Source organism: Salmo salar, chromosome ssa16, assembly GCF_905237065.1.
Source record: "Salmo salar chromosome ssa16, Ssal_v3.1, whole genome shotgun sequence".
Taxonomy (NCBI): domain Eukaryota; kingdom Metazoa; phylum Chordata; class Actinopteri; order Salmoniformes; family Salmonidae; genus Salmo; species Salmo salar.
The window spans coordinates 75,179,042-75,311,494 of record NC_059457.1 but is presented as its reverse complement, the minus strand read 5'-3'; the positions used below and the strand labels follow the sequence as shown (position 1 = coordinate 75,311,494).

At 42.2% G+C, this 132,453-nt stretch overlaps 1 protein-coding gene and 1 pseudogene across 13 annotated transcripts; both read right to left on the bottom strand.

Annotated features, from left to right (window-relative positions):
• Positions 1–15,922: 15,922 nt before the first annotated feature.
• On the bottom strand, positions 15,923–102,331 carry LOC106574687 (uncharacterized). 13 transcript variants are annotated; one of them, XM_045697838.1, is made up of 12 exons: positions 69,018–69,252; positions 62,150–62,437; positions 61,767–62,021; positions 61,357–61,428; positions 58,444–58,470; positions 58,246–58,302; positions 57,697–57,894; positions 56,507–56,539; positions 56,014–56,073; positions 54,359–54,409; positions 54,188–54,220; positions 15,923–17,821 (listed from the first exon to the last, which is right to left on the bottom strand). In XM_045697838.1, exons 1-12 carry the CDS (start codon positions 69,082–69,084, stop codon positions 17,772–17,774), a joined length of 1,191 nt encoding a protein of 396 aa, XP_045553794.1. In that variant the 5' UTR covers positions 69,085–69,252; the 3' UTR covers positions 15,923–17,771. The 13 variants fall into 13 exon arrangements, with proteins under 13 accessions (XP_045553794.1, XP_045553796.1, XP_045553799.1 ...); XM_045697837.1 differs by lacking the exons at positions 15,923–17,821; positions 69,018–69,252 and adding exons at positions 51,383–53,262; positions 102,184–102,331; XM_014150695.2 differs by lacking the exon at positions 15,923–17,821 and adding an exon at positions 51,383–53,262.
• On the bottom strand, positions 26,819–48,529 carry LOC106592084 (uncharacterized; annotated as a pseudogene).
• Positions 102,332–132,453: the final 30,122 nt, after the last annotated feature.

The following is a 132,453-nucleotide window of genomic DNA, read 5'->3' as shown; positions in this document are numbered from 1 at the left end:
CTTGGCTATAATATACCCTTCCTCATTCCCCTCTACTCCCACATGAGCTGGTACCCAGAGGAACATCACAAATACCTCCATCTATTTCACCCTATACAAACACTGTAAAACCTCATACAATACATCCTGTCTGCTCTGAGATACACATGAATTTAAGCTCATCAGTGCTGCACAGTAGTCAGAGCAGATGACTACCCTGTGTGGCCTCACCTCCTCCACCCACTGCAGCCAATATTTGTAATTTTTTTATTTAATATTTATTTAGTATGGCCAACAACTCGATTGTGTAAACAGATAAATGATCCATTGCTCTTTTTGTCACTGCCACCTTCAACTCAGGAACACTAAAAGCTGCACCTGTCCTCCCTTTTTTAGGGTCCTTAGATCATCTGTGAATATATTCAAGAAAGCATAGTATTGTGTTCTTAATAAAATAACGTTCCATTTGACTTGTAAATAATGTTTAATAGCTGTAATACAATCCCACTGTATACCAACACATTGCATTATGTTTAAATGTTATAATAACTTTTTTTTAAATTCTATATTCCTTGCTGTATTCGTGCCCATACCTGGTCTTTGGCGCCTCTCTGTGTGTATAATTGACTGTAGAATAATGCACATATACATATATAATTTAGCATTGATAGGATCTCTGTACTATAATGTAACAAAAGCTGGCAATACTGTAATATTCAAAGGTAAATGAATAACCCTAGTTCATTAAATGTTCCCCCTGTCCAGTGAGTGTATGAGGGATTTTAATTCACCAACCTAGCCATTGACCTATAGGCCTAGGTGGCATACACACAAAAACATTCACACAATGAAATATTTTCCTCAAAACATATAATACATTTTGGCCATGTTGTTATATGGATCAACATTTCATTATAATTCACATTATTCTAAGTTGAAAAATGATAATGATTATAGTAGCCTAGGCTAAACATGACAGCACATTACATAACAGGATAACAATATGATACATAATAGCCAGAAAGAGATTGAAAAAGAGAGATGAGTTTACTGAATGGGAAACAAACCTTCCCAGTAGAGAATCTAAATACAGTATATCCCTCCTCTTCCTTCCTTTGTTCCTGTGTTACCTCTTCTTCCTCCCCTACCTCTGCTTTCCCTCTTCCTCCCTCTCTCCATCTCATCTTCCCTCTTCCTCCCTCTCTCCATCTCGTCTTTCCTTTGTGTCTCCCTCTTCCTCGGTCTCTCCATCTCCCCGGTCTCTGCATCATAACCTCTGACCCTTGCGTCATGTGACTCCTAGTCAGATCCAGTCCCATAATCCTCTCTCCCACTGTGTATCCTAATTGTGGGTCGGGCTGTATCCATTGCTGGTATGTGACATCCGAGGGGGCTTTGGAGAGGGTGAGATGAGCCTGTGACATGGACTCCTCCTCTCCCTCACTCTCTTAATTCACTTCCCTCTCTCTTTCTCCCTCTCCGTTTCCAGATACCTTAGTCAGTGTCCTCACCTGAGATCTAGGCTGGAAGGCATTGGAATTCCGGCCCTGATTCTGGTCATTTCGTTTGAGCAGGCTATTACTCACAACATCACCTGTGTTATCAGTAGATCCTGCCTCATCTAGTAATGGCTGCTTCTCTTCCTCACTCTCTCTGGATATCACAGCCTTGCTGGTGTGGGTAACCTCTGGGGTTTGTGGTATATTGCCAATATTTTTTATTTTACCTTTATTTAACCAGGTAAGCTAGTTGAGAACATATATAATATACCATGGCTAAGGGCTGTATCCAGGCACTTCGTAGTATCCAACAAGCTTTCTCTACCCTTTACCTTGTTCTGAACACCTCCAAAACAAAGGTTATGTTGTTTGGTAAGAAGAATGCCCCTCTTCCCACAGGTGTTATTACTACCTCTGAGGGTTTTGAGTTTGAGGTAGTCACCTCATACAAGTACTTGGGAGTATGGCTAGATGGTACACTGTCCTTCTATCAGCACATATCAAAGCTGCAGGCTAAAGTTAAATCTAGACTTGGTTTCCTCTATCATAAATCACTCCTCTTTCACCCCAGCTCCCAAACTAACCCTGATTCAGATGACCATCCTACCCATCCTAGATTACGAAGATGTAATTTATAGATCGGCAGGTAAGGGTGCTCTCGAGCGGCTAGATGTTCTTTACCATTCGGCCATCGGATTTGCCACCAATGCTCCTTATAGGACACATCACTGCACTCTATACTCCTCTGTAAACTGGTAATCTCTGTAGACCCGTCGCAAGACCCACTGGTTGATGCTTATTTATAAAACCCTCTTAGGCCTCGCTCTTAGGCCTCACTCCCCCCTATCTGAGACATCTACTGCAGCCCTCATCCTCCACATACAACACCCGTTCTGCCAGTCACATTCTATTAAACGGTCCCCAAAGCACACACATCCCTGGGTCGCTCCTCTTTTCAGTTTGCTGCAGCTAGCGACTGGAACGAGCTACAACAAATCTCAATCTCTTAATTCAATCTCTTAATTCAAGGACTCAATCATGGACACTCTTACTGACAGTTTTGGCTGCTTTGTGTGATGTACTGTTGTCTCTACCTTCCTGACCTTTGTGCTGTTGACTGTGCCCAATAATGTTTGTACCATGTTTTGTGCTGCTACCATGTTGTGTTGCTACCATGCTGTGTTGTGATGTGTTGCTGCCTTGCTATGTTGTTGTCTTAGGTCTCTCTTTATGTAGTGTTGTGTTGTGTTGTCTCTCTTGTTGTGATTTGTGTTTTGTCCTATATTTACAGTTGAAGACGGAAGTTTACATACACTTAGGTTGGAGTCATTAAATTGTGTTTTTTAACCACTCCACAAATTTCTTGTTAACAAACTATAGTTTTGGCAAGTCGGGTAGGACATCTACTTTGTGCATGACACAAGTAATTTTTCCAACAATTGTTTACAAACAGATTATTTCACTTATAATTCACTGTATCACAATTCCATTGGGTCAGAAGTTTACATACACTAAGTTAACTGTGCCTTTAAACAGCTTGCAAAATTCCAGAAAATGATGTCATGGCTTTAAAAGCTTCTGATAGGCTAATTGACATCATTTGTGTAATGTCCTGACCAGTAAAAGGGGCTGTTTGTTATTGTAGTTTGGTCAGGGCGTGGCAGGGGGTGTTTTTTTTTTGGTTAATGTTCTATGTTAGTGTATTTCTATGTTAGTCTATTTCTATGCTTAGTTTATTGGTTTGACCTTCAATTGGAGGCAGCTGTTTCTCGTTGCCTCTAATTGAATGTCCTATTTAATAGGGGTGTTTTGTCTATGGGATTTGTGGGTAGTTGTTTCTCTGTGTAGTCATTGTACCTTACGGGACTGTTTGTCGTTGTTTTGTGTTCACGGTCTACATAATAAAGAAGATGAGTGTACACATTCCCGCTGCGTTTTGGTCCACTCCTTACGACGTACGTGACAGAACTACCCACCAACAACGGACCAAGCAGCGGAGGAAGGTGCAGCAGAGGAGCTTAGATTCATGGACATGGGAGGAGATCCTGGACGGGGCAGGACCATGGCACCAGGCTGGGGAGTAGTGACGCCCTAAGGAGGAGCTGGAGGCAGCCAAGGCGGAGCGGCGCCGTTACGAGGCATTATACGCGCCGATTGGCAAGTGCGAGAGGCAGCCCCAATTATTTTTTTGGGGGGGGCACACGGGAAGATTGGCTAGGGCAGGCAGTAGACCTGAGCTAACCCCCGTGCTTATTATGGGGAGCAACGGATCATGAGAGCGCCGGTCTATGCGGAAGTGCGCACGATCTCGCCCATGCGCACGCACAGTCCGGTGCAAGCGATCCCAGCCCCTCGCAGGTGCGGTGCTAGAGTGGGCATCCAGCCAGGGAGAAGTATGCCGGCACAATACATCTGGCCACCAGTGCGTCTCCTAGGCCCAGGCTACCCTGCGCCTGCTCTACTCACGGCAGCCATCAGTCCTCTGCACAGCCCAGTTCACCCTGTGCCAGCACTCCGCCCGTGCATGGCTACTGTTACCACCCAGCCAGGACGGGTTGTGCAGGCTGTGCGCTCCAGACCTCCAGTGCTTACTCATGGCCCAGTATATCCAGTTCCTGCTCCTCGCACCAGCCCTGTGGTGCGTGCTACTGTTCTGGCGCCTCCAAAGCCAGCCCCACGCACCAGGCCTTTAGTGCGCTTGCCCAGTCCAGTTCGTCCTGCTCCTGCTCCTTGCACTAGCCCTGTGGTGCGTGTCACTAGTCTGGCGCCTCCAAAGCCAGCCCCACGCATCAGGCCTTCAGTGCGCAGTCCCCGTCCAGAGCTTCCGTCGACAGTTCCCCGTCCAGAGCTTCCAGCGATGCCCTCCAGTCCGACGCAGCCAGAGTCGCCCTCCAGTCCGACGCAGCCAGAGTCGCCCTCCAGTCCGAGGTCTCCAGCGACGCGCCTTAGCCCTGAGCCTTCAGCGGGGGTGGACAGGTTAGGTTGGGGACTAAGGCCAGAGCCTGAGCCACCTCCATAGTAGGAGGATTGGGGAGGGGGGGTGTAGCACGGGAGCTGTCGGTCACGGTAGCCACCCTCCCTTTAGTTTGGGATTATTTTTGTTTTGGGGTTTATTTTTGTGTTTTTTTGGTTTGTTTGAGGTGAATCCGGGGTCTGCACCTTTGGGGGGGTACTGTCACGTCCTGACCAGTAAAAGGGATTGTTTGTAGTTTGGTCAGGGCGTGGCAGGGGGTGTTTGTTTAGTGGTTTTCGTTTTTTTTTGGTTGTTCTATGTTAGTGTATTTCTATGCTTAGTTTATTGGTTTGACCTTCAATTGGAGGCAGCTGTTTCTCATTGCCTCTAATTGAAGGTCCTATTTAATAGGGGTGTTTTGTCTATGGGATTTGTGGGTAGTTGTTTCTCCGTGTAGTCATTGTACCTTACGGGACTGTTTGTCGTCGTTGTTTTGTTTTGTGTTCACGGTCTACATAAAGAAGATGAGTGTACACATTCCCGCTGTGTTTTGGTCCACTTCTTACGACGTACGTGACAATTTGAGTCAAATGTAGGTGTACCTGTGGATGTATTTCAAGGGCTACCTTCAAACTCAGTGCCTCTTTGCTTGACATCATGGGAAGATCATAAGAAATCAGCCAAGACCTCAGAAAAAAAACTGTAGACCTCCACAAGTCTGGTTCATCCTTGGGAGCAATTTCCAAACGCCTGAATGTACCATGTTCATCTGTACAAACAATAGTGCGCAAATGTCCTCTGGTCTGATGAAAGAAAAGTAGAACTGTTTGGCCATAATGACCATTGTTATGTTTGGAGGGAAAAGGGGGAGGCTTGCAAGTCGAAGAACAACATCCCAACCGTGAAGCATGTGGGTGGCAGCATCATGCTGTGGGGGTGCTTTGGTGCAGGAGGGACTGGTGCACTTCACAAAATAGATGGCTTCATGAGGCAGGAAAATTATGTGGCTATATTGAAGCAACATCTTAAGACATCAGTCAGGAAGTTAAAGCTTGGTCGCAAATGGGTCTTCCAAATGGACAATGACCCCAAGCATACTTCCAAAGTTGTGGCAAAATGGCTTAAGGACAACAAAGTCAAGGTATTGGAGTGGCCATCACAAATCTCTGACCTCAATCCTATAGATAATTTGTGGGTAGAACTGAAAAAGCGTGTGTGAGCAAGGAGGCCTACAAACCTGACTCAGTTACACCAGCTCTGTCATGAGGAATGGGTCAAAATTCACCCAACTTATTGTGGGAAGCTTGTGGAAGACTACCCGAAATGTTTGACCCAAGTTAAAAATGTTAAAGGCAACGCTACCAAATACTAATTGAGTGTATGTAAACTTCTGACCCGCTGGGAATGTGATGAAAGGAATAAAAGCAGAAATAAATCATCCTCTCTACTATTATTATGACATTTCAAATTCTTAAAATAAAGTGGTGATCCTAACTGACCTAAGACAGGGAATTTTTACTAGGATTAAATGTCAGGAATTGTAAAACAGTTTAAATGTATTTGGCTAAGGTGTATGTAAACTTCCGACTTCAACTGTATATTGTATTTATTTATTTGAATCCCAGTTCCCTGTCCCCACAGGAGGCCTTTTGCCTTTTGGTAGGCCGTTATTGTAATTAAGAATTTATCCTTAACTGACTTGCCTGGTTGAATAAAGGTAAAATAAAAACTTTGCGTTGCGTCGTGCATAAGAGCAGCCCTTAGTCATGGTATATTGGCCATATACCCCCCCCCCCCCCCCCGCGCAGGCATTATTGCATTATAAACTGGTTACCAATGTAATTAGAGCAGTAAAAATAATTGTTTAGTCAGACCCATGGTATACTGAAATACCACTGCTTTCAGCCAATCAGCATGCCCTGCTCTTGATACCATTCAACATATAACTAGAGAACCAGGGATGTTGGAGCTGGGTTGGAGAGTATCACCTAGGGGTCACTTCTCTCCGAATCTCCATTCACTTTGCCTTGGTTACTTAAAACAAGAGAGATAAAAGAAGGGGAAGTCAAAGGGTATGCAGGTATGAAGGGTTTAGAGCAGGGAAAGTGACAGATGTGCTTCAGTCGATGGGGATTCTAAACAGGACACAGAATACTGTTGCACGTCTGTTATTAAATGTGATGTAGTAGAGCATATGGAAGTCTATTTCAGAAAAACACTTTCACTTTCTTACTTTCAAAATCTGAATATTTTGTTGACCTGGAATCATTCTTTGATCCTGAGATAGCTAGAGATACAATTGTTGATATGAAAAATACATTTCCATCAAACTTAAAGGAGGAGACTCAAATAATGAAACATTTATGGTAATATTTACAGTAAAGACATGGGCTTACCTTTGGAACACTTCCAGCAGATGAGACAGGCCACTACACATGGATGAATAGCCAATAGATCAGAAGCCAAGACACCAATCACAGCACCAGCTATTAGGGGGACTATGGAAACATGCAAATACAGAAATATTTGGAGATGGTCAGACAGACATTTACATTTCAGTCATTTAGCAGATGCTCTTATCCAGAGCGACTTACAGTAGTGAATGCATACATTTCATAGATTAAAAAAAAGATACAAAAATTCCGTACTGTTCCCCCGTGGAAAACGAACCCACAACCCTGGCGTTGCAAACACCATGCTCTACCAAATGAGCCACACGGGACCAGACAAAAACAAATGTTGGTGTCGCCCATATCTGCTTGTACTATCTATCTTGTTAAGCTGTGTCATCTCACTGACTGGGTTTTTGGCCTTACAGGTGTCGTTGTCTGTCTGACTCCAGGGATTTGATGTTGTAGTCCTGTCCAGTAAGCTCCTGGCTCCACATCTCCCCCTGGTGGTCAGGCCACACGGTACACCAACAGCGGACACTCGGCACTGCAGCAAAGTGTTGCCATGGTACCGTTCCATTCACAAGTGACGTCAGGTTGTGATACTGTGTCTGTGGAAAGAAAATGGAGGAGTATGTCACATAGCAGAGAACAAGTGGTGGTGCACACTCACTGTACACACTCACACACTCTCTCTCTTTCTCATTCTTTACAATCTGTTTGTGTTCTCTGTTTCTCTCTCTCTTTTAATCTCTTAGGCTGTGTTTAAAAACAGGTTTTGTTGGAGTTACAGGAAGAAGTGATTTTGGGTTTTGGGACTGCCTCTGTAAATCCAGGAGAGAAACAAAGACAAAGCAGGAAAATTGCTTGAGACACACACACACACACACACACTGCAAGCAAAGGAACCAACATGCACACACGCACATACCGTACACAGATACACACACGCTTACTGATAAGATAGTGTATATGTCTTGTCAAGCAGTATGCTGTTAAACTCCACAGAATAAACTCCATTGTCTGTTTCGTCAAACTGGTGATTCTCAGCTCTCCAGTAGCCTGGTCCAGGGTTGTGCCGCTTTCAAAGCCACCATAGGTGTACAGCCCAAAATCCTTGTCCCACTCTGCCGCCTTGTTCAAGCCATGCTTCCATAGGATGCATGTGATGGGGTCAGGTATAATGGACTTGTCCGGCATCAACACAAGAATCTCTCCCACTTTTCTGTAGCTGTTCATTTGGAAAACCAGACATCATACAGGTGAAAGTGAACTAGTGACTTGTGTTCAGGTTAGAGGTTAACACTAAATGGGTCAACATAACCCTATTGACATTGAACGTGATGCATATTACCTATAATAACAGTTACTCAGTTTACATGCACTTTTAAATGTGTCATGAAATCCCTATGTGGGAATTATGTTATGCATGGTTTATCTATAGCCCTTAAAATAACTGATGTCAAAATAAAGGGGATAAGTGAGGGTTACCACATACAATTTCAGCTGTTAAAATATCTCTCCTTGCCAATAGAATAGGCCTATAACGTCATCATTGGGAGGCAGAAGTGGAAACCCCAAGGGTTGGGGAGTAACTGATTACACATAACCTACCCAACCCTGGAAACCCCCGATTTATTATGGTAAAGCCATTGCCTGTTGAGTCACTCGATTGAAAACAATATGTTGGATTTAGCCTGACCAGCGGCGACCCGTCACGTTTTGAGCTCCACAAAATGCCTGTTTGCTAATTATTTTTGCATTAATATGTGTCACATATCAGTTTGCAAACAATGTAAAAAAATAAAAATAATTGAGTTAATAAAGCCGCATACAAACATGGTCTCTTTTGTTTTCTTGAGTAAGGCAGCTCCAAAATGCAGGTGTTTCAGCCTAGCTCATTGCTTTCTGTGGTGGTGGGGCGAGCCAGCAGAAAATACAGAGCATTGCGCCTGATTGGACCCCCAAGTCTAAGGTTAGAGCTCGAAAATGTTGGCCCTTGGGTTCTGCCATAGAGTTATATTAGAAGTGCCCATCCAAGAAGGCTCAAGGTCATTGGCCACAGATAGAATGACATCAAATCACGTTATATCTACAGTAGCTTTGATTGGACTGATCATGTCAACATCTTAGTCTTAGCTAGCAGTCATCATCATAAATCAAGTCGACAATCTACTGGCAAATAATTTTTAATCCTTGCTCATCGGCCATTAGACATAAACATTACACAACAAGTTGGAAATCGCAAATTCAACAATGAGTCGTTTGGAAGGAATCAGTGGCTAACTGCAAGCAGTGCAAAGCAATCCGTAACAGTAGCCTGCTATTCAATGGAGTGGCTGTCTGTTTTTTTCCCTGAGTTCCCACCATAAATCCAAAGAACGCCAGACTGATGACAAAGTTTGTTGGCAAAACTACCGCGCCACCTTCATGTTTAAGTGAGCACATCACAAGCCAAGGTGAGTCCAAAAATGTACTGTATGCCGCTGCATAAATTATGTAATATGCAAGGGAGATATGTATACTGTAGCTAAGAAAGTAATACTAAGTGTATGTTGTGTAGTAAGCTGTTAGTAGCCCATGTGCCTCACCCTAATAATTTGGTCGATTTTCAAATCTCAATTTCGCCTAATGTTACTGTTCTGACTCGATGGTGATGCACATGTAGCCTATAACCTGTTTTTGAGAAATGTCATCATCTAATATTGTAAGAGGTTTCATTGTCTGCTTATATGCCTCCTTTATCTGACTTGGTGTACAGGGAAAATACTGTAAGAGCATCCCATGTTCTGCATTCTGTCACTGTACATTTCAAAAGTGCTGAACACATAGTTATATTGACTACGTCCGTCGTTGCTCGCTCATTAATGCCTTAATTGAAATTACGGAATGCCTCTTATCCGCTCATCGTTCCCTTATGCCATAGTTTGCACATCTCAATTGTCAGTAGAAACCACATTTTTTTAAGCAAGTCAGCCATATCAGCTATGTTTTTTAAAAAGGCAGTAAACAAGGCTGAATTAATTGTTTCGCTGCCAGACAAGGCTCCGCTGATTGCCAGGTGTAGCGGCGGTAAGTGCTGGAAAGAAAGCTCTGCTGTTGGGACAGCTTTATGTAGGCCCTAACAGTTTGTGGGCACCACTTGTCGCTGTTATAGTGCAATTCATGTATTGTTTAGTGTTGTGTTGTGTAGTGTCTTTGCTGGCATGCATCTAAAAAGAAATTGGGGAGTTAGCCCCACCAAGATTTACATGCTAAAATCGCCACTGTCTATGACTAAGGTAAAAAAAAAAAACCTAGCTAGTGACTTCAAACCAATAAAATACTCATCAAAGGCTAAACATATGTTTGACAAAGTAATTACGATTCATTTTACTCATCAATTCAGATGAGTCTATACCATACTGTGCAGTTGTTTGAGGTCTCCCTGTGCCATATGGTAGCTGGTGAATCTAACCTCCTGCCTGTAGCAGTACTTGTTTATTTCATCACAAAAATTGCCTGCTACAGTGTTCCATACAAAATATGTTTTTATTTTTCAAGGTCAAATATTTCTTATATACATAAATACATCACACACACACACACACACAGCCTCTCAAAGTCCCTCCACTCTCCCTTTCCTCCGTTTACATTGACCGGTATGGACCGATTTCAGTGCCAATAGAAATTCGATTTGGAGTCTATAATTATGAATTTGTATTAGGATATTGAATTTGAATGTAATCTTTTAAAATGTGTAATGCAGCAATTGACTTATCATACAATTCATCATTTGAATTTGTAATTCATGATTTCAAACTGGAATGAATGAATATTGCATTCAGTTTTAAAATTCTATTTTAATTGAATTTAATATTTAAATTGAATATTTATATATTCCGTTACAATATGGTATATATTGCATTCATTGTCTGTGCATCAAGTTTACAAACTATTATTTGAAGTTTATCAAATTGTCATAATGTAATGTTTTACACATTCGAAAGTCTCTCAGCCTATCACACAATGTTTTGCAAATGAGTTGCTGTGAGGATGCAGAAGGCATGCTGAGGGAGTTTTTGGGACTGTCTGTTCATCCAAATATAATGCACATTGATTATTCCATGGGAAATCAGTGTCCTAGACGGTTTACACTAGTCCACAAACAACGTGCTAGCTTCGGTGGCCTTACAGGTTTGTTAGAAATTGGTGGCAGCGGTGGGATCAGCACGTCAACTAGCTAACAGCAACTCGCGAGCTTGGCTAATTTTAGCTGGTTAGCTGCGTGGAAAATGGAGGGAGAAGTCGAACAACCCGGGAACAGCAACCACCGACAGCTGGTGGTGGATCAGCCGGGTGCCATGGACAGGCGGATTGACCGGGTGGTGTTCATGCCATAATCTTTAGATGGGAAAGAAGTCGAATGGACTGTTTGGATTGAACAATTTGAGTTAGCAGCGCAAGTGAATGGATGGTGAACAGCAGATCGTTTCAACTTTCTCATGCTGTTGCTGAGGGGAAATGCTCAGAGATTTTGTAGTACTTTACCTCAGGATACAAAGAACGATTACAACAGCGTGAAAGTGGCTTTGCAGAGGCTTTTTGAGCTGCTAGAACATGCTGACTGGAATCATGCCTTTTTTTCAGGACAGAAAACGTAAAATTGGTGAGTGCATTTGTGATTTTGGGCATAATTTAAGCGAGCTAGCTTCAAAGTCTTATCCAGATTATAGTGTGCGCACACGTGATTCGCTGGCACGAGACATTGGGTGCGGTGATCTTTGTATGCACCTGCACAAGGCAGTACCAAAAACGTTGGAGGAAATTAGTATTACTACAGAGCTTGATCAGTTAAGGCAGCTAGAATTGCTGGAAAGCAAAGACACTGCACAACACAAAGTGAACATGTGTGGGACAAGCAAGGTTACTCTGCCTCCAGGATCGACGAGACCTTGGACTCGCTTGTCGGTGCTCAGTGGTTTTCCACTTTAGACTTAGCCAGTGGGTACTGGCAAGTCGAGATGCACCCCGAGGATCATTGCAAAACTGTTTTTGTGACAAAGCAAGGGCTTTTAAAATTCCACGTAGTGGGGTTTGGGTTGACAAATTCTCCAAGCAGCTTCCAGCGTCTCATGGACCAGGTTTTGGCTGATTTACAGTGGACAACATGTTTGGTGTACTTAGATGACATCATAGTGTTTGGTCGTACATTCCAAGAGCATGTGAAGCGTTTAGATGAGGTTTTCAGCAGATTGGAGCAGGCGGGACTTAAGGTGAAGCCATCTAAGTGCTATTTGTTCAGGTCACAGGTGAGCTACCTGGGACACATCATCTCGGCTGAGGGAGTGTCCACTGACCCCATGAAAACAGAGACAGTCAGGTCATGGCCTAGCCCCAAGTCACTGACGGACGCAATAAGCTTTTTAGGCCTGGCGTCATACTACAGGAGGTTCATTCCAAATTTTGCAGCTATGTCGGAGCCTTTCTACAGATTGAAAGATAAGGGGAAAATGTTTGAGTGGAACGCAGCGTGTGATGTGGCCTCCCCCATACTGTGTGATGCGTGTGATGCGTGTGGTGGCCTCCCCCACATCCTCCATACTTGCTTTCCCAAACCCAAATCTAGATTTCATAATGGATACTGATGCATGTGACACAGGGGCAGTCCTCTCCCAGAAACACGAGGGTAGAGAGAGAGAGAGTAGTAGCATATGCCAGTCTGGCTAGGTCAAAACAGGAGCGGAAGTATTCAACTACCAAGAAGGAGCTTCTTGCTGTGGTAGTGTTTCTTAAACATTTCAGACACTTTTTGCTGGGGAGGAAATGTCTACTGAGAATTGATAACAGCTCACTGAGATGGCTGAGTAACTTCAAACAACCTGAGGGACAGTTGGCTAGATGGTTAGAGAAATTGGATCAGTTTGACTATGATATTGTCAACAGGCCAGGGAGACTGCACAGTAATGCAGATGGTGTGTCACGCCGACACACACAGACAGAGAGTGTAGACACAGCCGTCTCACATGAGGCCACTGTCAATCTGAGAGCCGTCGTAAACACGCCTCAGGATGTCACTATAGAGCCTGTGGTTGGAGCTCGAACAAGCCAGGCAGTACTCCAAAATGCAGCTTTCCTTTTGGAAGCACAGGATAGAGACCCAGTGGTCTCCCAGTTAAAGACATGGGAAAAAGAGGGTGGAGCAGAGCTCCTTGTGGAGTTGCCTTGAGAGTTAAAACTATGAGACAGATGACACCATCGGGAGAGGGGTTGTCCTAGATGAACTCGTACATGAGATACTTACCTTTATCAACAGTGATACAACAGGAAGCCATTTAGGAGTTGAAAAACTCCCCGTAAAATCTGAGGAAGATTTTATTGTCGAGGCTGGCAGAGAGCCATAAAGCAGTGGTGTGTGGCGTGTGCTGTATACAAGTCACAGGGTCCATCCCCCAGAGCGCCCATGACAAGTTCTGTCACAGGCCGCCCTTTTGAGAGGATAGCTGTAGACGTAATGGGTCTGATTACAGAGACGGGTCGAGGTAACAAACAAATGATGGTAGTGTCAGATTAGGATGCAGTATAAGTGGCCAAGAAACTGGTAGAGGAATTTGTGTTAAAGTTAGGCGTTCCTCTCTCTATTTGTAGCGACCAGGGGTGGAATTTTGTATCTACTCTTTTTAGAGAGATCTAAATCTTTTACAAATGAACAAAACACGAATCACTCCGTACAACCCACAATCAGATGGTTTAGTGGAAATAATGAACAGAACTCTGATTAATTTGATGACAATCAACGAAATTGGGATGAGATACTCCCATATGTGATGATGTCATACAGGAGTAGTGTTCAATCTTCCACGGGGTTCACGCCATACAGGGTGCTGTTCGGTGCTGAAATGACTTTACCGGTTGTGGTTATGGGAACACCACAAAATGAAGGGAAACAGTATGTTTCTCAGTATGTGCAAAAGGTGCAAGGGTATTTAAGCCCTGTAAGGGAAGCTGTAAAGAGAAATCTCCTAAAAGCCACAGGTAAACAAAAGCAATACTTTGATCTGAAGGTGACATCCCAGAGGTATGAGGAAAATGAATATGTGTGGCTTAGAGACTACCAGAGGGAAAAGGGGTTGTCACCCAAACTGAGAAAGAAATTCAAGGGTCCTTTCAAAATGACAAAGAAACTGTCAGAGGTGCTGTATGAAGTAGTTCAGTGTAATGGACCTTATCATGCCGTGGTACACTACAACAGGATCAAACCTGACTTTGGGGTTGTTTCAGAGCATGAGGTCACTGGCACGGGACAAGAAACTGAGTTGAGCACCGACTCATTTGTGCCTAGTCAGACATACTACCCCTCAAGGAAACAGGGTGCTCTGAGGAAAAAGCAACCAATGTTGCCTAGGTTACCCTTCAGGATAAGGGTGAGGGACATTGTGAGACTGTCGGCTCCAAGGGATGTTAATGTCTCAGTGGAACGGGAACTGGACACTGTCAGAACTGAAAGCTCAGTCGAAGACACAGAGACTCATGCCACACAAACGGACGTGAACACGGAGTTTCCCTGTGCACCTGCAAGAGAAAGTGACTCATTTGAGACGGGTCAAGCACCTGAGTCAATTGCAGCAGAAGATCACATGGGTCAGGGGGGGGTAGACCCCAAATAACTATTAGGTCTGTTTTATTAAACACAGGGTGTGTTCAGTCTCTCAGCCTATCACACACTGTTATGCAAATGAGATTGCTGTATGTGAGGAGGCGGGAGGCATGCTGAGAAAGTTTTTGGGAAGGTGTTTTGTGCGGCGGGTCAGTGCTGGGCTGCACTGTCTGTTCATCCAAATAAAAATACAACTTGATTATTTCATGGGAAATCAGTGTCCTAGAATGTTTACGCTAGTCAACAAACAACGTGCAAGTTTCAGTGGCCTGACAGGTTCGTTACTCTGTGAAGTGAAAGTCAGCTTGCTACTAGATAACTTCTAGATAATGAAACTGGACTGTCTTGTGGCTAAGAATTTGTTGGCTAATGGCTCAAATTTACATTGTTACAATGCAGTTTAGATTACAGGCTACACACATTTCTTAATTGATACAATGTGGCCACTAGATTCTCCATGCTGCTCCCAAAGTCCCTGCCCAGTCGTGTATAACTCTTTGGCGCCTCCTTGTCACGGGGTGGCAGTGGTATGGCATTGTATATTGCTTTCACCAATCAGGTTTCAAAAGAAAGTTGACTGTATCACTTTCAGAGGTCATAATAATAAAATCCAACATAGAAAAGTCCTTTATTGAAAAAAGATAAATATCAAACTCACAAAGGATTGGCAGTATATACAGGCTGGGATTCAGTCATTGCAGATAGATGTCACATTGTCCTTTGAAGTGCATTTGTTTTGCACAGCTGCATGTCTCAGAAGGAAAGAGTTGACACTTGATTTCGGAATCGTCAGTCCTGTGGTGTGATCTGTTTAGTGAACATGGCTGAGAAGTCATCCAGTACATGCAACGAGACTGCTCTGTAAGTCTAGTGTCAACTAGTCCCATTCCCCAAGTCAGTTTTCACAGATCTGAAGGGTTCAGATAGGGATATGTATGTTTGTGATGGTTCAGCCCAGCCCAGCCCTATATGGACCTTCCTCTGTATCGCTTTTACCAATCAAGTTTGGAAAAAGTAAATTCTTAAGACAAACTGCCGAAACAGAATTGGTGTTCAGATGAATGTACATGTACAACACAAGCATTCAGTCACCAACAAATCACTACAGTGTGGAAGTCTGGAGTTTAAACAGCGATACATATAATGATTATACAAGTAAAGCGTTCTTTTCTCGGTACTGCAGAGCTCTCTCTTAGTAATACAACATCTCAGTACTGCAGAGCTCTCTCTTAGTAATACAACATCTCAGTACTGCAGAGCTCTCTCTTAGTAATAAAACATCTCAGTACTGCAGAGCTCTCTCTTAGTAATAAAACATCTCAGTACTGCAGAGCTCTCTCTAAGTAATAAAACATCTCAGTACTGCAGAGCTCTCTCTTAGTAATAAAACATCTCAGTACTGCAGAGCTCTCTCTAAGTAATAAGACATCTCAGTACTGCAGAGCTCTCTCTTAGTAATAAAACATCTCAGTACTGCAGAGCTCTCTCTAAGTAATAAAACATCTCAGTACTGCAGAGCTCTCTCTAAGTAATAAAACATCTCAGTACTGCAGAGCTCTCTCTAAGTAATACAACATCTCAGTACTGCAGAGCTCTCTCTTAGTAATAAAACATCTCAGTACTGCAGAGCTCTCTCTAAGTAATAAAACATCTCAGTACTGCAGAGCTCTCTCTTAGTAATACAACATCTCAGTACTGCAGAGCTCTCTCTTAGTAATACAACATCTCAGTACTGCAGAACTCTCTCTAAGTAATAAAACATCTCAGTACTGCAGAGCTCTCTCTTAGTAATAAAACATCTCAGTACTGCAGAGCTCTCTCAGTAATAAAACATCTCAGTACTGCAGAGCTCTCTCTAAGTAATAAAACATCTCAGTACTGCAGAGCTCTCTCTAAGTAATAAAACATCTCAGTACTGCAGAGCTCTCTCTTAGTAATACAACATCTCAGTACTGCAGAGCTCTCTCTTAGTAATAAAACATCTCAGTACTGCAGAGCTCTCTCTAAGTAATAAAACATCTCAGTACTGCAGAGCTCTCTCTAAGTAATAAAATATCTCAGTACTGCAGAGCTCTCTCTTAGTAATACAACATCTCAGTACTGCAGAGCTCTCTTAGTAATACAACATCTCAGTACTGCAGAGCTCTCTCTTAGTAATACAACATCTCAGTACTGCAGAGCTCTCTTAGTAATACAACATCTCAGTACTGCAGAGCTCTCTTAGTAATACAACATCTCAGTACTGCAGAGCTCTCTCTTAGTAATAAAACATCTCAGTACTGCAGAGCTCTCTTAGTAATACAACATCTCAGTACTGCAGAGCTCTCTCTAAGTAATAAAACATCTCAGTACTGCAGAGCTCTCTCTCTCTTTACAAGGCAGATGAGGATGAGCGCTACCTCTCAGGCCTGGTTCCTATCAACCAACAGTCTCTCCCTACACCTAGACTTTTTCCCTACACCTAGACTTTTCCCTACACCTAGACTTTTCCCCTACACCTAGACTTTTTCCCTACACCTAGACTTTTTCCCTACACCTAGACTTTTTCCCTACACCTAGACTTTTCCCCTACACCTAGACTTTTTCCCTACACCTAGACTTTTTCCCTACACCTAGACTTTTTCCCTACACCTAGACTTTTTCCCTACACCTAGACTTTGCCAAATTATTCAATTACATAAGAGATTCACAATCTACGATTAAAAGCAAAAAGTGCAGTGGGTTGGCATAAAGCACTCTGGGGAAAATACCTGAAAAGGAATCATACAACCACTAAATGATTGATACTAAGGCTTCAATCAAAAAAAAACATCCACAAATTGATTGAGATTTGTAAAGATGAGACATGAATACTGAGAAAGGGTAAGAATTCAAAGCTATTTACCTCAAAGTATAAGACCATCTCTTGTTTTTGTCCATCAAATGTTCTGAGATACAAATATTGCCCTCATATTTCTGAAGTACAGAAAATTCAAACATTATACAGTGAGCTCCAAAAGTTTTGGGACAGTGACACGTTTTTTGGTTGTTTTGGCTTTGTACTTGAAATGATACAATGACTGAGGTTAAAGTGCATACTGCCAGTTTTAATTTGAGGGTATTCTCATCCATATCGGGTAAAAGTTGTCTCTGTGCCAATACTTTGTAGCTCAATGTACTTCATCTGATTGAATGCATGTTACTTTGTGCAATATTTGCTTGTCGTTTCTCTTCATTTTACATTTCATTAAAAACATCTCCAACGGTTCAAACATGTTTCTCTCTTCTTGGTTGTTTGTCTCAGTATAACATATGAAGGCATGTACTGAGAGCCTTCAAACCCCATGTTTCTGGTCCTCAGTTACCCCACCAGGAAGACCACCAGCTGGAAGGAAGCAATAGAGGAAAGAGCTCATGAGGCAAAACATTACTAATGACTAGGTCACATGGTCTGGAAAAACTCTTGCTCTTATGTTATAAATACAACAGGTGTTATTCATTTCCTTTAAGAATACCAACACCAATCTGACTAGTTCATTGTTTCTTTCATTGGATCCAAATTAAAATAGCACATGTTGATCATCACTAACATAATAATGTAATAACAATGTGAGCACTTCCTAATGCCTTCTTAATAAATGTAGTGGTTGGTGTCTTTCTCAGTCTCATACTTACCATCCTAAAACACTGGATTCTTTACTGGTGGTCTTTCTACTTCAACGGAGTGGCTTCTGGCAAGAAAACACACAACAGAAGAGTTGGACATAATCATACACACGCAGGTAAGCACAGACATCCCTGGTCTCCCTTCACACCCTCACAAGCTACAACAATAAAACAGTACAGGGATTTCCTGGTTAATGTCTATTCTGGACCACTAACTAACTCTGGTTATATAATTTCAAGTAATACTCTAAATCACGTGACAAACTCATTCCACGGAGGGTCGAGTGTCTGAGGGGTGTTCGCCCCTCCCTTGTACTTGATTGATTAATTAATGTCACTAATTAGTAAGGAACCCCCCTCACCTGGTTGTATAGGTCTTAACTGAAAGGAAAAAGAAACAGACACTAAGCCCTTCATGTAATGAGTTTGTTCTAGATGAACCCTCTCTTCTTATAATACAACACAGTATAATGTATTCAGCTTTTCAGAATCAGTCAGTTACAGGAATCAAATCATCAGGACAAGTATGGTTTGTTCACTGTAACTGCCAGAGCACTGATTCCAGATCTGTTACCAGGTTAACTATCCGCTTAAGTTTCATAAACACCTCCATTCCCCTGCCCCTTTCCAGCTTGGTCTGCGTCCTCTTCCCCTTCATTCCCGTTGAAAGCAAGTCCAAGAAGCGGTAGATATGTTCTATGTGTGCTATTTCTATGCTTCCCGTTTTGGTTTTGTTCACCAGCTTCAAACAGCTGAATAAACAATATTTTTGGTTATTGAAAATATATTTGACATATTTTACACAATGACTGCTTATTTTGTCACAAAGTGAAATTATGTACAGTTTTAGAATTATATCACCCAGGAAATGGAGGAATGATTTCTGTGTAGTCCATCTTTATAGACGTTGCTTCTGTTTGTACAGCCTTAAATTAACTGGATGACTTGCCTTGTTCTGACTGGACTACATCACTGCCTTTAGTTGAGAAGAAGAGAAGAGAGAAGTTGAGCTCAGCATTCTGATACACAGACCATATTAGCATTGGTTGTGTTCACTTCTGGATGACAATGAAAAGGATGCTAAGTGGCAGAATTCCAGGTGAATGCCACTGTCTTCTTACCCTCAGGCTTTGACTCATCTTTAGGACTATTGGATCTGCTAGGTTGCAAATGCAAATGAACTGAATCCCCCAAAAACATTTCCAATGTATTTCAGCCCTGCCACAAAAGGACCAGCTGACATCATGTCAGTGATTCTCTCGTTAACACAGGTGTGAGTGTTGACGATGACAAGGCTGGAGATCTCTCTGTCATGCTGATTGAGTTCGAATAACAGACTGGAAGCTTCAAAAGGAGGGTGGTGCTTGGAATCATTGTTCTTCCTCTGTCAACCATGGTTACCTGCAAGGAAACACGTGCCGTCATCATTGTTTGCACAAAAAGGGCTTCACAGGAAAGGATATTGCTGCCAGTAAGATTGCACCTAAATCAACCATTTATCGGATCATCAATAACTTCAAGGAGAGCGGTTCAATTGTTGTGAAGAAGGCTTCAGGGCGCCCAAGAAAGTCCAGCAAGCGCCAGGACCGTCTCCTAAAGTTGATTCAGCTGCGGGATCGGGGCACCACCAGTACAGAGCTTGCTCAGGAATGGCAGCAGGCAGGTGTGAGTGCATCTGCACGCACAGTGAGGCGAAGACTTTTGGAGAATGGCCTGGTGTCAAGAAGGGCAGCAAAGAAGCCACTTCTCTCCAGAAAAAAACACCAGGGACAGACTGAAAGTCTGCAAAAGATACAGGGATTGGACAGCTGAGGACTGGGGTAAAGTCATTTTCTCTGATGAATCCCCTTTCCGATTGTTTGGGGCATCCGGAAAAAAGCTTGTCCGGAAAAGACAAGGTGAGTGCTACCATCAGTCCTGTGTCATTCCAACAGTAAAGCATCCTGAGACCATTCATGTGTGGGGTTGCTTCTCAGCCAAGGGAGTGGGCTCACTCACAATTTTGCCAAAGAACACAGCCATGAATAAAGAACGGTACCAACACATCCTCTGAGAGCAACTTCTCCCAACCATCCAGGAACAGTTTGGTGACGAACAATGTGTTATCACATAACTAAGTAGCCCGGGGAACAAAACATTGATATTTTGGGTCCATGGCCAGGAAACTCCCCAGACCTTAATCCCATTGAGAACTTGTGGTCAATCCTGAAGAGGCGGGTGTACAAACAAAAACCCACAAATTCTGACAAACTCCAAGCATTGATTATGCAAGAATGGGCTGTCATCAGTCAGGATGTGGCCCAGAAATTAATTGACAGCATGCCAGGGCGGATTGCAGAGGTCTTTAAAAAGAAGGGTCAACACTGCAAATATTGACCCTTTGCATCAACTTCATGTAATTGTCAATAAAAGCCTTTGACACTTATGAAATCCTTGTAATTATACTTCAGTATTCCATAGTAACATCTGACAAAAATATCTAAAGACACTGAAGCAGCAAACTTTGTGGAAATTAATATTTGTGTCATTCTCAACTTTTGGCCATGACTGTATATGTCTTGTCAAGCTGTTTTCTGTTGAACACCACAGAATAAACTCCACTGTCTGTTTTCATCAATCCACTGATTCTCAGCTCTCCAGTAGTATTGTCCAGGGTTTTTTTTATTTTACCTTTATTTAACTAAGCATGTCAGTTAAGAACAAATTCTTATTTTCAATGACGGCCTAGGAACAGTGGGTTAACTGCCTTGTTCAGGGGCAGAACGACAGATTTGTACCTTGTCAGCTCGGGGATTCGAACTTGCAACCTTTCGGTTACTAGCCAATGCTCTAACCACTAGGCTACCCTGCCGCCCGGTTTATGAAGGCAGCATAGATACCCAGACCACCCGGATCCGTGTACTTCCCATGCTTCCATACGATGTTTGTGATGGAGTCAGGCACTGTGGACTTGTCCGGCGCCAACAGGAGCTCACCTCCCAGGTGGTGAAGGTAGGAAACAACATCTCCACCCCGCTGATCTTCAACCCAGGGGCCCCACAAGGGTGCGTTCTCAGCCTCCTGTACTCCTTGTTCACCCATGACTGCGTGGCCATGCATGCTTCCAACTCAATCATCAAGTTTGCAGACGACACCACAGTGGTAGGCCTGATTCCCAACAACGACGAGACGGCCTACAGGGAGGAGATGAGGGCCCTCGGAGTGTGGTGTCAGGAAAATAACCTATCACTCAACGTCAACAAAACAAAGGAGATGATCATGGAATTCAGGAAACAGAAGAGGGAGCACCCCCCATCCACATCGACGGGACAGTAGTGAAGGTGGAAAGTTTTAAGTTCATCGGCGTACACATCACAGACAAACTGAAATGGTCCACCCACACAGACAGCGTGGTGAAGAAGGTGCAACAGCGCCTCTTCAACCTCAGGAGGCTGAAGAAATTTGTCTTGTCACCTAAAACACTCAAACTTTTACAGATGCACAATCGAGAGCATGTTGTCGGGCTGCATCACCGCCCTGTACGGCAACTGCACCACCCTCAACCGTAAGGCTCTCCAGAGGGTAGTGCGATCTGCACAACGCATCACCGGGGGCAAACTACCTGCCCTCCAGGACACCTACAGCACCCGGTCACAGGAAGGCCAAAAAGATCATCAAGGAAAACAACCACCCGAGCCACTGCCTGTTCACCCCGCTATCATTCAGAAGGCGAGGTCAGTACAGGTGCATCAAAGCGGGGACCGAGAGACTGAAAAACAGCTTCTATCTCAAGGCCATCAAACAGCCATCACTAACACAAAGAGGCTGCTGTCAACATACAGACTCAAATATCTGGCCACTTTAATAAATTGACTTAATAAAAGTATCATTAGTCACTTTAAATAACGGCACTTTAATAATGTTTACAGATCCTACATTACTCATCTATATACTGTATTCTACACCATCTACTGCATCTTGCCTATGCCGCACGGCCATCGCTCATCCATATATTTACATGTACATATTCATCCCTTTACATTTGTGTGTATAAGGTAGTTGTTGTGAATTTGTTAGATTACTTGTTAGATATTACTGTATTGTCGGAACTAGAAGCACAAGCATTTCGCTACACTCGCATTAACATCTGCTAACCATGTGTATGTGACCAATCAAATTTGACTTGATGATAAAGATAATCGGAAAAGCAGACATTTCATACGTGTCATGACGTTGGCCTCTTTTGGTACAGGGAGGACAGTTGACCCCCTCCCTTTTGCACCACCACCCAACCTACCATCCCCCCAACCCAGGCCCTGTGTGAAAGGGTTGTAAAAACTCTAAAATTCCAGGAGAGTCTCTGGCCACATGGCCCATAGAGAGACACAGGAAATTCTTCCAACTCACAGAATTGGGGAGCCAAGCGACATTTGTGTTCTGGAGAAGGTATGGAAGATTGGTGAAGAATCCAGCTACGAATTGGTCTGCTTGGTACAATTTTGTGATACTCAGAAGAGACAATATAGCCATATTACCATAAAACTGTTTATATAATAGCCTCAGCTTGAGACTTGCATCATAATGGTTGTATAGAATGTATTAATAAGGATAAAGCTTTTGTAATACATTGAGATGCTATGTACTGATGTAATGTGATAGAATTGTATTTCTGTAACCAAGTCTAACTCAGTCATAGGCACGCCCCCAGGGACACATACAGGACCAGGCGTCATTTGACAAGCCTGTTCAAGGGTCACTATAAAACCCACCCTGATTTACATTTCTTTAGACCAGGCCTCCACTCCATGGCCAATAGGTTTTACCATCCAATTCCTCTACTGAAAGTGAACCATCCCACGTGGTTAACTTTTAGACTATTGATACCGACAGAATAAGAACAAGTCTTTGATATTAATTATTAGTCTGCAGCTAAGTAAATTATATCATCGAACGCGAAGACCAACGAAACATCCATTCTATGACGACATTAATGAATGTCGCTCTGAAAGATCCATTCTAACCGAGAGAGAGAGAGAGCGAGAGAGAGAGAGAGAGAGAGAGAACGCGGACAAAACTCCCCAACAGAACAGAACTCTCCAACAAGAATCAGAACGACACACTGAGCGTAAATATATATTGATTGTAATTGTTCCCGAATGAGTGAGCCTTCAATTGTCAATTGTTAATATTAATGAACTCTGTAGGTGTGCATTCTCAGCTGACCGTTTATGACCCATTGTCTAACAGACCAGCCATGCCTGTTAGCCATTAGGGCACATTACTATACCAATCCTTTGTGACGATAATTACTGTTTGTATGTTTTCTGTTAATTACTTAGTGTAGTAAATAAATGATTTTAAGACAATTGATGTATGGATGATTTTAGTAAAGACTGGGTTCGTGCAGATACAACAATTTACGACGTTTGGAATGAGACTGAACACGAGGTAAAATACACCATTTAAACCAGAAGATAATCGGCCTATATTATAATAAAGGACAGTTATATTAGGAAAATTATAACTTTGTAATCTGAATATTTTCCTTGGTGCCCCGATCTCCTAGTTAATTACAATTAAACGATTAATCAGTTTAATCGCGTGATAATAATTACAGGGAGTTAATTGATAAACATGTCTTCAGTTTAATGGTACCCCAAAGACACGACACATGTATCAATGTATCCAGGGTAACACATTATGGTTAAGGTATAAATATGTAGTCCTAACCCTATTGGCATCGAAAGAGACATTATTATCAACCTTTACTGTTTATGTCTAGAATTCTGCTTGCTGGGTGTATCTGGTCAATGTAGTCTGACCACTTTGACTAGTATGTTCCCCCTCACCACCACCACCGGAGTGGAAATTGATCTAGACTACACCATAGATGGAAATCACCCTGCCTCTGAGGCTGTCCACTATTATATCAATATAGATCCTATTAAACCACTAGAGGGGCTATGTCATAGTCCCGCAATGTTCCAAAATGGGGCACAAATGGCAAACTTATTGTTCAGGGAAAAATCCAAAATCAGTCTAATTTGAATGAATGGCAGTAGAGGCATAGATGATGCATTTCTTGATTTTACTGATGCAGAAAAATAAAAGTAAGGCATGTGATGTATCAGAAATTGTGTAATGAAATTATAGTCAACCTAAAATATTGTCCTATAATTATAGATACAGCGTATAGGAAGAGGATGAACTTTAATGTTCCAAGGGGGAAATGGTCTTAGACACACAGTACTGCTGTATACAAAATAGACACTGTACATTACACACTCAACATAATACATACATTACACATTACCCTTATCATACACTTCTCATACAGCCACAGGGAGGGATGTTGTCTCACACCCATATGGGATATATACAAATTGTATGTACTGTATACATAGCCATTAAGATTTACTGAATAAAAATAAAAGTATAAACGTAACATGTAAAGTGTTGGTCCCATGTTTCATGAGCTGAAATAAAAGATCCCAGAAATGTTTCATATGCAAAAAAGCTTATTTCTCTAAAGATTTCTGCACAAATTTGTTTACATCCCGGTTAGTGAACATTTCTCCTTTGCCAGGATACAGTGCATTTGGAAAGTATTCAGATCCCTTGACTTCTTCAACATTTTGTAACAGTCTTATTCTAAAATGGATTCAATAGTTTTTTCCCCCTCATCAATCTACACACAATACCCCTTTGTCTGCGGTCAAACGACCACCCCTCATCACTGTCAAACGCTCCCTAAAACACTTCAGCGAGCAGGCCTTTCTAATCGACCTGGCTCGGGTATCCTGGAAGGATATTGACCTCATTCCGTCAGTAGAGGATGCCTGGTTATTCTTTAAAAGTGCTTTCCTCACCATCCTAAATAAGCATGCCCCATTCAAAAAAATGTAGAACCAGGAACAGATATAGCCCTTGGTTCACTCCAGACCTGACTGCCCTTGACCAGCACAAAAACATCCTGTGGCGTTCTGCATTAGCATCGAATAGCCCCCGCGATATGCAACTTTTCAGGGAAGTTAGGAACCAATATACACAGGCAGTTAGGAAAGCAAAGGCTAGCTTTTTCAAACAGAAATTTGCATCCTGTAGTACAAACTCCAAAAAGTTCTGGGACACTGAATCCGCGATAAGTGAGAACTTCAATAAGCATTTTGTTTTACGGCTGGCCATGCTTTCCACCTGGCTACCCCTACCCTGGTCAACAGCACTGCACCCCCCACAGCAACTTGCCCAAGCCTCCCCCATTTCTCCTTCACCTAAATCCAGATAGCTGATGTTCTGAAAGAGCTGCAAAATCTGGACCCCTACAAATCAGCCGGGCTAGACAATCTGGACACTCTTTCTAAAATTATCCACCGAAATGGTTGCAACCCCTATTACTAGCCTGTTCAACCTCTCTTTCGTATCGTCTGAGATCCCCAAAGATTGTTAAGCTGCTGCGGTCAACATCTCTTCAAAGGGGGAGACACTCTAGACCCAAACTGCTACAGACCTATATCCATCCTACCCTGCCTTTCTAAGGTCTTTGAAAGCCAAGTTAACAAACAGATCACCGACCATTTCTAATCCCACCGTACCTTCTCCGCTATGCAATCTGGTTTCCGAGCTGGTCATGTGTGCACCTCAGGTCCTAAACAATATCATAACCGCCATCGATAAGAGACAATACTGTGCCGACTCTCTTCTCTGTATACATCAATGATGTCGCTCTTGCTGCTGGTGATTCTCTGATCCACCTCTACGCAGACGACACCATTCTGTATACTTCTGGCCCCTCTTTGGACATTGTGTTAACTAACCTCCAGACGAGCTTCAATGCCATACAACTCTCCTTCTGTGGCCTCCAACTGCTCTTAAATGCAAGTAAAACTAAATGCATGCTCTTCAACCGATCGCTGCCCACACCTGCCCGCCCGTCCAGCATCACTACTCTGGACGATTCTGACTTAGAATATGTGGACAACTACAAATACTTAGGTGTCTGGTTAGACTGTAAACTCTCCTTCCAGACTCACATTAAGCATCCCCAATCCAAAATTAAATCTAGAATCGGCTTCCTAGTTCGCAACAAAGCATCCTTCACTCATGCTGCCAAACATACCCTCGTAAAACTGACTACGGCGATGTCATTTACAAAATAGCCTCCAACACTCTACTCAGCAAATTGGATGCAGTCTATCATAGTGCCATCCGTTTTGTCACCAAAGCCCCATATACTACCCACCACTGCGACCTGTATGCTCTCGTTGGCTGGCCCTCGCTACATATTCGTAGCCAAACCCACTGGCTACAGGTCATCTATAAGTCTTTGCTAGGTAAAGCTCCGCCTTATCTCAGCTCACTGGTCACCATAGCAGCACCCACCCGTAAGCACGCGCTCCAGCAGGTATATTTCACTGGTCACCCCCAAAGCCAATTCCTCCTTCGGCCGCCTTTCCTTCCAGTTCTCTGCTGCCAATGACTGGAACGAACTGCAAAAATCACTGAAGCTGGAGACTCATATCTCCCTCACTAACTTTAAGCACCAGCGGTCAGAGCAGCTCACAGATCACTGCACCTGTACACATCTGTAAATAGCCCATCCAACTACCTCATCTCCATAATGTTATTTATTTTTGCTCATTTGCACCCCAGTATCTCTACTTGCACACTCATCTTCTGCACATCTATCACTCCAGTGTTTAATTACCATATTGTAATTATTTTGCCACTATGGCCTATTTATTGCCTAACCTCCGTTATCCTACCTCATTTGCACACACTGTATATAGACTTGTTCTATTGTATTATTGACTCTGTTTGATTATTCCATTTGTAACTCTGTGTTGTTGTTTGTGTCGCACTGCTTTGCTTTATCTTGGCCAGGTCGCAGTTGTAAATGAGAACTTGTTCTCATCTAGCCTACCTGGTTAAATAAAGGTGAAAAAAAAAATATATATATATATTTAAATAGTCCAAAAGTCAAAGTCAAAAAGAGATTCAGTTCCTTCAAATCCATGATTCTCAATAATTATTAAATTCAGATCTTTCCCAAAAAAGGTAAATCCACCAAAAAAACGCAAACTCAGAGGGGCACCCATGTCGTCCAGTGCTCGTAGCCCAGATGAGACGGTGGGTTCTCTTGTCTTCATAATCATCTGTGTACCTCTGGTCCACAGTTCCCTGGCTAGAGACATCAGTTAGGAATAAATCATTAGGAATAAGAGTTGGTAACAGACTAACAGTCTACTCATAGTGAGTTGACCAGAAGTATTGCACAATAAAGGGAAATGAAGTGAAAACAGTCTACATTGTTATCACACTCCAACTTACCGTCCTACAATGCTGAATTCTCTTCTGCTGCCCCCTCTCCATTGTTGTACTTCACCGTGTCTTCGTTCAGCAGCACGGACCGCTCTGCAAGAAAACACAATAGGAGAACTCAACTGGAGAAATGGAACCATTCAGAATTAATGTGATTCAAGAATGCCTTAATTACAATGGCACTGATTCTTGCTCTGTTATCACCGTTTATGACAGTTTAAGATGATGCCAGTCTTTCCCATCTATTTGAGACTGAGGTCTATACATTTATCCTGATGCATACAGAGGGACATGTGGTGAACTATCCCTTTCTCATACACACCTCGATTTGCCTCTCCTTTTTCAGCTGCGTTAAGGTCGCCCCCTGGTGCAGCGCTGCCATTCGTTTTAGTCTTATCATCACCCCCTGAGGAAACACACAGAGAAGGTAAAACATGTACTACAGCCTCTCTCCTGAACCACTAGTGTTTCCCAGACAGTGGTTTCTTAGACAGGACAAGCCCTCCCACCACAATGTGTTTTTTAAACCTGACTTGTTCTAACAATCCTCAACATATTTGATGGTAGAATTCCAGTGTAGCACCACTTTCACCTCAATCTGTAACCAGGTTTCCATCCAACCTTTTTATGCGTACCGTGTAAATTTACACCATCAGCACTGTTTACAGCAAACAGAGTAGAAGAGGTTCCTTGAATTTACAATGTATTTGCCCTTTAAATTTGCATAAAGTTGAGAAAAAAAATTCTCGGTGGTGGGATTACAGCTGTACACACACACACACACACACACACACACACACACACACACACACACACACACACACACACACACACACACACACACACACACACACACACACACACACGTGAGCAAAGGTCCCTAATTTAATTAAAACAGATTTCTGTAGATGGCCATTAGTGGAACCGTAACCTCTGCAGAATCAACTACAGCCTCTCTCCTACTGCATCAAACACTGCTTAAAGCTACAATATGTAACTTTTTGGGCGACCCAACCAAATCCACATAGATATGTGAGTTATAGATCTTTCACTCCCATTGCAAGCAAGTCTAAGCGGTAGATCTGTTCTATGTGTGATAGTTCTATGCTTCCCATTTTGGTTTTGTACACCAGTTTCAAACAGATGAATATACAATATTTTTGGTTATGGAAAATATATTTTGCAGAGGTTTAGATGGTAAAATGATTCTCTACACAATGACTGCTTGTTTTTTTCCACATAAACTGAAATTAGGCAAACGATTAGAATTTTATCAACCAGGAATGTTTATACAGTCTTAAACTAACTGGATGCCTTGTTCTGGCTGGACTACATCACTGCCTTTAGTTGAGGGAAAGAAAAGAGAGAAGTTGATCTTAGCATTCTCATACACAGATCACATTAGTATTTGTTGTGTTCACTTCTGGATGACAATGAAAAGGATGCTAAGTGGCAGAATTCCAGGTGAATGCCACTGTGTCTTCTTACCCTCAGGCTTTGACTCATATTTAGGACTACTGGATCTGCTGCTAATGAGAACAGAAGGACAAACTTTCTCTAATCAGATAATTTGAAAGAAACTCCAATACTTATAAAACACAATATAATGTATACTGAACCAAAACAAAATGCTTGTGAGGCATTGTATAACCTGCTGTTTCTACACGACAACGCACACACATGCACACGGGTACATACATACACACAGATGTATGCACAGAAACACTTACTGATAACAGATATTGTATATGTCTTGTCAAGCAGTTTTCTGTTGAACTCCACAGAATAAACTCCACTGTCTGTTTTCTTCAATCCACTGATTCTCAGCTCTCCAGTAGTCTGGTCCAGGGTTGTGCGGCCTTTGAAGGCACCACAGATACCTAGACCACCAAATTCCTTGTCCCAATCTGCCACGTAGTTCTTCCCATGGTTCCATACGATGCTTGTGATGGGGTCAGTCACTGTGGATTTGTCTGGCGTCAACACGAGTACACTTCCCACTTTAAGAGAGAGATCATCTGGAAAGCAGACATTTCATACATGTATCAGAGTATCAATGTATCCAGGGTAACACATTATGGTTGGGGTATAAATATGTAGTCCTAACCCTATTGGCATTGAAAGACATTATTATCAACCTTTACTGTTTATGTCTAGAATTCAGCTATGTAGTCTGAACACTTTGACTAGTATTTCCCCCCTTACCACCACCGGAGCAGAAACGTATATCATTTGGAAAGTATTCAGACCCCTTGACTTTTTCAGAATTTTGTTACATTAGTCTTAACCTAAAATGGATTCAATACCCCCCCCCCCAATCTACACACAATAGCCCATAATGACAAAGCAAAAACAGGATTGTTTACATTTTTCCAAATGTATAAATAAAAAAATAATAATAATATATTACAGTATTCACATCCTTTACTCAGTACCGTTGGCTGCGATTACAGCCTTGTGTCCTCTTGGGTATGACGCTACAAACTTGGCACACCTGTGTTTTGGGAGTTTCTCCCATTCCTCTCTGCAGATCCTCTCAAGCTCAGTCAGATTGTATGGGGAGCATCGCTGCACAGCTATTTTCAGGACTCTCCAGAGATGTTCAAATCGGGTTCAAGTCCGGGCTCTGACTGGGCCACTCAAGGACATTCAGAGACTTGTCCCAAAGCCTGCGTTGTCCTGCGTTGTCTCCTACGTTGTCTTGGCTGTGTGCTTAGGGTTGCTGTCCTGTTGGAAGGTGACCATCCGCCCCATTCTGAGCGCTCTGGAGCAGGTTTTCATCAAGGATCTCTCTGTACTTTGCTCCGTTAATCTTACCCTCGATCCTGACTAGTGTCCCAGTCCCTGCCACTGAAAAACATCCCCACAGCATGATGATGCCACCACGCTTCACCGTAGGGATGGTGCCAGGTTTCCTCCAGACGTGATGCTTGGCATTCAGGCCAAAGAGTTCAATCTTGGTTTCATCAGACCAGAGTCCTTCAGGTGGTTTTGCCAAACTTCAAGCGGGCTGTCATGTGCCTTTTACTGAAGAGTGGCTTCTGTCTGGCCACTCTACCATAAAGGCCTGATTGGTGGAGTGCTGCAGAGGTGGTTGTCCTTCTAAAAGCTTCTTCCATCTCCACAGAGGAACTCTGGGAGCATCGGGTTCTTGGTCACCTCCCTGACCAAGGCCCTTCTTCCCCGATTGCTCAGTTTGGCTAGGCAGACAGCTCTAGGAAGAGTTTTGCTGGTTCCAAACTTTTTACATTTAAGAACGATGGAGGCCACTGTGTTCTTGGGGACCTTCAATGCTGCAGAAATGTTTTGGTACCCTTCCCAAGATCTGTGTCTTGACACAATCCTGTCTCGGGGCTCTACAGGCAATTCCTTTGACCTCATGGCTTGGTTTTGGCTCTAACATGCACTGTCAACTGTGGGACCTTATATATATATACACAGGTGTGTGTCTTTCCAAATCATGTCCAATCAATTGAATTTACCACAGGTGGACTCCAATCAAGGTGTAGAAACATTTCAAGGATGATCAATGGAAACAGGATGCACCTGAGCTCAATTTTTAGTCTCATTACAAAAGGTTCTGAATACTTATGTAGATAAGGTATTTTATTTTTAAATTCTGTATAAATCTTCCAAAAAAAATCAATAAACCTGTTCTCATTTTGTCATTATGGGGTATTGTGTGTAGATTGATGAGAAAAAAAAATGAATTTAAACCATTTCAGAATAAGGCTGTAATGTAAGAATAAGTGGAAAAAGTCAAGGGTCTGAATACTTTACAAATACACTATAATCCATCCACCTGAAAGGTGTGGCATATCAAGAAGCTGATTAAACAGCATGATCATTACACAGGTGCACCTTGTGCTGTGGACAATAAAAGGCCACTTTAAAATGAGCCGTTTTGAGGGATCGTGCAATTGGCATGCTGACTGCAGGAATGTCCAACTGAGCTGTTGCCATATAATTGAATGTTAATTTATCTGCCATAAGTCGCCTCCAACGCCGTTTTAAAGAATTTGGCAGTACGTCCAACCAGCTTCATAACCACAGACCATGTGTAACCACGCCAGCCCATGACTTCCACATCTGGCTTCTTCACATATGGGATCGTCTGAGACCAGCCACTCAGACAGCTGATTAAACTTGATTTCTGTCTGTAATAAGCCTTTTTATGTAGAAAAAATCATTCTGATTGGCTGGGCCTGGCTCCCCAGTGGGTGGGCCTATGCCCTCCCATGCCCACCCATGGCTGTGCCCCTGTCCAGTCATGTGAAATCCATAGATTAGGGCCTACAGAATTTATTTCAATTGAATGACTTCCTTATATGAACTGTAACTCAGTAAAATTGTTGAAATTGTTGCATTTATATGTTTTTTACTTAGCTTTTAAGAATCAGTAAATTACAGGATTCAACTAATCCGGGACAAATATGTATTGAGTGTAATGTAACTGCCAGAGCACTCTGTTACTGGGTAAACTGTCCACTTAAGTTTCATACACACCTTCATTCCCCTGCCTCTTTTCAGCTTTATTTGCATTGCCTTTCCCTGTTTTGGACACACACACACACACACGTGAGTAAAGGTCCCTAATTGAGTTAAAACAGATTTCTGGTGATGCCGTTAGTGGAACCGTAACCTCTGCAGAATCACACAGAAGGAAAACATCAACTACAGCCTCTCTCCTACTGCATCAAATGCTACTTTAAGAAGTTACTTCTGCTTTATACAGTCTTAAATTAACTGGAATACTTGCCTTGTTCTGGCTGGACTCCATCACTGCCTTTAGCTGAGGAGGAGAAGACGAGAGAAAGGTTGAGTTTAGCATCCTCATACACATACCATTTAAGTATTTGTTGTGTTCACTTCTGGATGACAATGAAAAGGATGCTAAGTGGCAGAATTCCAGTCTAATGACACTGTCTTACCATCAAGTGTCATTGACTTAAACAGCGACTTCATATTTAAAGTAATTAGCAAAAATAAAATAAAATAGCAATCAATGTATGTTCTCGTGATATTCTGAGATATGCAGATGAGCATCTATGCTACTTCTGCTTCATGACGTCTTAAATTAGCTGGACGACTTGCCTCTGGTTTGGTTGTTTCCATCCCTGGCTTTAACTGAAACAACCAAACCGGTCCGGTAGGCATAGTGGAGCATGGTGCTGAATGGACAGCTCCTCGGTACAGGTAGGCATAGTGGAGCGCCATGGTGCTGAATGGACAGCTCATTGGGTACAGGTAGGCATAGTGGAGCATGGTGCTGAATGGACAGCTCCGCGGTACAGGTAGGCATAGTGGAGCTCCATGGTGCTGAATGGACAGCTCCTCGGTACAGGTAGGCATAGTGGAGCATGGTGCTGAATGGACAGCTCCTCGGTACAGGTAGGCATAGTGGAGCATGGTGCTGAATGGACAGCTCAATGGGTACAGGTAGGCATAGTGGAGCATGGTGCTGAATGGACAGCTCCTCGGTACAGGTAGGCATAGTGGAGCTCCTTGGTGCTGAATGGACAGCTCATTGGGTACAGGTAGGCATAGTGGAGCTCCATGGTGCTGAATGGACAGCTCCTCAGTACAGGTAGGTGAAGTGGAGCTCCGTGGCATGGTGCTGAATGGACAGCGCATCTGTCTAGTAGACAGCTATATAATTCTATATATTTAATGATGAGTGTGTGTGACGTTTGGTGTGGCGTTCTTTTATGTTTTTAACGTCTAGACTTTGTTTGTAAAACATCTGTCAACGATGGTTTTACAGTGGTGGGGTGTTGGACTGATCTTGTTTATCGTGTACATACCCGCTACAAACAAACTAAATTATGAAAATGCTGCTGGCAGCGGAGTCCAATACAGCAAAGAGTTTCTACTACAATGCAACTCAAACACGATGGATATCCCAATGGCCCATCTAATCCCTGATTGTCTGCGAGAGGATTACAAACCCAAATGCAAATGTGGAAAACTTGGGGGAATCAGACACCATCTCCCTTGCTGATCAATGCCCAGTCACTGAAGGAGAATGTGGATGAGCTGTCAACGACTCTGCTCTTCAGACACGAATACAGGGAGGCCTGTTTGTTGGTGTTTACTGAGACTTGGCTGGATGACAGAGTCCCGGACAGGGAAGTGGAGCCGGCCGGCATCACACTGGTCAGAGCGGACATTGATCTGACCGTCACAGGGAAACATCACGGCAGGGGCGTCTGCCTGCTTGTCAGGGACCAGTGGTGTAAATCGATGCTGGTAAGAGAGAGACTCCGTACCCCCGACATTGAACTGCTTCTGTGTCACTGTGATCCTACTGTGAGGTCCCCCAATTGTTTGTTACCGTTGTGTACATTCAACCAAAAGCTAATATAACAAAAGCATCAGAGATTATTCCTAATCTGTCTCAGAAACGGGAATCCATCTCCCCCGACGCACCCACATTTATTTTAGGGGATTTTAACAACTGTACTTTGCATAAGGTCCTGTTCATGTACCACCAGTATGTGAAATGTCACACTACAAAAAATAAGATTTGTGCTCTGGGACAATAAATGCTTTCTCTGCCACCAGCAGACCTCCCCTGGGGACATCAGACCACAATAATGTCTACCCACGGCCAACCAACTGTCGCCTCCTGGAGACGGAGAAACCTACAGTTAAAACTGTCCACATCTGGAACAACAATAGTATCACTCGTCTCCAAGGATGTTTTGACTGAACTATGTGGGAGGTACGAGGACAGCAGCTCTGATCTCGATGAACTCACAGGTGTTTCAGACTATGTGAACTTCTGTGTTGAGTCAGTTGTGCCTACTAAAACCTGTAAAATCTTCCCTAACAATAATACTTGGCTATCAAAAAAATCTAAAATCACTACTTAAGGAACAAGGCTGTTTATGCGGAGGGTAAAAGACAGGCTTTAAGAGACATACAACGCGAGATCAAAAGACAGATACTGATAGATAAGGAGACATACAAGCAAAGGGTGGAGAGAACCTTCTCCTCAGATTTCCCTCATTAAAATGCAAATCAATTTATAACATTTTTGACATGCGTTTTTATGGATATTTTTGTTGTTATTCTGTCTCTCACTGATCAAATAAACCTACCATTAAAATTATAGACTGATCCTTTCTTTGGCAGTGGGCAAACGTACAAAATCAGCAGGGGATCAAATACTTTTTCCCCCCACTGTATATATGCTAGTCCACACACTGCTAACTTTAAACTCACATTAGTAATCACCTTCTCATACTGTATGTAGATGTCACTAAAACATGTTCTTCAAATAAATGCCACCACAAATAATATGAGTAACACATTTCTGACAACATCTCCACATATCTGCATTGTCAAAGTGGCCCCATAGAAGTACCATGTAAAAGGTGTGTTAGTGTTACTACCTGTGTTAGTGGGCTGATTGTTATTAGTCTGATTCATGGAGTAATCTCTAGAAGACTTCTCTCCTACAGTGCTGTAAACTGTATCCATGGCAACCCCAGAGAGAACCCCTGAAGATCCAAGGTTGGTGACCTGAACATCCCCTACAGTGTGATAAACAGTATCCGGGGCAACAGAATTCTGATTGTTGCCTGCATCCCCTGTAAAGTTACACCAGCCATCAACATTGTTTACTGTAAACAGAGTAGAATAGGTTCCTTGAATTCAGGAGGTATTTTCCTTTTAAGTTTGCATAAAGTTATGATGAGAAAACATATTCTCGGTTGTGGGATTACAGCTGTGAACTCTCACACTATCATAGTGCATGGAAGTATGTGTATATAGTGCAGTACATGAATCATGTTGTGTTTGTATTACTTTGGGGGCCCTGTCAGCAGGTTGAATAGTGATCAGAGTCAAGTTAAGGTAAAACTTACCAAACATTCCACCACAATACTTTCTCAAAAAGTCAATCCAGGTGTCTTGGGGATATCCTGAGATGAAATAGAAACTCAAAAATGTAAGACATTATTAACATTTTCATTCAAATGGTTCTTTGTTTTCACTGGAATCCAAATGTTCTGTGAAGCAGTGAGTATGAAGAATTGAGACAGGAAGAGACAGAATTATCCTACCTGTCTGTTTCTTCCACACCAAAAATCCTGAGGAGTACAAATATACACATTTTATTTTCCAAGTTGATCCATGGTTGTGTATCTTATGTGTTAGGTTTAACAGAGTGAGAAATAACCCCTCTTAAAGTACAAATCTATGCATTAACCATTCTGTCAGCTGTTGAGTAGGACTTCACCCACATTTACATGCTTAAGCTGCAATAAGGAGACATCATTTCTGAGAGCATGCATACAGTACCTACACAAGGCCGACTTCAAATGCCAAGATCAATGTGAAAGTAACCAGTGCATAAAACAGCTGACGACAAATACAAACTATGCTAGATAAATCCTACACATGCATTGAAATAAAGGCATACATCAAAGGATTTACCCAGGCCTACCATCAACAAGGACGCAAATCACAAAATCTACACATGCTTTTTTAAAGGAACCTAAGGCTGCGTCCGTGATTCAACACCACTGAATGGACAGCGCCTCAGGACAGCGCCTCAGGACAGGTAGGCATAGTGGAGCTCCATGGTGTGGTGCTGAATGGACAGCTCCTCGGTACAGGTAGGTATAGTGGAGCTCCGTGACGTGGTGCTGAATGGACAGCTCCTCGGTACAGGTAGGCATAGTGGAGCTCTGTGGTGTGGTGCTGAATGGACAGCGCCTCAGGACAGGTAGGCATAGTGGAGCTCCATGGTGTGGTGCTGAATGGACAGCGCCTCTGTCCAGTAGACAGCTATATCATGATTTAGTTTGTGGGCAGTTAGACATTTTTTGGGCATGGTTAGGTAGCCTACAATGCGTATATGAAAATCATAACTGACACGCAGAACTTTAGAAATGGTAGGAATAATTGTAAATAGGCACTACAGATGAAAAAGGTTGCCGACCCCCTAGACTATAGTCACCATTGTGGAACGGTGCATACAGTGTAGATCTATAATGACTTCCCACCAACGGTCTTTGTAGAAAGTGGGAAGAGCACGAGACAATGTTGGTGGGAAGTCATTAGTGTCTTCAACAACACAGGAGGAGAGAACACGAACAGACTAAAAACCATAAGTAGCCAAGCTTTATATATATAAAAAAGATATATTTAATTTGGGGAAGTTGTTTCTGTTGTGTTTATTTTTATAACAATACATGAAACCAAAATGGCATTAGCCTCCTGGGCCGAATGAATGAAGATACCAATTAGGCTACAGCTATCACAACCAACATTTTAATAGAAATAAAATAGCTTTTGGTTTCCAATGGTCACCAAAAAGTAGGGCTCCCCCACCTCCCAATTCCCTGGCTATCAGATTACAACAGATTCAAAGCAATCGGAGACCGGCCTAAACTGCTTACCGGCAAAACAAACTGGTATTCTCTGTTCTCTGGTTTCTAAAAGTGAAAGAAAAGGCACCATGCTGGCAGCTGCTCTCCGAGCCATGCCATCCAATACTCTAAACAGTCGTTGCATTTTAATCAGGATTGGAATGATTTGTCTACTTTACCTACTTTAAATGATTGTTCTTGAGCTACCCTGCTATACCAAATGGAAGCCCCTGGTGGAAACCCCCAGAGTTGGGGAGCAACTGATTACATGTAACCTACCCAACCCTGGAAACTCCCTACTTTGTATGGTAAAGCCACACACAGCCAAAATGAATCATCCTTTTATGGACCTGCAGATAGGCCTTATGCACCGTCACATATTACAGTTATAGTGGATGGTTGATATGGTAACGAAAATGTAGCATACTTGGGCGACTAGGGGAGAATCTCAATGGCATACTCCTTGCATCCTCTCTCCTACTTCTCAAAACCCATTGGATGAGAAAGCCAGAGGTCCCTCCACTCTGGCCTTCTCCTCCAATGATTTTTGAGAAGGAAGCGAGGAGAGAGGATGCAAGGAGTAAACAATTAAGATTCTACCCACGGCTTAATCTTAGCTGTTTCCTAACATTATATTTTATTGACTTGTGTGTGTTGTGATGTACTTCAAGCATGCCACGATGGCGGGAAGTATTTGCATAAAGTTCAGCTTTCCCAACTTTGGTCCCGCCCTGTTCACGACCCTCGGCCATGCTAGCAACTGTCCCTCGCACACTTCGCATCTCTTCCATTGGAAATGAATGGCTATCTGTGGTTTCATGGCCCACATCATCATCATCATTGAGGCACTGTGAGCCGTTTATTTCAAGTCATTTTTCTAGTTTGTTTGTAACAAAGAGTTTTGTAGAATGTTGACTGTGGCTATGTATTCAGCCTTCATAGCAGACATGAGCTTTCTGTGAAAGTAAAACTTGCCTGTTGAGCCACTCGATTGAAAAAAAACAGGATGGATGTAGCCTATAACAAAGGTAAAATAACCTAGCCAGCAATTTCACATCTATGCAATATCCATTGTACTCTTGGGTTATGAGAATATGAAATATTCTTATTCATGTCACTGAGGGAGAGAGGGTAATGTATAACATTTACATTATGTCAGGATATGTTATTGTTAGCCATCAGAGATCCTATGGGTGGGGTCTTCTGGGAGGAGAAGAGACACAGTCTGGGACCAGTCACCATGACAGCCGTAAGTTGGGGAGGAGTGAGCACTTTGGGGCAGAGGTCAGGTCAGATGAAGTGAGGAAGAACAGATATCACTAAGGTTCTGTCTTGCAACAGAGATGCATTGGCAGGTTCAGAAGTGTAGGAGGAGACTCAGCATAGGAAAAAGGATTACATATCAGTGCTTGTGTGAATATGTCTTTGTCTAATGCAGCTGTATTGATCCTCTGGGATGAATAAACTTGGTTTAAGCTTTCATAGTGTCCGTCAAATTTTTACTCTGAGAATTAGAACCTAACAGTACGATAAACATATTTTAGGTTAACACAAAGTAATTACCATCCTTTTTGCTGATTCATTCAGATTAGACTAATCCATACTGTGCACTGTCCAAATTGGTGCCTCACTGTAACACATTATGAAGACTGTGACCTACAGCAGGTGGTGCATCTAACCCCTTGTCTTGACTGTAACAGTAGCCTGAACACTACTGTAAATACAGGTAGAACAGGTATCCCCTTCAGGGGGTATAGCTCACTGTTGTTGCTGCTGTTATGTCAATCTGTGCTTCAGAACTATGTACATGTACAGTGTTCTGTTACTAGAGATGTGCTGTTCTTACCTGTTATGACGATGACAACGAGTGCTACAATGGTAACGACAACACCAACAACAACGGTATTGGAAGACTCTGAAATGAAAACACATTTTGTATTGATACTTTGACAGGAGTTTATCAGGTATTCAACATAGTTCCGCACTCAAAATGTCCTACAACACTAACAGTGTTACTGACATATCAACACATAAGACTGTAACACACTTATGAGGAGGCAGGGTAGCCTAGTGGTTAGAGTGTTGGACTAGGAACCGAAAGGTTGCAAGATGGAATCCCTGAGCTGACAAGATAAAAATCTGTCGTTCTACCCCTGAACAAGGCAGTTAACCCACTGTTCCTAGGCTGTCATTGAAAATAAGAATTTGTTCTTAACTGACTTGCCTAGTTAAATAAAGGTTAAATAAATGAGTGTCCACTCACCTGGACCAAACACCTCTCCAACTGGCTCACTGACTTCCTCACTAACAGCATTCTTCATCTTGCAGGTGTACTTGTAACCATTGTTTGATTTGCCAGTGTCGCTCTTAGAGACAGTAAGCTGTTTGCCTACAACCTCCCATGCTCTCTCTCCCAATTTCCAGCTGTAGGTGACTGGTTCAGCATCAGTGGTGTTGTCCTCACAGGTCAGAGTGCAGGAGGTTTTGTCTGGTGTTACAGGAAGAAGTGATTGTGGGTTTGGGGACTGGCTCTGTAAATAGAGGAAAGAAACAGGAATAATTTGGGGAAATGCTTGTGAGGCACTGCAATACATAACCTGCTGTTTCTACATGACCACGCACGCACACACATACACACACATACACACACAGAAACACACAGAAACACTTACTGATAACAGATAGTGTATATGTCTTGTCAAGCAGTTTGCTGTTAAACTCCACAGAATAAACTCCACTGTCTGTTTTCATCAATCCACTGATTCTCAGCTCTCCAGTAGTCTGGTCCAGGGTTGTACGGTTTTTGAAGGCAGCATAGATGTCCAGACCACCAAAATCCTTGTCCCACTCTGCCACCTTGTTCTTCCCATGCTTCCATAGGATGGTTGTGATGGGGTCAGTCACTGTGGACTTGTCTGGCGTCAACACCAGCTCACCTCCCACTTTAAGAGAGAGATCATCTGGAAAGCAGACATTTCATACATGTATCAGATCATCAATGTATCCAGGGTAACACATTATGGTTAGGGTATAAATATGAAGTCCTAAACCTATTGGCATTGAAAGAGACATTATCATCAACCTTTACTGTTTATATCTAGAATTCTGCTTGCTGGGTGTATCTGGTCTATGTAGTCTGAACACTTTGACTAGTATGTTCCCCTCATCACCACCACTGGAACAGAAATGTATGTAGACAACACCATAGACTAAAGTCTTTGTCTACACCCTGTTCACTATTATATCACTAGCTAGGTTTCCATCCAATTTACGACTGATTTTCATGCTATTACTCTAAAATATGCATAAAACAATAATCACATTTTCCCACCAGAGATATGTTTCCATCAAACTGACTTTTTGATGATAAGTCTGTGAATGATGAGGTAGTGTAAATAGCCCTCCGCACCTCTCTGATTCAGAGGGGTTGGGTTAAATGCGGAAGACACATTTCAGTTGAATAAATTCAGTTGTACAACTGACTAGGTACCCCCCTTTCCCTTTCACTTGACATAAAAATAACTTTTGCAGATGTACCAAATGAAAAATACAAATTTAAATGGGTTCCATCGCATTTTCAACTATACTGATGGTTTGTCACAAACTGCTGTGTTATATAGACTGCTGTGTTATATAGACTGTTGCGTTATATAGACTGTTGCGTTATATAGACTGTTGCGTTATATAGACTGCTACGTTATATAGACTGTTGTGTTATATAGACTGTTGTGTAATATAGACTGTTGTGTTATATAGACTGTTGTGTTATATAAACTGCTGTGTTATGTAAACTGCTGTGCATTATAGACTGTTGTGTTATATAGACTGTTGTGTTATATAGACTGTTGTGTTATATAGACTGCTGTGTTATATAAACTGCTGTGCATTATAGACTGTTGTGTTATATAGATTGTTGTGCGTTATATAGACTGTTGTGTTATATAGACTGTTGTGTTATATAGACTGCTGTGTTATATAGACTGTTGTGTTATATAGACTGTTGTGCGTTATATAGACTGTTGTGTTATATAGACTGTTGTGTTATATAGACTGCTGTGTTATATAGACTGCTGTGTTATATAGATTGTTGTGCGTTATATAGACTGTTGTGTTATATAGACTGTTGTGTTATATAGATAGTTGTGCGTTATATAGACTGTTGTGTTATATAGACTGTTGTGTTATATAGACTGTTGTGTTATATAGACTGCTGTGTTATATAGACTGTTGTGTTATATAGACTGTTGTGTTATATAGACTGTTGTGTTATATAGACTGTTGTGTTATATAGACTGCTGCGTTATATAGACTGCTGTGTTATATAGACTGTTGTGTTATATAGACTGCTGTGTTATATAGACTGCTGTGTTATATAGACTGTTGTGTTATATAGACTTGTGTTATATAGACTGCTGCGTTATATAGACTGCTGTGTTATATAGACTGCTGTGTTATATAGACTACTGTGTTATATAGACTGTTGCGTTATATAGACTGCTGTGTTATATAGACTGCTGTGTTATATAGACTGCTGTGTTATATGGACTGCTGTGTTATATAGACTACTGTGTTATATAGACTGTTGCGTTATATAGACTGCTGTGTTATATAGACTGCTGTGTTATATAGACTGCTGTGTTATATAGACTGTTGTGTTATATAGACTGTTGTGCGTTATATTTTTTATTTCACCTTTATTAACCAGGTAGGCCAGTTGAGAACAAGTTCTCATTTACAACTGCGACCTGGCCAAGATAAAGCAAAGCAGTGCGACAAAAACAACAACACAGAGTTACACATGGGTTAAACAAACGCACAGTCAATAACACAATAGAAAAATCTGTATACAGTGTGTGCAAATTAAGTAAGGAGGTAAGGCAATAAATAGGCCAATGGTGGCGAAGTAATTACAATTTAGCAATTTACACTGGAGTGATATATATGCAGATGTGCAAGTAGAAATACTGTTGTGCAAAAAAGCAGAAAAACAAAAACCAATATGGGGATGAGGTAGGTAGTTTGTTGGATGGGCTATTTACAGATGGGTTGTGTACAGCTGCAGCGATCAGTAAGCTGCTCTGACAGCTGACGCTTAAAGTTATTGAGGGAGATAAGTCTCCAACTTCAGTGATTTTTGCAATTCGTTCCAGTCATTGGCAGCAGAGAACTGGAAGGAAAGGCGGCCAATGAAGTGTTGGCTTTGGGGATGACCAGTGAAATATACCTGCTGGAGCGTGTGCTACGGGTGGGTGTTGCTATGGTGACCAGTGAGCTGAGATAAGGCGGAGCTTTACCTAGCAAATACTCATAGAGCCAGTGGGTTTGGCGACGAATATGTAGCAAGGACCAGCCAACGAGAGCATACAGGTCGCAGTGGTGGGTAGTATATGGGGCTTTGGTGACAAAACGGATGGCACTATGATAGACTGCATCCAATTTGCTGAGTGGAGGCTATTTTGTAAATGACATCGCCGAAGTCAAGGATCGGTAGGATAGTCAGTTTTACGAGGGTATGTTTGGCAGCATGAGTGAAGGAGGCTTTGTTGCGAAATAGGAAGCCGATTCTAGATTTAACTTTGGATTGGAGATGCTTAATGTGAGTCTGGAAGGAGAGTTTACAGTCTAACCAGACACCCATGTATTTATAGTTGTCCACATATTCTACGTCTGAACCGTCCAGAGTAGTGATGCTAGTCGGGCGGGCGGGTGCGGGCAGCGATCGGTTGAAGAGCATGCATTTAGTTTTACTTGCATTTAAGAGCAGTTGGAGGCCACGGAAGGAGAGTTGTATGGCATTGAAGCTCGTTTGGAGGTTTGTTAACACAGTGTCCAAAGAAGGGCCAGAAGTATACAGAATGGTGTCGTCTGTGTAGAGGTGGATCAGATAATCACCAGCAGCAAGAGCGACATCATTGATGTATACAGAGAAGAGAGTCGGCCCGAGAATTGAACCATGTGGCACCCCCATAGAGACTGCCAGATGTCCAGACAACAGGCCCTCTGATTTGACACACTGACATAACTGAGAAGTAGCTAGTGAACCAGGTTTGGCAGTCATTAGAGAAACCAAGGCTGTTGAGTCTGCCAATAAGAATGCGGTGATTGACAGAGTCGAAAGCCTTGGCCAGGTCGATGAAGACGGCTGCACAGTACTGTCTTTTATCGATGGCGGTTATGATATGGTTTATGACCTTGAGCGTGGTTGAGGTGCACCCATGACCAGCTCGGAAACCAGATTGCATTGCAGAGAAGGTACGTTGGGATTCGAAATTGTCGGTGATCTGTTTGTTCACTTGGCTTTCGAAGACTTTAGAAAGGCAGGGCAGGATGGACATAGGTCTGCAACAGTTTGGGTCTAGAGTGTCTCCCCCTTTGAAGAGGGGGATGACCGCGGCCAATTTCCAATTTTTAGGAATCTCAGACAATATGAAAGACCGGTTGAACAGACTAGTAATAGGGGTTGCAACAATGGCGGCGGATAATTTTAGGAAGAGAGGGTCCAGATTGTCTAGCCCAGCTGATTTGTAGGGATCCAGATTTTGCAGCTCTTTCAGAACATCAGCTATCTGGATTTGGGTGAAGGAGAAGCAGGAGTGGGGCTTGGATCACTTGCTGCGGGGGGTGTAGAGCTGTTGGCCGGGGTTGGGGTAGCCAGGTGGAAAGCATGGCCAGCCGTAGAATAATGCTTATTGAAATTCTCGATTATCGTGGATTTATCAGTGGTGACAGTGTTTCCTAGTCTCAGTGCAGTGGACAGCTGGGAGGAGGTACTCTTATTCTCCATGGACTTTACAGTGTCCCAAAACCTTTTGGAATTAGTGCTGCAGGATGCAAATTTCTGTTATAGACTGCTGTGCTTTATAGACTGCTATGTTATATAGACTGCTGTCTGTTGTGTTATATAGACTGCTATGTTATATAGACTGTAGCATTATATAGACTGCTGTGCGTTATATAAACTGCTGTGCGTTATATAAACTGTTGCGCTATATAGACCACTGTGTTATATAGGCTGTTGTCTGTTGTGTTATATAGACTGCTGCGTTATATTGACTGTATTATAGACTGTTGTGTTATATAGTAAATGTGCCCAATCTGGTCTTGGCACATGCACTCTAGCCAACAGCTCACAGCTACAGTGGGGGTAAACTATCTATATTATGGATATTATGGATAACAGCTACAGTGGGGGTAAACTATCTACATTATGACATTATTATGGATAAGAGCGATTATTATTTTCATTTGTCAAATGGCCGCAAAGCATCAATCGTCATGTCACCAAAATAAGAATGTCAATATTTATTGGAAAGAAGCATCAAACTCAACACCTTGCACTTTCACCATCCTCTGAAGTTGATCATCATTTATTTCATCTGTAGCCTAATAAACTGCATACAGTACCTTCCCGAGTCATAGTGGGAGGACCACACAACATATTATCACGTGACTCCAAGTTTACTTCGATATGATGGTTATTATATCAATATTTGTGCATAAAGGAGGGAAGGCGTTATGGGGGCCTGCCCACCCTACTGTACCTCCTTGCCTCCTCCTCCAAGTAAAATATTTAAATATTGATCATTTATTTGACCGAGACGCACGCCGACAGAAAGAATCATCAATCTCAGATAAAGCATCAGAGCGAGCGAAACAGCGCCCCTCTGTCTATGTATGTGTAGATCATGTATCTGATGCTGTCTGGACAAAAGGAGTATGACATGTCATACTTTATCTGGCCAGACAGTATCAGATACATGGGCTACATATAGTAAGACAGAGGGGCGCTGTTTCACTTGCTAGTTTCAGCAGAGAGGAAGAGGCTCAGCGAGAGGGTTCACTCTCACCAAAATCTGTCCTGAATAAGTCCGCAGTCTCCGGACAATTCTTGCACATTCATTGTTACATTGTGTGAATTGTTTGCCCTTTTGATTTTGATCAATACCCCATGTAAAGGGGGTGGCCAAATAGCCCGTGGATGACCCCCAGCTCTTTTCTTCTTCAAAGCCATGTTGTTTTCTGTTGTTTTTTTATGCTAGGCTAGCTAGCTAGTTAGCTTCCACCTCTTCCACCTGGTTTTGTCACGAGCTCCCATTGGCTATTGCTGATCACCGTTCTCAAAACTTGTGGTTGCACATCTCACACTTCAAGAGCATTGCAGATTTTGTGCAGATAAAATCAAACATGTTTGAAAATATTGGGGCGTCTGAGACTGCTCAAAGACAAGATCGGTAGCCCTCAGATTGTGTCTTTGACCTACTCACATTAAACGTGCATCGCCCCGAGTAGACAACGACATGGGGATTTTGTCTCCAATTTCAAAAACTGGGTCTGGGACAGCTAAATCATGGACAAAATCGTGTAGTGTACACCTGGCTTAAGGCGAGAGCACCAACCTCTGCCATATGGACACATTGATACACTGTGGTCCACTGGCAGCTATAGAACTCAGAGAGAGGCCTACTGCTGCATTGGCGTATAGACTATAACTTCCATCATCAACTAAAATAAGATAGATATGCCTAAACCGACAATTAAAACAGTCGAAAATATCCTGATGAAAATTCTGGTTCTTTCAATCACATTCATCTCTCTACTCCGCCTGTCTGCCTCCCTTTCTATCTGTCTTGACTTGAGATATTACTAGTGAAGTGCAACATTGTATCAAATATCTACTGGATCCAGCCAGAAGCTGTCCCTAGAAAACTTGGAACATTATATCAACTAGCCTATTCCGGGCCCTCAGAGTTTCCTGCACCAGAGAGCTTGGGACAGATGTTTCTGCTGGATATATGGGATCATCAGATGATATTTGATATCAATATCTATGATATTTTGCATTATCACACCAAGGCTTGGTGATTATCGAGTGTTGGAAAGATTTTTCAAATACTGAGGAACTATCATTTGCAATGGACATTAAAAAAACAGACAATTTACAATGTGTAAAGTGGAGAAAAAATTACTGAGAAGCTCAGCTTATTAGTGGTGGACGTGGTGAGTTAAGACAATCAGACATCCGACATTGCCAAACAGGCACTTTCCTACAGTTCCATGCAGCAGGCCAGGTAGGCCTACTTCTATGAGTGCCCATACGAGCACGCTCCTCCAACGTTATCAGGACAGAGAAACCAGACACATGCTCATTGCTCACGGGAGCACTTCAAACAGAAGACAATGAAAAGATTGACAAAACTCATAATGGTTATGAAATAAACCAAAACTTGTTTCTCAAAAGTGTAGCAGGTTCTGAATTCTGCAAACAACGTTTCCACTCTGAGAATGAGAATAGTATATGACTCTAATTAATATGTGCATTAACAGTCATTAATGTAACCAAATGACGAGGGATTAACTAGGCCTACAGAGGCCTAGGACTACAGATGACATATGTAATGGGGAAGTGATAAAAAAATACAATCAAAGGGCAAACAAGTCACACAATGAAACAATGAATGGGCAAGAATTGGTAGGAGACAGCTGAGTGCATTCTGGAGAGAGACATGCCATATCTTCACCACACACCACTTCTCTTCTTCTTGTTGCAACATAAAAAATTATACTTTAGACACATTACCTTCACACATATTTCATTTGCTTTTCACTGACAGCCACAACTCAATGACATTTTTTTTTTAACATTTAACCTTTATTTAACAAGGCAAGAACAAATTCTTATTTACAAAGACGGCCTACCGGAGAACAGTGGATTAACCAGCAACCTTTCGGTTACTGGCCCAACGCCCTAACCACTAGGCTACCTGCCGCCCCAGACATATTGCCACGCCCGCTGCCCAAATTGTGGGATTCCAAAATAGGCTTACACTTATTCACTTGTGATTTGAAACAATCTAGAGCTATTTTTTTTAAAGAAGCTATTGATCCTCTATGGCTAAGTTATGCTCTCTGGTGAAGTATTTTAATGATCCTCTGTGGCTAAGTCATGCTCTCTGGTGAAGTATTTTAATGATCCTCTGTGGCTAAGTCATGCTTTCTGGTGAAGTATTTTAATGATCCTCTGTGGCTAAGTCATGCTCTCTGGTGAAGTATTTTGATGATGCTCTGTTACTAAGTCATGCTCTCTGGTGAAGTATTTTAATGTTCTTATTTAGACAGGAGTAATTATATAACTGTGGCAAAACAATCTGTTCAGGCGTGTGATCAGGTGCCACAAAGAGGGACTTTGGAAAATTAAAATTGGCTCAGAACAGGGCAGCACGGCTGGCCCTTAAATGTACACGGAGAGCTAACATTAATGATATGCATGTCAATCTCTCATGGCTCAAAGTGGAGGAGATTGACTTCATCACTACTTGTTTTTGTAAGAGGTGTTGACAAGCTGAATGCACTGAGCTGTTTTAAACTACTAGCTCACAGCTCAGACACCCATGCATACCCCACAAGACATGCCACCAGAGGTCTCTTCACAGTCCCCTAGTCCAGAACAGACTATGGGAGGTTCACAGTACTACATAGAGCCATGACCACATGGTACTCTATTCCACATCAGGTAACTGACGCAAGTAGTAGAATCAGATTTTAAAAAACAGATAAAAATATCCCTTATGGAACAGCAGGTACCATGAAGAGACACACACACAGGTACAGACACACACATACACACACAAACTCTACACAGATGTACATTGTAATATTGTTGTATGGTGGTATTATACATTTGTATTGTAGATGTGTAGTGGTTTAAAAATGTTATATGATGTACTGTTTTCATGTGTAATGTAAGTGCCTTAATGTGTTTGGACCCCAGGAAGAGTAGCTGCTGCCTTGGCATCCCTAGTAAATACTTTAGGGGAAGCCAGCCTCCTATATCTAGCCTATGGATCTGATGCTGTCTGGACAGAAATAGTATAACATGCCATACTCTTTTGGTCCAGACACAATCAGATACATTGTTTACACATACTGAGACAGAGGGGCGCTGTTTCGCTCGCTTGGATTCTTTATCTGAGATTGATGGGTCTTTCTGTCGGCCTGCGTCTCAGTCAAATAAATGATCAATATTTCAATATTTTATTTGGATGCCCCCCCCTAAGGCTCGCCCATAAGGCCGGGCCTGCCATGATCACGCAGACCCTTCTGTAGGTTTTAGCCTTGGTTATGCCAGGATTCAACATGTGATAACTTCCTAACTTCCTGAACTTGGCTCTGTGTGTAGCTAAGCGGAATTTGAAGGGTGCGGTCTGTAACGTAACCCACATAGACGTCGTTTAAAACCATTCTTCAATAGGAAGAGCGTGTTTAGGCTATGTCCATCACTCCATAATGTCGTTTATGATTTCAGATTGCCATCTTTCTTATTTTCTTTGATATGAATCCCACTCTGCGGCTACAGCGCAGTGTTCATAAGGCACGTGATCTTACATATACCCATTGTTCATGATAATCAAATATTATGATGTGACGTGTAGGCTAGGCTATACAACTAGCACACAATAGCAAACAAGTAGCCTAACAAATATTAGGTAGGCCAAACGCTACGTTCGGCCCGCCAGTCGGTTCAACTTACCTTCGGAGACCACCGTTCGCACCAGATAAAGCCAGAAGCACAATCGGATAAGCGTTAGTTTGGACATATTTGTTAGTTCGTTCGTAAAAGTAAATTCACATGAGATATGCTAAAACACTGTGTGGTTAATAACCTAGCCTACCGAGGCTGTGAAAGTGAAAGTAAAATGTGGATTTTAGTCCCCCCCTCTGCCTTCCTCTGAAGTCATGACCACTTGGTTGAAAATAACGTTCCATTTGACTTGTAAATAATGTTTAATAGTTGAAATACAATCACACTGTACACCAACACATTGTATAATGTTGATATGCTATAATAACTTTAATATAATGTTTTTCTAACCACGTCTGGAATGTTCCTTGCCCATACCTGGTCTCTGGCGCCTCCCTGTGTGTATAATTGGCTTCAATGTACAGAATGATATATTTTATCTAGAATTGATCGGGTCACTGTGCTGTAATGTAACCAAAGTTTGCAATATTGTAATATTCAAAGGTAACTTAATAACTATAGTTAATTTAATTTTCCTCCTGTCCACTGAGCCTACTGTATGAGGCATGCACACTAAAACATTCACACAATGAAATATTTTATTATAAAATAATAAGTTTGTCATCTTGTCAACATTTCATTATAATTCACATTACTCAAAGTTTATTCCCTGTGAAGTACACAGAGTATCTGAGCTACTCTCTATTGCTGTACATGCTGTATCTGAGCTGGTGTCTACTGGTCCAGAGGGTGCACCTGAACTGTAGTTTACTGGAGTAGATAGTGTACCTACATGCTGTGGCTCTGAGACCAGCTGACAATCCTGTCCTGCTTCTATCAGGAGTGTCTGTACTGTCTGACACTGAGCTAGTGGGTCTCCTCAGACCTGATAGGTCAGGTGTTCCTCTCTCTGTCTACCTGACCACTGCTCCTCTGGGTTTCCATTGTATTCAACGCACTTCCTTGTTCTACACCCATCTGATAGCCATGATAGTGTCTTATAGATCAGGGTTTTCCAAATGTTTTCACTCGGGCCCCCCTTGGGTCTTGATGTATGCGAATTCAGGATGGAGGTGTTTGTTTGGGAGGAGTTAGGTTCTTTCACCTCTATCTCTGACGCTCCATATTTGTCCTTTCTCTGTGGGGTTGGTGGAGACCTCTGACCGTCAGTCTGGCTGTTGAGTGTGGCTCTGCTGGATTCATCCTCTTCCTTCCCTTCATCCTGTCTTTTCTCTTCCTTCCCCTCTCCATCTCTTCTACCCTCTTCCTCCCCTTCTTGTCTTCCCTCGTTCTCGTCATCTCCCCCCGTCTCTGCATCATAATCTCAGACCATTGCCTCATGTGACTCCTGGTCAGATCCATTCCCATAATCCTCTGTCCCTCCCCCACAGTGTATCCTGATTGTGGTTCAGGCTGTATCCATCTCTGGTATCCATCTCTGGTATCCATCACTGGTATCCATCTCTGGGCTTTGGAGGGGGTCAGATGAGTCCGTGACATAGCCTCTTCCTTCACTTCCCTCTCTCTTTCTCCCTCTCCGTTTCCAGATACCTTAGTCAGTGTCCTCACCTGAGATCTAGGCTGGAAGGCATTGGAATTCCGGCCCTGATTCTGGTCATTTCGTTTGAGCAGGCTATTACTCACAACATCACCTGTGTTATCAGTAGATCCTGCCTCATCTAGTAATGGCTGCTTCTCTTCCTCACTCTCTCTGGATATCACAGCCTTGCTGGTGTGGGTAATCTGGTTATACTTAACAATAAAGGGGAAAGGGGAAAGGGGGATACCTAGTCAGTTGTATAACTGAATACATTCAACTGAAATGTGTCTTCCGCAATTAATCGACATCCACGTGTTCGGCGCCCGGAGAACAGTGGGTAAACCTTAAGCCATTTTGCCACAACTTTGTGAAGTATGTTTCGGGTCATTGTCCATTTGGAAGACCCATTTGCGATCAAGCTTTAACTTCCTGACTGAAGTCTTGAGATGTTGCTTCAATATATCCACATAATTTCTCTTCCTCATGATGCCATCTATTTTTTGAAGTGCACCAGTCTCTCCTGCAGCAAAGCACCCCAACAACATGATGCTGCCACCCCCGTGCTTCACGGTTGGGATGGTGTTCTTTGGCTTGCAAGCCTCCCCCTTTTCCTCCAAACATAATGATGGTCCGTATGGCCAAACAGTTCTATTTTTGTTTCATCAGACCAGAGGACATTTCTCCCAAAAGTACGATCTTTGTCCCCATGTGCAGTTACAAACTGTAGTCTGGCTTTTTTATGGTGGTTTTGGAGCACTGGCTTTTTCCTTGCTGAGCGGCCTTTCAGGTTATGTCGATATAGGACTCGTTTTACTGTGGATATAGATACATTTGTACCTGTTTCCTCCAGCATCTTCACAAGGTCCATTGCTGTTGTTCTGGGATTGATTTATACTTTTCTCACCAAAGTACGTTCATCTCTAGGAGACAGAACGCGTCTCCTTCCTGAGCGCTATGACGGCTGCGTGGTCCCATGGTGTTTATGCTTGCGTACTATTGTTTGTTCAGATGAACATGGTACCTTCAGGCGTTTGTAAATTGCTCCCAAGTATGAACCAGACTTGTGGAGGTCTACAATTTTTTCTGAGGTCTTAGCTGATATCTTTTGATTTTCCCATGATGTCATGCAAAGAGGCACTGAGTTTGAAGGTAGGCCTTGAAATGCGTCTACAGGTACACCTCCAATTGACTCAAATGACGTCAATTATCCTCACAGAAGCTTCTAAAGCCATGACATAATTTTCTGGAATTTTCCAAGCTGTTTAAAGGCACAGTCAACTTGGTGTATGTAAACTTCTGACCCACTGGAATTGAGATACAGTGAATAAAGTGTAATAATATGTCTGTAAACAATTGTTGGAAAAATTACTTGTGTCATGCACAAAGTAGATGTCCTAACCGACTTGCCAAAACTATAGTTTGTTAACAAGAAATTTGTGGAGTGGTTGAAAAACAAGTTTTAATGACTCCAACCTAAGTGTATGTAAACTTGACTTCAACTGTGTATTGTCGAATCCAAGATGAAATCCAAGATTCTATAAGAAAAATTATTAAATAAAGTTGCTTTATTTTGCAACATCACAAGCTCTGAGCTGTTGAAGATTCCACCCACATTTATACCCTTAAACTACTTCAATAATGAGGACACATCAGATAGCACCAATAAGCAACAGGCGTACTGTTCATACTACTATAAATATAGGTAGAACCAGTATCACCTTCAGAATTACTGGTTGGCAGCAAAATGTAGACATTGGTAGTACTACTTTCTCCCCCTCACCTATAATTTAGCACTTACTAACCCCACATTTTGACAATATTATGGTTCACTTGAGCACTGGGATCGAAAATCCCAAAACCACATTAAGATCGCCTACTAACGACCAAGAGGGTGACTGTTACTGCTGTTACTGTTATGTTCACCTGCACCACAACAAATCATCTAACTACAGTAGTTTCTATGAGCAAGTGCTCTGTTACTAAGTACTAAGAATGTATTGTCCTTACTGGTCAAATGTCTATGAACACCAATGTACGTGATCAAGCCAGGTAGCGTACGGTCACCGACAGCAATTCAAATGGCAGTAGCTGCACTGTCTCTGAAATTAATACAGATTAAAACCATTTTTATTATATGTAATAACCAGTATTGATAATCAGGCCTATTTACATTTTAGTCCTTTAATAGACACTCCTATCCAGAGTGATTAGGGTTAAGTGCCTTGCTAAAGGGCACTGACATTTCTGATCTAGTTGGCTCAGGGATTCGAAAAAGCGACCTTTCGGTGACTGGCCCAACGCCAGTCACCGAAAAAAAAAACTGGCGAGTGTAGAGAGTATAGGGATATTGTTATCCACGTCGGCACCAACGATGTTAGGATGAAACAGTCAGAGGTCACCAAGCGCAACATAGCTATTGTGAAAACATATACCATATGGTCATTTGATGAAGACAAAATTGAAATATTAAGGCATTAAAACTTGTTAGTAATACAACATCTCAGTACTGCAGAGCTCTCCCTCTTATTATTACAATCTGTACAAATTCCTTGACTTAAGTCAAGTGAAGGCTTTAGAATGAGTAAATTATGACATAAGTAATTCACAAGCTGCGATTTAAAACAGAAAGTGCAGTGGGTTGGCATAAAGCACTCTGGGGAAAATACCTGAAAAGGAATCATACAACCACAAAGTGATTGATACTATGGGTTCAAACAACCGGCACAAATTGATTGAGATTTGTAAAGACGAGGCATGAATACTGAGAAAGTATAAGAATCCACAAAGCTATTTACCACTAAGTATTAAATAAGTTTTTGTCCATCATCCAAAATACAAATATTGCCCTCATTTCTGAAGTACTGTAAGTTCAGTAAGCACTCAGTTCATCACATTATACAGCAGAAAACAGGCAAACATTGAATGCAAGTTACTATGTGCAATCAGATGAAGTACAGTGAGCTCCAAAAGTATTGAGACAGTTACACGCTTTTTGGTTGTTTTGGCTCTGTACTCCAGCACTTTGGATTTGAAATGATCCAACAACTGAGGTTAAAGTGCAAACTGGCAGCTTTATTTTGAGGTTATTCTCATCCATATCGAGTTAAAGCTGACAGTCTGCACTTTAACCTTAGTCATTATCTCATTTCAAACCCAAAGTGCTGGAGTACAGAGCCAAAACAAAAGATGTCACTGACACAATACTTTTGTAGCTCACTGTACTTCATCTGATTGAATGCATGTTACTTTGCGCAACGTTTGCCTGTTGTTTTCCTTCATTTTACATTTCATTAAAAACATCTCCAACGGTTCAAACATGTTTCTCTCTTGGTTGTTTGTCTCAGTATAACATATGAAGGCATGTACTGAGAGCCTTCAAACCCCATGTTTCTGGTCCTCAGTTACCCCACCAGGAAGACCACCAGCTGGAAGGAAGCAATAGAGGAAAGAGCTCATGAGGCAAAACATTACTAATGACTAGGGCCAGGAGTTTGTCCTGGTCAGGTCACATGGTCTGGAAAAACTCTTGGTCTTATGTTATATATGCAACAGGTGTTCTTCCAGAAGAGTTCAACTTAAATGACACACACCCCTGCTCTCCCTTCACACCCTCTTAAGCAACAGTCAAACAGTACAGGGATTTCCTAGTTTGTCTTTTCTGGACCCCACACACACTTGCTCTAACAATCCTCAAGGTAATCAACAACATAGTAGATGGCAGAATTCCAGGTGAATGCCACTGTGTCTTACTCTCAGGCTTGGACTCATCTTTATGACTGTTGGATCTGCTGACTTCAGCTGCTAATGAGAACAGAAGGACAAACTTTCTCTAATCAGGTCATTTCTAGTAACCCTCTAAATCATGTGTCAAACTCATTCCATGGAGGGCCGAGTGTCTGCAAGGTTCACTCGATTGATTAATTAAGGTCACTAATTAGTAAGGAACTCCCCTCACCTGGTTGTCTAGGTCTTAATTGAAAGGAAAAAACAAAAACCTAATCCCTTCATGGAATGAGTTTGACATCCCAGTTCTAGATGAACCCTCTATACTTATAATAAACACTACAATGTATTTAGCTTTTCAGAATCAGTCAGTTACAGGAATCAAATCATCAGGACAAATAGGTTGGAGCTCACTGTAACTGCGAGAGCACTGATTCCAGATCGGTTACCGGGTAAACTATCCACTTAAGTTTCATACCCACCTCCATTCTCCTGCCCTTTTTCAGTTTTGTCTGCGTCCTCTTCCCCTGTTTTGTTAAACATCAACTACAGCCTCTCTTACTGCATCAAATGCTACTTAAGAAGTTACTTCTGTTTATACAGTCTTAAATTAACTGGAATACTTGCCTTGTTCTGGCTGGACTACATCACTGCCATTAGCTGAGGAGAAGAGAGAAAAGTTGAGCTCAGCATTCTCATACACAGACCATATTAGCATTGTTTGTGTTCACTTCTAGATGACAATGAAAAGGATGCTAAGTGGCAGAACTCCAGTCTAATGACACTGTATCTTCTTACTCTCAGGCTTTGATTCATCTTTATGACTGTTGGATCCACTGGCTTCAGCAGCTAATGATGACAGAAAGACAAACTTTCTCTAATCAGATCATTTTGAAAGAAACGCATACTTATACACTCCTATCCTATACTTGAATGCATTCAGTTGTACAACTGACTACTGTAGGTATCCCCCTTTCCCAATACACAGTGTATTATATTTAACTTAATCAGTGAGTTACAGCAGTGATTCACTAGGATTTTTTTCAGCAGTATAGGCAAGGGTAGAGGGGGGGTATTGCTACTAGTGTTAACGTAATTACATGCTACACTACATGACCAAAAGTATATAGACACCTGCTCGTCGAGTATTTTATTCCAAAATCATGGGCATTAATATGGAGTTGGTCCCCCCTTTGCTGCTATAACAGCCTCCACTCTTCTGGGAAGGCTTTCCACTAGATGTTGGAACATTGCTGCGGGGACTTTTGGCTTCCATTCAGCCACAACAGTGTTAGTGAGGTTGGGCACTGATTTCGGGCGATTAGGCCTGGCTCGCAGTCTGCATTCCAATTCATCCCAAAGGTGTTAGATGGGGTTGAGGTCAGTGCTCTGTGCAGGCCAGTCAAGTTCTTCCACACCGATCTCGACAAACCATTTCTGTATGGAACTCGCTTTGTCCTTGGGGGCATTGTTATGCTGAAACAGGTAAAGGCTTTCCCCAAACTGTTGCCACAAAGTTGGAAGCACAGAATCATCTACAATGTAATTGTATGCTGTTCACTGGAACTAAGGGGCCTAGGCCCAATCATGAAAAACAGCCCAACGCCTCCTCCAAACTTTACAGTTGGCACTATGCATTGGGGCAGGTAGCATTCCCCTGTCATCCTCCACACGGTGAAGCATGATTCGTCACTCCAGAGAACGCATTTCCACTGCTCCAGAGTCCAATGGCGGCGAACTTTACATCACTCCAGCCGACACTTGGCATTGTGATCTTTGGCTTGTGCGGTTGCTCGGCCACTGAAACCCATTTCATGAAGCTCCCAAATTACAGTTCTTGTGCTGACATTGCTTCCAGAGGCAGGTTGGAACTCTGTAGTGAGTGTTGCAACCGAGGACAGATGATTTTCACGCACTACGCGCTTCAGCACTCGTCGGTCCCTTTCTGTGAGCTTGTGTGGCCTATCACTTCACGGCTGAGCCGTTGTTGCTCCTAGACGTTTCCACTTCACAATAACAGAACTTACATTTGACAGGGGCAGCTTTAGCCTTGCAGAAATTTTACACACTGACTTTGAAAGTGCCACCCTGAAAGTCACTGAGCTCTTCAGTAAGGCCATTCTACAGCCAATGTTTGTCTATGGAGATTGTATGGCTGTGTGCTTGATTATATACACCTGTCAGCAACTGGTCTGGCTGAAATAGCCTAGAAGGGGTGTCCATATACTTTTGTATATATAGTGTAGCTGTTACCATAGATTTCCAGTCATTGAGCCAAAGACTATCCATTTAAAAGTGCGTCTCGGCAGAAATATATACATTAAAAAAATACATTCAATTCATCAGCGGTAAATCAAGGAATCAAATCATCAGGACAAATATGGTTTGAGTGTACTGTAACTGCCAGAGCACTCTGTTACCAGGTAAACTATTCGCTTAAATCTTATACACACCTCCATTCCCCTGTCCCTTTTCAGCTTTGTCTGCGTCGTCTTCCCCCGTTAGTAAAACCCCTGCAGAGTCACACACACACACGGAAAACATAAACTACAGCCTCTCTCCTACTGCATCAAACACTGCATAAAGCTACAATAGGTCGCTTTTTGGGAGACCCAACCCAATTCACATAGAAATGTGAGTTATATATCTTTCCTTCCTGTTGTAAGCAAGTCTAAGAAGCAGTAAATCTGTTCTATTTATATGGTTCCCGTTTCGGTTTTGTACACCAGCTGAATATACAATATTTATGGTTATGGAAAATATATTTCAGTGGTTTAAATAGTACAATGATCCTCTACCCAATGACTGCTTGTTTTTTCACATAAACTGAAATGAGGTAAAACTATTAGAATTGTATCAACCAGGAAATGGAGGAGCGATTTATGTATAGTCTATCTTTAAAGAAGTTACTTATGTTTATACAGTCAAACTAACTGGATGACATGCCTTGTTCTGGCTGGACTCCATCACTGCCTTTAGCTGAGAAGAAGAGAAGAGAGAAGTTGAGCTCAGCATTCTGATACACAGACCATATTAGCATTGGTTGTGTTCACTTCTGGATGACAATGAAAAGGATGCGTAAGTGGCAGAATTCAAGTCGAATGCCACTGTATTTTACCATCAGTCATCAAAAACAGAATTCAAATAAAATAGATTGATTGCTATGCTCTTGTGATATTCTGAGATATGCAGAGGAGCATCTAACTTCTAATGCTACTTCTGCTTCATGACGTCTTAAATTAGCTGGATGACTTGGCTGTGGTTTGATTGTTTACATCCCTCACTTTAGCTGAAGAGAGAATAGATCAGTTTAGCATTCTCAAACATCTTTGTTGTCACAATATTTAATGATGATGCAGACTCTTTAATTTGTAACATACAGAAGATCAGATGTAGGTAACCTTGTTCCTGGAGTACTGCAGGATTTTGTTCCAACTAGGCACCACACCAGACCAACTGAACTGATCAGTGATTGCCTACATTCAACACACCTGCTGGACCAGGTCAGTTAAATCAAAAACATGAAGTACCTGCGGCCCTCCAGGACCAGGGTTTCCTACCCTTGCAGTACATTATCACTTTAAGTTCTTAAAGACACAAAACCTGCAAAGGCCTTGAGACATCCTGAAACAGTCCACATCTCTAAACTGGTAACAGTCATATAAAAAACAACAACAAGGAAACAGTTCTCAGAACTGAAAACGTCCTGAATGAAGATTATTAAATAATTGGCTTTTCAACAGTACAACCTAGCAAGGGGCGACAGTGACAACCTTTATCCACAGTGTTAGCTCTATGGGTAACATTTTCACAGTGCAAAAATGCATAGATGTAAAGATAAACCAAACAAATTATTTCAAATACTCATCACAAGTACATCATTTAAAGCACATTTTCCTTGCAGATTCCAACAGCAAAATACACATTTATATATGCTTGTCCACACACTGCTAACTATAAACTCACATTAGTAATCACCTTCTCATACTGTATGTAGATGTCAATAAAACATGTTCTTAAAATAAATGCCACCACAAATAATATGAGAAACACATTTCTGGCAACATCTCCACATATCTGCATTGTCAAAGTGGCCCCATAGAAGTACCATGTAAAAGGTGTGTTAGTGTTACTACCTGTGTTAGTGGGCTGATTGTTATTAGTCTGATTCATGGAGTAATCTCTAGAAGACTTCTCTCCTACAGTGCTGTAAACTGTATCCATGGCAACCCCAGAGAGAACCCCTGAAGATCCACGGTTGGTGACCTGAACATCCCCTACAGTGTGATAAACAGTATCCGGGGCAACATCATCCCGAATGTTGCCTGCATCCCCTGTAAAGTTACACCAGCCATCAACAATATTTACTGTAAACAGAGTAGAATAGGTTCCTTGAATTTAGGAGGTATTTGCCCATTAAATTTGCATAAGAGAAAACATGAAATATTCTGGGTTGTGAAATTACTGCTGTGGACTCTCTCTCTCTCACATACACACATACACAAAAAGTTTTCTGGAACAGGACAAAAACAACACACATGTCCTGTGCTGTGAGGAAGCATGTGTGTAGTGCATGGAAGTATGTGTATATAGTGCAGTACATTAATAATGTTGTGTTTGTATTACTTTGGGGGCCCTGTCAGCAGGTTGAGTAGGGATCAGAGTCAAGTAAAGGTAAAACTTACCACACATTCCACTACAATACTTTCTCAAAAAGTCGATCCAGGTGTCTTGGGGATATCCTGAGATGAAATAGAAACTCAAAAATGTAAGACATTATTAACATTTTCATTCAAATGGTTCTTTGTTTTCACTGGAATCCAAATGTTCTGTGAAGCAGTGAGTATGAAGAATTGAGACAGGAAGAGACAGAATTATCCTACCTGTCTGTTTCTTCCACACCAAAAATCCTGAGGAGTACAAATATACACATTTTATTTTCCAAGTTGATCCATGGTTGTGTATCTTATGTGTTAGGTTTAACAGAGTGAGAAATAACCCCTAATAAAGTACAAGTCTATGCATTAACCATTCTGTCAGTTGTTGAGTATGACTTCAACCACATTTACATGCTTAAGCTGCAATAAGGAGACATCATTTCCGAGAGCATGCATACAGTACTTGCACAAGGCCGACTTCAAATCACTGTGAAAGTAACCAGTGAATTAAACAGCTGACGACAATACAAACTATGCTAGATAAATCCTACACATGCATTGAAATAAAGGCATACATCAAAGGACTTACCCAGGCCTACAATCAACAAGAATGCAAGACAAACTCAAAGAATGACAAAAATCACAAAATATACACATGCTTTTTTAAAGGAACCTAAGGCTGCGTCCGTGATTCAACACCACTGAATGGACAGCGCCTCAGGACAGGTAGGCATAGTGGAGCTCCATGGTGTGGTGCTGAATGGACAGCTCCTCGGTACAGGTAGGCATAGTGGAGCTCCATGGCGTGGTGCTGAATGGACAGCGCCTCAGGACAGGTAGGCATAGTGGAGCTCCATGGTGTGGTGCTGAATGGACAGCTCCTCAGTACAGGTAGGCATAGTGGAGCTCCATGGTGTGGTGCTGAATGGACAGCGCCTCAGGACAGGTAGGCATAGTGGAGCTCCATGGTGTGGTGCTGAATGGACAGCTCCTCAGTACAGGTAGGCATAGTGGAGCTCCATGGTGTGGTGCTGAATGGACAGCGCCTCAGGACAGGTAGGCATAGTGGAGCTCCATGGTGTGGTGCTGAATGGACAGCGCCTCAGGACAGGTAGGCATAGTGGAGCTCCATGGTGTGGTGCTGAATGGACAGCGCCTCAGGACAGGTAGGCATAGTGGAGCTCTGTGGTGTGGTGCTGAATGGACAGCACCTCTGTCCAGTAGACAGCTATATCATGATTTAGTTTGTGGGCAGTTACACATTTTTTGGGCATGGTTAGGTAGCCTACAATGCGTATTTGAAAATCATAACTGACACGCAGAACTTTAGAAATGGTAGGAATAATTGTAAATTGGCACTCCAGATGAAAAAGGTTGCCGGTCCCCTAGACTATAGTCACCATTGTCGAACGGTGCATACAGTGTAGATCTATAATGACTTCCCACCAACGGTCTTTGTAGAAAGTGGGAAGAGCACGAGACAATGTTGGTGGGAAGTCATTAGTGTCTTCAACAACACAGGAGGAGAGAACACGAACAGACTAAAAACCATAAGTAGCCAAGCTTTATATTAAAAAAAAACTATTTATTTTGGGGAAGTTGTTTCTGTTGTGTTTATTTTTATAACAATACATGAAACCAAAATTGCATTAGCCTCCTGGGCCGAATGAATGAAGATACCAATTAGGCTACAGCTATCGCAACCTATATTTTAATAGAAATAAAATAGCTTTTGGTTTCCAATGGTCACCAAAAAGTAGGGCTCCCCCACCTCCCAGTTCCCTGGCTATCAGATAACAACACGGATTACAAGGCTGACATCAAATTCAAAGCAATCGGTGACCAGCCTAAACTGCTTACCGGCAAAACAAACTGGTATTCTCTGTTCTCTGGTTTCTAAAAGTGAAAGAAAAGGCACCATGCTGGCAGCTGCTCTCCGAGCCATGCGAATAATTTTAGTCTACTTTTTTGGTCTACTTTAAATTATTTTTCTTGAGTGACTGCCAGACCCTGCTATACCCAATGGAAGCCCCCAGGGTTGGGAGTGACTGATTACATGTAACCTACCCAACCCTGGAAACTCCCTACTTCGTATGATAAAGCCACACATAGGCCTTATGCACCGTCACATATTACAGTTATAGTGGATGGTCGATATGGTATCGAAAACGTAGCATACTTGTGCGACTAGGGGAGAATATCAATGGCATACTCCTTGCATCCTCTCTCCTACTTCTCAAAACCCATTGGATGAGAAAGCCAGAGGTCCCTCCCCTCTGACCTTCTCTTCCAATGAGTTTTGAGAAGGAAGCGAGGATGCAAGGAGTAAACAATTAAGATTCTACCCATGGATTTTTATTATGATGTTAGGTAGATGTTATTACATGATGTTTTATTGACTTGTGATGTACTTCAAGTGCTCCGCAATGGCGGGAAGTATTTGCATAAAGTTCAACTTTCCCAACTTTGGTCCCACCCTGTTCACGACCCTCGCCCATGCTACCAACTGTCCCCCACACAATTCGCTTCTCTTCCATTGGAAATGATTGGCTTTCCGTGGTTTCACGGCCCACATCATCTTCAGAGAGGCACTGTGAGCCTTTTCTTTTAAAAATGTTTCTAGTTTGTTTGTAACAACAGTTGTGTAGTATGTTGACTGTGGCTATGTCTTCAGCCTACGTAGCAGACATGAGCTTTCTGTAAAAGTGAAAGTAAAACTTGCCTGTTGAGCCACTTGATTTAAAAAAATAGGATGGATGTAGCCTATGACAAAGGTAAAATAACCTAGCCAGCGATTTCACATCTAATATCCATTGTACGATAAACATATTTTTAGGTTAACACAAAGTAATTACCATCCTTTTTGCTGATTCATTCAGATTAGACTAATCCATACTGTGCACTGTCCAAATTGGTGCCTCACTGTAACACATTATGAAGACTGTGACCTACAGCAGGTGGTGCATCTAACCCCTTGTCTTGACTGTAACAGTAGCCTGAACACTACTGTAAATACAGGTAGAACAGGTATCCCCTTCAGGGGGTATAGCTCACTGTTGTTGCTGCTGTTAAGTCAATCTGTGCTTCAGAACTTTGCACATGTACAGTGTTCTGTTACTATAGATGTGCTGTTCTTACCTGTTATGACGGCAACAAGCACTACAATGGTAACGACAACACCACCAACAACAGCACCGGTATTGGAACGCTCTGAAATGAAAACACATTTTGTATTGATACTTTGACTGGAGTTGATCAGGTATTCAGCATAGTTCCACACTCAAAATGTCCTACAATACTAGCAGTGTTACTGACATATCAATACATAAGACTGTAACACACTTATGAGGCGGCAGGGTAGCCTAGTGGTTAGAGTGTTGGACTAGGAACCGAAAGGTTGCAAGATGGAATCCCTGAGCTGACAAGGTACAAAATCTGTCGTTCTGCCCCTGAACAAGGCAGTTAACCCACTGTTCCTAGGCTGTCATTGAAAATAAGAATTTGTTCTTAACTGACTTGCCTAGTTAAATAAATGAGTGTCCACTCACCTGGACCAAACACCTCACTGACTTCCTCACTAACAGCATTCTTCATCTTGCAGGTGTAATTGTAACCATTGTTTGATTTGCCAGTGTCACTCTTAGAGACAGTAAGCTGTTTGCCTACAACCTCCCATGCCCCCTCTCCCTCTTTCCATCTGTAGGTGACTGGTTCAGCATCAGTGGTGTCACCTTCACAGGTCAGAGTGCAGGAGGTTTTGTTGGTGTTACAGGAAGAAGTGATTGTGGGTTTGGGGACAGCCTCTGTAAGTAGAGGAAAGAAACAGGAATAATTTGGGGAAATGCTTGCAATACATAACCTGCTGTTTCATATAGAGGCATACACACACACACACACACACACACACACACACACACACACACACACTTACTGAAAACAGATAGCTTATATGTCTTGTCAGGCAGTTTGCTGTTGAACTCCACAGAATAAACTCCACTGTCTGTTTTCATCAATCCACTGATTCTCAGCTCTCCAGTAGTCTGGTCCAGGGTTGTACGGTTTTTGAAGGCAGCATAGATGTCCAGACCACCAAAATCCTTGTCCCACTCTGCCACCTTGTTCTTCCCATGCTTCCATGCGATGCTTGTGATGGGGTCAGTCACTGTGGACTTATCTGGTTTCAACACCAGCTCACCTCCCACTTTAAGAGAAAGATCATCTAGGAAAGCAGACATTTCATACATGTATCAGAGTATCAATGTATCCAGGGTAACACATTATGGTTGGGGTATAAATATGTAGTCCTAACCCTATTGGCATTGAAAGAGACATTATCATCTACCTTTACTGTTTATATCTAGAATTCTGCTTGCTGGGTGTATCTGGTCTATGTAGTCTGACCACTTTGACTAGTATGTTCCCCTCATCACCACCACTGGAACAGAAATGTATGTAGACAACACCATAGACTAAAGTCTTTGTCTACACCCTGTTCACTATTATATCACTAGCTAGGTTTCCATCCAATTTACGACTGATTTTCATGCTATTATTCTAAAATATGCATAAAACAATAATCACATTTTCCCACCAGAGATATGTTTCCATCAAACTGACTTTTTGATGATAAGTCTGTGAATGATGAGGTAGTGTAAATAGCCCTCCGCACCTCTCTGATTCAGAGGGGTTGGGTTAAATGCGGAAGACACATTTCAGTTGAATAAATTCAGTTGTACAACTGACTAGGTACCCCCCTTTCCCTTTCACTTGACATAAAAATAACTTTTGCAGATAAATTCCCATGTACCAAATGAAAAATACAATTTTAAATGGGTTCCATCGCATTTTCTACTATACTGATGGTTTGTCACAAACTGCTACGTTATATAGACTGTTGTGTTATATAGACTGTTGTGTTATATAGACTGTTGTGCATTATAGACTGCTGTGCGTTATATAGACTGTTGCGGTATAAAGACTGTTGTGTTATATAGACTGCTGTGTTATATAGACTGTTGCGTTATATAGACTGCTGTGTTATATAGACTGTTGCGTTATATAGACTGCTGTGTTATATAGACTGTTGTGTTATGTAGACTGCTGTGTTATATAGACTGTTGTGTTATATAGACTGTTGTGTTATATAGACTGTTGTGTTATAGAGACTGCTGTGTTATATAGACTGTTGCGTTATATAGACTGCTGTGTTATATAGACTACTGTGTTATATAGAGTGTTGCGTTATATAGACTGCTGTGTTATATAGACTGTTGTGTTATATAGACTGTTGTGTTATATAGACTGCTGTGTTATATAGACTGCTGTGTTATATAGACTGTTGTGTTATATAGACTGTTGTGCGTTATATTTTTTATTTCACCTTTATTAACCAGGTAGGCCAGTTGAGAACAAGTTCTCATTTACAACTGCGACCTGGCCAAGATAAAGCAAAGCAGTGCGACAAAAACAACAACACAGAGTTACACATGGGATAAACAAACGCACAGTCAATAACACAATAGAAAAATCTGTATACAGTGTGTGCAAATTAAGTAAGGAGGTAAGGCAATAAATAGGCCAATGGTGGCGAAGTAATTACAATTTAGCAATTTACACTGGAGTGATAGATGTGCAGATGTGCAAGTAGAAATACTGGTGTGCAAAAAAGCAGAAAAACAAAAACCAATATGGGGATGAGGTAGGTAGTTTGTTGGATGGGCTATTTACAGATGGGTTGTGTACAGCTGCAGCGATCAGTAAGCTGCTCTGTCAGCTGACGCTTAAAGTTAGTGAGGGAGATAAGTCTCCAACTTCAGTGATTTTTGCAATTCGTTCCAGTCATAGGCAGCAGAGAACTGGAAGGAAAGGCGGCCAATGAAGTGTTGGCTTTGGGGATGACCAGTGAAATATACCTGCTGGAGCGTGTGCTACGGGTGGGTGTTGCTATGGTGACCAGTGAGCTGAGATAAGGTCGGAGCTTTACCTAGCAAAGACTTATAGAGCCAGTGGGTTTGGCGACGAATATGTAGCAAGGACCAGCCAACGAGAGCATACAGGTTGCAGTGGTGGGTAGTATATGGGGCTTTGGTGACAAAACGGATGGCACTGTGATAGACTGCATCCAATTTGCTGAGTAGAGTGTTGGAGGCTATTTATAAATGACATCGCCGAAGTCAAGGATAGTCAGTTTTACGAGGGTATGTTTGGCAGCATGAGTGAAGGAGGCTTTGTTGTGAAATAGGAAGCCGATTCTAGATTTAACTTTGGATTGGAGATGGTTAATGTGAGTCTGGAAGGAGAGTTTACAGTCTAGTCAAACACCAGGTATTTATAGTTGTCCACATATTCTAAGTCAGAACCGTCCAGAGTAGTGATGCTAGTCGGGTGGGCAGGTGCGGGCAGCGATCGGTTGAAGAGCATGCATTTAGTTTTACTTGCATTTAAGAGCAGTTGGAGGCCACGGAAGGAGAGTTGTATGGCATTGAAGCTCGTTTGGAGGTTTGTTAACACAGTGTCCAAAGAAAGCATCGATCGTCATGTCACCAAAATAAGAATGTCAATATTTATTGGAAAGAAGCATCAAACTCAACACCTTGCACTTTCACCATCCTCTGAAGTTGATCATCATTTATTTCATCTGTAGCCTAATAAACTGCATGCAGTACCTTCCCAAGTCATAGTGGGAGGACCACACAACATATTATCACATGACTCCAAGTTTACTTCGATAGGATGGTTATTATATCAGTATTTGTGCATAAAGGAGGGAAGGCATTAAGGGAGTCTGCCCACCCTACTGTACCTCCTTGCCTCCTCCTCCAAGTAAAATATTTAAATATTGATAATTTATTTGACCGAGACGCACGCCGACAGAAAGAATCATCAATCTCAGATAAAGCATCAGAGCGAGCGAAACAGCGCCCCTCTGTCTATGTATGTGTAGATCATGTATCTGATGCTGTCTGGACAAAAGGAGTATGACATGTCATACTTTATCTAGCCAGACAGTATCAGATACATGGGCTACATATAGTAAGACAGAGGGGCGCTGTTTCACTTGCTAGTTTCAGCAGAGAGGAAGAGGCTCAGCGAGAGGGTTCACTCTCACCAAAATCTGTCCTGAATAAGTCCGCAGTCTCCGGACAATTCTTGCACATTCATTGTTACATTGTGTGAATTGTTTGCCCTTTTGATTTTGATCAATACCCCATGTAAAGGGGGTGGCCAAATAGCCCGTGGATGACCCCCAGCTCTTTTCTTCTTCAAAGCCATGTTGTTTTCTGTTGTTTTTTATGCTAGGCTAGCTAGCTAGTTAGCTTCCACCTCTTCTGCCTGGTTTTGTCACGAGCTCTCATTGGCTATTGCTGATCACCGTTCTCAAAACTTGTGGTTGCACATCTCACACTACAAGAGCATTGCAGATTTTGTGCACATAAAATCAAACATGTTTGAAAATATTGGGGCGTCTGAGACTGCTCAAAGACAAGATCGGTAGCCCTCAGATTGTGTCTTTGACCTACTCACATTAAACGTGCATCGCCCCGAGTAGACAACGACATGGGGATTTTGTCTCCAATTTCAAAAACTGGGTCTGGGACAGCTAAATCATGGACAAAATCATGTAGTGTACACCTGGCTTAAGGCGAGAGCACCAGCCTCTGCCATATGGACACATTGATACACTGTGGTCCACTGGCGGCTATAGAACTCAGAAAGAGGCCTACTGCTGCATTGGCGTATAGACTATAACTTCCATCATCAACTAAAATAAGATAGATATGCCTAAACCGACAATTAAAACAGTCGAAAATATCCTGATGAAAATTCTGGTTCTTTCAATCACATTCATCTCTCTACTCCGCCTGTCTGCCTCCCTTTCTATCTGTCTTGACTTGAGATATTACTAGTGAAGTGCAACATTGTATCAAATATCTACTGGATCCAGCCAGAAGCTGTCCCTAGAAAACTTGGAACATTATATCAACTAGCCTATTCCGGGCCCTCAGAGTTTCCTGCACCAGAGAGCTTGGGACAGATGTTTCTGCTGGATATATGGGATCATCAGATGATATTTGATATCAATATCTATGATATTTTGCATTATCACACCAAGGCTTGGTGATTATCGAGTGTTGGAAAGATTTTTCAAATACTGAGGAACTATCATTTGCAATGGACATTAAAAAAACAGACAATTTACAATGTGTAAAGTGGAGAAAAAATGACTGAGAAGCTCTGCTTATTAGTGGTGGACGTGGTGAGTTAAGACAATCAGACATCCGACATTGCCAAACAGGCACTTTCCTACAGTTCCATGCAGCAGGCCAGGTAGGCCTACTTCTATGAGTGCCCATACGAGCACGCTCCTCCAACGTTATCAGGACAGAGAAACCAGACACATGCTCATTGCTCACGGGAGCACTTCAAACAGAAGACAATGAAAAGATTGACAAAACTCATAATGGTTATGAAATAAACCAAAACTTGTTTCTCAAAAGTGTAGCAGGTTCTGAATTCTGCAAACAACGTTTCCACTCTGAGAATGAGAATAGTATATGACTCTAATTAATATGTGCATTAACAGTCATTAATGTAACCAAATGACGAGGGATTAACTAGGCCTACAGAGGCCTAGGACTACAGATGACATATGTAATGGGGAAGTGATAAAAAAATACAATCAAAGGGCAAACAAGTCACACAATGAAACAATGAATGGGCAAGAATTGGTAGGAGACAGCTGAGTGCATTCTGGAGAGAGACATGCCATATCTTCACCACACACCACTTCTCTTCTTCTTGTTGCAAGATAAAAAATTATACTTTAGACACATTACCTTCACACATATTTTATTTGCTTTTCACTGACAGCCACAACTCAATGAGATAGACATTTTTTTTTTTACATTTAACCTTTATTTAACAAGGCAAGAACAAATTCTTATTTACAAAGACGGCCTACCGGAGAAAAGTGGATTAACCAGCAACCTTTCGGTTACTGGCCCAACGCCCTAACCACTAGGCTACCTGCCGCCCCAGACATATTGCCACGCATGCTGCCCAAATTGTGGGATTCCAAAATAGGCTTACACTTATTCACTTGTGATTTGAAACAATCTAGAGCTATTTTTTTTAAAGAAGCTATTGATCCTCTATGGCTAAGTTATGCTCTCTGGTGAAGTATTTTAATGATCCTCTGTGGCTAAGTCATGCTCTCTGGTGAAGTATTTTAATGATCCTCTGTGTCTAAGTTATGCTCTCTGGTGAAGTATTTTAATGATCCTCTGTGGCTAAGTCATGCTCTCTGGTGAAGTATTTTAATGATCCTCTGTTACTAAGTCATGCTCTCTGGTGAAGTATTTTAATGTTCTTATTTAGACAGGAGTAATTATATAACTGTGGCAAAACAATCTGTTCAGGCGTGTGATCAGGTGCCACAAAGAGGGACTTAAGAAAATTAAAATTGGCTCAGAACAGGGCAGCACGGCTGGCCCTTAAATGTACACGGAGAGCTAACATTAATGATATGCATGTCAATCTCTCATGGCTCAAAGTGGAGGAGATTGACTTCATCACTACTTGTTTTTGTAAGAGGTGTTGACAAGCTGAATGCACTGAGCTGTTTTAAACTACTAGCTCACAGCTCAGACACCCATGCATACCCCACAAGACATGCCACCAGAGGTCTCTTCACAGTCCCCTAGTCCAGAACAGACTATGGGGGGCGCACAGTACTACATAGAGCCATGACCACATGGTACACTATTCCACATCAGGTAACTGACGCAAGTAGTAGAATCAGATTTAAAAAAACAGATAAAAATATCCCTTTTGGAACAGCAGGTACCATGAAGAGACACACACACAGGTACAGACACACACATACACACACAAACTCTACACAGATGTACATTGTAATATTGTTGTATGGTGGTATTATACATTTGTATTGTAGATGTGTAGTGGTTTAAAAATGTTATATGATGTACTGTTTTCATGTGTAATGTAAGTGCCTTAATGTGTTTGGACCCCAGGAAGAGTAGCTGCTGCCTTGGCATCCCTAGTAAATACTTTAGGGGAAGCCAGCCTCCTATATCTAGCCTATGGATCTGATGCTGTCTGGACAGAAATAGTATAACATGCCATACTCTTTTGGTCCAGACACAATCAGATACATTGTTTACACATACTGAGACAGAGGGGCGCTGTTTCGCTCGCTTGGATTCTTTATCTGAGATTGATGGGTCTTTCTGTCGGCCTGCGTCTCAGTCAAATAAATGATCAATATTTCAATATTTTATTTGGATGCCCCCCCCCCCCCCTAAGGCTCGCCCATAAGGCCGGGCCTGCCATGATCACGCAGACCCTTCTGTAGGTTTTAGCCTTGGTTATGCCAGGATTCAACATGTGATAACTTCCTAACTTCCTGAACTTGGCTCTGTGTGTAGCTAAGCGGAATTTGAAGGGTGCGGTCCGTAACGTAACCCACATAGACGTCGTTTAAAACCATTCTTCAATAGGAAGAGCGTGTTTAGGCTATGTCCATCACTCCATAATGTCGTTTATGATTTCAGATTGCCATCTTTCTTATTTTCTTTGATATGAATCCCACTCTGCGGCTACAGCGCAGTGTTCATAAGGCACGTGATCTTACATATACCCATTGTTCATGATAATCAAATATTATGATGTGACGTGTAGGCTAGGCTATACAACTAGCACACAATAGCAAACAAGTAGCCTAACAAATATTAGGTAGGCCAAACGCTACGTTCGGCCCGCCAGTCGGTTCAACTTACCTTCGGAGACCACCGTTCGCACCAGATAAAGCCAGAAGCACAATCGGATAAGCGTTAGTTTGGACATATTTGTTAGTTCGTTCGTAAAAGTAAATTCACATGAGATATGCTAAAACACTGTGTGGTTAATAACCTAGCCTACCGAGGCTGTGAAAGTGAAAGTAAAATGTGGATTTTAGTTCCCCCCTCTGCCTTCCTCTGAAGTCATGACCACTTGGTTGAAAATAACGTTCCATTTGACTTGTAAATAATGTTTAATAGTTGAAATACAATCACACTGTACACCAACACATTGTATAATGTTGATATGCTATAATAACTTTAATATAATGTTTTTCTAACCACGTCTGGAATGTTCCTTGCCCATACCTGGTCTCTGGCGCCTCCCTGTGTGTATAATTGGCTTCAATGTACAGAATGATATATTTTATCTAGAATTGATCGGGTCACTGTGCTATAATGTAACCAAAGTTTGCAATATTGTAATATTCAAAGGTAACTTAATAACTATAGTTAATTTAATTTTCCTCCTGTCCACTGAGCCTACTGTATGAGGCATGCACACTAAAACATTCACACAATGAAATATTTTCTGATAAAATAATAAGTTTGTCATCTTGTCAACATTTCATTATAACTCACATTACTCAAAGTTTATAAAAAATTATAGTAGCCTAGGCTAAACATGACAGCCCATACAGGATAATAATATGATACATAATAACCCGTAAGAGATTGAAAAAGAGAGATGAGTTTACTGAAGAGAAACAAACCTTCCCTGTACAGAATCAAAATATTTATCAAACAAACTATATATTCAACAAGTGCTTTTCAACTGGCTTATTCTGGTACAGTGTCTGTAGCTGTACTGGTCTCTGTTGGCACAGGATTTATTTATACTTCCCTGTGAAGTACACAGAGTATCTGAGCTACTGTCTATTGCTGTACATGCTGTATCTGAGCTGGTGTCTACTGGTCCAGAGGGTGCACCTGAACTGTATTTTATTGGAGTAGATAGTGTACCTACATGCTGTGGCTCTGAGACCAGCTGACAATCCTGGACTGCTTCTATCAGGAGTGTTTGTACTGTCTGACACTGACCTAGTGGGTCTCCTCAGACCTGATAGGCCAGGTGTTCCTCTCTCTCTGTCTACCTGACCACTGCTCCTCTGGGTTTCCATTGTATTCAACGCACTTCCTTGTTCTACACCCATCTGATAGCCATGATAGTGTCTTATAGATCAGGGTTTTCCAAATGTTTTCACTCGGGCCCCCCTTGGGTCTTGATGTATGCGAATTCAGGATGGAGGTGTTTGTTTGGGAGGAGTTAGGTTCTTTCACCTCTATCTCTGACGCTCCATATTTGTCCTTTCTCTGTGGGGTTGGTGGAGACCTCTGACCGTCAGTCTGGCTGTTGAGTGTGGCTCTGCTGGATTCATCCTCTTCCTTCCCTTCATCCTGTCTTTTCTCTTCCTTCCCCTCTCCATCTCTTCTACCGTCTTCCTCCCCCTCTCGTCTTCCCTCGTTCTTGTCATCTCCCCCCCGTCTCTGCATCATAATCTCAGACCATTGCCTCATGTGACTCCTGGTCAGATCCATTCCCATAATCCTCTGTCCCTCCCCCACAGTGTATCCTGATTGTGGTTCAGGCTGTATCCATTTCTGGTATCCATCACTGGTATCCATCTCTGGGCTTTGGAGGGGGTCAGATGAGTCCGTGACATAGCCTTCTCCCCTCCCTTACTCTCTTCCTTCACTTCCCTCTCTCTTTCTCCCTCTCCGTTTCCAGATACCTTAGTCAGTGTCCTCACCTGAGATCTAGGCTGGAAGGCATTGGAATTCCGGCCCTGATTCTGGTCATTTCGTTTGAGCAGGCTATTACTCACAACATCACCTGTGTTATCAGTAGATCCTGCCTCATCTAGTAATGGCTGCTTCTCTTCCTCACTCTCTCTGGATATCACAGCCTTGCTGGTGTGGGTAATCTGGTTATACTTAACAATAAAGGGGAAAGGGGAAAGGGGGATACCTAGTCAGTTGTACAACTGAATACATTCAACTGAAATGTGTCTTCCGCAATTAATCGACATCCACGTGTTCGGCGCCCGGAGAACAGTGGGTAAACTACCTTGCTCAGGGGTAGAATGACATAAGGCCCAAGGAGGTGTGGTATATGGCTAGTATACCATGACTAAGGGCTGTTCTTATGAACGACGCAACGCAAACCCCGAGGTGACTTATTTCTATTATAAACTGGTTACCAACGTAATTAAAGCAGTAAAAATAAATGTTTTTTCATACCCGTGGTATACGGTCTGATATAGCATGGCTTTCAGCCAATCAGCATGCAGTTCTTTGTCCTGCTCTGGATATCATTCAACATATCATACCTAGAGAACCAGGGATGTTGGAGCATATTAAAGTCTATTTCAGAAAAACACTTTCACTTTCTTACTTTCAAAATCTGAATATTTTGTTGACCTGGAATCATTCTTTGATCCTGAGATAGCTAGAGAAACAATTGTTGATATGAAAAATACATTTCCATCAAACTTCAAGGAGGAGACTCAAATAATGAAACATTTATGGTAATATTTACAGTAAAGACATGGGCTTACCTTTGGAACACTTCCAGCAGATGAGACAGGCCACTACACATGGGTGAATAGCCAATAGATCAGAAGCCAAGACACCAATCACAGCACCAGCTATTAGGGGGACTATGAAAACATGCAAATACAGAAACATTTGGAGATGGTCAGACAGACAAAAACATATGTTGTTGATGTCGCCCATATCTGCTTATACTATCTCTTGTTTAGCTGTGGCCTTTCAGTCGATGCTGTTGTAGGTCTGTGTCTTCTCACTGACTGGGTTCCTGGCCTCACAGGTGTAGCTGTCTGACTCTGGGGATGTGATGTTGTATTGCTGTCTAGTCTGCTCCTGGCTCCACATCTCCTCCTGGTGGTCAGACCAAGACCAGCAGTACACCACCAGCGGACCCTTAGCACTGCAGTGAACAGTTGCCACGGTGCCGTTCAATTCACAGGTGACGTCAGGTTGTGATACTGGGTCTGTGGATGGAAATGGAGGAGTATGTCACATAGCAGAGAACACGTGGTGGTGCACACTCACTGTACACACACACACACACACTCACTGTACACACACACACACTCACTGTACACACACACACACACACTGTACACACTGTACACACACACACATTGTACACACTCACACACTCTTTCTCTCGCTCTTTCTTTACAATCTGTTTGTGTTCTGTCTTTCTTTCACTCTTTCTCATTCTTTACAATCTGTTTGTGTTCTCTGTTTCTCTCTCTCTTTTAATCTCTATTAGGCTGTGTTTAAAAACAGGTTTTGTTGGAGTTACAGAAAGAAGTCATTGTAAATCCAGGAGAGACAAAGCTGTGAAAAAGTGTTGTGAAGCACACACACACACACACACACACACACACACACACACACACACACACACACACACACACACACACACACACACACACACACACACACACAGCAATACTGCCAGCAAAGGAACCAACATGCACACACACACATACTGTACACATATGCTGTTGAACTGTTTTCATCAATCCACTGATTCTCAGCTCTCCAGTAGCCTGGTCCAGGGTTGTGCCGCTTTCAAAGCCACCATAGGTGTACAGCCCAAAATCCTTGTCCCACTCTGCCGCCTTGTTCAAGCCATGCTTCCATAGGATGCATGTGATGGGGTCAGGTATAGTGGACTTGTCCGGAGTCAACACAAGAAACTCTCCCACTTTTCTGTAGAGCTGTTCATCTGGAACACCAGGCATCATATATGTGAAAGTGAACTAGTTAACACTCTAAATGGGCCTACATAGCCCTATTGACATTGAACGTGATACAGTTGAAGTCGGAAGTTTGCATACACTTAGGTTGGAGTCATTAAAACTCGTTTTTCAACCACTCCACAAATGTCTTGTTAACAAACTATAGTTTTGGCAAGTCGGTTAGGACATCTACTTTGTGCATGACGCAAATAATTTTTCCAACAATTGTTTACAGATTATTTCACTAATAATTCACTGTATCACAATTCCAGTGGGTCAGAAGATTACATACACCAGTTGACTGTGCCTTTTAACAGCTTGGATAATTCCAGAAAATGATGTCATGGCTTTAAGAGCTTCTGATAGGCTAATTGACATCATTTGAGGCAATTGGAGGTGTACCTGTGGATGTATTTCATGGCCTACCTTCAAACTCAGTGCCTCTTTGCTTGACATCATGAGAAAATCAAAAGAAATCAGCCAAGACCTCCGAAAAAATTATAGACCTCCACAAGTCTGGTTCATCCTTGGGAGCAATTTCCAAACGCCTGAAGGTACCACGTTCATCTGTACAAACAATAGTATGCAAGTATAAACACCATAGGACCACGCAGCCATCATACCGCTCAGGAAGGAGATGCGTTCTGTCTCCTAGAGATGAACGTACTTTGGTGTGAAAAGTGCAAATCAATCCCAGAACAGCAGCAAAGGACCTTGTGAAGGTGCTGGAGGAAACAGGTACAAAATTATCTATATCCACAGTAAAACGAGTCCTATATCGACATAACCTGTTTCCTCCATAGCCGCTCAGCAAGGAAGAAGCCACTGCTCCATAACCGCCATAAAAAAGCCAGACTACGGCTGGACATGGGGACAAAGATCCTACTTTTTGGAGAAATGTCCTCTGGTTTGATGAAACAAAAATAGAACTGTTTGGACATAATGACCATTGTTATGTTTGGAGGAAAAAGTTGGAGGCTTGCAAGCCAAAGAACACCATCCCAACCGTGAAGCACGGGGGTGGCAGCATCATGTTGTGGGGGTGCTTTGCTGCAGGAGGGACTGGTGCACTTTACAAAATGATGGCATCATGAGGGAGGGAAATTATGTGGATATATTGACGCAACATCTCAAGACATCAGTCAGGAAGTTAAAGCTTGGTCGCAAATGGGTCTTCCAAATGGACAATGACCCTAAACATACTTCGTAAAGTTGTGGCAAAATGGCTTAAGGACAACAAAGTCAAGGTATTGGAGTGGGTATCACAAAGCCCTTTCCTCAATCCTATAGAAAATTTGTGGGCAGAACTGAAAAAGCGTGTGCGAGCAAGGAGGCCTACAAACCTGACTCGGTTACACTAGCTATGTCAGGAGGAATGGGCCAAAATTCACCCAACTTATTGTGGGTAACTTGTGAAAGGCTACCCAAAATGTTTGACCCAAAGTTCAACAATTTAAAGGCAATGCTACCAAATACTAATTGAGTGTATGTAAACTTCTGACCCACTGGGAATGTGATGAAAGAAATAAAAGCTGAAATAAATCATTCTCTACTATTATTGACATTTCAAATTCTCAAAATAAAGTGGTGATCCTAACTGACCTAAGACAGGGAATTTTTACTAAGATTAAATGTCATGAATTGTGAAAAACTGAGTTTAAATGTAAACTTCCGACTTCAACGGTACATATTGACCATAATAACAGTTGTCAGTTTACATGTATGTGGGAATTATTTTATGTGTGGTTTATGTATAGCCCTTAAATTAAACTGATGCCAAAATAAAGGGGATAAGTGAGGGTTACCATGTACAATTCCAGCTGTTAAAATATCTCTCCTTGCCAATAGAATAGGCCTATAATATGTCATCATTGGGAAGCAGAAGTGGAAACCCCAAGGGTTGGGGAGTAACTGAATACATGTAACCTACCCAACCCTGGAAACCCCCGATTTCTTATGCTAAAGCCATCCCCCGTTTCCGTGAAAAAGACGCTCAAAAGTGATCCTGTTCTTAGAAGTCATTTTGCTGGTTTGTTTGCAGCTACAGACAACAAAACAGTCGTGTAGTATGTTGACTCATTGTGGCTATGTCTTTAGCCTGCCTACCTAGCAGACATGACATGATGTAAAAGTGAAAGTAAAACTTAAACTTGCCTGTTGAGCCACTCGATTGCAAACAATATGTTGGATTTAAAATCAAATCAAATTTTATTGGTCACGTGTTTAGCAGATGTTATTGCGGGTGTAACGAAATGCTTGTGTTTCTAGCTCCAACAGTGCAGTAATATCTAACAAGTAATATCTAACAATTTCACAACTTATACTAATACACACAAATCTAAGAAAAGGAACGAAATTAGAATATATAAATTAATGGATGAGCAATGTCAGAGCGGCATACACTAAGATAGAGTAGAATAGTATAGAATACAGTATATACATATTAGATGAGTAATGCAAGATATGTAAACATTATTAAAGTGACTAGTGTTCCATTTATTAAAGTGGCCAGTGGTTACAAGTCTATGAATATAGGCAGCATCCTCTATGTGCTAGCGATGGCAATTTAGCAGTCTGATGGCCTTGAGATAGAAGCTGTTTTTGATGCACCTGTACTGACCTCGTCTTCTGGATGATAGCGGGGTGAACAGGCAGTGGCTCGGGTGGTTGAGGTCCTTGATGATCTTTTTGGCTGTCCTGTGACATCAGGTGCTGTAGGTGTCCTGGAGGGCAGGTAGTTTGCCCCCGATGATACGATGGGCAGACCGCACCACCCTCTGGAGAGACCTGCAGTGGCGGGCGGTGCAGTTGCCGTACCGAGTGGTGATAAGCCTGCCAGGAAACTCTCAATTGTGCATCTCTAAAAGCTTGTGAGGGTTTTAGGTGCCAAGCCAAATTTCTTCAGCCTCCTGAGGTTGAAGAGGCGCTGTTGCACCTTCTTCACCACACTGTCTGTGTGGGTGGACCATTTCAGTTTGTCAGGGATGTGTACGCTGAGGAACTTGAAGCTTTCCACCTTCTCCACAGCGGTCCTGTCGATGTAGATAGGGCGGTGCTCCCTCTGCTGTTTCCTGAAGTCCACGATCATCTCCTTTGTTTTGTTGACACTGAGTGAGATTTAATTTTCCTGGCACTACACTCCCAGAGCCCTCACCTCCTCTCTGTAGGCAGTCTCGTCATTGTTGGTAATCAAGCCCACTACTGTTGTGTCATCTGCAAACTTGAGGATTGAGTTGGAGGCGTGCATGGCCACACAGTCATGGGTGAACAGGGAGTACAGAGGGGCTGAGCACGCACCCTTGTGGGGCCCCATATTGAGGATCAGCCAAGTGCAGGGGTTGTTTCCTACCATCACCACCTGGGGGCAGCCCGTCAGGAAGTCCAGGACCCAGTTGCACAGGACGGGGTTCAGAACCAGGGCCTCAAGCTTAATGATGAGCTTGGAGGGTACTATGGTGTTGAATGCTGAGATATAGTCAATGAACAGCATTCTTACATAGTTATTCCTTTTGTCCAGATGGGATAGGGCAGTGTGCAGTGTGATGGTGATTGCATCGTCTGTGGATCTATTGTGGCGATAAGCAAATTGAAGTGGGTCTAGGGTGACAGGTAAAGTGGAGGTGATATGATCCTTGACTAGTCTCTCAAAGCACTTCATGATGACAGAAGTAAGTGCTACTGGGCGATAGTCATTTAGTTCAGGTAACTGTGCTTTCTTGGGTACAGGAACAATGGTGGCCATCCTGAAGCATGTACGGACAGCAGACTGGGATAGGTAGAGATTGAATATGTCCGTAAACACACCAGCCAGCTGGTCTGCGCATGTTTTGAGGACGCGGCTAGGTTTGCTGTCTGGGCCCGCCGCCTTGCGAGGGTTAACACGCTTAAATGTCTTACTCAGGAGAGCCCACAGACCTTGGTAGCAGGCTGCGTTGGTGGCACTGTGTTACCTTCAAAGAGAGCGAAGAAGGTGTTTAGCTTATCCGGTAGCAAGACATTGGTGTCCACAACGTGGCTGGTTTTCTTTTTGTAGTCCACGATTGTCTGTAGACCCTGCCACATACATCTCGTGTCTGAGCCATTGAATTGCTACTCCACTTTGTCTCTATACTGATGTTTTGCCTGTTTGATTGCCTTTCCAAAGGGAATAGTTGCATTGTTTGTATTCTGCCATATTCCCAGTCACCTTGTTATGGTCAAATGCGGTGGTTCTCGCTTTCAGTTTTGCTTGAATGCTGCCATCTATCCACGATTTCTGGTTAGGGTATGTTTTAATAGTCACAGTGGGTACAAGTCAGTCACTGTATCAGTGTATAGGTCTATATTATTCTCTGAAGCTACCCGGAGCATATCCCAGTCTGCGTGATCAGAACAATCTTAAAGTGTGGATTCCGATTGGTCAGACCAGCGTTGAATAGTCCTTAGCATGGGTACTTCCTGTTTGAGATCTGCCTATAGGAAGGGAGGAGCAAAATAGAGTCGTGGTCAGATTTGCTGAAAGGAGGGTAGGGGAGGGTCTTGAAGGTCTCCCGGAAGTTGGAGTAACAGTGGTTGTGTCTTAGCAACGCGAGTACTACAGTTAATGTGTTGGTAGAATTTCAGCATCCTTTTCCTCAAATTTGCTTTGTTAAAATCCGCAGCTATAATAAATGCAGCCTCAGGATATGTGGTTTCCAGTTTGCAAAAAGTCCAGTGAAGTTCTTTGAGGGCCGTCGTGGTATTGGCTTGAGGGGGAATATACACGGCCCTGACTATAACCGAAGAAAATTATCTTGGGAGAGAATATGGTCGGCATTTGATGGTGAGGTATTGTAGGTCGGGTGAACAAAAGGTCTTGAGTTTCTGTGTGTTATCACAGTTACACCATGAGTCGTTGTTCATGAATAACACACCCCTTCCCTTTTTCTTCCCGGAGAGATATTTATTCCTGTTTGCGTGATGTACTGAGAACCCGTCTGGCTGGATCGACTTAGACAGTATATCCCAAGAGAGCCATGTTTCAGTGAAAAAGAGTATGTTACAATCCCTGATGTCTCTCTGGAAAGATACTCTCGCTCTGAGCTCGTCAACTTTATTATCCAAAGACTGAACAATAGCGAGTAATATACTCGGAAGTGGTGGGTGGTGTGCGCACCTCCTAGGTCGGACTAGAACACCACTCTGAGTACCTCTCCTTCGCCGGCGTTGTTTTGGGTCGGCTTCTGGAATCAGTTCAATTGCCCTGGGGGGTACGAACAAAGGATCCGTTTCGGGAAAGTCATATTCCTGGTATGATGCTGGTAGTGCTGGTGAGTTACCGCCGCTCTGATATCCAGTAGTTCTTCCCGGCTGTATGTAATAACACAAAAACAATTCTGGACTAACAATGTAAGAAATAATACATAAAAAAAATAAAAATACGGCAAAGTTTCCTAAGAGCTGGAAGCGAAGCAGCCCTCTTTTTCGGCGCCATCTTTAGCCTATGACAAAGGTAAAATAACCTAGCTAACGACTTCAAATCAAGAAAATATCTATCAAAGGCTAAACATATGTTTGACAAAGTAATTATGATTAATTTTACTCATGAACTCAGATGAGTCCATACCATACAGTGCAGTTGTTTGGCAACTTCCTGTGCCATATGGTAGGTGGTGCATCTAACCTCCTGCCTGTAGCAGTACTTGTTTATTTCATCACAAAAATTGCCCGCTACATTGTTTTACACAGAATATTTTTAAATTTTTCAAGATAAAATATTTATTACATACATTAATACATCACACACACAATACAGTATACACAGCACATACATATTACAATTAATATAAAACAGGGGGATGTACAACTGCACAAAATTATATTTGCCTGCAGGTTAAATGCACTGTGTTGTGGTACAACATTATTATGTCAATATAATCATACAAACGATAGATTTTTTCCAAAAGATTGATTGACACAAATTGTCATGGAAAAATAATATATTACATTTTGATTGCCAAAGTTGATTGTTAACTACGTGGGAGTATGAAAAGCACGCAGAGCAACAACAACAAAAACCAAAAACCTTCATTTCCCCTCTACTATATGGCCAGATTGCTAGCAAGAATGACAAGAAACTGCCATGTGGGGAATCATAAGTGGCTCGTTTCAGCTCGTTTCATCTTGTTCTTCATAACATGTCTTGTTTTAGAGGTGTTTTGACTCATGTCTACGCTAATATGGCTAAAATTCACTAGCTAGCTAACCAAGAACTGTAAAGATGTATTTGAGAGAAAACAAGTGCTCATTGTGAAAATATATTTATGTTTTCTATAATCATTGGAGACTAAATAAAGCTTACATGTTGTCAGCAATCTAAGCCAATCCAATCTGTTTGCCTCATACTTGTGGATGTGTTGATTTGTTGCTAAACAACCAACCCCGCTATAACGCCAAAACATTATCACCGCATATTGGCTCTGCTTGAACTCCCCTGCCAATGCATTGTTGTTCTTCTCAGACAATCTTTTACAATTATATTTCAACATTTGAGGTAGGCTACATGATCACACCGGTAAAAGATCAGTTGTTGTATTACTTGAGGCACGGCTGAGTGAGCATACATTTAAATTAGCTTTTTTATTTTACTGGGCTGATTTCACTGGTCATCCCCAAAGCCAACACTTCCTTTGGCCACCTTTCCTTCCAGTTCTCTGCTGCCAAAATCACTGAAGCTGGAGACTTATCTCCCTCTCTAACTTTAAGCATCAGCTGTCAGAACAGCTTACCGATCACTGTACCTGTACACAGCCAATCTGTAAATAGCACACCCAACTACCTCATCCCCATATTGTTATTTTTCCTCTTGCTCTTTTGCACCCCAGTATCTTTACTTGCACATCATCATCTTCACATCTCACTTCAGTGTTAATGCTAAATTGTAATTATTTCGCCTCTGTAGCCAATTTATTGCCTTACCTCCCTACTCTTCTACATTTGCACACACTGTACATAGTTTTTTCTATTGTGTTTATTGACTGTACGTTTGTTTATGTGTAACTCTGTGTTGTTGTTTTTGTCGCACAGCTTTGTTTTATCTTGGCCAGGTCACAGTTGTAAATAAGAACTTGTTCTCAACTGGCCTACCTGGTTAAATAAAGGTGAAATAAAAAAAATGGAGCCTGCAGCTGATCAGTCTCAGCGGAGGTAGAGGGAAGCAGCCTGATCCGGGTCCACCTTTCAAAGTCCCTCCACTCTCTCTTTCCTCCGCTGTTTGGATGTTAAATGACGAGACAGTCATTGATGCGAATAACCACTCTTGTTCAGCACATTGCAATACATCCTGGGTATATCAAGCACACTGATTGAAAAAACACTGGTGTTGCAATAATTAACATTTACCAACAGACAGCATCAACGTGCCATTTTACACCCATAACATCAGTTGACACTGACCAAAATGGACACCATCTTCCAGTTGATGGCGAAACTCGAGTCGCACCATAATATTTCTGCACAAATTCATGTTGTTACTCCTATATGACCAGAGAAACTGAAATATTAGTTATTAAAATGACCCATTTCATGCCTTAACTGTTGAGTAGAAAGTGCCCCCCCCCCCCAGGAAGACAGAGTTTGTACCTTCGTACAAATGAAATGGTTCAAAATGGGAACACGTCGGGTACACATTTGGCCTACAGCGCCAGAGGAATAAAAATAAGGAACTAATTTCATAATTTAGAATTTTTGTTTGTAATGCGCCGATTGACTTATCATAGATTTCATCATTTGAACTTGTATTTCATGATTTGAAACTGAAATGAATATTAATTTAGTTGTAAAATTATATTTCTATTTAATTGAATATTTAAATTGAATATTTATATATTCAGTTTCAGTATGGTAGATATTTAATTTATTGTTTCTGCATCAAGTTTACAAACTATTATTTCAAGTTGATCAAAGTTTCATATATTAAACTTCTCAGATGCATTCAAATTCAGTTCTCTAAATTCAGATTAAAAACCAGAGACAACATCCTGGTACTTTGCCAGCCAGGAAAAGTAGAGGATGACAGAATAAAACACTTTCTGTGGTAAACAGAAGCTTCTGGTGGTTTATGAAGCCAATGTGGAATGTTGAAGGTCCATGTTCCAGAGAGTCTAAGCTTTCAGGTATGGGGTCATAATAGCTTATAACCAAAACCATTCAAACGCTAGAGACAAATTCATAGGAAGAAAATTAATTAAACATTCCACATTGGCTTCAGAAACTGCCAGAAGCTTCTGTTTAAAACGGAGTGATTCTCTGTGCTCCTCTACCTTTCCTGGCTGGCAAAATACCACCACAGACCAAGGGGTAATCCAGACACGTCACAGGGGCTACTGAAATCCTTCTATATGAATTTTGCATTCCGTTTTAAAATTCAAAATGGTGCAGGCAGTCAAGTGTTCAAGAAACTGTTCACCTGTTTCTATGTCAAGCAAGGACAATGTTCCATTTGTTCTTTTTGTGTAATTTTATGGTGCGTGTGGGGCAAAGCAGCATATAAAATATTTTATTTCCAACTTTCCCCCAAAAAGTGACATATATTGGTAGATTGCTGTGCTAATGTTAAACATGGCCTTTAAACACCTCTGTCATACTGAACGCAGGCAAATGCAATCTAGCAACATGTCGTGGCATTGACCAACCAATGGTGTGTTAGATAATACCCACATATGTTCGCTTGACACCCCTAATTATCAAATTGGAGGAATAAATACAGAAAAAAATATCAATGAGTGGGATTAATTATTTAAATTAGCTATGTGTGCATTAATTCACCCAATTATACGTGCATTCATTCATGGTTGATCCAGGGGCGGAAATCCCGGGGGGGACGGGGGGACACGACCCCCCCCCCATCCTGGGAAAAATATGATTTGTCCCCCCCAATATATCACTGAAACATAACTATGTAATTTAAATAATATGAATAATACGCAATGAAAGCAATTGTGCTGATTATAGACACTTAATAGCGCGTTTTTAAGTTTCAAAAGATTGCGACCCCCCCACTCTTTTCCTCACAATGGTTTGATCCAATGGCAAGGTAACAGAGGGGTCGTAGCCACTGTCTGAAAGGCACTCAATGAACGTAACTGACGTGAGGTTAATCCAGTCAATCGCGCACACACACTAGCTGAATATGCAGAGCTAGCGCGCAAATATGAACTATTAAGCTAGCTAGTACCTATTCCATTTATGTGGCCTCGTCAAAGATGGAATCTTTGCTATCGTCAATTTATTCAGAGATCAGCATGCAGATGATGTAAGTTAGTGCTTCAAAGTCCCTGTGATAAGGTTAGCGATAAACTGAAATCCAAACTGAACAGAACTACACTCTCTTCTACCATTGTCTTAAATATATTTAATGGTCTCGTTGCAAAAGCTAAATTGTCGCAAGGGAACTTTTATTTATTTATTTTATTTAACCCGGGTAGCAAAGATTATAGCAAACACCACTGAAACTGAATTGGTGCTCGCTTGCTTTGCAAATTCAGCTATTGTTGAAAGCCAGCCAATATGAAACAAACTATTAAAATTACAAAAGGTTGCAGCATATGTTATGTAAATGGTGAACTCATACAGCTGTCAACTCTTGTCATTTTAATCCGTTTCACATTTGCTAGCTACCTTTTAGATCGAAGCCCAAATAGAATGATACAAGATAAGATGATAGAAGCCCATCTCCTACTGTAAATAACCTACACACTGTGTGTCTGTGTAGCCAGCCAGCCAGGTAGAAAAATGGCAGAAAAATAAAAGACGGACATCAGAGTATTTTTCAGTACACCAAAACGCAAAGTAAGAACCCTAGTAGCCTAATATCTCAAAGACTAGTTGATAAAATGTTCATAAGAAAGAAATGAAATTCTAATGGAAATGTTTCACAATGATGTCATTAGGCAGAGCAGGCAACAGATGGCACACAGACAGCAGAGTTGGGGACAGATATGCAGGGACAGACTGGCAGAGACAGGGAGTCTCAGTTAAGTTTGTTGAGTCTTTGTTTGGCAACATTATGAAAGGTTCTCCATTTTTTTTACTTGTAAAATAGGAACATAATTGGAAAATGCCATGGATACCCCCACTCTCAACTTAAACTGGTGACTGAACTAAGATTTGTTAAAGGCAATGGTATTGCTGTTGTGATTAGTTGTGTAGTTTTGGTTACCGGTTTCTTTGGTTCCTCAATATACATTTACCATATTACAATGTAGGCTATGTGTTACAGCACTACTTTTGGTGTCCCCCTCAGGAATTGCTATTGAGAAAATTTCATGTAATTGTCCCCCCCCCAAAGTTGATATCAGATTTTCGCCCCTGGGTTGATCTATTTGTGGGAATTTATATATTTTTTTATTTATTTCTAATTACAGCAGGTTTGGTCTTCCCTATGGATAATCCATAAGAAGCAAAACGTACTTCTTTCACATGCATTGCTTGCTGTTTGGGGTTTTAGGCTGGGTTTCTGTACAGCACTTTGAGATATCAGCTGATGTACGAAGGGCTATATGAATAAATTTGATTTGATTTTAATGGCGCAGAGTATTGCTTCCACCAGTAAGACAGAAGTGTGATCGACATTCTTTGAAGTCGCATTGATCATTTGTCAAACTCTGCTAAGCGCTGCTATTGCAGTAGCCTAGTCTATATTACATGGTTATATTTCTGCGAAAGCTCCCTTTTCGTAGCCTATGAGGTGAAATTCAGCTTGCTACTAGATAACTTCTTGATAATGAAACTGGACTGTTGTGTGGCTAAGAATTTGTTGGCTAAAATGTACATTATTTCAATGCAGCCTAGATTACAGACTACACACATTTCTTAATTGTTACAATGTAGCGCCTAGGTTCTCCATCCTTCTCCCAAAGTCCTTGCCAAGTCGTGTATAACTCTGTGGCGCCTCCTTGTGGCAATGGCACGGCAGGGTATATTGCTTTCACCAATCAGGTTTGAAAAGAAAATCGACCTGATCACTGAGGTCATAATAATAAAATCCAATATAGAACTCAAGTCCTTTATTGAAAAAATATAAATATCAAACACCTCAAATTAACAAAGGAATGTCAGCATATACAGGCTGGAATTCAACCATTGCAGATAAAATATATTTAACACACTGCGCTTTCAAGTGCATTTGTTTTGCATAGCAGCATGTCTCAGAAGGAAAGATTTGACACTTGATTTAGGAATCGTCAGTCCTGTGGTGTGATCCGTTTGGCGAACGTGGCTGAGAAGTCATGCAGTGCATGCAACGAGAATGATCTAAGTCTAGTGTCAACTAGTCCCTTTCCCCAGCTCAGTATTCACAGATATATATGTTGGTGATGGTTCAACCCAGCCCTATATGGACCTTCCTCTGTACTGCTTTCACCAATCAAGTTTGAAAAAAAAAAATACATTCTTAAGACAAAGTGCTGAAACAGAATTGGTGTTCAGATGTGTGTACATGGACAACACATGCATTCAGTCATCAACACATCACTACAGTGTGAGGTCTGGAGTTTAAAAAGGGATACATACAATGATTGTACATTAATATGTTTTTATATGTGCCAGTCCAGTCCCAAAATAAAGCAATGTGAGCTGGTCTTAAATCATAACATCTTCTGTAACAGAATTACCTGAGACAGAACATGTCTAAGAAGGAAGGAGTTGACACTTGATTTAGGAATCGTCAGTCCTGTGGTGTGATCCGTTAAGCGAACCTGGCTGAGAAGTAGCCTAGTGGTTAGAGCGTTGGGCCAGTAACTGAAAGGTTGCTACATCAAATCCCAGAGCTGACAAGGGGAAAATCTGTTGTTCTGCACCTGAACAAAGGCAGTTAACCCACTGTTCCTTGGCCATCATTGTAAATAAGAATTTGTTCTTAACTGACTTGCCTAGTTAAACAAAGCTTCAATATTTTAAATACATTTTTAAAAAGAATTACAGTACATGCAATGAGACTGCTCTGTAAGTCTAGTGTCAACTAGTCCCATTCCCCAAGTCAGTTTTCACAGATCTGAAAGGGTTCAGATAGGGATATGTATGTTGGTGATGGTTCAGCCCAGCCCAGCCCTATATGGACCTTCCTCTGTATTGCTTTCACCAATCAAGTTTGGAAAAAAATACATTCTTAAGACAAAGTGCTGAAACAGAATTGGTGTTCAGATGTGTACATGGACAACATAAGCATTCAGTCAACACAAGTACAGGTTTTTGCATGTGCTAAGACTCCATTTTAGAACAGTCTTGGTCCAGTCCCAAAATAAATTCATGGGAGCTGGTCTTAATTCATAACATCTTCTGTAACAGAATTACATGAGACATACCAGTAACAGAACTAAAACCTGGGATATACCAGGTTAGTGGTCTTGACCAACAAATGTTCTTATGTTCCAATCTGGTGGTAACTAGTCTTACCCCTTACTATGGTCCGTAATTGGTCCATCACAGACTGATGTAGATATATTTGAGAAAAAATGTCCTAAAATTCAGGTGACAAAATTCTATTGTGAAAACAGATAAAAATACACACCTGAGGGTAATTTGATGAAGACAAACACTGTTTGTCAAAATAAAATATTAATGCATAAACATGCAAATCAATTTATAACATTTTTGACATGCGTTTTTCTGGATATTTTTGTTGTTATTCTGTCTCTCACTGTTCAAATAAACCTACCATTAAAATTATAGACTGATCATTTCTTTGTCAGTGGGAAAACGTACAAAATCAGCAGGGGATCAAATACTTTTCCCCCCCACTGTATAGGTCCTGGATGGCAGGAAGCTTGGCCTCAGTGATGTACTGGCCCGTACGCACTACCCTCTGTAGCGCCTTTCGGTCAGATGCCGAGCAGTTGCCATACCAGGCGGTGATGCAACCGGTCTTGCTCTCATTGAGGGAGAGGTTGTTATCCTGGCACCACACTGCCAGGTCTCTGACGACCTCACTATAGGCTGTCTCATTGTTCGGTGATCAGGCCTACCACTGTTGTGTCGTCAGCAAACTTAATGATGGTGTTGGAGTCGTGTTTGGCCACGCAGTCATGGGTGAACAGGGAGTACAGGAGGGGACTAAGTACACATCCCTGAGGGGCCCCAGTGTTGAGGATCAGCGTGGCAGATGCGTTGTTGCCTACTCTTACCACCTGGGGCCGGCCCGTCAGGAAGTCCAGTTGCAGAGGGAGGTGTTTAGTCCCAGCGTCCTTAACTTAGTGATAAGCTTTGTGGGCACTATGGTGTTGAACGCTGAGCTGTAGTCAATTGTCTGTGACCATTGATGTTTAGCATTTAAGAATCAGTCAGTTACAGGAATCAAATCATCAAGACAAATATGGTTGGAGTTCACCGTAACTGCCAGCTAAACTATCTGCTTAAGTTTCATACAAACCTCCATTCTCCTGCCCTTTTCCAGGTTTGTCTGCATCCTCTTCCCCTGTTTTGTGGTTGACCGTTAGTGGAACCGTAATCTCTGCAGAATCACACAGAAGGAAAACATCAACTACAGCCTCTCTCCTACTGCATCAAATGCTACTTTAAGAAGTTACTTCTGCTTTATACAGTCTTAAATTAACTGGAATACTTGCCTTGTTCTGGCTGGACTACATCACTGCCTTTAGCTGAGGAGGAGAAGACGAGAGAAAGGTTGAGTTTAGCATCCTCATACACATACCATATAAGTATTTGTTGTGTTCACTTCTAGATGACAATGAAAAGGATGCTAAGTGGCAGAATTCCAGGTGAATGCCACTGTCTTCTTACCCTCAGGCTTTGACTCATCTTTATGACTGTTGGATCCGCTGGCTTCAGCTGCTAATGAGAACAGAAGGACAAACTTTCTCTAATCAGATCATTTTGAAAGAAACACTCCTATACTTCAATGCATTCAGTTGTACAACTGACTAGGTATCCCCCTTTCCCAATACAGTGTTATATTTAACTTTTAAGAATCTGTCAATTACAGCAGTGTTTCCCCTAGGATTGGTCATTCAACATTGGTTTACAGCTAACAGAGTAGAAAAGGTTCCTTGAATTTAGGATGTAGAGTTGAAGTCGGAAGTTTACATACACTTATACACTAGCACAGTCAGCGTAGTCAGCTCAGCTTTCCCCATTGAGACCGTGTCTGTGCCTCGATCTAGGTTGGGCAAAATTAAAAATGGCGGTGTTCGCTTTAGTAATCTCACTAGTATAAAGACCTCCTCCATTCCTGCCATTATTGAAAGAGATTGTGATACTTCACATCTCAAAATTGGGTTACTTAATGTTAGATCCCTCACTTCCAAGGCAGTTATAGTCAATGAACTAATCACTGATCATAATCTTGATGTGATTGGCCTGACTGAAACATGGCTTAAGCCTGATGAATTTACTGTATTAAATGAGGCCTCACCCCCTGGTTACACTAGTGACCATACCCCCCGTGCATCCGGCAAAGGCGGAGGTGTTGCTAACATCTACAATAGCAAATTTCAATAATAAAAAAAAAACAATGACGTTTTCGTCTTTTGAGCTTCTAGTCATGAAATCTACGCAGCCTACTCAATCACTTTTTATAGCTACTGTTTACAGGCCTCCTGGGCCATATGCAGTGTTCCTCACTGAGTTCCCTGAATTCCTATCGGACCTTGTAGTCATAGCAGATAATATTCTAATTTTTGGTGACTTTAACATTCACATGGAAAAGTCCACAGACCCACTCCAAAAGGCTTTCGGAGCCATCATCGACTCAGTGGGTTTTGTCCAACATGTCTCTGGACCTACTCACTGTCACAGTCATACTCTGGACCTAGTTTTGTCCCATGGAATAAATGTTGTGGATCTTAATGTTTTTCCTCATAATCCTGGATTATCGGACCACCATTTTATTGCGTTTACAATTGCAACAAATAATCTGCTCAGACCCCAACCAAGGAGCATTAAAAGTCGTGCTATAAATTCTCAGACAACCCAAAGATTCCTTGATGCCCTTCCAGACTCCCTCTGCCTACCCAAGGACGTCAGAGGACAAAAATCAGTTAACCACCTACCCGAGGAACTCAATTTAACCTTGCGCAATACCCTAGATGCAGTTGCACCCCTAAAAATTAAAAACATCTGTCATAAGAAACTAGCTCCCTGGTATACAGAAAATACACGAGCTCTGAAGCAAGCTTCCAGAAAATTGGAACGGAAATGGCGCCACACCAAACTGGAAGTCTTCCGACTAGCTTGGAAAGACAGTACCGTGCAGTATCGAAGAGCCCTCACTGCTGCTCGATCATCCTATTTTTCCAACTTAATTGAGGAAAATAAGAACAATCCGAAATTTCTTTTTGATACTGTCGCAAAGCTAACTAAAAAGCAGCATTCGCAAATGGAGGATGGCCTTCCCTTCAGCAGTAATACATTTATGAACTTCTTTGAGGAAAAGATCATGATCATTAGAAAGCAAATTACGGACTCCTCTTTAAATCTGGGTATTCCTACAAAGCTCCATTGTCCTGAGTCTGCACAACTCTGCCAGGACCTAGGATCAAGGGAGATACTAAAGTGTTTTAGTACTATATCTCTTGACACAATGATGAAAATAATCATGGCCTCCAAACCCTCAAGCTGCATACTGGACCCTATTCCAACTAAACTACTGAAAGAGCTGCTTCCTGTGCTTGGCCCTCCTATGTTGAACATAATAAAAGGCTCTCTATCCACCGGATGTGTACCAAGCTCACTAAAAGTGGCAGTAATAAAGCCTCTCTTGAAAAAGCCGAATCTTGACCCAGAAATTATAAAAAACTATCGGCCTATATCGAATCGTCCATTCCTCTCAAAAATTTTAGAAAAAGCTGTTGCACAGCAACTCACTGCCTTCCTGAAGACAAACAATGTATACAAAACGCTTCAGTCTGGTTTTAGACCCCATCATAGCACTGAGACTGCACTTGTGAAGGTGGTAAATGACCTTTTAATGACGTCAGACCGAGGCTCTGCATCTGTCCTCGTGCTCCTAGATCTTAGTGCCGCTTTTGATACCATCGATCACCACATTCTTTTGGAGAGATTGGAAACCCAAATTGGTCTACATGGACAAGTTCTGGCCTGGTTTAGATCTTATCTGTCGGAAAGATATCAGTTTGTCTCTGTGAATGGTTTGTCCTCTGACAAATCAATTGTACATTTCGGTGTTCCTCAAGGTTCCGTTTTAGGACCACTATTGTTTTCACTATATATTTTACCTCTTGGAGATGTCATTCGAAAACATAATGTTAAATTTCACTGCTATGCGGACGACACACAGCTGTACATTTCAATGAAATATGGTGAAGCCCCAAAATTGCCCTCGCTAGAAGCCTGTGTTTCAGACATAAGGAAGTGGATGGCTGCAAACTTTCTACTTTTAAACTCGGACAAAACAGAGATGCTTGTTCTAGGTCCCAAGAAACAAAGAGATCTTCTGTTGAATCTGACAATTAATCTGGATGGTTGTACAGTCGTCTCAAATAAAACTGTGAAGGCCCTCGGCGTTACTCTGGACCCTGATCTCTCTTTTGAAGAACATATCAAGACTGTTTCAAGGACAGCTTTTTTCCATCTACGTAACATTGCAAAAATCTGAAACTTTCTGTCCAAAAATGACGCAGAAAAATTAATCCATGCTTTTGTTACTTCTAGGCTGGACTACTGCAATGCTCTACTTTCCGGCTACCCGGATAAAGCACTAAACAAACTTCAGTTAGTGCTAAATACGGCTGCTAGAATCCTGACTAGAACCAAAACATTTGATCATATTACTCCAGTGCTAGCCTCCCTACACTGGCTTCCTGTTAAGGCAAGGGCTGATTTCAAGGTTTTACTGCTAACCTACAAAGCATTACATGGGCTTGCTCCTACCTATCTTTCCGATTTGGTCCTGCCGTACATACCTACACGTACGCTACGGTCACAAGACGCAGGCCTCCTAATTGTCCCTAGAATTTCTAAGCAAATGGCTGGAGGTAGGGCTTTCTCCTATAGAGCTCCATTTTTATGGAATGGTCTGCCTACCCATGTGAGAGACGCAGACTCAGTCTCAACCTTTAAGTCTTTACTGAAGACTTATCTCTTCTATGATTAAGTATAGTCTGGCCCAGGAGTGTGAAGGTGAAGGGAAAGGCTGGAGCAACGAACCGCCCTTGCTGTCTCTGCCTTGCCGGTTCCCCTCTTTCCACTGGGATTCTCTACCTCTAACCCTATTACAGGGGCTGAGTCACTGACTTACTGGTGTTCTTCCATGCCGTCCATGGGAGGGGTGCGTCACTTGAGTGGGTTGAGTCACTGACGTGATCTTCCTGTCTGGGTTGGCGCCCCCCCCCCTTGGGTTGTGCCATGGCGGAGATTTTTGTGGGCTATACTCGGCCTTGTCTCAGGATGGTAAGTTGGTGGTTGTAGACATCCCTCTAGTGGTGTCGGGGCTGTGCTTTGGCAAAGTGGGTGGGGTTATATCCTGCCTGTTTGGCCCTGTCCGGGGGTATCATCGGATGGGGCCACAGTGTCTTCTGATCCCTCCTGTCTCAGCCTCCAGTATTTATGCTGCAGTAGTTTATGTGTCGGGGGGCTAGGGTCAGTCTGTTACATCTGGAGTATTCTCTTGTCTTATCCGGTGTCCTGTGTGAATTAAATATGCTCTCTCTAATTCTTTCTTTCTCTCTTTCTCTCTTTCTTTCTCTCGGAGGACCTGAGCCCTAGGACCATGCCTCGGGACTACCTGGCATGATGACCCCTTGCTGTCCCCAGTCCACCTGGCCATGCTGCTGCTCCAGTTTCAACTGTTCTGCCTGCGGCTACGGAACCCTGACCTGTTCACCGGACGTGCTTGTTGCACCCTCGACAACTACTATGATTATTATTATTTGACCATGCTGGTCATTTATGAACATTTTAACATCTTGACCATGTTCTGTTATAATATCCACCCGGCACAGCCAGAAGAGGACTGGCCACCCCTCATAGCCTGGTTCCTCGCTAGGTTTCTTCCTAGGTTTTTGGCCTTTCTAGGGAGTTTTTCCTAGGGAGTTTTTCCTAGCCACCGTGCTTCTTTCACATGCATTGCTTGCTGTTTGGGGTTTTAGGCTGGGTTTATGTACAGCACTTTGAGATTTCAGCTGATATACGAAGGGCTATATAAATAAATTTGATTTGATTTGATTTGACTTATGTTGGAGTCATTAAAACTCATTTTTCAACCACTCCACAAATTTGTTGTTAACAAACTATTGTTTTGGCAAGTCGGTTAGGACATTACTTTGTGCATGACAAGTAATTTTTCCAACAATTGTTTACAGACAGATTATTTCACTGTATCACAATTCCAGTGGGTCAGAAGTTTACATACACTAAGTTGACTGTGCCTTTAAACTGCTTGGAAAATTCCAGAAAATGATGTCATGGCTTAGAAGCTTCTGATAGGCTAATTGACATCATTTGAGTCAATTGAAGGTGTACCTGTGGATGTATTTCAAGGCCTACCTTCAAACTCAGTGCCTCTTTGCTTGACATCATGGGAAAATCAAAAGAAATCCGCTAAGACCTCAGAAGAAAAATTGTAGACCTCCCCATGTCTGGTTCATCTTTGGGAGCAATTTCCAAACGCCTGAAGGTACCACATTCATCTGTACAAACAATAGTACGCAAGTATAAACACCATGGGACCACGCAGCCCTCATACCGCTGAGGAAGGAGATGTGTTCTGCCTCCTAGAGATGAACGTACTTTGGTGCGAAAAGTGCAAATCAATCCCAGAACAACAGCAAAGGACCTTGTGAAGATGCTGGAGGAAACAGGTAGAAAAGTATCTATATCCACAGTAAAACGAGTCCTATATCGACATAACCTGAAAAGCCGCTCAGCAAAACTGCTCCTAAACCGGCATAAAAAAGCCAGACTACGGTTTGCAACTGCACATGGGGAAAAAGATCATACCTTTTGGAGAAATGTCCTCTGGTCTGATGAAACTAAAATATGACTGTTTGGCCATAATGAACATCGTTATGTTTGGAGGAAAAAGGGGGAGGCTTGCAAGCCGAAGAACAGGGTGGCAGCATCATGTTGTGGGGGTGCTTTGCTGCAGGAGGGACTGGTGCACTTCACAAAATAGATGGCATGAGGGAGGAAAATTATGGGGATATTTTGAAGCAACATCAAGACATCAGTCAGGAAGCTAAAGCTTGGTCGCAAATGGGTCTTCCAAATGAACAATGATCCTAAACATACTTCCAAAGTTGTGGTAAAATGGCTTAAAGACAACAAAGTCAAGGTATTGGAGTGGCCATCACAAAGCCCTTTCCTCAATCCTACAGAAAATTTGTGGGCAGAACTGAAAAAGTGTGTGCGAGCAAGGACGCCTACAAACCTGACTCAGTTACACCAGCTCTGTCAAGAGGAATGGGCCAACATTCACCCAACTTATTGTGGGAAGCTTGTAGAAGGCTACCCGAAACATTTGACCCAAGTTCAACAATTTAAAGGCAATGCTACCAAATACTAATTGAATGTATGTAAACTTCTGACCCACTGGGAATGTGATGAAAGAAATAAAAGCTGAAAAAAAAATCACTCTACTATTATTCTGACATTTCACATTCTTAATATAAAGTGGTGATCCTAACTGACCTGAGACAGGGAATTTTTACTAGGATTAAATGTCAGGAATTGTGAAAAACTGAGTTTAAATGTATTTGGCTAAGGTGTATGTAAACTTCTGACTTCAACTGTATTTTCCCTTTAAGTTTGCATAAGGTTATGAGATTACTACTGAGCACTCGCACACTCTCACACACACACCCCTTTTTCTATTTATTTTCTTCATTCTTCCCTTAAATTTGGGAGGGGGGTATCTGTACTTTACTATTTATATATGACAATTTTTACTTCACTACATTCCTTAAGAAAATAATGTACTTTTTACTCCATTCATTTTCCATGACACCTACAAGTACTTATTACATTTAGAATGCTCAGGCATGACAGCAATATGGTCCAATCCACACACCTATCAATATAATGCATTGTCATCTCTACTGCCTCTGATCTGGCGGATTCACTAAACACAAATACTGCATTTTTAAATTATGCCTGAGTGTTGGAGTGTGCATACATTATTAAGACCCTTCCAATGAAATGAAATGCACATTGTCTAACATTTTGCTGAAGCACTGAGTATGAAGAGTTGAACCAGAAAGAGCCAGAGAATCATCCTACCTGTTATTTTCTTCCACACCAACCAAACTGGGGAATGAAAACACAAGTATTTTACAACTTCTTAAAGTACAAGTCTGCATTAACCATTCTATCAGCTATTGAGTATGACTTCACCGACAATTACATGCTTAAGCTGCAATATGAACAGATATTTTCTGAGAGCACCAATAAAGAACCTGCATACAGTACCTGCACATCTGAACACTACTGTAAATACAGGTAGAACAGGTATCCCCTTCAGGGGGTATAGCTCACTGTTGTTGCTGCTGTTATGTCAATCTGTGCTTCAGAACTATGTACATGTACAGTGTTCTGTTACTAGAGATGTGCTGTTCTTACCTATTATGACGATGGCAACAAGCACTACAATGGTAACGACAACACCAACAACAACCCCAACACCAACTTCAGAAGGCTCTGAAATGAAAACACATTTTGTATTGATACTTTGACAGGATTTTCAGGTATTCAACATAGGACATTTTGAATGCTGCACTACAACACTAGCAGTGTCACTGACATATTAATACATAAGACTGTAACACACTTGAGTGTCCACTCACCTGAACCAAACACCTCTCCAACTGGCTCGCTGACTTCCCCACTAACAGAGTTCTTCATCTTGCAGATGTACTTGTAACTGTTGGTTGATTTGCCAGTGTCACTCTTAGAGACAATCAGCTGTTTTGCTATGACCTCCCAGGCCCCCTCCCCCACTTTCCAGCTGTAGGTGACTGGTTCAGCACCAGTGGTGTCGCCTTCACAGGTTAGAATGCAGGAGGTTTTGTTGGAGTTGCAGGTATAAGTGATTGTGGGTTTGGGAACTGGCTCTGTAAATCCAGGAGAGAGAAAGACAAAGCAGGAAAGAAATGCTTGTGAGGCACTGCATAATCTGCTATTTAATATAGAGGCACACAGACAGACAGACAAACACTTACTGATAACATAATATATATGTCCTCTAAAGCACTTTGCTGTTGAACTCCACATAATAAACCCCAATGTCTGTTTTCAACATAGTGCAGCATTCAAAATGTCCTACAACACCAGCAGTGTTACTAACATATCAATACATAAGACTAACACACTTATGTATGTCCACTCACCTGAACCAAACACCTCACTGACTTCCCCACTAACAGAGTTCTTCATCTTGCAGATGTACTTGTAACTGTTGGTTGGTTTGCCAGTGTAGTTCTTAGAGACAATCAGCTGTTTTCCTGTGACCTGCCACGCCCCCTCCCCCACTTTTCAGCTGTAGGTGACTGGTTCAGCATCAGTGGTGTCACCTTCACAGGTCAGAGTGCAGGAGGTTTTGTCTGGGTTACAGGAAGAAGTGATTGTGGGTTTGGGGACTGGCTCTGTAAATAGAGGAAAGAAACAGGAATAATTTGGGGAAATGCTTGTGAGGCACTGCAATACATAACCTGCTGTTTCTACATGACCACGCACGCACACACATACACACACATACACACACAGAAACACACAGAAACACTTACTGATAACAGATAGTGTATATGTCTTGTCAAGCAGTTTGCTGTTAAACTCCACAGAATAAACTCCACTGTCTGTTTTCATCAATCCACTGATTCTCAGCTCTCCAGTAGTCTGGTCCAGGGTTGTACGGTTTTTGAAGGCAGCATAGATGTCCAGACCACCAAAATCCTTGTCCCACTCTGCCACCTTGTTCTTCCCATGCTTCCATACGATGCTTGTGATGGGGTCAGTCACTGTGGACTTGTCTGGCGTCAACACCAGCTCACCTCCCACTTCATGATAAGGATCACCTGGAAAAGCAGACATTTCATACATGTATCAGAGTATCAATGTATCCAGGGTAACACATTATGGTTAGGGTATAAATATGTAGTCCTAACCCTATTGGCATTGAAAGAGACATTATCATCAACCTTTACTTTTTATGTCTAGAATTCTGCTTGCTGGGTGTATCTGGTCTATGTAGTCTGAACACTTTGACTAGTATGTTCCCCTCATCACCACCACTGGAACAGAAATGTATCTAGACAACACCATAGACTAAAGTCTTTGTCTACACCCTGTTCACTATTATATCACTAGCTAGGTTTCCATCCAATTTACGACTGATTTTCATGCTATTACTCTAAAATATGCATAAAACAATAATCACATTTTCCCACCAGAGATATGTTTCCATCAAACTGACTTTTTGATGATAAGTCTGTGAATGATGAGGTAGTGTAAATAGCCCTCCGCACCTCTCTGATTCAGAGGGGTTGGGTTAAATGCGGAAGACACATTTCAGTTGAATAAATTCAGTTGTACAACTGACTAGGTATCCCCCTTTCCCTTTCACTTGACATAAAAATAACTTTTGCAGATAAATTCCCATGTACCAAATGAAAAATACAAATTTAAATGGGTTCCATCGCATTTTCTACTATACTGATGGTTTGTCACAAACTGCTACGTTATATAGACTGTTGTGTTATATAGACTGTTGTGCGTTATATAGACTGTTGTGCATTATAGACTGCTGTGCGTTATATAGACTGTTGTGCGTTATATAAACTGCTGTGCATTATAGACTGTTGCGGTATAAAGACTGCTGTCTGTCATGTTATATAGACTGTTGTGTTATATAGACTGCTGCGTTATATAGACTGTTGTGTTATATAGACTGTTGTGTTATATAGACTGTTGTGTTATATAGACTGCTGCGTTATATAGACTGCTGTGTTATATAGACTGTTTTGTTATATAGACTGCTGCGTTATATAGACTGTTGTGTTATATAGACTGCTGCGTTATATAGACTGTTGTGTTATATAGACTGCTGCGTTATATAGACTGCTGTGTTATATAGACTGCTGTGTTATATAGACTACTGTGTTATATAGACTGTTGCGTTATATAGACTGCTGTGTTATATAGACTGCTGTGTTATATAGACTGCTGTGTTATATGGACTGCTGTGTTATATAGACTACTGTGTTATATAGACTGTTGCGTTATATAGACTGTTGTGCGTTATATTTTTTATTTCACCTTTATTAACCAGGTAGGCCAGTTGAGAACAAGTTCTCATTTCCAACTGCGACCTGGCCAAGATAAAGCAAAGCAGTGCGACAAAAACAACAACACAGAGTTACACATGGGATAAACAAACGCACAGTCAATAACACAATAGAAAAATCTGTATACAGTGTGTGAAAATTAAGTAAGGAGGTAAGGCAATAAATAGGCCAATGGTGGCGAAGTAATTACAATTTAGCAATTTACACTGGAGTGATATATATGCAGATGTGCAAGTAGAAATACTGGTGTGCAAAAAAGCAGAAAAACAAAAACCAATATGGGGATGAGGTAGGTAGTTTGTTGGATGGGATATTTACAGATGGGCTGTGTACAGCTGCAGCGATCAGTAAGCTGCTCTGACAGCTGACGCTTAAAGTTATTGAGGGAGATAAGTCTCCAACTTCAGTGATTTTTGCAATTCGTTCCAGTCATTGGCAGCAGAGAACTGGAAGGAAAGGCGGCCAATGAAGTGTTGGCTTTGGGGATGACCAGTGAAATATACCTGCTGGAGCGTGTGCTACGGGTGGGTGTTGCTATGGTGACCAGTGAGCTGAGATAAGGCGGAGCTTTACCTAGCAAATACTCATAGAGCCAGTGGGTTTGGCGACGAATATGTAGCAAGGACCAGCCAACGAGAGCATACAGGTCGCAGTGGTGGGTAGTATATGGGGCTTTGGTGACAAAACGGATGGCACTGTGATAGACTGCATCCAATTTGCTGAGTAGAGTGTTGGAGGCTATTTTGTAAATGACATCGCCGAAGTCAAGGATCGGTAGGATAGTCAGTTTTACGAGGGTATGTTTGGCAGCATGAGTGAAGGAGGCTTTGTTGCGAAATAGGAAGCCGATTCTAGATTTAACTTTGGATTGGAGATGCTTAATGTGAGTCTGGAAGGAGAGTTTACAGTCTAACCAGACACCCATGTATTTATAGTTGTCCACATATTCTACGTCTGAACCGTCCAGAGTAGTGATGCTAGTCGGGCGGGCGGGTGCGGGCAGCGATCGGTTGAAGAGCATGCATTTAGTTTTACTTGCATTTAAGAGCAGTTGGAGGCCACGGAAGGAGAGTTGTATGGCATTGAAGCTCGTTTGGAGGTTTGTTAACACAGTGTCCAAAGAAGGGCCAGAAGTATACAGAATGGTGTCGTCTGTGTAGAGGTGGATCAGATAATCACCAGCAGCAAGAGCGACATCATTGATGTATACAGAGAAGAGAGTCGGCCCGAGAATTGAACCATGTGGCACCCCCATAGAGACTGCCAGATGTCCAGACAACAGGCCCTCTGATTTGACACACTGACATAACTGAGAAGTAGCTAGTGAACCAGGTTTGGCAGTCATTAGAGAAACCAAGGCTGTTGAGTCTGCCAATAAGAATGCGGTGATTGACAGAGTCGAAAGCCTTGGCCAGGTCGATGAAGACGGCTGCACAGTACTGTCTTTTATCGATGCCGGTTATGATATGGTTTATGACCTTGAGCGTGGTTGAGGTGCACCCATGACCAGCTCGGAAACCAGATTGCATTGCAGAGAAGGTACGTTGGGATTCGAAATGGTCGGTGATCTGTTTGTTCACTTGGCTTTCGAAGACTTTAGAAAGGCAGGGCAGGATGGACATAGGTCTGTAACAGTTTGGGTCTAGAGTGTCTCCCCCTTTGAAGAGGGGGATGACCGCGGCCAATTTCCAATTTTTAGGAATCTCAGACAATATGAAAGACCGGTTGAACAGACTAGTAATAGGGGTTGCAACAATGGCGGCGGATAATTTTAGGAAGAGAGGGTCCAGATTGTCTAGCCCAGCTGATTTGTAGGGATCCAGATTTTGCAGCTCTTTCAGAACATCAGCTATCTGGATTTGGGTGAAGGAGAAGCAGGAGTGGGGCTTGGATCACTTGCTGCGGGGGGTGTAGAGCTGTTGGCCGGGGTTGGGGTAGCCAGGTGGAAAGCATGGCCAGCCGTAGAATAATGCTTATTGAAATTCTCGATTATCGTGGATTTATCAGTGGTGACAGTGTTTCCTAGTCTCAGTGCAGTGGACAGCTGGGAGGAGGTACTCTTATTCTCCATGGACTTTACAGTGTCCCAAAACCTTTTGGAATTAGTGCTGCAGGATGCAAATTTCTGTTATAGACTGCTGTGCTTTATAGACTGCTATGTTATATAGACTGCTGTCTGTTGTGTTATATAGACTGCTATGTTATATAGACTGTAGCATTATATAGACTGCTGTGCGTTATATAAACTGCTGTGCGTTATATAAACTGTTGCGCTATATAGACCACTGTGTTATATAGGCTGTTGTCTGTTGTGTTATATAGACTGCTGCGTTATATTGACTGTATTATAGACTGTTGTGTTATATAGTAAATGTGCCCAATCTGGTCTTGGCACATGCACTCTAGCCAACAGCTCACAGCTACAGTGGGGGTAAACTATCTACATTATGGATATTATGGATAACAGCTACAGTGGGGGTAAACTATCTACATTATGACATTATTATGGATAAGAGCGATTATTATTTTCATTTGTCAAATGGCCGCAAAGCATCAATCGTCATGTCACCAAAATAAGAATGTCAATATTTATTGGAAAGAAGCATCAAACTCAACACCTTGCACTTTCACCATCCTCTGAAGTTGATCATCATTTATTTCATCTGTAGCCTAATAAACTGCATACAGTACCTTCCCGAGTCATAGTGGGAGGACCACACATATTATCACGTGACTCCAAGTTTACTTCGATATGATGGTTATTATATCAATATTTGTGCATAAAGGAGGGAAGGCGTTATGGGGGCCTGCCCACCCTACTGTACCTCCTTGCCTCCTCCTCCAAGTAAAATATTGTCTCCGGACAATTCTTGCACATTCATTGTTACATTGTGTGAATTGTTTGCCCTTTTGATTTTGATCAATACCCCATGTAAAGGGGGTGGCCAAATAGCCCGTGGATGACCCCCAGCTCTTTTCTTCTTCAAAGCCATGTTGTTTTCTGTTGTTTTTTTATGCTAGGCTAGCTAGCTAGTTAGCTTCCACCTCTTCTGCCTGGTTTTGTCACGAGCTCTCATTGGCTATTGCTGATCACCGTTCTCAAAACTTGTGGTTGCACATCTCACACTACAAGAGCATTGCAGATTTTGTGCACATAAAATCAAACATGTTTGAAAATATTGGGGCGTCTGAGACTGCTCAAACACAAGATCGGTAGCCCTCAGATTGTGTCTTTGACCAACTCACATTAAACGTGCATCGCCCCGAGTAGACAACGACATGGGGATTTTGTCTCCAATTTCAAAAACTGGGTCTGGGACAGCTAAATCATGGACAAAATCATGTAGTGTACACCTGGCTTAAGGCGAGAGCACCAGCCTCTGCCATATGGACACATTGATACACGGTGGTCCACTGGCGGCTATAGAACTCAGAGAGAGGCCTACTGCTGCATTGGCGTATAGACTATAACTTCCATCATCAACTAAAATAAGATAGATAGACCTAAACCGACAATTAAAACAGTAGGAAATATCCTGATGAAAATTCTGGTTCTTTCAATCACATTCATCTCTCTACTCCGCCTGTCTGCCTCCCTTTCTATCTGTCTTGACTTGAGATATTACTCGTGAAGTGCAACATTGTATCAAATATCTTCTGGATCCAGCCAGAAGCTGTCCCTAGAAAACCTGGAACATTATATCAACTAGCCTATTCCGGGCCCTCAGAGTTTCCTGCACCAGAGAGCTTGGGACAGACGTTTCTGCTGGATATATGGGATCATCAGATGATATTTGATATCAATATCTATGATATTTTGCATTATCACACCAAGGCTTGGTGATTATCGAGTGTTGGAAAGATTTTTCAAATACTGAGGAACTATCATTTGCAATGGACGTTAAAAAAACAGACAGTTTACAATGTGTAAAGTGGACAAAAAACGACTGAGAAGCTCCGCTTATTAGTGGTGGACGTGGTGAGTTAAGACAATCAGACATCCGACATTGCCAAACAGGCACTTTCCTACAGTTCCATGCAGCAGGCCAGGTAGGCCTACTTCTATGAGTGCCCATACGAGCACGCTCCTCCAACGTTATCAGGACAGAGAAACCAGACACATGCTCATTGCTCACGGGAGCACTTCAAACAGAAGACAATGAAAAGATTGACAAAACTCATAATGGTTATGAAATAAACCAAAACTTGTTTCTCAAAAGTGTAGCAGGTTCTGAATTCTGCAAACAACGTTTCCACTCTGAGAATGAGAATAGTATATGACTCTAATTAATATGTGCATTAACAGTCATTAATGTAACCAAATGACGAGGGATTAACTAGGCCTACAGAGGCCTAGGACTACAGATGACATATGTAATGGGGAAGTGATAAAAAAAATACAATCAAAGGGCAAACAAGTCACACAATGAAACAATGAATGGGCAAGAATTGGTAGGAGACAGCTGAGTGCATTCTGGAGAGAGACATGCCATATCTTCACCACACACCACTTCTCTTCTTCTTGTTGCAAGATAAAAAATTATACTTTAGACACATTACCTTCACACATATTTTATTTGCTTTTCACTGACAGCCACAACTCAATCAGATAGACATTTTTTTTTTTACATTTAACCTTTATTTAACAAGGCAAGAACAAATTCTTATTTACAAAGACGGCCTACCGGAGAAAAGTGGATTAACCAGCAACCTTTCGGTTACTGGCCCAACGCCCTAACCACTAGGCTACCTGCCGCCCCAGACATATTGCCACGCCCACTGCCCAAATTGTGGGATTCCAAAATAGGCTTACACTTATTCACTTGTGATTTGAAACAATCTACAGCAATTTTTTTTAAAGAAGCTATTGATCCTCTGTTACTAAGTCATGCTCTCTGGTGAAGTATTTTAATGATCATCTGTGGCTAAGTCATGCTCTCTGGTGAAGTATTTTAATGATCCTCTGTGGCTAAGTCAAGCTCTCTGGTGAAGTATTTGAATGATCCTCTGTGGCTAAGTCATGCTCTCTGGTGAAGTATGTTGAATGTTTTTATTATGGCAGGAGTAATTATATAGGAGTAATTGTATAATTTATGGCAATACAACCCTCAATTTAATTTATGGGACGCCAGCATCCTAACAGTGTACCCGCCAACTTTCTTTTCCAATTCGCAAGAGGCTGGAACCAGAGATCTGTATATAATGATGAGATACTCATGTCTCCGCCCTAACAATGGGAGTCATTGTCCCAAAGGCGGGAAGGCGGGACACAAGCTTATGTCTGCATGGACAGAAGGAGCCCTCTTGCTTCGCCTCTTCCTCTCTGCTGAAACGCAAGAATCCGAGTGAGCGAAACAGCGCCCCTCTCTGACATGCCATACTATTTTGGTCCAGACAGCATCAGATACATTGTCTACACATACAGAGACAGAGGGGAGCTGTTTCGCTCGCTCGGATGCTTTATCTGAGATTGATGACTCTTTCTGTCGGTGTACATCTTGGTCAAATAAATGACAAATATTTAAATATTTTATCTGGAGGAGTAAGAAGGTACGGTAGCCCCCCCATATCACCGGCCCTGCCATGATCACGCAGACCCTTCTGTAGGTTTACGCCTTGGTAGGCCAGGACTTAATATTCTTTAACTACCTGAAGTTGGTTATGTGTGTGTCGCTATAAATGATAAGAAAGGTGCGGTCCTTATTTCACATCGAAACCCACATAGACTTCGTTTAAAACCATTCTGACTTTCCATGTTGAAAATCACTATGAAGAGCGTGTTTAGGCTATTGTCAATAATGTCGCTATAAAAGCTTTTTGTTTCATATTGCCATGTGTTTTTTCACTGATTTGAATCCCACTTGGACGGCTGCGCTTGTTCTTGAAGTTGCAACCTACATTGTGTTCATAAGCGCATTGTTACATATCCTATACCTATTGTTCATCATAATCAAACATTATGATGTGATAATGTTGTAGGCTACACTGTAAGCACACAAGTAGCCTTACAAATATTAGGTAGCCCTAAATCTACGTTCGATGCTGCGGGTCGGTTCAACTTACCTCCGGAAACCACCTTTTGCGCCAGACAAATCCAAAAGTACAATCCGATGAGCGTTAGTTTCGGCATATTTGCTAATTCGTTTGTTTAGATAATAAATAAAAGTAAATTCAAATTATATATGCCAAAACATTGTGTGGTTCAAACCCTAGCCTACTTCTGTTATTGTATTTCCTAAGGCGGAGAAAGTGAAAGTAAACGGTGGTTTAGTTCCTCCCTATTCATGACCTCTTGGTGGAAAACAAAATAAAGTTCCAATTGACTTGTAAATGACATTTAATAGCTGCAACAGAAATAATATTTTATAACAAACACATTGCATTATGTTTATATGTTATAATAACTTTAATAAGCATATTTTTCTAACCAGTTCAGAAATATTCCTTCCTGTAGTCGTACGCATACCTTGTCTTTGGCGCCTCCCTGTGTGTATAATTGGCTGCAATGCACAGAATTCCATATATATAGTTTATAATTGATATAATCTCTGCTATAATGTAACACAACTTGGCAATACTGTCATATTCAAAGGTAAATTAATAACTATAGTTCATTTAATTGTTTTCCTGACCACTGAGTGTAAGAGAGATTTTAATTCACCAGCCTATAGCCATTCATCCATAGGCCTATATGGCATGCACACTAAAACATAGACAATATGAAATATTTTCCTCAAAACATAAACTCAGCAAAAAAATAAACGTCCTCTCACTGTCATCTACATTTATTTTCAGCAAACTGAACATGTGTAAATATGTGTATGAACATAACAAGATTCAACAACTGAGACATACTGAACATGTGACTTACAGAAATGCAATAATGTGTCCCTGAACAAAGGGGGGATCAAAAACAAAAGTAACAGTCAATATCTGGTGTGGCCACCAGCTGCATTAAGTATTGCAGTGCATCTCCTCCTCATGGACATGACCAGATTTGCCAGTTATTGCTGTGAGATATTACCCCACTCTTTCACCAAGTTCTTGGACATTTCTGGGGGGAATGGCCCTAGCCCTCACCCTCCGATCCAACAGGTCCCAGACGTGCTCAATGGGATTGAGATCCCAGCTCTTTGCTGGCTATGGCAGAAAGCTGACATTCCTGTCTTTCAGGAAATCACGCACAGAACGAGCAGTATGGCTGGTGGCATTGTCATGCTGGAGGGTCATGTCAGGATGAGCCTGCAGGAAGGGTACCACAAGAGGGAGGAGGATGTCTTCCCTGTGGTCGGCCACGTGGTCTGCCACTGCGAGGACGATCAGCTGTCCAACCTGTCTCCCTGTAGCACTGTCTTAGGCGTCTCACAGTACAGACATTGCAATTTATTGCCCTGGCCACATCTGCAGTCCTCATGCCTCCTTGCAGCATGCCTAAGGCACTTTCACGCAGATGAGTAGGGACCCTGGACATCTTTCTTTTGGTGTTTTTCAGAGTCAGTAGAAAGGCCTCTTTAGTGTCCTAAGTTTTCATAACTGTGACCTTAATTGCCTACCGTCTGTAAGCTGTTAGTGTCTTAACCATTCCACAGGTGCATGTTCATTAATTGTTTATGGTTCATTGAACAAGCATGGGAAATGCATGTTTAAAACCTTTACAATGAAGATCTGTGAAGTTAATTGGATTTTTACAAATTATCTTTGAAAGACAGGGTCCTGAAAAAGGGAAGTTTCTTATTTTGCTGAGTTTATAATACGTTTGCCATCTTACTGTATCAACATTTCATTAACATTCGCAATATATATTCAACCAAAATATAAACGCAACATGCTACAATTTAAACGATTTTACTGAGTTACAGTTCATATAAGGAAATCAGTCAATTTAAATAAATAAATTAGACCCTAATCTATGGATTTCACATGACTGGGCAGGAGCGCAGCCATTGGTGGGCCTGGAAGGGAGCCAGGCCCAAGTTGGAGCCAGGGGGTCTGCGGTTGTGAGGCCGGTTGGATGTACTGACAAATTCTCTAAAATGACGTTTAAGGTGGCTTATGATAGAGAAATGAACACTAAATTCTCTGGAAACAGCACTGGTGGACATTCCTGCAGTCAGTATGCCAATTGCATGCTCCCTCAAAACTTGAGACATCTGTGGGATTGTGTTGTGTGACAAAACTGCACTTTTACAAGTGGGCTTTTATTGTCCCCAGCACAAGGTGCACCTGTGTAATGATCATGCTGTTTAATCAGTTTCTTGATATGCCACATCTGTCAGTTGGATGGATTATTTTGGCAAAGGAGAAATGCTCACTAACAGGGATGTAAACTAATTGGTGCAAAGAATTTGTGAGAAAAAAAGCTTTTCTGTGCATATGGAACATTTCTGGGATCTTTTATTTCAGCTCATGAAACATGGGGCCAACACTTTACATGTTGCGTTTATATTTTGGTTCAGTATACATAGTTGAACATTATAGTAGCCTAGGCTAAACATGACAGGCCATACATGATAACCAAAGAAGAAATATGAGTTTACTAAAGAGAAACAAACCTTCCCTGAACAGAATCAAAATATTTGTCAAACAAACTATATATTCAACAAGTGCTTTTCAACTGGTTTATTCTGGTACAGAGGCTGTATCTGTAATGGTCTCTGTTGGCACAGGATTTATGTATACTTCCCTGTGTAGTAGACAGAGTAGCTGAGCTACTCTCTATGGCTGTAAATGCTGTATCTGAGCTGGTGTCTACTGGTCCAGAGGGTGCACCTGAACTGTAGTTTACTGGAGTAGACAGTGAACCTACAGTTGAAGTCGGAAGTTTACATACAACTTAGCCAAAGACATTTAAACTCCGTTTTCACAATTCCTGACATTTAATCCTAGTAAAACTTCGCTGTCTTAGGTCAGGTAGGATCACCACTTTATTTTAAGAATGTGAAATGTCAGAATAATAGTAGAGAGAATGATTTATTTCAGCTTTTATTTCTTTCATCACATTCCCAGTGAGTCAGAAGTTTACATACACTCAATTAGCATTTGGTAGCATTGCCTTTAAATTGTTTGGGTCAAACGTTTCGGGTAACCTTCCACAAGCTTCCCACAATAAGTTGGGTGAATTTTGGCCCATTCCTCCTGACAGAGCTGGTGTAACTGAGTCAGGTTTGTAGCCCTTCTTGCTCGCACACGCTTTTTCAGTTCTGCCCACAAATTTTCTATGGGATTGAGGTCAAGGCTTTGTGATGGCTACTCCAATACCTTGACTTTGTTGTCCTTAAGCCATTTTGCCACAACTTTGGAAGTACGCTTGGGGTCATTGTCAATTTGGAAGACCCATTTGCGACCTAGCTTTAACTTCCTGATTGATGTCTTGAGATCTTGCTTCAATATATCCACATAATTTTCCTACCTCATGATGCCATATATTTTGTAAAGTGCACCAGTCCCTCCTGCAGCAAAGCACCCCCACAACATGATGCTGCCACCCCCGTGCTTGGTCTCTATTCACATTTTCATAAACTACAACAATCAAACAGTACAGGGATTTCCTAGTTTGTCTATTCTGGACCACAGACTTGCTCTAACAATCCTCAAGGTAAAAAAACAACATACTGAGATGTGGTATTACTAACAAAAAGTTTTAATGCCTTAATATTTACATTTTGTTTGTCTTCATCAAATTCCTTCAAATTACCATCTGGTATATATCTGAGCATATCTGTTTTCACAATAGAATTCTGTCACTAGGAATTTAAGATATATTTTTTTCTCAAATATATCTGTACAGCAGTCTGTGATGGACCAATTTCGGGCCATAGTAAGGGGTAACAGCATTGTTCACTAGTTGCCACCAGATTGGTAAGAACATTTGTTGGGCAAGACCACTGTCGTGACGTTGTATTAGTTAATGTGACGACTGTTGCTCATCGAATGATTAACTGTTTATAATTGCGTGCAAGCAATTATTAACTCATTAACCTGGGGCACCATGGGAAAATTAGTTTTATTGAGTTTCTATTTCCCAAATTAACTCAAAGAATATCAGAATATCGATTTTACAACAGTCGGTAAATTAATCAACCTCTAGTCTCATGTCTGAACGTCGCATAATCCGGGAATCTGCACGAACCCGGGCTACACCAATGAGTTTACCACACCAATCTTAGTTGATTATTTATTAACTAGCAAGCTAAAATGATGATTAAAAATACACATACACAAAACACAGTCTAGGCTATTGATTAGGACTTAGTATAACGGGCCAACACACTATGGTGCGTGTTACCCAAAATGGGGATTTAAAAGAGAGAGAAACAAAGAAAGTACACGAGACAAATATAAATTTGGGTTCATTTGTCAGCTATGCTTATTTAAACCTAGCCTTTCCCCGAACTGCAGCTCTTATGGGTCAGAATATAATGATGTAATTACGTGTTGGAGATCTCAGATGGGCGTCCTGCGTGGCTCGTTTAGGCTTCTCAAGGGCGCCCTGCTCCGACGCAACTCTCTGATTGTCCTCACGATGTCAGTGTCCTTCTTGGCTTGATGGTCTGATTTCTTCCCTTTTCTCTGTGGTGTCGTCTGAGGACAGACAGCTCTGTAGCTCAGAGCTCACAGCGTATGAATGAAATAGCCTAGATACCACGATTCGATGAAGAGTGGAGGCTAGGTGGTTCGGCTTGAATTCACCCGCTTAGACACAGCTACTCATCCGTAGCTCGTGTAGAAAAAGATTTCTTTGTCTTCAAACTTTGTGTTGCGTTTTGGGGTTTGTTGACCATTTAGACCTTCGCTGCAGCTTGGGGTCTCTTTTAGTCTAATGTTAATTCTCCAGTCTTCTGTCTTATACCCTCGGGTCAGAAGTGGGTGTAACCGCCTTTAGGGCAGTTCTCTGGGCGTACCAAGTTAAGGGACAAGGCCTAGATTTTACTCAAATCCAATTTTAGACACTAACTTCACATCACATCTTTACCAAAACATTCTCTTTGATTTGGATATTTTCCACACAACGTACAATGTATAAACATCAGGCATATACTGGGAAAACTCTTAAAGGTACAATGTTTTCATAATAACGTCATCTGTTAACCTTTAATAATAAAACAAAAATTACATACATTTGCATATTCCATCTCTCCTCATGACCACCATTGTCGCTGACGGAAACCATTGTTCCAAAGTCCCTTTATTGCATGTTTAATGTTCTGAGGCCAGTTCTCCATAGTGAGGACACAGGAATTTCTCTGTGTCCTAGGATTTATCATGGGCGTGAGGGGTCATAAAACCCCCACATCCTCATACCCCTAGATCTCTCCTCCTCTGTTGAGGGTTGAGAGAGACCATGTAGGATTGTGGTCTCCTGTAACCTGACCTGATCAGGACAGTCATGACACCACTAAACCTGGTATATCCCAGGTTTTAGTTCCTTTACTGGTATGTCTCAGGTAATTCTGTTACAGAAGATGTTATGAATTAAGACCAGCTCACATTGCTTTATTTTGGGACTGGACTGGCACATATAAAAACATATTCATGTACAATCATTGTATGTATCCCTTTTTAAACTCCAGACCTCCACACTGTAGTGATGTGTTGATGACTGAATGCATGTGTTGTCCATGTACACACATCTGAACACTAATTGTGTTTCGGAACTTTTGTCTTAAGAATGTTTGTTTTTTTCAAACTTGATTGGTGAAAGCAGTACAGAGGAAGGTCCATATAGGGCTGGGTTGAGCCATCACCAACATACATATCTGTGAATACTGAGCTGGGGAAAGGGACTAGTTGACACTAGACTTAGATCATTCTCGTTGCATGCACTGCATGACTTCTCAGCCACGTTCGCCAAACGGATCACACCACAGGACTGACGATTCCTAAATCAAGTGTCAACTCCTTCTGAGACATGTTGCTGTGCAAAACAAATGCACTTGAAAGCGCAGTGTGTTAAATATATTTTATCTGCAATGATTGAATTTCAGCCTGCATATGCAAACAATCCTTTGTGAATTTGAGGTGTTTAATATTTACATTTTTTCAATAAAGGAGTTGAGTTCTATATTGGATTTTATTTTATTATTATGACCTCTGAAAGTGATAGCGCCTGTGATGTGTCTGGATTATTCCTTCTGTCTATGCAGGTACTTTGCCAGCCAGGAAAGGTAGAGAAGCACATATAGAATCAAACACTCTCTATTTTAAACAGAAGCTTCTGGCGGTTCTGAAGCCAATGTGGAATGATTACTTAATTTTCTTCCTATGAATTTGTTTCTAGCGTTTGAATGGTTTTGGTTATAAGCTATTATGACCCCATACCTGAAAGCTTAGACTCTCTAGAACATGGACCTTCAACATTCCACATTGGCTTCATAAACCAACAGAAGCTTTTGTTTACCACAGAAAGTGTTTTATTCTATCTGTTCTTCTCTACCTTTCCTGGCTGGCAAAGTACCAGGATGTTGTCTCTGGTTTTGAATCTGAATTTAGAGAACTGAATTTGAATGCATACGAGAAGTTTAAAATATGAAACTTTGATCAACTTGAAATAATAGTTTGTAAGCTTGATGCAGAGACAATAAATGCAATATCTACCATATTGACACTGAATATATAACATGAAATTAAATTGAAATAGAATTTGAAATTCTGGAATTCAAATCCAATTTCTATTGGCAGTGAAATCGCTTCATTCTTGAGTTCCTATTTTTTTTTAACATTCCTATGGCGCTGTAAACGGTATGTGCACCCGATTCAGCTGGCCTGCACGCCTGGTAGGAGACGTGTTCCCATTTTGAACCATTTCATATTGTCATGGCGTTGGCCTGTGGGTAAGGTTTATGACCCCCCCCCCCCCCCCCATAAATACCTTTCTCCCTTCCCCTCTCTGAATCTACTGAAGGACTTGAATAGCCTGTGTTAAATATAGAGAGTCTGGGAACATCAAACAAATGGGGAAAGGAACCATATTTTGTTAATAAAACCAGTTGGAAATATGCTTGATAACGTAATGAGTATGGATTTCATTTCAGTTGTCATCTGAGACATTATGATTGATGACAGGACGACATAAACTGTACCTGGGAAAGTATCCACCCTCTAGTTATCAGAGTCACATGGAATTGTTATGCAATTGAAATGTTTGATATGGAAATTGTTTGTTAGGAGATTAAATGTAATTTTAGCTTCCAAATGAGAGAATTGGGTTTTCATAAGGAAAGTGCCCTGCTTGATCAGTGGCCCAACCCTGTGAAGAGACAGGGGTTATAAACGATGAAACACCTCCCTCCCCCTCTCCACTATATAAGCCTTTGACGAAAAGATAACCAGTTGTTCCAGTACGGGAGGTCTGCAGCCTCTACGTTAGAAGGACACACATGTCAAGTACAGAACTAAGCCAACCTCGGCGTGAGCTTTGGTGGCGAATGGTATGAACTTTGAGCTTATTCACTACAGAAGTGATACTTCCTAGCCATTGAGTTAGCAGCGGCCGCTGCTAACGTGGGCTAGGAAAGGACGGACGACGAATCCAGTCTAACAACCAGACGAAGATACCACCACGTATCCAATTGACCACCATTGACATTCTTCCGAAAACAGGGAGATCTGTTGGCCAACCCGGCCAGCATCTACGACCAATCTACCGAAGCGCAGCTCAAGAGTAAATATTTATTGCATTTTCCTTTTCCAAATGGGCGGTAATTTAGAATGCCTAAGATAATGTATTTACGATAGCATAGCTGCTGTTTCTGTGTTCCTAAATCTTCCCGCTCTTTCATTCAAGCCCAACCCCCTTTCCTTTGTGTAACCAGCCATGATACAGGTTCCGTCCACCAGGACGTTTTCTGTATGACATCATTGTATTCTGTGTATTTGTAATTCTGTGTGATTAGTTAGGTATTTAGTAAATAAATAATTAAACCCAATGTTGTATTGCTGATTCAACTTGTTAGCCAGGGTTCGTGAAGATAACCAAGAATTTACAACTTTCATTATGAGACTGAAAATAAGATAAGGGTTAATATTGACTGCTATCGATGTAAAATATTACTAATTATTTTAAGAGTTTATTCGGAAGATAACAGCTCTATAAAAGTTCTTCCGCGGTGCCCCGACTTTCTAGTTAATTACATTTACATGATTAGCTTAATCAGGTAATATTAATTACAGAGAAAGAATTTTATAGGTTAGCATGTCATATCACTTAATCCGGCATAGCCAAAGACACGACAATATGTATGAAGGTACAAACTCTGCCTTCCCTTGGGGGAGCAAATCAAGTGCACTACAGTCAAACCACTGGCCAACCGGATGCCTGAGATGACCATGTGTCTGCAGTAATGTAGCAGGCATAAAATAAATCTATAGCAAAATTGATACTGTGAGATTTCTGAATTTTGAAAACCATGACAAAGAGCTGCGGTTTTTATGAGTGAGTTAATGTTGAAGTTTTTACTCAGGACTGTCAACACTTTCTATTCAACACTTATAAGCCATACAATTGTATTTTTTTTAAATTTAAGAATATTACACTTTCTCTGATCATATAGGAGTAACAACATTCATTTGTGCAGAAATATTGCGGTGCGACTCGAGTTTCGCCATCAACTGGAAGATGATGTCCATTTCGGTCAGTGTCAACAGATGTTATGGGTGAAAGATGGCACGTTGCTACCATCTTTTGGTTAATGTTAATTACTGCAATACCAGTGGGTTTTTTTACCGGTGTGCTTGATATACCCGGATGTATCGCAATGTGCTGAACAAGACTGATTACTCGCATTAATGACTCTAGCTGTTGTTAAAGTTGGGTCAATTCAATTCTGGTATCAGAACAAAATAGTCAGCACATAGTAACTTCTGATTTATTTGTACTTGAATTAATGCAAACACGTGTATGGTAAATGTGTTGTACGTATATATACGGTCTCTCGGTGACACCTCGCAGGGCAGACAGAGAAGAGAGCAACACATCCTATTGTTCTCTCTTATATACCCTGACAGAGATAGTTCCCGCTCAATGCTGGCCTGTCAGAGGGAGGAGGAGCGTGGTTTAAACTTGCTCATCCTATCGTCGGCGTGCAGGCTGGTCCCAGCCTCGTGACGCACTTCCTGTCGCCGGGTGTAGTTCTTCTTGTCTTCAGCAGTTGATTTATCCGTAGTTTATATACTTAATATTGTAGCATAGCTTCCCCGGTATATTATATAAGTTATGCAAACAAATAGCCAGTTCAACCCTAACACTGTGTTCGAATACTCATACTAACCGCACTATTTGTGACGTGAATTGAGTATATAGTATGGTTATTGGTCATAGTATGGATATAGTTAGTATGCCAAAAGCTCCCGGACTTACTAAATCCGCCAAAATATGAAGTATACACAAAGAGGACACAATTGTCTTACTTTAGGGCCCACAATGCAATTCTTCAGGAAATGGGCGTGACTTCACATCCTTTTCAGATTTGAAGAAAATGACAGAAAATATGCAGCAGAAGTACGAGAGCGGATGCAAATGCGTTGAATTTAATTACGACAAATGATAAAACAATATTCAGCAATGTAATAAAAATTATCACTTTTCAAAAAAGTTACCTTATGTTGGCTGACAATGTGTTAGCTACGCTGTCCTTACGAACCACGTAGCATATCAGTACAGCATTATGTAACGGTATGTTAGCTAGCTACCTAAAGTTAGTTGGCTACTTATTTTTTTATGTATTTTTTATTTCACCTTTATTTAACCAGGTAGGCTAGTTGAGAACAAGTTCTCATTTACAAATGCGACCTGGCCAAGATAAAGCAAAGCAGTGCGACACAAACAACAGAGTTACACATGGAATAAACAAACATACAGTCAATAACACAATAGAAAAAGTCTATATACAGGCAATAAATAGGGCATAGTGGCAAAGTAATTACAATTTAGCAATTGAACACTGGAGTGGTAGATGTGCAGAAGATGAATGTGCAAGTTGAGATACTGGGGTGCAAAGGAGAAAAAAAAGAACAATATGGGGAAGAGGTAGTTGGATGGGCTATTTACAGATGGGTTATGTACAGGTGCAGTGATCTGTGAGCTGCTCAGACAGCTGATGCTTAAAGTTAGTGAGGGAGATATGAGTTTCCAGCTTCAGTGATTTTTGCAATTTGTTCCAGTCATTGGCAGCAGAGAACTGGAAGGAAAGGCGGCCAAAGGAGGAATTGGCTTTGGGGGTGACCAGTGAAATATACCTGCTGGAGTGCGTGCTACGGGTGGGTGCTGCTATGGTGACCAGTGAGCTGAGATAAGGCGGGGCTTTACCTAGCAAAGACTTATAGATGACCTGGAGCCAGTGGGTTTGGCGACGAATATGAAGCGAGGGCCAGCCAACAAGAGCATACAGGTCGCAGTGGTGGGTAGTATATGGGGCTTTGGTGACAAAACGGATGGCACTGTGATAGACTGCATCCAATTTGCTGAGTAGAGTGTTGGAGGCTATTTTGTAAATGACATCGCCAAAGTCAAGGATCGGTAGGATAGTCAGTTTTACGAGGGTATGTTTGGCAGCATGAGTGAAGGATGCTTTGATGCGAAATAGGAAGCCGATTCTAGACTTAATTTTGGATTGGAGATGCTTAATGTGAGTCTGGGAGGAGAGTTCACAGTCTAACCAGACACCTAGGTATTTGTAGTTGTCCACATATTCTAAGTCAGAACCGTCCAGAGTAGTGATGCTGGACGGGCGGGCAGGTGCGGGCTGCGATCGGTTGAAGAGTATGCATTTAGTTTTACTTGCATTTAAGAGCAGTTGGAGGCCACGGAAGGAGAGATATATGGCATTGAAGCTTGTCTGGAGGTTAGTTAACACAGTGTCCAAAGAATGGCCAGAAGTATACAAAATGGTGTCGTCTGCGTAGAGGTGGATCAGAGTATGACTAGCAGCAAGAGCGACATCGTTGATGTATACAGAGAAAATAGTCAGCCCGAGAATTGAACCCTGTGGCACCCCCATAGAGACAGCCAGAGGTCCGGACAACAGGCCCTCCAATTTGACACATTGAACTCTGTCTGAGAAGTAGCTAGTGAACCAGGCGAGGCAGTCATTTGAGAAACCAAGGCTGTTGAGTCTGCCGATAAGAATGTGGTGATTGACAGAGTCGAAAGCCTTGGCCAGGTCGATGAATACGGCTGCACAGTATTGTCTTTTATCGATGCCGGTTATGATATCGTTTAGGACCTTGAGCGTGGCTGAGGTGCACCCATGACCAGCTCGGAAACCAGATTGCGTAGCGGAGAAGGTACGGTGGGATTCTAAATGGTCGGTGATCTGTTTGTTAACTTGGCTTTTGAAGACCTTAGAAAGGCAGGGTAGGATAGATATAGGTTTGTAACAGTTTGAGTCTAGAGTGTCACCCCTTTGAAGAAAGGGATGACCGCGGTAGCTTTCCAATCTTTGGGGATCTCAGACGATACGAAAGAGAGGTTGACTGTGCCTTTAAACAGCTTGGAATATTCCAGAAAATTATGTCATGGCTTTAGAAGCTTCTGATGGGCTAATTGACATCATTTGAGTCAATTGGAGATGTACCTGTGAATGTATTTCAAGGCCTACCTTCAAACTCAGTGCCTCTTTGCTTGACATCATGGGGAAAAAAAATAAATAATTGTAGACCTCCACAAGTCTGGTTCATCCTTGCAATTTCCAAATGCCTGAAGGTACCACGTTTATCTGTACAAACAATAGTACGCAAGTATAAACACCATGGGACCACGCAGCCGTCATACCGCTCAGGAAGGAGACGCGTTCTGTCTCCTAAAGATGAACGTACTTTGGTGCGAAAAGTGCAAATCAATCCCAGAACAACAGCAAAGGACCTTGTAAAGATGCTGGAGGAAACAGGTACAAAAGTATTTTTATCCACAGTAAAACGAGTCCTGTATCGACATAACCTGAAAGGCCGCTCAGCAAGGAAGAAGCCACTGCTCTAAAACCGCCATAAAAAAGCCAGACTACGGTTTGCAACTGCACATGGGGACAAAGATCGTACTTTTTGTAGAAATGTCCTCTGGTCTGATGAAACAAAAATAGAACTGTTTGGCCATAATGACCATCGTTATGTTTGGAGGAAAAAAGGGGAGACTTGCAAGCCAAAGAACACCATCCCAACCGTGAAGCACGGGGGTTGCAGCATCATGTTGTGGGGGTGCTTTGCTGTAGGAGGGGCTGTTGCACTTCACAAAATAGATGGCATCATGAGGTAGGAAAGTTATGTGGATATATTGAAGCAACATCTCAAGACATCAGTCAGGAAGTTAAAGCTTGGTCTTCCAAATGGACAATGACCCCAAGCATACTTGCAAGCAAAGTTGTGGCAAAATGGCTTAAGGACAACAAAGTCAAGTTATTGGAGTGGCCATCACAAAGCCTTCACCTCAATCGTATAGAAAATTTGTGGGCAGAACTGAAAAAGCGTATGCGAGCAAGGAGGCCTACAAACCTGACTCAGTTTCACCAGCTCTCTCAGGAGGAATGGGCAAATATTCACCCAACTTATTATGGGAAGCTTGTGGAAGGCTACCCAAAATGTTTGACCCAAGTTAAACAATTTAAAGGCAATGCTACCAAATACTAATTGAGTGTATGTAAACTTCTGACACACTGGGAATGTGACGAAAGAAATAAAAGCTGAAAAAAATCACTCTACTATTATTCTGACATTTCACATTCTTAAAATAAAGTGGTGATCCTAACTGACCTAAAACAGGGAATTTTTACTAGGATTAAATGTCAGGAATTGTGAAAAACTGAGTTTAAATGTATTTGGCTAAGGTGTATGTAAACTTACGACTTCAACTGTACTCCAAGCTGAAGCTAAACTTTAATTCTGAACTGGGCATGAGACTGACTGCCTGGCAGATGCTCTGACCTGGTGGTGGTAGACTGGGTCCTTGTGAAGTCTGACCACACTGACTCTGACTAGAATCAGGTAGGGAGCTGCTCTGAGGTCCGGTGGTGATGCAAGGGCTGGGGTCTGTTTGCACCTGATCTGCCTGTTTGTGCTTCTTTAAAAAGAAGTCTAATATCTCTCCCTTTCTTTTCATGTTTAATTGACACTATGCAAAAATAAGACAGTCTATTGTTACATCTAAGCATCCAATTACCCACATTTTAGTCCAATCTCAATCTTAATTACAAATCCACATTATCATAACTGTACCTTAAAATCAACTACCAGCCTAAGTTACTAGTTAGATCATGGCTAGCCCCACTCTGCAGTAAGTAACTTAGCTAGCTATCATTTCTTACACCTTTACGATAGCAAACAGGCTATCTGCAAATTGTGGTCGTCTTTTGAGTAACGTTAACAGATTGATAATAACAATTGTTCATTTTGAGTTCAAGTATGAAAATCTAACTGAGTTAATGAATTTCAAATTGCTGAATGTTAACTTGCTGAACACTGACAGCTGTAGCCTACTAGTTACCCCACATTAGTTAAATATTGATATACTGTAACTTATGACACTGCACTGTATATGCGTGTATGACTAGCACAGATGTAAACATAATGTTTGGCTAAATTTGGAACCGATCTCTCTTATCTGAATAACTGTCTGTTAATTGAGCCAAAGGTCTAACGTTAACTTACACAGCGACTCAACTTTCGTAAAAGTTGTTCAGGAAACCTAAAACCGATGCTAAACCTTAAAACTTACTTCAAATATGATGCTTTCACCAATCGCGAAAAGAGCTCGTGGAGCTGTGGAAATATTCTCTCTTCTTCTTCTGTATGTTCTTCTTATTCTTTCTTATTCTTCTGTATCTCGCAACCAACGTTAATATTATCTCGTCCTCGATTTGAAAACGTTAAAATAAATGCTTCTTTCAACAAGAGATGAAATGAGATGTCAATCAGCATCAAACTGCCAGTACCGAATTAAATTTTGGGGTGGCCAATCAGATGTCAGGGGTGTCCAGTGCCACCACGGACACCCCTCTGGCTCCGCCCCTGCATGTGGTTAATAGCTAGCTTGTAGAAAGAAGCAACAATTCGCAGAACATATATGCTCTACAAATGTTTTGTCTTTTCTTTTGGATGCAGAGAGTGAATTCTGATTCATTAAAACAACCTGATCTCCAAAGTCCATGTCTATAGTCTCAATCAACCACACACAACGCAGAGCTACAGCGGTGCAGTACAGCACCGGTTACACTTGCACGTCCCGTTTAAGAGGTATTGACGAGCAAATCAGAATCTTTAATATAAAGCTAACTACATCAAACTTTCCTAGTGCAGGGCGTGTCCTTATTTCTTTCGAAGAACAGCGTGAAACCCACATAGACATTGTTTAAAACCATTCAGACTTTATATGTTTAAAATAAATATGAAGAGAGTGTTTAAGATATTGTCCATCCATAATGTCGCTATACAAGTTTTATGATTTCAGATTGCCATGTTTTTGGGGTGATATGAATCCCACTCGGCCCACTGTGCTTCTAACTTGAAGGCACATTATCTTGCATATACCTATTGTTCATGATAATCAAAGATTATGATATGATGTTGTAGGCTAGGCTATACAATTAGCACACAAGTAGCCTAACAAATGGTTAGGCCCAAACGCTAGGTTCGGACCAGCCGTTCGGTTCACTTACCTCCGGAGACCATCATTCACCCCAGACACAGCCAGACGCACAATCCGACAATAAGTGTCAGTTTACGCATTTTGTTGCTAGTTTGTTTGTAAAGATAATACATTCAAATAAAAATAAGATATGGAAAAACACTGTGTGGTCATAGCCTAGCCTACTTCTGCTCTTTATTTCCTGACATGCTGACCACACTGCTCGTGAGCAAAATGCATTTACACATACATGTTATTCAATCATTGCACCCACACTGCTCTTAAGTGTCTCATAGCCAGGCGCTAAATTAGAACTTGGTTATATGTGAAGCGCTGCAAGTCCTGCCTCTCCCATCTCCTCAATAGTTTTTAGGAGTATATGCCCACTTGCAATCTCCTCATTGGTTTTTAGGAGCATACACACACGTGGGCGATTGAAAGATGAACTGAGGTCAACACTACAGTCCATTTGGTTGTGGTAATGCACCTTAAAGTTGGTTGCCAACTGCCATATAAAGTCCATAGAAGAAGCCTGAAGGAGGAGAGATAATTAGAAACGAACTCGCTTTACCATTTTATCTGTGGATGAATTTTCGGAGTTGAGGACCTTGTGCGTTTCAGGTAAGATAACAACCCAATGTTTGTATCCCAGGACAAATTAGCTAGCATCAGCAAGCTAGCTAGCTAAATTGCCGTAAATGTTTTAATGCTTTTCGACCTGTCCCCAAATTAATATAATTGGTTCAGAGTTTGTTTTGATATTTCAACCTGTGTGTCCTGATTGCGTCTGGTGTGGGTGGACAAAATCAACTTGCGAGCAATGGCAGTCAGCATGTTTTAGGCAGTGAAAGTGATGTGGTTTAGTTTCTCTCTATGCATGACCTCTTGGCATAGCCACAGGAAGATGTTTTGGGTTTGGGGTGCTGAAAAAAATGTGGAGGAAATAATAAAGCATTCCATGCATCTATGCAGACTAACAAAAAGTACATTAAACGTATAAAAATGTAAGTCGCTCTGGATAAGAACAATGACTAAAATGTAAATGCAACAATAAAACAATAAAATACATACACTAATATGACTGTGCCTTTAAAAAGCTTGGAAAATTCCACAAATTATGTCATGGCTTTAGAACCTTCTGATAGGCTAATAGGCTAATTGACATCATTTGAGTGGATGTATTTCAAGGCATACCTTCAAACTCAGTGCCTCTTTGCTTGACATCATGGGGAAATCAAAATAAAAACATTGTAGACCTCCACAAGTCTGGTTCATCCTTGCAATTTCCAAATGGCTGAAGGTACCACGTTAATCTGTACAAACAATAGTACGCAAGTATAAACACCATGGGACCACGCTGCCATCATAGCACTCAGGAAGGAGACGCGTTCTGTCTCCAAGAGATGAACGTTCTTTGGAACAACAGCAAAGGACCTTGTAAAGATGCTGGAGTAAACAGGTACAAAAGTATCTATATCCACAGTAAAACGAATCCTATATCAACATAACCTGAAAGGCCGCTCAGCAAGGAAGAAGCCACTGCTCCAAAACCACCATAAAAAAGCCAGACTACGGTTTGCAACTGCACATGTGGACAGAGATCGTACATTTTGGAGAAATGTCCTCTGGTCTGATGAAACAAAATTGAAACTGTTTGACCATAATGACCATCGTTATGTTTGGAGGAAAAAGGGAGAGGATTGCAAGCTGAAGAACACCATCCCAACCGTGAAGCATGGGGGTGGCAGCATCATGTTGTGGGGGTGCTTTGCTGCAGGAGGGACTGGTGCACTTCACAAAATAGATGGCATCATGAGGTAGGAAAATTATGTGAATATATTGAAGCAACACCTCAAGACATCAGTCAGGATGTTAAAGCTTGGTCGCAAATGGGTTTTCTAAATGGACAATGACCCCAAGCATACTTCCAAAGTTGTGGCAAAATGGCTTAAGGACAATAAATTGAAGGTATTGGAGTGGCCATCACAAAGCCCTGACCTCAATCCTATAGAAAATTTGTGGGCAGAACTGAAAAAGGAGGCCTACAAACCTGACTCCGTTACACCAGCTCTGTCAGGAGGAATGGGCCAAAATTCACCCAACTTATTGTGGGAAGCTTGTGGAAGGCTACCCGAAACGTTTGACCCAAGTTAAACAATTTAAAAGCAATGCTACCAAATACTAATTGAGTGTATGTAAACTTCTGACACACTGGGAAAGCATGGGCGGAAATCCCAGGGGGCCACGACCCCCCCCCCATCCCAGGAAAAATATGATTTGTCCCCCCCCATATATCACTGTAAACATAACTATGTAATTTCAATAATATGAATAATACGCAATGAAAGCACTTGTGCTGATTATAGACACTTAATAGTGCGCTTTTAAGCTTCAAAAGATTGAGACCCCCCGCTTTTTGCCTCACAATGGTTTGATCCACTGCCTCCCACCACCCCAGGCCCCAGCCCTCAGCAGTGGAACATGATACAGGTACTGTGCATGTGTGGGAATCTAACAGAGTCTGTCGTTGGTGGCTGACCTCTAGTAAGTAGTTTAAACAAAGGGTATGTTAGATATTTCTTTACTTCTACCACGCAATACAAGAAAACACATTTATAACCGTTACCAGTCCTCTTTTTCACAACATTAAATTACAGGTCACTCTATATGTTAGCTGATGTTTGCTAGCTAGCTACAGTAACAGCAACCAGTGTTTGCAGCTATTTGAATTTGAGTCAATGAGCGAAGCTAGCAATGCAATGTAGTGTTCCTTAGCTGGCAAGGTAACAGAGGGTTCGTGTCTACCGTCTGAAAGGCACTCAATGCACGTAACTAACGTGAGGTTAATCCAGTCAATCGCACCATAGTGATTTTGTTTTATGTTGGCAGGGTTCACACACACAATAGCTGAATTTGCAGAGCTAGCGAGCAAACTAAAGCAAACATTAGCTAGCAAGCTAGCGAGTACCTGTTCCATTTATGTGGCGTTGACACCATTCTGTATACTTCTGGCCCTTCTTTGGACACTGTGTTAACTAACCTCCAGATGAGCTTCAATGCCATACAACTCTCCTTCCGTGGCCTCCAACTGCTCTAAATGCAAGTAAAACTAAATGCATGCTTTTCAACCGATCGCTGCCCTTACCTGCCCGCCCATCCGGCATCACTACTCTGGACGGTTCTGACTTAGAATATGTGGACAACTACAAATACCTAGGTGTCTGGTTAGACTGTAAACTCTCCTTCCAGACTCACATTAAACATCTCCAATCCAAAATTAAATCTAGAATCGGCTTCCTATTTCACAACAAAGCATCCTTCACTCACGCTGCCCAACATACCCTCGTAAAACTGACCATCCCACTAATCCTCGACTTCGGCGATGTCATTTACAAAATAGCCTCCAACACTCTACTCAACAAATTGGATGCAGTCTATCACAGTGCCATCCGTTTTGTCACCAAAGCCCCACATACTACCCACCACTGCGACCTGTACGCTCTTGTTGGCTGGCCCTCGCTTCATACTCGTCGCCAAACCCACTGGCTCCAAGTCATCTATAAGTCTTTGCTAGGTAAAGCCCCACCTTATCTCAGCTCACTGGTCACCATAGCAGCACCCACCCATAGCACGCGCTCCAGCAGGTATATCTCACTGGTCACCCCCAAAGCCAATTCCTCCTTTGGCTTTCTTTCCTTCCAGTTCTCTGCTGCCAATGACTGGAACAAACTGCAAAAATCCCTGAAGTTGGAGACACATATCTCCCTACCTAGCTTTAAGGTCCAGCTGTCAGAGCATCTCACAGATCACTGCACCTGTACATAGCCCATCTGTAAATAGCCCATCCAACTACCTCATCCCCATACTGTATTTATTTATTTATCTTGCTCCTTTGCACCCCAGTATCTCTACTTGCATATTCATCTTCTGCACATCTACCATTCCAGTGTTTAATTGCTACATTGTAATTATTTCGCCACCATGGCCTATTTATTGCCTTAACTCCCTTATCTTACCTCATTTGCACACAATGTATATAGACTTTTTTTCTACTGTATTATTAACTGTATGTTTGTTTATTCCATGTGTAACTCTGTGTTGTTGCATGTGTCGAACTGCTTTGCTTTATCTTGGCCAGGTCGCAGTTGCAAATGAGAACTTGTTCTCAACTAGCTTACCTGGTTAAATAAAGGTGAAATAAAAATAAATAAAATAAAATGTGCCGTCGTCAAAGATGGAATCTTTGCTATCGTCAGTTTATTCCAAGATCAGCATGCAGCAGTAGTGCTTTGAAGTCCCTGTGATAAGGTTAGTGATAAACTCCAAACTGAACTACACTCTTCTATCATTGTCTTAAATATATTTAATTGTCTCATTACAAAAGCTAAATTGTCGCTAGGGAATTTTGAAGCACCTGTGTGCCGATCTTGGAGTAAACTGACGATAGCAAAGATTATAGCAAACACCACAGAAACGGAATTGGTTCTCGCAAGCTCTGCAAATTCAGCTATTGTTGGAAGCCAGCCAATATGAAACATAAACTATATTAAAATTACAAAAGGTTGCAGCATATGTTGTGTAAATGGTGAACTCATACAGCTGTCAACCCTTGTCACTGCAATCCGTTTCACATTTGCTAGCTACCTTTTAGATCAAAGCCCAAATAGAATGATTGAAGATGATAGAAGCCCAACTCCTACTGTAAATAACCTACACACTGTGTGTGTGTAGCCAGCCAGCCAGCCAGGTAGAAAAATGGCTGAAAAAAGACGGACATCAAAGTATTTTTCAGTACACCAAAACGCAAAGTATGAACCCTAGTAGTAGACTAGTTGATAAAATGTTCATAAGAAAGAAGTGAAATGCTAATGGAAATGTTTCACAATGATGTCATTAGGCAGAGCAGGCAACAGATGGCACACAGACAGCAGAGCTGGGGACAGATAGGCAGGGACAGACTGGCAGAGACAGGGAGACTCAGGTAAGTTTGTTGAGTCTTTGTTTGGCAACATTTTGAAAGGTTCTGAATTTTTTAGACTTGCAAAATAGGGACATAATTGGAAAATGCCATGGAAACCCCCACTCTCAACTTAAACTGGTGACTGAACTAAGATTTGTTTAAGGCAATGTTATTGCTGTTGTGATTAATTGTGTAGTTTTGGGTACCGGTAGTTAGGATTACGGCAAACACCGTATTTCTTTTCTAGGAGACAGACTGAGTCAGTGAGGGTGGTGAAAGGGAAAGAGCCAGGGAGAGAGACTTCAGAGGACAGTGTCACAGCCACGGCAGGACCAGGTGTCAACCTTGTTGCCAGCAGCACCAGTATAGTGGACAGTGGCACAGAATTGTCCAGTTACCTCAATGATGGCACAAAACCATATCAGCCACACCCACAATTTATAGAACCGCAAACTCTTGCCAACAGAGTGTTGACATTTCAAGAGAGATGGTTTCACGATTTCCCCTGGCTACATCAATAAAAGGAGTGTTGTGTTTTCACTGTAGCCAAGGGTTTTCAAGCCAGCCATCTTTTGGCCAAAGAGCGGATGCTGCCTTCATTAGTGCAGGATTTAGGAACTAGAGAAAAGCCATTGAAAAAAATCACAGCACATCAAAACTGACAAACCCACCGCCACTTTGTAACTGTAACAGCACCAGCTAAATCCAATCAGTGCCCAGTTATCCAGCGCGTGGGGTAAACAGCAGGAGGACGCAAGGCATTGCTTGATGAAAGTTGTTAGTTTGGTGCGGGATGTAGTAAGACAGGAACAAGCCTTTAGAGGCCACACGGATGACAGTGGGAATTTATACCAGCGTTTGAAACTTAGGGCAGAAGAGGATGATCCCATTTCACTGAAGTGGTTAACAGAGCGTACCACAATGTACACAGGCCCCAAAGCACAGAATTAAATTCTGAACATCATGGCCAATACAGTCATTCGAGGCATCGCAGCTGAGATTAGGTCTCTTCTGATTGTACAATTTTCAGTAATTGTTGATGGTACTCAAGATGTCTTTGGTGCTGAACAGGAGAGTGTCTGCCTGCGTTATGTTGACCATGATCATGTCCCTCACGATGAGTTAATTGGGCTATACAGGGTGTCGGAGACAACAGGCGAGGGGATTGCGAAAGTGGCAACGGATGCGTTATTTGCCCATGTCTGGCTTACATGGGCAGAGTTACGATGGCAGGAAAATACACAGGTGCACAGGCAATTGTGAGGAGGCAGCAGCCATTAGCCCTCTATGTGCATTGTGGAGCACACTGTGTAAATCTGATTACACAGGCTGGCTGCTCAGCCTCCCCACTGATCCAGGATTCCCTTTCTTGGGTCCATCAGTTAGGTGGACTCTATGGCCAGTCAAGAAAGTTTAAGAGCATGTTTGAATCAATTGCCACGTCCAAAAATACAAATCTGACCACCCTGAAACCCCTATGTCCAACAAGGCGGAATACTGCTGTGCTAGGGCAGTATGAGCGGGTACTAAGCAGCCTAGAGGAGATGGCAAAAACTGCATCCAAGACAGCTTCAACTGCCAGTGGCTTATTTGAGCACTTCAGCAAAGGCAAGACTGTGTTGGGCCTCACACTTGCCTCTGCTGTTCTTGGAGAGCTTGAATGCCTAAACATTTCACTGCAGAAGAAAACTCAGACTGTCTCTGGTATGCAGGCTGCAGTTGAGTGTGTGCGGTCGTCTCTTAGGGGCACGAGAAATGACGAAAGCTACCTTGCACTGTATGAGAAAGCAACAACATTGATAACTCTATTGAATCCATTGAGACGCACTCAAGACGATTTGCTGGCAAAGCAGTGGATCACTATAGGGCAGAATGTTTTTAAGTGTTGGATGGTGTGGAGGTTCAGTTTGGCGACCGTTTTGACCAGGACAGTCTAAACGTCCTGCAAAAGTTGGAAAGAGTGCTTCTCACGGGGGTGTTGGATGAGTCTCTAGATCAGTACCCTGAGCTGAACATAGATTATCTTTCAGTGCAGTTGCCTCTCTTTTGCAACAAATACCTCTGTAGCAGCAGTGGAGAGGCAGCAGAGGTCCTCAGGAGGCTTCCAGTGAAGGTGCGGGGGTTGTTTGACCAAGTTGAGGTGCTGATCAGAATTTTGTTTGTGGTGCCAGTGTCTTCATGTGAGGCTGAGAGGAGTTTCAGTGCAGGTTAAAGGTTAAAGACTTGGCTACGGGCTAGCATGGGCCAAGAGAGACTGAACGCCGTAGTTGTCTGAAATGTACATAAAGACAGGCTGGACAGTCTCAAGAGGGAAAATATCTGCCAGCAATTTGTTGGATCCATTGAAACCCGAAAACATATGTTCGGTTATTTTGTTCAGTAGTGTGTATAGCAGTGGTTCTCAACCTTTTTTGGGTACTGGAACTCCTGCATATTTTGAGGCAAGGCAGGCAAGGTTTTGAGTGGTCCTCAGGGACCTCCACCCCCTCTATATTATATGTAAAGTCACTGGAATCCTTGTGGTGCTGAATACATTTATTACACTTTTTTATTTCACGGACCCCTTGCAATTACACCAGGAACCCTTAGGGGTCCACGGACCCCTGTTTGAGAACCCCTGGTGTATAGTATGATATTTGTTATTTTGTTTAGTAGTTTTTAGTACATGACAGTACACTTACTAATTATTTATTTTATGTTATTTTATTTAAAATTGCATAATTTGTGTGACATACTTGTCCATAGCTGTTGTTTGAAGAGTTTTATTGACTGAACAAAAAATAAGTATTTTTGAAGGATATTTTGGTAGATTTTTGGGGGTTATTAACTGAAGTAGTTATTTCACTTTTAGAACTACTTATTTTGAGCTTTTTGTTCTTGTAAAGCTATTGTAGTACACTCAGGCCAGTGGCACATATATAATGACTATATAAATGTATCAGAAAAAGTAAAATAAAAGGGTCAATTCAATACAGAGATCAACTTTGTGATGGTTCTCAATGGAGATTCTTTTAGATGAGATCGCACAATGTTCATTGTATTTATGAAAACTGCACCCATACACAGTGTACAGTACCATTTCCACCTACTGACTTTTCTTGGTATTGCTGGTTGTAAATACAAATACCTGCATACATACTGGACTGATAAGGAACACTGCTATAACTATTATTAGTAGTAGTATAATAATGATTTAAACATTTGAACAAGTTGGGACAACCCTTCAGTTAACTAGTGAACCTATACATTTTCCAGTAGTAGTAATTATGGTTCCTCAATATACATTTAACATATTACAACGTAGGCTATGTGTTACAGCACTACTTTTGGTGTCCCCCTCAGGAATTGCTCTTGAGAAAATGTCATATAATTGTCCCCTCCAAAGTTGATATCAGATTTTCACCCCTGTGGGAATGTGATGAAAGAAATAAAAGCTGAAATAAATCATTCTCTCTACTATTATTGTGACATTTCCCATTCTTAAAATAAAGTGGTGATCCTAACTGACCCTAGACAGGGAATTTTTACTAGGATTAAATGTCAGGAATTGTGAAAAACTGAGTTTAAAAGTATTTGGCTAAGGTGTATGTAAACTTCCGACTTCAACTATACTGCTCAAAAAAATAAAGGGAACACTTAAACAACACAATGTAACTCCAAGTCAATCACACTTCTGTGAAATCAAACTGTCCACTTAGGAAGCAACACTGATTGACAATACATTTCACATGCTGTTGTGCAAATGGAATAGACAACAGGTGGAAATTATAGGCAATAAGCAAGACACCCCCAATAAAGGAGTGGTTCAGCAGGTGGTGACCACAGACCACTTCTCAGTTCTTATGCTTCCTGGCTGATGTTTTGGTCACTTTTGAATGCTGGCGGTGCTTTCACTCTAGTGGTAGCATGAGACGGAGTCTACAACCCACACAAGTGGCTCAGGTAGTGCAGCTCATCCAGGATGGCACATCAATGCGAGCTGTGGCAAGAAGGTTTGCTGTGTCTGTCAGCGTAGTGTCCAGAGCATGGAGGCGCTACCAGGAGACAGGCCAGTACATCAGGAAACGTGGAGGAGGCCGTAGGAGGGCAACAACCCAGCAGCAGGACCGCTACCTCCGCCTTTGTGCAAGGAGGAGCAGGAGGAGCACTGCCAGAGCCCTGCAAAATGACCTCCGGCAGGCCACAAATGTGCATGTGTCTGCTCAAACGGTCAGAAACAGACTCCATGAGGGTGGTATGAGGGCCTGACGTCCACAGGTGGGGGTTGTGCTTACAGCCCAACACCGTGCAGGACGTTTGGCATTTGCCAGAGAACACCAAGATTGGCAAATTCGCCACTGGCGCCCTGTGCTCTTCACAGATGAAAGCAGGTTCACACTGAGCACGTGACAGACGTGACAGAGTCTGGAGACGCCGTGGAGAACGTTCTGCTGCCTGCAACATCCTCCAGCATGACCGGTTTGGCAGTGGGTTAGTCATGGTGTGGGGTGGCATTTCTTTGGGGGGCCGCACAGCCCTCCATGCGCTCGCCAGAGGTAGCCTGACTGCCATTAGGTACCGAGATGAGATCCTCAGACCCCTTGTGAGACCATATGCTGGTGCGGTTGGCCCTGGGTTCCTCCTAATGCAAGACAATGCTTGACCTCATGTGGCTGGAGTGTGTCAGCAGTTCCTGCAAGAGGAAGGCATTGATGCTATGGACTGGCCCGCCCGTTCCCCAGACCTGAATCCAATTGAGCACATCTGGGACATCATGTCTCGCTCCATCCACCAACGCCACGTTGCACCACAGACTGTCCAGGAGTTGGCGGATGCTTTAGTCCAGGTCTGGGAGGAGATCCCTCAGGAGACCATCCGCCACCTCATCAGGAGCATGCCCAGGCGTTGTAGGGAGGTCATACAGGCACGTGGAGGCCACACACACTACTGAGCCTCATTTTGACTTGTTTTAAGGACATTACATCAAAGTTGGATCAGCCTGTAGTGTGGTTTTCCACTTTAATTTTGAGTGTCACTCCAAATCCAGACCTCCATGGGTTGATAAATTGGATTTCCATTGATTATTTTTGTGTGATTCTGTTGTCAGCGCATTCAACTATGTAAAGAAAAAAGTATTTAATAACATTATTTCTTTCATTCAGATCTAGGATGTGTTGTTTAAGTGTTCCCTTTATTTTTTTTCTTTGTCACGGGCGTCGTAAGGATTGGACCAAAACGCAGCGGAATGTCACGGGCGTCGTAAGGATTGGACCAAAACGCAGCGGAATGTCACGGGTGTCGTAGGGATTGGACCAAAACGCAGTGGGAACGTGTAAACTCATCTTCTTATTTATTAAAGAAGGAAAACAAAAGAAACATGTATACAAAAACAACAAACGACACTAAACAGTCCTGTCAGGTGCACGAACACAAAACAGGAAATAACTACCCACAAATCCCATAGAAAAAATACCCCTCTTAAATAGGACCTTCAATTAGAAGCAACGAGGAGCAGTGGCAGGGGGTGTTTGTTTAGAGTGTTTCGAGGTTTGTTGGGCTATGTTCTATGTTAGTCTATTTCTATGTTACTTCTAGTATGTCTATTTCTATGTGGTGTTTATTGGGTTGACCTTCAATTGGAAGCAGCTGCTCCTCGTTGCTTCTAATTGAAGGTCAACCCAATAAACACCACATAGAAATAGACATACTAGAAGTAACATAGAAATAGACTAACATAGAACATAGCCCAACAAACCTCGAAACACTCTAAACAAACACCCCCTGCCACCCCCTGACCAAACTATAATAACAAACAACCCCTTATACTGGTCAGGACGTGACAGTACCCCCCCCCCCCCAAAGGTGCAGACCCCGGATGTACCTTAAACAAAAACACAAAAATAAACCCAAAACAAAAATAATCCCAAACTAAAGGGAGGGAAGGGAGGGTGGCCACTGTCACCGACGGTTGTTGTGCTACACCCCCCCCCTCCCCAACCTCCTACCACGGAGGTGGCTCAGGCTCCAGCCTTACTCCCCAACCTAACCTGTCCACCCCCGCTAACTGTTTATTATATTTTACCCCTCCTGAAGTCTCTGGACTAAGGCGCATCGCTGAAGACCTCGGGCTGATGCGCGTCGCTGGAGACCTCGGGCTGATGCGCGACTCTGGGAGCTCCGGACTGGAGGGCGACTCTGGGAGCTCCGGACTGGAGGGCGACTCTGGGAGCTCCGGACTGGAGGGCGACTCTGGGAGCTCCGGACTGGAGGGCGACTCTGGGAGCTTCGGACTGGAGGGCGACTCTGGGAGCTCCGGACTGGAGGGCGACTCTGGGAGCTCCGGACTGGAGGGCCATCTCTAGACGGGGTACTGTCGCCGGAAGCTCTGGACGGGGAACTGTCGCCGGAAGCTCTGGACGGGGAACTGTCGCCGGAAGCTCTGGACGGGGAACTGTCGCCGGAAGCTCTGGACGGGGAACTGTCGCCGGAAGCTCTGGACGGGGAACTGTCGCCGGAAGTTCTGGACGGGGTACTGTCGCCGGAAGTTCTGGACGGGGTACTGTCGCCGGAAGCTCTGGACGGGGAACTGTCGCCGGAAGCTCTGGACGGGGAACTGTCGCCGGAAGCTCTGGACGGGGTACTGTCGTCGGAAGCTCTGGACGGGGTACTGTCGTCGGAAGCTCTGGACGGGGTACTGTCGTCGGAAGCTCTGGACGGGGACTGCGCACTGAAAGCCTGATGCGTGGGGCTGGCTTAGGAGGCGCCAGACTAGGGACACGCACCACAGGGCTAGTGCGAGGAGCAGGAGCAGGACGAGCTGGACTGGGCTGACGCACTGGAGGCCTGGTGCGTGGGGCTGGTATTGGAGGTACCAGACTGGAGACACGCACCCCAAGGCTAGTGCAAGGAGCGGGAACAGAACATACTGGACTGGGCTGACGCACTGGAGGCCTGGTGCGTGGTGCTGGCTTTGGGGGAGCCAGACTAGAGACACGCACCTCAGGGCTAGTGCGAGGAGCAGGAACTGGATACACCGGGCCATGAGTAGGCACTGGAGGTCTGGAGCGTACCGCCTGCACAACCCGTCCTGGCTGGATGGTAACAGTAGCCCTGCACGAGCGGAGTGCTGGCACAGGGCGAACTGGACTGTGCAGAGGCCTGATGGCTGCCGTGCATAGAGCAGGTGTAGGGTAGCCTGGGCCTAGGAGGCGCACTGGTAGCCAGATGTGCTGCGGAGGCATCCTCCTTCCAGGCTGGATGCCTACTCTAGCACGGCACTTGCGAGGGGCTGGGATCGCTCGCACCGGACTGTGCGTGCGCAGGGGCGAGATCGTGCGCACTTCCGCATACACCGGCACTCTTCTGATCCGCTGCTCCCCATAATAAGCACGGGGAGTTGGTTCAGGTCTACTGCCTGCCCTAGCCAATCTCCCCGTGTGCCCCCCCAAAAATTTTTTTATTGGGGCTGCCTCTCGCACTTGCCTCTCGGCGCGTATAATGCCTCATAATAGCGCCGCTCCACCTTGGCTGCCTCCAGCTCCTCCTTAGGGCGTCAGTACTCCCCAGCCTGGTGCCAAGGTCCTGCCCCATTCAGAATCTCTTCCCATGTCCATGACTCCACAGAGCTTTGCTGCTGCTCCTTCCTCCGCTGCTTGGTTCGTTTGTGGTGAGTAGTTCTGTCACGGGTGTCGTAGGGATTGGACCAAAACGCAGCGGGAACGTGTAAACTCATCTTCTTATTTTATTAAAGAAGGAAAAAAAAAGAAACATGTATACAAAAACAACAAACGACACTAAACAGTCCTGTCAGGTGCACGAACACAAAACAGGATATAACTACCCACAAATCCCATAGAAAAATCACCCCTCTTAAATAGGACCTTTGATTAGAAGCAACGAGGAGCAGCTGCTTCCAATTGAAGGTCAACCCAATAAACACCACATAGAAATAGACATACTAGAACTAACATAGAAATAGACTAACATAGAAAATAGCCCAACAAACCCGAAACACTCTAAACAAACACCCCCTGCCACGCCCTGACCAAACTACAATGACAAACAACCCCTTATACTGGTCAGGACGTGACAGGGAATGTGAATGCTCATTTCCTTTAATGACGAAGAAACGAAACAAAACACTTAAACAAAAATAATGACGACAAACCAGTCCTGTGAGGCACACAACTACACATGGAAATAACTACCCACAAAATCCCATAGAAAAACACCCCTCTTAAATAGGACCTTCAATTAGAGGCAACGAGGAACAGCTGCCTCCAATTGAAGGTCAAAACAATAAACTAGACATAGAAATAGAAAAACTAGAAAATAGAACATAGAAATACAAAACATAGAACACTACCCAAAAACCCCGACAACACAAAACAAACACACCCTTGCCACGTCCTGACCAAACTACAATATCAAATAACCCCTTATACTGGTCAGGACGTGACATTCTTAATGTTTCCTGTAATTTCAGCAGTTTCTGTGCTTTAATATTTTTCTTGAGAGATGATGTGGCTATGATCTTTCCTCTAATAACCGCCTTAGCTGCGTCCCACAATGTAGCAAGAGATACATCACCGTTATCATTATTCCCAGATAGACGTTCAATTCTGTCTTTATTGATTCCTTGAATGCTGGATCATTCAGCATGCTTGTAATAAGCCGCCATATAGTATTTCTTGGTTTGCTATCAAGGTGTAGAGTAAGGTAAACTCCATTATGATCTGATAAGTCGCTCTGCCCGATCCTACAATCCTTAAGCCTGTGTCTATCTGCATTGTACATGAAAAAGTAGTCTAACTTGGAGTATTCAGTGTGGCGGGCTGAGTAAAAAGTATATTCCCTATCTGTCATGTGGATGTCACGCCATACATCAAGCAGTGCTAAATCCTGCAATATCCTATTGATCTTTTTAGCAACTAGACTAATTTTCCTATTTTGATTTGTGCTGTCCAATTTTGAGTTTAAAATCGTGTTAAAATCCCCTCCACAGATAAGAGTGCCAGAGGATTCTGTGGCAATTAAATCAAACACCTTCCTGTAGAAGACCATGTCACTCCCCGGGGGCGTGTATACATTAAATAATGTAACTTCCTTGTCATCCAGTTTACATTTAGTATAAATCTACCCTCCTTGTCTTTTATTTCTGATATAAACTCAAAATTAACTGAATTTGGGATCAAGATTACAACGCCCCTTCTACCCATTTTGTAAGAAGAAAAAAAAGTATTCCTATATCCCATTTTCTTGAGTTTCTCATGTTCAGGAGTGGATAAGTGAGTTTCCTGCCAGAATAGTGTGTCAATTCTCTCCCGTTTCATCTTTGCTATTATCTTACTTCTCTTGATGGCACTCCCCAGTCCGTTTACATTGAGACTTATGACCTTAAATTCCCGATGATGCATCGATACAAATAAAAAAAACTGTGCACCATATCTGCCTGCTTATCGTGAGTGTAAAAATGACCGAAAAAACAAGAACGATAATAAAGTAAACCAAAGTGGGAAAATACTTAGGTATTTGGACTCCCATGTCAGAGGACTGTGTCACGATTCCCACCGACGGTGGCGCCCCCTCCTGCTCGGGTGGCGCTCGGCGGTCGTCGTCACCGGTCTATTAGCTGCCACCGATTCCCTTTGCTTTTCCCTTTTTTTTTATTTTACACACCTGTGGTAAATTAGCCATTAGAAGGGCTATTTAGGTTAGCTGGCCCGCTCCTTTTCGTGCGGGATTAATTGTTGTTTCCGACTGTCTTGTTCATGTTCGGCTTGGCATTGTCACACCTTATTTATTCCCCTGTGTTTGGGAACTTTGATTTTCTTTCTCAAAGTGTTATTAAAAGAACAACACTCCCTGTGCTCGTTGCTTCCTGCGCCTCATTCCTAATCACGACTACCAACGCCGTTACAGACTGTCTCTTGCTGTCATGTCCTGATCTGTTTCACCTGTCTTTTTGATTGTCTCTACCCCCTCCAGGTGTCGCTTATTTTCCCCAGTGTATTTATCCTTGTGTTTCCTGTCTCTCTGTGCCAGTTTGTCTTGTATGTTTCCAAGTCAACCAGCGTTTTTCCTGTTCTCCTGCTTTTTGCATTCTCCTTTTTCTAGTCCTCCCGGTTTTGACCCTTGCCTTTTTCTGGACTTTGTACCCGCCTGCCTGATCATTCTGCCTGCCTTGACCACGAGCCTGTCTGCCACTCTGTACATCCTGGACTCTGATCTGGTTTTGACCTTTTTGCCTGTCCATGACCATTCTCTTGCCTACCCGTTTGGATTAATAAACATTGTAAGACTCCAACCATCTGCCTCCTGTGTCTGCATTTGGGTCTCGCCTTGTGCCTTGATACTTGCCTCTGGAGTTTGAGAGGATGAGTCTGTCTGCAGGAAGGGCCCCTCGCTCATATATGAAAATGTGTGACGTAGTCACAAACAAGACCTGTTGCTATTTCGTTGCTTATACACATCGGTTAATTACAAGTGAAAACTATATCGGTCATGCATGCATGTCATGAATCCTCCCCTTGATATGCCCTTCTGTCACTCCGTTGTCAGTGTCATTAATTATTAGCTAATAGATATGTTATTAACGTGACCATACGTTATGTGTCCATAAAGAACACATACTTTTGGCTATTCACCCTTGCTCAGCATTGGGGGAAAATAGGGGATACATTTTACCTATTGCAATGTCAACCGTAACAACCCAATATGTCTTAACGGCTCGCAGTAACTATTAACTGTCAAATCCAATTCAGTGTCTTCCATCTTCTCATTGGAA

Excerpts from the sequence above, each read along its gene's own strand:
- LOC106574687 (XM_045697837.1), bottom strand. The coding sequence starts at position 102,250 with ATGCCGAAACTAACGCTCATCGGATTGTACTTTTGGATTTGTCTGGCG. Across the intron at positions 62,022-62,149 it reads ATATAAGCTATCTGTTTTCA|AGGCTGTCCCCAAACCCACA; the intron begins GTAAGTGTGTGT and ends CTCTACTTACAG. Across the intron at positions 57,895-58,245 it reads GTATTGTAGTGGAATGTGTG|GGGATGCAGGCAACATTCGG; the intron begins GTAAGTTTTACC and ends GTAACTTTACAG.